This window comes from Bufo gargarizans, chromosome 6 (assembly GCF_014858855.1).
Source record: "Bufo gargarizans isolate SCDJY-AF-19 chromosome 6, ASM1485885v1, whole genome shotgun sequence".
In the NCBI taxonomy this organism is placed as follows: domain Eukaryota; kingdom Metazoa; phylum Chordata; class Amphibia; order Anura; family Bufonidae; genus Bufo; species Bufo gargarizans.
The window spans coordinates 108,964,409-109,108,587 of NC_058085.1; the positions used below are offsets into that span (position 1 = coordinate 108,964,409).

At 44.1% G+C, this 144,179-nt stretch overlaps 1 protein-coding gene across 6 annotated transcripts; it reads right to left on the minus strand.

The window, feature by feature from the left end:
* Positions 1-2,651: 2,651 nt before the first annotated feature.
* On the minus strand, positions 2,652-115,551 carry ATP6V0A1 (ATPase H+ transporting V0 subunit a1). Of its 6 annotated transcripts, none has more exons than XM_044296849.1 (22): positions 115,298-115,551; positions 101,850-102,001; positions 79,835-79,913; positions 78,753-78,850; positions 77,082-77,210; positions 62,436-62,518; positions 61,852-61,978; positions 53,703-53,785; positions 53,039-53,132; positions 51,455-51,667; positions 51,163-51,313; positions 50,894-51,033; positions 40,074-40,237; positions 39,625-39,715; positions 39,417-39,535; positions 39,044-39,260; positions 38,403-38,510; positions 21,964-22,071; positions 15,056-15,139; positions 14,679-14,796; positions 13,372-13,543; positions 2,652-4,254 (listed from the first exon to the last, which is right to left on the minus strand). In XM_044296849.1, the coding sequence occupies exons 2-22, from the start codon at positions 101,964-101,966 to the stop codon at positions 4,161-4,163; spliced, it is 2,589 nt and encodes an 862-aa protein (XP_044152784.1). In that variant the 5' UTR covers positions 101,967-102,001; positions 115,298-115,551; the 3' UTR covers positions 2,652-4,160. The 6 variants fall into 6 exon arrangements, with proteins under 6 accessions (XP_044152784.1, XP_044152787.1, XP_044152783.1 ...); XM_044296852.1 differs by lacking the exon at positions 15,056-15,139 and adding an exon at positions 18,924-18,941; XM_044296848.1 differs by having other exon boundaries at positions 62,436-62,542.
* Positions 115,552-144,179: the final 28,628 nt, after the last annotated feature.

The following is a 144,179-nucleotide window of genomic DNA, read 5'->3' on the forward strand; positions in this document are numbered from 1 at the left end:
GAGCTGGAAGCATTTCACACTTTCCTACGTAGGGAGGTCAAATCTACTTAAGATGTCAGAGTTTCCCAAGCTATTGTATATACTCCAGATGTTGCCTATCTGCCTTCGGCCTAAAGACGAGAAAAGGATAAACTACCTGTATAGAACATTTGTCTGGAATGGGAGGCGCCCTAGAATAGCTTGGCACACACTGCGACAACCAAAACTAAATGGGGGCCTAAACTTCCCTGATATCAGACTGTACAACATTGCGGCTCTAATGCGAGTGGTGCGGGACTGGCTGCATTCTACGTCAGAATATACTCTGGTTACGCTAGATCAAGCCTTTGTTCCACATATTGCGTTATCGAACCTACTGCATCTCTCGTTTGGGGATCTTCCACAAGCGGTTAAAACGAACCCACTGCTCATGACGACATGTAGGGCGTGGTACAGGGCAAGAGGTCTGTGCAAATTGCATGCGTCATTTTCTGTGCATCTGACGTTAGTAAGGAATCCCTCCTTTCAGAATGGATCTTCCCACCCTACATTTAAGTGCTGGCAATCGCACGGCATCACTAGCATTGACAAACGCATCAGCGCGCAAACACGAATGGTTAAACTGCTCCAGGACCTGCAGAAGGAATACCCACATATAGTTTTCCCCTTTTTCCCGTACTTACAAGCGAAAAGTTATATCACTAAAGTCATTTCCGAAAATGGCGGACTCCGAATGGAGCCCATATTTTAGACGATGGTTCTCGAACCTCAATAAAGGGAAGAAACTGATTTCATCAAACTACCAGTTCCTTCATGTACCAATTGACAACTCTGCATCTACAGCCCCTATGACTAGATGGCAGGCGGAGGTGCCACAGGCTACCCCATTAACGATACTCCGGGCATTGGAGTTCTCATACAAACATTTACCCGTAGCAAGATACACAGAAATGATCCTACAAATCTGCCACAGGTCCTATCTGACTCCGAGACGGGGGTTTAGAATGGGCATATACGATTCCAACAATTGTTTTAAATGTGGGGCTTCAGATGCAGGACTTTACCACTGTCTATGGGACTGCTCAATGATACAACAGTTCTGGGACAAAGTCATCACCTTCACTAACACACACTTAACCAATTTTACCCCGCGTGACCCACTTTGGGCGCTGTTCGGTTATTTAGATAAGGATAAATATAACTGCACCCCAGGGTGTAGGAAGTTGCTACATTTTGTGGCAGTAGCAGGAACTAAGGCGACCCTACAAGTCTGGTTACAACCCACAATTCCCCCCCTTCAGATTGTTTGGAGAAACTCTCCTATATCATGCGTATGGACTGGGTGGAGGCCTCGCATCAAAAAGACAAAAAAGTGGAACACTTCTTTCAGGTGTGGGAAAGTTTTATTAATATTCTGCCGTTGCACGTTCGTAAGGCCATACACGAATGCTTTTCAGGGACTACTTGGTTCCTGCAACAGACGGTACTGGGCGAACTACCGGTTCTACGGTCATGAGCTGGGGGACGGGGGGCCCACAGCGTCCAGGTACTCTACTCCCGAGCATCTAGGTTCTTGTTTTGGTTTATTTTTTTCTTTATCTGTTTGTGTTGTTCTATACATTACTTTCACGATGTATCACTGCCCATTAGGTCAGAGAAGATTTCACTGCTTTGACCCCGGGAAACCCACTAGGGACTGTATCTGGTTAGTATGTTCTGGTTTTCTCGGGGATATCTCCCGTAATATTTTACGGAGATGATTGTCTGATACTGTTAGTTTTGTTGGACTGTTACTATCCGTATGCTCATGGAAAAGGCATTTGACAAATAATTTTGCACTTGTACAAACTGATATTATTGATGGCGGTGAGACATCGCTCTTGTTTGTATGTTTATTCTTCAAAAATTTTGAAAAATTATTAAAAACAGTTTACAAAGTTTATTCTGCAGCTTAATATCCTGTGTGCATTACAAAGAACTGTACATATACCTATAGTATAGGGAGCCGTGGACAGGCATGCTAGTTTGATCCTGGGCATTGATCGTTAGCGCAGTCACAATACACACCTTATCCATATTCAGGTTGTTTGATGCAGTCCTTGAATCCAAAGCCAGAAGTGGATTCCAAAAGAGAAGATACGGAGGGAAAGGGGGTGGGTTATCTCCTTGTGCAACTCTTTTGGCGCTAAAACAATATTTGCTACTTTTTAAATTGTACTTGCGACACATCCCCACGGACTGCCAGGGGATGTGCCTAATTAGGTGACTCCTCTGGCAGAACAGGGGATTTCAATCCCTCAGTCCTCTTTTATATGTGACTAGCATCTATTATCTGTTCCAGCTTCTGGTTTTATAAATTGCATAAAAATCCTGAATGTGGAAACCCAACCTACAGACCACATGGTAGCACAGAGGGAAAGTAACAGGCTTTTCACAGAGATTATATTGTGGACAAGGCCATCTTAAGTGTAAATTAACCTACTGTATAATTTTCTGTGACTGACCCATTCATCTGGGATGAGGTACCAGAAATCAATACACATGCCACAGATATAAATATCACGTCCATTGCTTGGTGCATTAACCAGTGTAATGATATCAGAAGATGTTAAAAAACTTGAAGTGTTTTGGTTTGATTCAATGCAGCTAAGAACACAAAAAGAGGTCATTTCCTGGTTGTCATAAATTAAAGGTTTATTATCACAGGGAGACTTCATTTACTGATTCACAGCAGCAACAACAACATTGGAATCTGACAGCAAATTGAGGAATCACTAATGTAAACATACATGGGACAGTGAGAGTTGTCGGCAACGATGGATCAGGATCTTGCTACCTGAAAGGTAAAAATCTACACGCAATCTCCAAAAGCTGGCGATAAAGTCTTACAGGCTGAGCCAATATAACAAACAGATCAATTTACTGGACATATAGTTCTGTAGTCACTGGCCATACTGATTACAAGCTTGTTACCTTCAGAGTGTGCAGAACGTGTGTACTCGGTAAACCTTTCTAACAGCCTCCTCTAAAGTGGATTGGGTCTTTTACTTGCTTTGTACAGGAGATCAACCAACACATCTATAGTACAGCTCTTTAGTGTTTAAAATGTTGCATTTTCTCCCAATATCTTACCTCTGTGCAGAATTATCACAGGCTGACGTTCAGATCTGCCTGTGTCCCTGTGACAACACTTCCCTCCCCGTCTCAGGCAGCTCAATGTGGGTTACACAGCCATGTTACATGATAACACTGATCTGACAGAATGCAGGGGCAGATGTCATGAGCGTCCAGGAAACCAGTCACATCACCCTCCAATAACTACACTGCAACTTTAGTATAGCTTATGTAGTGTTCCCCTTTAATAAGGAGAACCACTTCTATACCCAAATCAGCACTCCAAAGTGAAAATTTTAATGCTGTTCTCATATGTGCACTATTAACAAAAAACAGATAGGAGAAACTATACGGAAACTATTGTTATCAGGTAAATTGCAGTAAAATTGGGAACCCCCACATACCAAAAAATGATGTTGCTGAATTTGGTTTAGTTTGCTTCTTCCAATAATCATAAAATCATGTGGAGGGAATTTAGCAATAGTCCACTGGGGTGATCAAGAGGTTAATAGTTTGAGGCCTTATAACTTTTTAACATAATTGATCCTGGGGCCATGTCTGAGAGGGAAGTTATTGTTGGAATCGTGTGGCGTCTGTATATCTCTTCAAGGAGTGATAAGGATTTAGCGCTTAACTAAATTCTACAAAGTTTCCAAAAAGTACATAGGTGTTGATCTTACAAGTATGAAGTATCACTTACTGCAATATAATACATAATAAAAGAATGCATCTGAGCAAAATATTGAGGTAGAGGATGGCAAGGAGAACATTGATATGTGCACATAAAGAACCCTTCTGTTCTGTACATTAAAATCAATGGTACTTTCAAGCTTTATTATTTCCACGAAGAGTGACTTGGGTGACCTCTAGTGGCCAAGACTGTTACTCCTCCACTCCACTTCTGGAAGGCTGCTGACTATTGAGGCTCCTGTACAATACACCAACTATGGACCATCATAAGACTACTGTGGGTCTATGAAGCGTGAAGGACAGGCAAGGTTTTACATCAATGCACTATGGCAGGAGAGGATGACAGAGGAAGAGGAGCACACTTTGAATGGTTGATTTCAGTCATCAAATCTACCCTCTCTGATGGTCTCAAACGAGAACGGCATGAACTTAAACCCTGTTCCGACGTAGAACTTGTTTTGAAATTCCACCCTGTGGAGAAAGAAAGAAGTTCAAAGTCAACACTTACATAAATAATGTGGCCGACATGAAGTCCCCTTAATCTTTTTAACGTTGCTTTTGCTGCAACTGGGGCAAATTGTCGTTCAGTGGTTAAAACTGATGCCTTGCAGCACTGGAATTAAATTCAACCGAGGACAACATAGGTATGAAGTTTGTATGTAACATCTTAAGATTCCTCCGTGTACTTTGATTTCTTCCTACACTCCAAAACTACTGATAAACTGACCCTAGTGTACACTGGAGATAAAAGTCTAAGACTGCTTTCAGATGAGCGATGTTTCCATGCAGATACGGTCAAAGCACTCAACACCCGACCTGAACACTGACCCATTAAAGTCAATGGGTATAAGTCACAATCAGAGCATGGTCCGTTTTTTCACATTGAACTGGCCCATTCAAGCCAATGGGTCACTGTAAAATAATATAATAAAATGTTTTTTTTCCCACTAACATGATGCCACACAGAGTGAAAAAAAAAAAAAAAAGACTAATCAAATGCAATCGTAGAAAAAAAATGCTTCAACACAGATGGAACTTGGACGAGTTTCATAGGTGAATGGTGCCAATCAGCATATATGAAAGAAAAATTAAAAAGAAAAAATCAGCTGCTGCCGAACCTCTTTGAACCCTAGCTAAAGGGAACCTGGCATGTTGAACATAGTGTCTTATCTGCAGGCAGGAGAATGTGAGCAGGCCGATATATATATAGTTTTGTGGAAAAACTTTAGTATAAACTTTAGTTTATTCATTTTAAATTCCCGCTGATCCTATGCTTAAAATTCCAGTGGTAGGTCCTACTCAGTGCAGCCTTCCCAATATGACTCTATATACAGAGACAGCTGTCAATTACTGAGTAGAACCGCCACGGGACTCCTAAGCATGAAAAAAGCAAGGATTTAGATGAATGAATAAAGTTATACTGAATCTATTCTTACAAAGCTATATTAATCAACTCAGCTTCCCCTGCTGTAAAATAGAGGGTATATTAAATGTGACCGGCTCCGTTCAACTGCATAACAATCATTACCCCCAAGCTGAGTTTTAGGCATGACAGCCCTAAATATAAATGATAATTTACTTTATATTTATTAGTGTTTCTAGATCTGTATAAACATACTTCCCACATGCCAAGTGACTCCCATTATTCCTACAATCTACAGTAGGGGGCGCATTACTACTCTATATACAGCTGTGAGACGGCAGAGTTCCATCCTTCTGTTAATATCTCACGGCGATGAGACTTTTCACAATGAAGTGGCAATTTGGGTCTTGGAAAAAATAGCAAGGAGAGGTTAAAACTAACTTTTACAGTCTGTCAGCGCCGTATTAACCCCAAACCTGCCAACAGTACATTCAGTATTCCTGACAATACATTCATATTACTGAGACCTGAAGTGGCTTAAAACAAGTGTCTTCCTTATCATGCAGCTCACTGAGGGATCCCTTCACACACATCTCCACACACAGAAATTTGACTCTTGGGAATAGAGGGTCTATAGTCAACACTTTTCAGTGAGATTCACTGCTCACAGAACATAAACCACTGTGTCCAGTCGTGTGTGGAAATGACATTCACAATGTAAGAGTGCCAGAGTTGTATAACAGCTGCATACATTCCTTCGCCATTCCGCGCTCATTCGGCTGAGTGCGCATGTGTCCCGAATGGAGAGAGAGGGGTAAGCAGTTTGCTACACACTTCTGGCGGCGAGAATTCAATATGCCTGATCCTTCTAATCCTTTCCCCCACCACCACCTGTTAAGGTACAGTCAGGACACCCCCTATACACATAAGATAATAGTCAGGTTCAGCAGACTGTTAACCCTTTCAACCCCGGGCCAGTTTTCACCTTCCTGCCCAGGCCATTTTTTTACAAATCTGACATGTGTCACTTTATGCGGTCATAACTTTAAAACGCTTTTACTTATCCAGGTCATTCTGAGATTATTTTCTCGTCACATATTGTACTTCATGACAGTGGTAAAATTGAGTCAAAATATAAATTTTTTTATTTATAAAAAAAATACTAAATTTACCAAACATTTGAAAAAATTAGCAAATTTCCAAATTTCAATTTCTCCACTTTTATAATAGACAGCAATACCTCCATAAATAGTAATTACTTTACATTCCCCATATGTCTACTCCATGTTTGGATCATTTTGAAAATTACATTTTATTTTTTTGGGACATTAGAAGGCTTAGAAGTTTAGAAGCAAATCTTACAATTTTTAAGAACCATTTCCAAAACCCAATTTTTTCAGGAACAGTTCAGTTATGAAGTCACTTTGTGGGGTTACATATTAGAAACCACCCATAAATCACCCGATTTTAAAAACTATACCCCTCAACAGATTCAAAACTGATTTTACAAACTTTGTTAACCCTTTAGGTGCCCCACGAGAATTAAAGGAAAATGGGTATGAAATTTCCCCTTTTTTTTTAGCTGATTTTAAATTTTAAATCTATTTTTTCTGCAACACATTAAGGTTTAACTGTCAACCAAAACTCAAAATCTTTTACCCTGAATCTCGAGTTTACAGAAACACCCCATGTGTGCTCAAACACGGATGTACGGGCGCACAACAGGCTTCAGAGTGGAAGGAGCACTATATGGCATTTGGAGAGCAGATTTGGCTATGCCGCATCTGAAGACATCCTGAGGTGGCCCTATAGTGGAAACCCTCAAAAACTACACCCCTCAAGGAATATTTGAAGGTGTGAAGTGAGCACTTTGACCCATCGGGCGATTCACAGAATGAGGAAACGCTTGGCTCCAAAAAATGATGTATGGGTGCATGGCAGGGTTCAAAAGGGAAGTAGCAGCATAGAACTTTTGGAGGACAGATTTTGAAGGATTGGCTTTTGGGAGCTATGTCGCATATGAAGATACTCTGAGGTTCCCCTAATGTGGAAACCCCCCAAAAGTGACCTCATTCTGGAAACTACACCCCTCAAGAAATATTTCAAGATATGTAGTGAGAATTTTGTCCCTAAAAAGGGATTCATGGAATTGCTGTGAAAATGGAAAAAAAAAAAAATTACACATTTTTCCAGAAAAATGAACTTTAGGCCCAAATTTTTTACTTTCACAAGGGGGACCTTGAGAAAATGCACCCACTAATTTATTGCCCATTGTCTACTGATTACAGCAATACCCCATATGTGCTTGTATACTGCTATATGTGCGTACCACAGGGGTCAGAAGGAAAGGAGCACCAAATGGCTTCTGGAAGGCAGATTTCACCGGAATAATTGACAGGCGCCATCTTGCAGTTAAACGCACCCTGAGTACCCCTAGAGTGGAAACCCCCAAAAAGTGACCCTATTACAGAAACTACACCCCTCAAGGAATATTTCAAGGTGTGTAGTGAGCACTTTGACCCATCGGGCGATTTACAGAATTAGGAAACGCTTGGTTGTGAAAATTAAAAATTTGCTTTCACATTTTGTTCCCCATTTTCCCCTCGAATAAGCCAACACCCCATATGTGCTCAAAAAATGATGTATGGGCGCATGGCAGGGCTCTAAAATCAAACAGCTAAATATGGATTTTGCTTACCTGAATTGACAGACATGTATTTTAGATGCCTTGTCGCATTAAATTAATTCCTGAGGTCCCCAGAAATGACAAATCCCAACAAGTGACCCCATTTCAGACAGAGCACCCCCGTATGAACATTTTAAGTGGTAGAAAGGGTACTTTTCAGAAGACACATACTTAAAAGCATTTCAAAGCACAGATTTGTAAAAATTAAAAATTACTTGCAGACCACAATTTTTCACTTTCAAAAGGGGTTAAAGGAGAAAATGCACCCCGGTATATGTTTCCCTCTTTCTACCCTTTTTGCAAACACCCCACATGTGCTTGTAGCCTGCTGTATGGGCACACAGCAGGGCTCTAGAGGCAAAGTGCAAAATATGTTTTTTGCAGGCCTGAATAAACAGACATGGATTTTAGCTGCCATGTCGCATTAAATAAATTCCTGAGGTCCCCAGAAATGAAAAACCCAAAGAAGTGACACCATTTCAGAAAGAGCACCCCCGTACGAACATTTTAAGTGGTGGAAAGGGTACTTTTCAGCAAACAGGTGTCTCACGGAAGACAGAAATACTTGTGAAAGCACATGTTTGTAAAAATGAAAAATTACTAGTGGGCCCCAATTTTTCCACTTTCACAAGGGGTTAAAGGAGAAATTGCACCCCAGTATATGTTCCCCTATTTCTCCCCTTTTTGAAAACACCCCATATGTGCTTTGTAGCCTTCTGTATGGGCGCATAGCAGGCAAACAGCCATATCGCATTTAAAAAATTCCCCAGAAAAAAAGTGACCCTTTTTGGAAAGTGCACCCCCATACGAACATTTTAAGGGGTGGAAAGGACACTGTTGTCTCACAGAAAATAATATTTAGTGGTTGTTGGAATGTGGATATGCAAGTGAGGTGGACTAAATCAGAGATATAAAGGGGAAATATTACAGGGAGCTTAAAGTATAACTGGCGTATTATTATTTTTTGGGAGTATTGGATTGTGGTGATTAATATCTCCTTGGGGGCCCTATTTCATCAACTTTTCACTGTGTATTCAATTACCCCTTAATTCCACATTTTTGTTCCCTGTACTGCCTACTTTTACCTGTGCTTAAAATCAGGTTGCTAGGCATGGTCAGTATCTGTTGAAGGACGCAGAAGCAGGCTAAAAGGTGTAAAACTTTATTTAGTGTGAGGGGTGTGTATGTAGTATTTTCACACGTGAAGGGGCTTGTAATTGTAATAAAAACGGACACTACTGATCGGTGCTCAGTGGTTACAAAATGCACGTATGCAGATGGTGCGTTCGTGCAAAAACCTAAACTCACACTAACTGAAATATATACTACCACTAACTGCAGTTTTTTTATTTTTTATTGTGTGTGTGAAAAAAGTAGTAAAAAAAATAACAAAACCTCTAAAAATATGCAGACGCTACTAAGCCACACTACTGATCTGCCGACGTCAACGTTGTGGATCGAGTGGCCCATGGTGGTGGGGTTATGGCATGGACAGGCGTATGTTATGGACAATGACAATGCATTTTATTGACACATTTTAAATGCCACAAGATCCTGAGGCCCATTGTTGTGCTATTCATCCACAACCAACACCTCATGTTGCAGGGGGGTGGGAAGGGACGGAGGGTGGTTTAGGGATCTGGAAACAACTGCAAATGTAATCTGTGCAGCTATTCCAGATGTTCTTTCTTTTTCAGCAGGAAAGGGGTTGAAACGCTGTGGTGGTGCACCACAAGTCCCAACAAGCCACAAGCAGCACAGAACCTCTCTGCATGCAGTCACCAGCTAGAATGGTTGCATGCAGGGAAGTTCTGCCTCTTCCTGTGCAGCTATAGCGCTGCCATTGGCTGGAGCGTTGTTCCAGCCAAAAGCAGCGCTGGCAGGGGAACACTGGTGTCCCCTGCCTGACCTAGGAGGAGACAGGTGCTGACTTGTTCAGCATCGGTCACCTCCCCCTGCAGCTCCGTATCACAGCCAGAGCTGCAATGCGCATGTCTGTGCAATCCGGCCAATAGCAGCGATCGGGGCTGCAGGGGGGCGAAAATACCTTCCGCAGCCCTTAGCTAACATGGCTGCCGGCAGAGCAGCCATCGCACCCTGGTTCCTGAGCGATTATGCTTGAGGGCCGCGGGTTCTTCGCGCCGTAATAGTACGGCGCTGGGTGGCAAGTCACATCCAGCTGCACCGTACTATTACTGTGCTGGTCGGGAAGGGGTTAATCTAATAGGTATGTGCAAAATGTGGGCCGCAATGCACGAGCACAGTCCGTGGGGCAGCCGCAGCGGACCCATTCACTTGAATGGGTCCGTGATCCGGCCTTTCCACAAAAAGATAGGACAGGTTCTATCTTTTTTCGGAACGGAAGTACGGGACGAAACCCCATGGAAACACTCTGTAGTGCTTCAGTAGGGTTCCGTTCCGTGCTTTCGTTCCGCATCTCCTGATTTGCGGACCCATTAAAGTGAATGGGTCCGCATCCGTGATGTGGAATGCCCACGGAACAGCATCTGTGTATTGCGAATCCGCAAATGCGGTCCGCACAACGGCAACGGGGCACACACGCCCGTGTATAAGAGGCCTTAAAGAGAATGCCCGTTTAACAGCAGGTAATTGTTGGGTCCAGCTGACAAAATGGACAGATTTCCAGTTTTCAAACACAGAGCTCCAAATCCCGTAGGTACACATGTAGTCAGCTAGTAGACTTCTGCATGCATCGTATATTCATGATCTCTCATTCAGACTGTAACAGACAACTTTGATGGCAATATCATTAGGATTGTTGCCAACAAGAACAAATTAATGAATGACTGGTTGTCCAAGTGCTGTCTGGCTTCTATGTGGAGGTGTATGAACATCTTCAGGCTTCTGACATATCATTAGGCATAAAACTCATACACAGAATTTAGAAGTCATATATTCAACAAATCTGGTCTCCAAAAAGTTCTGCTGAGATTAAGTTTTTCTGCTTGAAAACAAAGCGGCAGACATTTCTGCTACTAGTTTCTCCTGCGAGTTTGTGAAGCAAGAGGCAGGAATGCTGGAGGTCAGCCATAGCCTCCACATGCTCCATCCAAATAAGGAAAAAATCAATTTGCTTCCAGTTAGGGTGAGCAGAAGAGAGTCCCGTATAAGGAACTATTCCCAGCGACGGGTGATATAGAGCGCATATCACCCCAAAGTCACTGCAGCTCTGCATGTAGTCCTAGTGTCTTCATGACAATCACTATGGGCTGGATGCCAACCTCTCATCAGTAGGCTTCATGTTTTTTGCACATCTCTGAGCTCCAGATAAATAATTTTTGGTCTGCGGGAAACTTCAAAGCAGTAAAATTGCATAATGAGAGATTGGGAAAAGAAAGGTCACAATGAAAATATTAGAGGGTCTGTCACTTCTTCTGACATGTCTGCTTTATTAAATAGTTCTATTCCACGAAATGACAATTCTGGAGCATCTATTCTCATCACTGTATGTATTTATTTTACTCACTTATATAGCGCTAACATATTCTGCTGTGCTTCACAGACATTATCACACGCTGTCCCCCATGGCGCTCACCATCTAAGTTCCCTATCTTTATGTCGTTGGAGTCTGGAAGGAAACCTATGCAAACAAAGGGAGAACATACAAACTCCATGCAGGTGCTGTCTTTGGTCAGATTTAACCAGCACTGCAAGGCACTAGTGCTACCACTTGCGGGGAGACATAGGGGGGTCCCTGCACAGACACTTTCCAATCACTGCTGTCAGTGTCAGACTGTGCAGGAACACCACCCAACTGGTGACCCCCAGTTGTGCATTTATAAACTTCTACCAGGAATAATATAAGAATGGTACAACATAGAGCCATAAGAATAGATGCTCCAGAATTATTATTACAAGGAAATCCAAGTAGTTACTAAAACAAACATGTCAGGAGGGGTGACAGCAACTGTAAAAGCTGTTCATGGTAGAGTCTATGATGGGGATTACAGAAGTGCACATTGCACTAATGATGTACTGCCCAGAGCCCCTCATACAACAAAGAACCTAGTGTTGTATCTCCTCTTTGTAATAAACAGAAGCTTTACAGTAGATGCAACAATGCAAACTACATATAAAAAGTTGTACAACAACTGCAAATCGGAAACAAATTGTATCCCCCAATATCTCTACTACTATGGCAAGCATCAGTCATAGGACGGCACGGATAGGAGACACACAGGTAACACTGAATGGGATAGTTCTTGAGGTAACTACAAGATGCCTAAAAAGTCATGTGCACACAAGTCTCTTTGGATGTCATACACACGACATCAGGTTTGGTGGCAAAAAATAAATAAATGCAATTGTAGTGATCCTTTAAGGACCCATTAGACATATAATTTAGTAAAATCTATAGCAAAGATACCAGCAATCCCTGTGCGAGCAATATGGAACCTCCTCTCTTTGCCAAGGTGCAGGGTCATTGCTGCCAAGCATAGGTACAATGTTCTATTCTATCATGTAACCCTTCTACTGTCATGCAATATGGTATAGTGCTATGTGCTACGACCTCCATCCACTGAGCAAATGACTCCATTAAAAATGCAGCAGCAACTTCTTAGGCTACTTTCACACTAACGTTTTCAGCAAAAAAGCTTCCGTTACTGATAATACAACCATCTGCATCCGTTATGAACAGATCTGGTTGTATTATCTTTAACATTGCCAAGACGGATCCGTCATTAACTCAATTGAAAGTCAATGGGGGACGTTTTGTATTGTGGCAGAGAAAACAGATCTGTCCCCATTGACTTGCATTGGGGGTAATGCCGGATCCGTCTTGCTCCGCATCCCAGGACGGAAAGCAAAATACATGTTGCGGTTTGCTCTCTGGTCTGGGAACGCAACTAAACGGAACGGAATGAATTTTGGAGCATTCATTCTGTTCAGTTTTGTCCCCATTGACACAGAATGGGGACAAAACTGAAGCGTTTTTTTTCCTGTATTGAGCCCCTATGACGGGAACTCAATACCAGAAAACTTGAAGTACCCCAACAGTAAATTATGTGTGTGCTTATACTCCTATTACTCCTGACTGGGAGAGAGGAGGCAGGGGTAATAATTATTAGGTGCAGGGAGACACAGCAGACTTGTTTCTTCCATGTGGTAGAGGTATGACAGGTATGTCCTACATGTACAGAAGTGACCAAGTCTTGGGTTTCATTGAGATTCCAGGCTTAAATTAGAGCTGGTCTATAGCTGAGCACTAACACCACCACGGAGCATGCAGTAAGAATCCCCTCCAAGTCAGCAGCCTAATATTTCATTTGTTTCTTTGTTGTAGATAGACGGCTTTGATTGAATTACTATCTAAGAAGCATTTCCTAGACCAGTTGCCTCTAACCTGCGTCTTCCCCAACTCCTGGCAAGCCATCACAACATGATGGGGATTGCAGTTTTTCAACAGCTAAAGAGCCATAGGTACCACTATGCTACAAAGAACATAACATAAGAAATCATGTGAAACGTGAAGATTCTTAACATATATGAATAACAATGATTAGATTTGACTACTCACCAGTGCAAACGGAGGGCATGCAAGAAAGCGGACAAACCCTCCATGATAAGGAGAATGGCAATGGTGAGTGCTGCAAATGCTGCAAACACGAAGACCAGGAGAATGCCACCCCCTATGCTGTTCACATGCAGACCTACGTGCATCACCATCGTCCACAAGACCTCTGAAAGTTCTAAAGGACAAATCAGAACCAAGACGATTATTCTACATTTTACACAAGGGTAAAAGTATCAATAAACAGAGTTTCCATACATAAAGGCTTAACCTCACTCCAGTCTCAATCTTTCAAGTCACGGGGGTTAGGAAACCCCCCGACTTAGGCCTTCTGCACACGACCACATCTATTTTGCAATACGCAAAATACAGATGACATTCATATGATGTAAGTGTTGCATCCAATTTTTGTGTGGACATTTTGACTTCAATAGGTCTGTGGACTAGATTTTGTGGCCAAGAATAGGACATGTTCTATCTTTTGTGATCACCTGGGTGCTTTCTGCATCTGAATATCTGTTCAACAAAAAAAATTAATTATTTCTGCAAAATGTGGACCGAGGACCACAAAATATATGCGGTGGTGTGCATGAGGCCTAACTGCAGTGATGGATAACCTCTGGCACCCCAGCTTGGGTGAAACGACGACTCCCAGCATACTCCATTCATTTCTATGGACTTCTGAGAACAGCTAATCAAGCAGGAGTACATCTTGGGAGTTGTAGTTTTACCATAGCTAGAGTGCCGGAGTTTAGCCATCACAGCCTTACTGTATCTCATCTATTCTATCAAACAAATGTGATCCAATGAGCCTTAAATTAACACTCTGGACTGGGCAATAGTAATACACTGTTACGTCTAAGGCCTCAGGCAAACTTGTATTTTGGATCTGTCCCATCTACATTTTTTGCAGATCGCACATAGACCAATTCATTTCTACGGGTCCGCATTTCTATGCTTCCTCTGCAAGCCCCTCCCTTTCCTTCTTGATTGACAGGGCCAAGTTCTTGCTTAGTCATCTCTCCTAACCAAGTCAATCAAGGAGAGGGCGGGGCTGGCAGGGGAAGCAGAATGGTTTGAGCCTGCCCATGAGGCACTTAACTGCTTATTTGCACATGGATTGAAAGTATTTTTTCTCCAGAATGAAGCAACAAATCAATAAGTAAAAGGTACCAATACATTCAGCTGAGCTAGTCCCAGGTACTTATATTGTAATGTCGGGACTAGTGAAATGTCCTCTTTAAGTTATATCTCAAGCTAACCTATTGCACTCTTCTAAATAAAGGTCACATTAAAAACAGCTAGATACTTACGAGCATGTGCGAGACTTAGGGCCCAGAGCCGGAGATATGATGCTGTATTAGAAATGCACCCAAGACAATATTCGATTGTATGAATGGCCTGATTGACCACAACATCTCCAAAATCAAACTGCAAACATAAGGACAAAGTACAGCTGGTTTATTTTGGTATTGGATGATCTTCTTTCATGTGAAGATGCTGTGAAGGATGCCCCGGGAGCTGCGTGTTCACCAGTGATGGAACTCATCATAGCCATACAACTCAGAATGGGTGGAGGACGGGCGTGCCCAAGGACAGGTGATCATGCTGTTACAGTGACTGATATACACACACTCACCCGTGAGAAAATATCACCCTTAGTAATTGCACAAAACACCTTTGTACTTACAGCTTTGACCATTACCATGGAAACTTCACTTTCCTCTTTATCTAATTCTGCGGAAGAAACCGCTATGGAGAACTGGGTAGCAAGCTGGAGAATGGAGGGGTGACATCAGAGACAGGTGGGAACATTGAATGACAAGCCAGGACTGGTATCAGGAAGTATGAGGTGAATAAACAGGTAAGTAAGGTATGTGGTTTATCCTTGCAGCCTGTTATGTAGCCTATGTATGTATTCTACGGAGTCCAATTTTAAAGGGGATTTTTATAGCGGTTAACACTTTCCTGAAGTATAAAGGTAAGGCTGAATGATACGGCAGGCCACATCCACCTGCAACAGTTAATGGCCACATGATTTTGATGCCATTGGCTGCCACAGGTAGATGTGCCATGTAGCCAGACGCACCTTTTGGCCTTATCGTATCACTGTTATGACTGCAGAACCGGTACAAAAATATGCTAAAATGTGCCACCATCACCAACCGTATCCACTAAGACTACACTGTAGATGATACAATTAGGGCTCTTTCACACTTGCGTTCTTGTCTTCCGGCATAGAGTTCCGTCGTCGGGGCTCTATGCCGGAAGAATCCTGATCAGGATTATCCTAATGCATTCTGAATGGAGTGAAATCCGTTCAGGATGCATCAGGATGTCTTCAGTTCAGGACCGGAACGTTTTTTGGCCGGAGAAAATACCGCAGCATGCTGCGCTTTTTGCTCCGGCCAAAAATCCTGAAGCCTTGCCGCAAGGCCGGATCCGGAATTATTGCCCATTGAAAGGCACTGATCCGGATACGGCCTTAAGCTAAACGTCGTTTCGGCGCATTGCAGCCATGGTAAAGTGTAGCGGGGGAGCAGCATACTTACCGTCCGTGCGGCTCCCGGGGCGCTCCAGAGTGACGTCAGGGCGCCCCACGCACATGGATGAGCCGCGCGGACTGTAAGTATACCGCTCCCCCGCTCCTACTATGGCAACCAGGACTTTAATAGCGTCCTGGGTGCCATAGAAACACTGAAAGCATTTTGAAGACGGATCCGTCTTCAAATGCTTTCAGTACACTTGTGTTTTTCCGGATCCGGCGTGTACCTCCGGCAAGTGGAGTACACGCCGGATCCGGACAACGCAAGTGTGAAAGAGGCATTAGACATTTGTACTCAGCAGCAGTGTTCCTTGGAATTACAAAAATGCTTGCAACTTAAATTCTAAACCTAATTGGCTTTTTATTATATTGGTTTGCACATATGTGTGTGTGTGCACAAGTCTGTGCTTTTAGGCTCACTAAAACAGAGAGGAATGGGCTGGTGAAAAGTCTGAAATGGGCATTATAGAAATGGATGGTTAACCACCAAACTGAATATGGTCAATTTACCACATTAACAGTTGCATTTTTGGACTACACCCACACCTCCAGTTCTATTAGATTCTATGATTGATTAAAGTTCGATTCAGTACAACTATAAAAGTTTCAGACGCTACAGCCTTAATGGTGACCCTCAAATTAACCAACCAGGGTGACATTGAAAGGCAGATGTTTTAAAGAGGTTTTTCAGGATTAGAAAAATATAGCTCCTTTCTTCCAAAAACTCATGGCACTTGCTTATTAGACTTAAAAGGGGTTGTCCAAGTTTTTTTTTATTGATGAGCTATCCTCCGGATAGGTCATCAATATCAGATCGGCAGGGGTTTGACACCCGGAACCCCCGGCGATCGGCTGTTTGAAGAGAAGGGGCGCGCCATGCCAGCGCTGTCTACTATTTATTGTTTACCTGCTTGCCATCGCATCCGCAGTGGTGAGCAGGTGTAATTACAGCTAAGTCATCCCATTCATTTCAATAGGACAGCTCCCCCCTATACACTTGAAATGAATGGGACAGCTGAGGAGATGCGACGGCGAACATGTAAACAATATAGAGGAGGAAGTGCTGGCACGGCATGCGCCTTCTCTTCAAACAGCAGATCAGCAGGGGTGCCAGGTGTCACACCCCCGCAGATATGATATTGAAGACCTAGACTCAGGATAGCTGATCAATAAAAATAACTTGGACAACCCCTTTAAAGGGGTTTTCTGGGTATTTAATTTGCAGCTTACCAAGCACAGAGCTGTCCACAGAATAGTGGCTGTGATTGGTATTGGAGCTCAGCCCCATTCACTTGAATGGGACTGAGCTGCGCCTAGGCTATATAACTGATGACTATGAGGTCACTAGCCTGGAAAAAGCTGCAGCGCTCACCAGAGTGCCACGGCTCTTCAAACAGCTAATTGGTGGGGTGCCGGAGCACCATGATTCTGATATTGATGACCTATTCTGAGGAGAGGCCATCAATATCAAAATCTCAGATATCAGTCATCTTTGTTGCTTTTGCAATCACTGTGACCAGTATTCATGTATTCCTACGGACTGGAGCTGTTGTGTGAAGCTCAAGCCTAAGGCTACTTTCACATCTGCGGCAGGGTGATCCGGCTGCCAGTCCAGCAGAGAATGCCGGGAATTTGCTGGACACAAACTGCAGCCTGCAGAGGTTTCTGTCCGCCAGATTCTTGACATTTTTGTCGGGTTGCAGTCGGATCTCCGACAGACCCAGTTATAGTTAATGGAGCCGGCGGGCATTCCGAATGCCGCCGCAGATGTGAAGCTAGCCTAATGCTATCTTTACAGTCAATGTTCAAAATGGTTACAATCTCAAGATAGGTGATAAAAACATTGCAAAGACCACTTCTAACATTTTCAGTAGAATTCTTTCTCCTTCACAAATGCTATTTGTGACCTTAAATATTGTGCGACCCTTCTAAGTGAGGTGGGAGAACATGTAAATGTGGCCATACAAATTCAATAGCTGCTCACTAAATGCTACTTTGTATGACAGCTATTCCCCCTGACTATCACATACACCCCTTCAGTGGAGCGTGCATACATTCTGAAAGGAACAAAGAAATCGGGATTTATTAATTTTTTGCTCCCCCCAACATAGGCCAAAACAAATGTTGGGTGAACATCGCTACACATTAAATGAAAGGCCGATGTATAAATAGTCAGGTTTGGTCAACCATAGTCTAATATTTATGGCCACCATTTAAAAGAATAGACCGCAAAGGTCTTTGTAATAAAACAATATTACACATTACTAGCCAATAAATCACTTTTCAATCTCACCCAATCAAATCATAACAAGGACATGACTAGATGATAACACATCAGTCCACACATAAAAAAATTAGGCCTTTGTCACTGGTAGGTGGCACACATATTGCATTGCAACCAAAATAAGCGCCTAATCCAAGGAGACTAACTAGACACACTTAAATCCAATATATTCTATATAACGCAAAATAAGCACAAATCACTTGGATATATATGTATATGATTACCTATACATATATAAAAGGTGCATCTTATGTATTATACATTATACTTGACATGGTTGTGTTAAAGGTGCAGTTTCTTCAGATGCTTTGCTCTTACTCATGTAGTGTTTTTTGCTGATAATTTTACTCATAGGCTGTGGAACCATAGTAATGCAAGACATAATAATCCACAAAAAGAATGTATATAAGATAAATGCCAACAAGCTACAGCACTGAAGGCCAAAAACTAAATAAAATTGAGATCAAGAAATAACTAGTTTTTAGGGAAGGGAACTGCACTTTTAAGTCCATTTGAGAAAGCAAAGCAGGAAGGGATATGAAGATGGATGTGTGTCACGAGCTTATGGATGATTCCTGGAGCCCCTTGCAAAGCCAATCAAGCATATAAAAGAAATCACAATTAAAATTTAAGCCCTGTAATGGATAAAGTCATATGATGATGAAACAGAATGAAAATTCCCGGACTCCTTGGCTGATTGAGGGCATGCACAACGGACGTCAGTCTTACCACTTCCTCCACGGTAGGCTTGGAATAATATAAATCCAGATTTAATACAGGGTTAAAAGAGAAGGAAAGATAGGTTAGCCATAAAATATTACTTTAAAACTTCAGTCCCTCTAAAGCAGGCATGCTCAACCTGCGGCCCTCCAGCTGTTTCAAAACTACAACTCCCAGCATGCCCGAACAGCCTACAGCAGGGCATTGTGGGAGTTGTAGTTTTACAACAACTGGAGGGCTGCAGGTTGTGCATGCCTGCTCTAAAAGAATGGAATTCAAAGGGGGGGGGGGGAATACTACTCATAAAAATGAAAGAAAATATATGTAAAATATTAGGCTGCTTAACAGCAATTATTCACATATGATGTTGCTCTGGTAGTTTATACAATGAAAAATAGACAGTGCTAGAAAGAGTTAAGGAAACTACACAGTCCAGGCAGCCCAGTCTGTCCAGTAGAAAACGATACAAAGCAACTGGAAAACCATCCATATTGTGCGAAATACTGTGCATTTGCATTGCTCCACATGCATGTCTCTCTTAGGCCCCTTCCAGTCGAGCGAGTATTCCGCGCAGGTGCAATGCGAACGCATTGCGCCCACACTGAATCCGGACCTAAGGTTTGTGTACATGAGCGTTGTTTTTCACGCATCTCTTGTGTTGCGTAAAAATCGCAGCATGTTGTATATTCAGCGATTTTTACCCAACGCTGGCCCCATAGAAGTAAATGGGGCTGCGTGAAAAATTGCATCGCATCCGCAAGCAAGTGCGGATGGGATGCGTTTTTCACTGATGGTTGCTAAGAGATGTTGTTTGTAAACCTTCAGTTTTTTTATCACGTGCGTGCAAAACGCATTAAATCGCATTGCACCCGCGCTATAAAAACTGAACAACTGAACGAACTTGCTTGCAAAATCGTGCATTTTTCACTGAACAAAACCGGACCTATTCCGCTTACGCTCGTCTGTAAAGGGGCCTTATTCTGGAAATAATAATTTGTAAAATCAGATTGCACAGTTAAAAAAAAACTAAAAAGTACCGCTAAAAAAAAAAAAACGCATGTCTCACTCTGGTAAATAAATGGGTTAAAGTGGCTTCCATAGATGATAATCGCTGACTGCTAGGGCTTCAAAAAGCTGTACACCCATTTAATTTAAAAGGGATTCTCTTCCTGTGTGATAATACTTGTATACAGCCAGCTTAACAAAACACTCCAGCAATAGTTTTGGCCCACATAGTGCAGCCTAGACCACATAGAATAATGCAGAGGCCTGTGTATACCTGCTTGAGCTGATGTGCCATTTATGGGTTATCTGTCCTCTTGATTCAGTTTCTGAAATGGTTCCACATCTTGATTCCTTCTCTGAAATGGTTCCTCTAATGCAGCCTACATTTTCCAGTATGTCTCTGGCATTGCAGACACAAAATGGGCAAAGGATCATCACAATGGAATTGCTCTAAGTCCTATCTAAGGGTGTTGGCACACAGTGCAGTTCTGACATGCATTCAGGATGCAATTTTCAATTTAGCTAGTTTAGCAGCCTCGCTAAACCCTTGGGTTCTGCATAGTGGTAATGATTTAATTAATTTCAGCTACCTACAATAAAAAACTGCATCCTGAATGCATGTCAAAACAGCGCTGTTTGCCAGCACTCTGAGGGGAAAAGATTTTTGACGTAGAACTTCTGTCCCTCAATTCACACTGCGGTCTCTCAGTGTATGCTATGTGATGCAGCTGTAGCTTGTCTCCCTGCCCCCTGTTTGTTACTGATGTTTTCTTCCCTTTAGCTTTTACATGCAGGAGAGACAGTAGTATGAAATTGTACCTCATAGAAATACACTGAAGATTCTGCACACAGAACACACAGGCAATATATGCAGTTCCTGTGACTCTGGGAGTTTTTTTGCCCACAATATGCAGCTAACCATTGTAGGGACTCACCTACTATATCACTGCACTTGTTTTCTTAGATATGGCAGAAATGATAGGTCAAGCAGCCCTGTATGTACAAAGGAACATTTAGAAAAAAGGAAGGTGGATCTTGGGGGATGGTCTGAGATGTTCCAGGAAGGATTTGATGGGTAATGATGTAATTCTGTAGTTCACAGGAAGCCTTTTACACAGGAGAGCAAGCACTGGACTGGTGGTCAGACTGACACAGCTGTCCATTACGAAAGGGTTCAAAATTTATGGATGCAATTGAGCTGGGATGAAACAAATTACAACGCTAAAATACTGCTGGCAAGTTAGCATATGTTCAAAACATTTTGCTGGAGTGCTTCTTTAAACTCATTGCTATATTCTGTATCCTTTCCTTATGTATAGAAGTTTTCAGTTAGGTTATGGGTTACTGTCAGAAATATGACAAATTTATACAGCAAAACATTTTCTACTTGAAAAAAAGTCAGAAAGCCTATACCAGGTGAGACCAAGGGGCCAGAGGATTCTGAAGGAGCAGATGCAAATGCCTATGTATTTGCACAAGCAAGTTTACATAATTTGTGAAATGTCTGTGTACAATTTATGTAATAAAAAACAAACAAACAAAAAAAAAAACACTTTTGATAAAACTCTCCCGTTGAATGGATTGGCATGTGTAAACAAACACACAGAAAGTGGTCCTCGATGTCTTGTCTTGGAAAGGGGTGTGTTGGAAATGGTGAAGTTGTCCCCATCCCGACCCTAAATAATGCCTCTTTCTTACACCGTTTTTTCCATCCACCAAGGCAATCTGCAATATTCTTTTACACAAAAACATACAATTATGACAACCTTTGGAAACCAGGCAAATTTCCAAAGAAGGAGGAAAAGTGTCTTGTACATTTACTTAGTAGCAGGGACCTGTACATCAGATGGTGGTAAAAAGGAAAGCGGCACAGTACACAAGGGACTGACATTTCAAAGCAATGTTAATACGATGACATCTATGTGCAATAACATTAAAAACATTAAGCCTTCAGTACTAGTTCTGCTTGCAACACGCTGAACACTTAAGCATTGCAGACTCTACTAGCAGCCACGAAGAAAAAGGACAATGTAAAATGCATTACCTCCTCGCCTTCTTCAGAGTGCATGGAGAGCTGATCGTGCTGAATAATTTCGGCATCTTCTTCCGTGGGACCGTTCCCAACGCGGATACCTCCGAAGTTATGCGTACCCTGGATTGGTGGGTGTGGGGAGGGGTATTTATAAATCAGGGTCAGGGCTCTCAGCCAATCAGCATGCTCTGTTTCCTCACTGCAATATCCCAACCTCGCATTTATCATTCTAAAGCTTTTTGACTGTTTCTAACTAAGCCAGCTCCCAAACTGTTTGCCAACAACTGGCTATTAAATTAAAAATATTTAATAAAATATTAATAAACATAAAAAAATTGTGAAGAGTCTTATCCCAGATTAGTAGCAGTTTTTGAAAGAGAAACCCTGATTTATAATTTAATAGCGCTAATGCTACTAGCCACTTGCGTGATAAGAGGGGGTCTGCCACACACAATAATAACATGGTGTCTGCATCTCTTATCCTGTAATATGGTGGTGGCATTAACCTTATTAACTTATAAAACACACCAGGAAAAGCTAACCCGCCCTCTAGGAAAGAGAACATGCTGGAATGTATAGAGACAGTACAGCTAGTACATAGGACAGAGGAGTTTAAAACAGAGGTCATACAGCAAAATCTGGCTTGTTGACAATGAATCCCAAAGAATACGTCTGAGTGCAGGCTTAAAGGGGTTGTCTTGCTTCAGCACATGGCCTTTATCATGTAGAGGAAGTTAATATAAGGCACTTACTGATTTATTGAGATTGTCCATATCCTTTGCTGGCCTGATTCATTTTTTCCATCTTATTATACACTGCCCATATCCAGAGGTTATGACCACCCTGCAGTCCAGCACCAGTGGTCGTACTTGCACACTAATGAAAAAAGCACCGGCCTCTCTATTGGCAGGGACCGCGGGAGCACTCATAGTGTGCTACACTGCTGGATTGCGGGGTGGTCATAACCCCTGGATACAAGCAGTGTAGATGAATCAGGCCAGCAAAGGAAGCAATATGGGTAATCACAATACATTAGTAAGTGCCTTGTATTAACTTTCTCTACATGATAAATGCCATTTGCTGAAGTGAAACAGTCCCTTTAAATCCCAATCCCTTAACCTTAAAACTTTTGCCAACGAAGAAAACCCTCATCCGGTTTTCTATTTATCCATAGTCCATACCCCTATTTCAAGTATGAATCCTCCAAACTATGGTAGCTTTTACAGCACACACATACAGACAAGTAAACGTTTTTGTATGTCAATTGTGAGACAGTGACAGGTCTCACAGAGGTTAAAGGCAAGGAAGGGGTGGATAGTGCGGTCCACACCCTTATTCCACCACAGGTGAGAACAGATGGAGGTACTCAGGCTGGCATAAAGCACTCAGGGTGTCAGTAAGGGGGGAGTGTGTTACCCGTGGACAGAGGCCTGGAGGTTCTGCAAGTGTGGTCTCAGCTGGGCAAGGCTGAGGGATCACGGGGCTGGGAGATAGCCTGGAGTTGAGGGACGAAGCGACGCCTGGGAGGGTTGCAGGGCCATATAGTCAGGCGGACTACTGAGCCCCAGTTCCTCACAAGAGACACTGAACTGGAGACAGTGGGTGTACTGTGCTCTGTACAGCCAGGATGCTGTGGGACATTGGCTGGGAATCCGCATGGGTTCACGTGTGTGTGAACACTGACTTAGGCGAGTCAGGAATACTGTGTTTAGTTAGAGCCTGGATGGGCGAGTGTTTATTGTTTTGCTTTTGCTGGTGTGCCACAATAAATGCATGGTTTGAACCTTAAACCTGGTGTCCTGAAGCCGTATCTGTGAGGATGATCCCCTGAAAGAAAGATACCCCTAACACAATATAGAGGTATAACGCAAAGGCAGACAATGAGAAATCTTCCAACCAGATACCTCCAATGGATACTGCAAAAGTGTATTGTCGCTTGAATATTTTTATCTAAGTAAAAATAATAAGCAACCACCAAATTTTTTTTTTTTTATTGCACCATTTTCCAGATCTCTGCAGTCAGAATGATGACATCCTTGTTTATATCCAGGGTTGAAAACCCAATACAAATCTAAAACTTCTCAAAGCTGAAAGTTTGCTACAATTGTATCCTGCCCAGAAAATGAATAATACATCTGCAGTCCAAATACCTTTCCTGTCCTGATTGCTACTATGCATTAGCAAAGGCATTCTGTAGTCCAGAATACTTAGCTCAAGTCTGGATACAAATGATTAAACGGTATGTATTTTAAGAAGTCTATGACATGTGGCCCAATCCCTAGAGGGTTTCTACTTTACAACATAAGGTTCAGTGAATAGCTTACATAGTGATATTTCTTGTATAAGGGCTTCGAGTAGGGTATGGATGCCTAGGCTGTGCCTCTGATCATCACTTATGGTGGGCCATGAAGGAAAGGCTTCTGGCATTTATATTTGCCTAGACTTTACAGTCACAGCGCTTTGTAGGAGAGGCTTTCTGGCACTGTATGGTTACCTAAACTGTACTCTCCAAACTGTATCTCGCCCTTTGCCACTTCTGACACGTGTTGTGCAGTCAAAGACCGCAGTGTAATGCAGGTTGAATTGTAACCAGTGCAAGTGAATGGGGTTGAGGAGTGACCTGCCCAATCCAACAGCTGCAAGTAATCCAACACTACTGGATTTTTTGCAACTATCAGGTTTCTTGCTGCATTCTCAAGTGCCGCATTACTAAGTGCATCTGAGATATTCATGAGACTAACAGAGCTTTTCCACTGTAGCAGAACTTCAGCTGTGTTTTCGGTTGATACTCCGACACTGTGCTTCAAAAGAGGTAAGGAATTTGTTAGACAGGTTCTTGCTATTGTCCGATTTCAAATGAGCATAGGTGATTAAGGTGTTAAATTTGTTGTTGGGGGAGGAGCTTTTGTGGGAGTGTGTGTATATATAGCAACATAGTATTAGCTTGCCTAATTCTAGCTTGCTGCATTACTAAGTGCATCTGAGATACTCAGGAGATACTCAGGAGGTAATCTGGAGGTGAATACAATCTAAAAAAGTAAGATTTGCTTGTTTAAAATCTTTCCCCTCTTTAAAATGGCAGACCTGGTTCAGTGCAGGAATTGTTGTGCTTTTATTTCAGGTTCCACTCTTCGGAGGTTTGGATGCTGTCTGATCTGTAGACAGCTCTCCATAATGCAGCAGGAAATAGCATTTTTGAAATCTGAGATTTGTAAATTAACTGTTAAACAAACTCAGGCTGGGAATGTTGCAATGCCACTGCCACGGAGGCCCCCTAGAAATGGAAGATGGGTTACTGCAGGTTCTGGTAGACTAAGGCCCCTTTCACACGGGCGAGATTTCCGCACGGGTGCAATGCGTGAGGTGAACGCATTACACCCGCACTGAATCTGGACCCATTCATTTCTATTGGGCTGTGCACATGAGCGGTGATTTTCACGCATCACTTGTGCGTTGCGTGAAAATAGCAGCATGCTCCTCTTTGTGCGTTTTTCACGTAACGTAGGCCCCATAGAAATGAATGGGGTTGCGTGAAAATCGCAAGCAAGTTGCTAGGTGGCGATCGGGATGGGGACCCGATCATTATTATTTTCCCTTATAACATGGTTATAAGGGAAAATAATAGCATTCTGAATACAGAATGCATAGTACAATAGGGCTGGAGGGGTTAAAAAAAAATATAATATTTTAACTCTCCTTAATCCACTTGTTCGCGCAGCCGGCATCTCTTCTGCCTTGTTGTGTGAGGAATAGGACCTTTGACGTCCCTACGCTCATCGCATGGTCCGTCACATGATCCATCACCATGGTGATGGATCATGTGATGGACCATGTGATGAGTGTAGTGACGACAAAGGTCCTATTCCTCACACAACAAGGCAGAAGAGATGCCGGCTGCACAAACAAGTGGATTAGGTGAGTTAAATATATATATTTTTTTTTAACCCCTCCAGCCCTATTGTACTATGCATTCTGTATTCAGAATGCTATTATTTTCCCTTATAACCATGTTATAAGGGAAAATAATACAATCTACACAACCTTGAACCCAAAACTTACTGCAATTGCGTACCTACTCGCGAGGGTTCGCCGCAATGAACTGGGACGCATCCGGACCTAATCCGGACACGCTCGTCTTCAAAGGGCCTAAGAGTTTTTGATAGAAGAAATGTCCCACAGTCTGTGGCTCTCCATAATTCATTTGCAGCACTTTCAGAGCGCAAGAGCAACATGAAGGAAGGCTCAGGCACAGTGGGTGAGGAACAATCATCTCCCATGCCTAAAGTATGCAAGACTGCAGCCAAAGACAAAAAGGATAAGGTGAGAACTTATAGTAAGCAGCTGTTCGTAGGCGATTCCATCATAAGAGGTGTGAAGTTTGAGGAAAATGGTTTTGCAAGAGGTCTCCCTGGTGCTACCGCTAGCAGGGATAGACGACGTATCCTTAATATGGTTAGGCAAGCAAAGCAGGAAAGGGAGGTGGATGTTATTGTACATCTTGGGACAAATGATCTGGCATGCAAAGAGGTTTCAAAGGTGAGGTTGCTTTAACTGTTTAATTCTCTGCAGTTTTGCCTGTGCATAACCTTCAGCATGTCAGGTAGATGCGCATTAAGAAATTCAATGTATGGCTTGGTGAATGGTGTCTGAACCAAGGGTTTGGCTTTGTGTCTCATGTTAGCTCTCGTTGGAATGGAAAAGAACTGTACAAGAAAGATGGTTTGCATCTTTCTCTCAAGGGAACGAATGTCCTCAGTGAACAGTTCAAAGTATTTGCTAAGGAGCATTTAAACTAGGAAAGGGGGGCAAAAGAGTGATAATCCAGCAGTCCGACTACCCCCCGGAGGAACAATGCCAGAAAATGCCAGTAGCACATAGGTTAAGAAATGAGAAGCTCAGAATCTTGTCTACAAAGGCTCGCAGTTTAGGGAATAAGATCAATGAACTTGAGTCTATAATGGCATCTGAGAATATAGATTTAGTGTCTGTTACCGAGACATGGTTCAATGGGAGTAATGACTGGGATATAACAATACCAGGGTTCTCTCTAGATAGGAAAGACAGAGAAGGCAAGAAAGGGGAAGGGGTGGCCCTGTATGTGAAAAATAGCCTAAAATCGAATTTAATAGAGAAATGGGACTACTTAAAAGTGGCACTATTGAAGGCAACAGATAATTGCATTAGGCTTGTCAATAAAAGCAAAAAAAAAAGGAAAAGACCACTGTGGTACTCAGCAGAAGTGGCCAAAATTATTGAAAACAAAAAGATAGAATTGAGTAATAATATAAAAATAAAAAAAAGAGGATGACAGGCAATTTTATAAGATTAGGCAGAGAGAGGCCAAACAAGTTATAAGCGCTTCTAGAGCACAGGCAGAAGAGAAATTAGCTCAGTGAAAAATGGCAATAAGACATTCTTCAGATACATAAATGAAAAAAGAAAACTAAAAACAAGGAATTACCAAATTAAAAACAAAAGGAAGGTAGGTATATGGAAGATGATAAAGAACTACCTGACTGCCTCAATGAATGCTTCTGTTCAGTTTTTACAAAGGAAAATGAAAGAAAGGGACCTCAGTTAGGAAGGAAGACTAATGAATCTTTTAAAGCGTGTGTCTTTACAGAGGAAGAGGTTCTGAGTCAGCTGTCTAAAATGAATACAAATAAGTCACAGGGGCCTGATGGGATACACCCAAAGCTATTAAAAGATCTTAGCGGTGAACTAGCAAAACCATTAACAGATTTATTTAACCAATCACTGGTAACAGGAGTCGTCCCAGAAGATTGGAAATTGGCAAATGTTGTACCCTTTCACAAGAAAGGTAGTAGGGAGGAATCAAGCAACTATAGACCAGTAAGCCTGACATCAATAGTGGGGAAATTAATGGAAACCATACTTAAGGAGAGGATTGTGGAACATCTAAAATCCCATGGATTGAAAGATGAAAAACAGCATGGGTTTACTTCAGGAGATCATTTTAAACTAATCTTATTGATTTTTTTGATTGGGTGACTAAAATAATAGATGGCGGAGGTGCAGTAGACATCACTTATCTAGACTTTAGTAAGGCTTTTGATACTGTCCCACATAAAAGGCTTATCAATAAATTACAGTCTTTGTGCTTGGACTCCCATATTGTTGAATGGATTAGGCAGTGGCTGAGGGACAGATAACTGAGGGTTGTAGTCAATGGAGAATAATCAGACCATGGTCTTGTTACTAGTGGGGTACCTCAGAGATCTGTTCTGGGACCCATATTGTTTAATATCTTTATCAGCGAAATTGCAGAAGGCCTCAATGGTAAGGTGTGTCTTTTTGCTGATTAACCCTTTCACGACTGCAATCTGTATATATACGTGATAGCTGCACATACCCCGTGCAGCTACCACGTATATAAACGTTCTGGCAGCTCTTTAATCCAAGCGCTGCAAAGCGCTTGGATTAAAGCTTCTGCCCCTGCCCTGCTGCTGTCACGGACAGCATACAGTGCAGTAATGCCGGCAAGGGACCAATCAGAGTGGCCCCTTGCCGGCAATCGATCCGATTGGTTAGTCTGTGCAGACTAACCAATCGGATCGCGGCAGTGTTAAAATGCCGGTTTCATGCTCTGATCTGCGCTCTGCAGACCAGAGCATGAAATCAGGTAATGTGTCCTCGAGTAATACACCCCCCCCCCTGCCGATCTGTGCCTCCGATCTGTGTCTGTGCCCCCCCTTGTGCCGCCTGCAGCTCAACTCCTACTAGCTGCCGAGATGTGGTCCGCCCCCTCCCCGCCCCCTCCAGTCATTTTGTAGCCTCCCCGATCCCCCCCCTACCCATGCAGTCATTTTGTAGACCCCCGATCCCCCCCACCTTTCCAGCGCTGCCCCCCGATCCCCCTGCTGTGTGCGATGGCGGCGGCTCCATTACTGAGCCGCCGCCATCAGCAGAGAGTATCAGCTCTATGCTGACACTCTCCTGTAACCCCATAGATGCCGCGGTTGCGGCATCCATGAGGTTAACAGAGGGAGGGAGCTCCCTCTCTCAACCATCGGGGCTGCAGTGCTGTGATTGCAGCACCCGATGGTTGCCATGGCAACCGGACGCTTTGCAAAAGCGTCCTGTTGCCATGGAAAGGTGTCCAGTGCTGCCACCTACAGGACATCTGGAAATATTATACTTTGGAATACAAGAGCATTGCAAAGTATAGTACAACTATCAGCCCCACTGGATCTTGAAGATCCAAGAGGGAACTGATAAAAAAAAAAGTGAAAATAATAAAAGAGAAAATAAGTAAATAAATAAATATGTAAATTAAAAAAATAAATTGCCTTTTCCTATAAAAAAAATGAAAAAATAAAATAAAATACACATATTAGGTGTCGGCGCGTCCGTAACGACCGCCTCTATAAATATATAACATGATAGACCCCGTCCGATAAACACCATAAAAATAAAATAAAAAAACAGTGCCAAAAAAAGCTATTTTTGTCACCTTACATCACAAAAAGTGCAACAGCAAGCGATAAAAAAGGCTTATGACCCCCAAAATAGTACCAATCAAACCGTCAACTCGTCCCGCAAAAAATGATACCCTATTTAAGACAATCGCCCTAAAAATAAAAAAGTTATGGCTCTCAGACTATAGAGACACTAAAACATCATTTTTTTGGTTTCAGAAATGCTATTATTGTGTAAAACTTAAATAAATAAGAAAAAAGGAGATTTTTGTATAACTTACCAGTTAAATCTCTTTCTCGCTCTTCCTTGGGGGACACAGACCTTGGGTATAGCTCAGCTCCCTAGGAGGCGTGACACTAAGTAAAACTGTTAAGCCCCTCCTCCATCAGCTATACCCTCAGCCTGGAGATAGAGGCTACCAGTTGCGTGTCCAAGTAGTGAAAGGATAACAACCAATAACGGAAACAACCAGCCAGCAACCCAACGGGGCGCCAGACCATAACCCTGTAACCAAACACAGAAGGGTGGGTGCTGTGTCCCCCAAGGAAGAGCGAGAAAGAGATTTAACTGGTAAGTTATACAAAAATCTCCTTTTCTCGCCCATTTTCCTTGGGGGACACAGACCTTGGGACGTTCAAGAGCAGTCCAAGAAGGGAGGGACCACAAACCCAAGGCGGAACACCACCAGAGCATCAGGAAACCGCTGCCTGCAAAACCAGGCGGCCCAAAGCAGCATCCGCTGATGCATGCGTATGCACCCTATAGAACTTTGTGAAAGTGTGCAGAGAGGACCAAGTGGCTGCTTTGCACAACTGTTCAGCCGAGGCCCGATGCCTCTGCGCCCAGGAAGCTCCGACTGCTCTGGTGGAATGAGCAGTGACGCCGAAAGGCGGAGGTCTGCCCTTGGCTCGATAAGCCTCAGACACCGCCAGTTTAATGAAACGGGCAATAGCCACCTTGGAGACCGCCAACCCTTTGCGCGAACCCTCCGGAACCACAAACAGGGAGTCCGTGCGCCGAAAGGACCCGGTGACCTCCAAGTAAATCCTCAACGCCCTGACCACATCCAGACGGTGCAGTTCCCGTTCTCTGGGGTGGGAAGGAGAGGGACAGAGCGACGGAAGGACGATGTCCTCATTGATGTGAAAGGCGGAGACCACCTTTGGCAGGAAAGTCGGGACAGGCCGAAGCACAACCTTATCCTGGTGGAAGATCAGGAAAGGTTCGGAGCAAGAAAGAGCCGCTAACTCCGACACCCGTCGGAGAGACGTGACGGCCACAAGAAAGATGACCTTGCAGGACAGAAGGCGAAGGGAGACCTCCCGTAAAGGCTCGAAGGGGGCTGATTGGAGCGACGAGAGCACCACATTCAGGTCCCAGGAAGGAACTGGAGGGCGGCACGGCGGAACAGAGTGAGCCACCCCTTGTAAAAAGGTCTTAATTGGCCCTAGAGGGGCCAGGGGACGCTGGAGAAGAATAGACAGCGCCGAAATCTGACCCTTCAGAGAACTGAGGCACAGCCCCAGGTCCAGACCCGACTGGAGGAAGGACAGGATTGTGGGAAGAGAAAACCGGAGAGGTGGGATGCTCCGGGACTCACAGAACCCCAGATAGGACCTCCAAACCCGATAGTAGATCCTAGAGGATACGGGCTTACGAGCCCGGATCATGGTGCGGACTACGTCCGCGGAGAAACCCCGTCGCGTTAAGACGGCGGTCTCAATAGCCACGCCGTCAAACGTAGCGAGCCTAAATGCTCGTGGAAGATCGGTCCCTGAGAGAGAAGGTCTTCCCTGGAGGGCAGTGGCCACGGTGCGTCTGCCAACAGCAACATTAGGTCGGCGTACCAAGACCGGCGGGGCCAATCCGGGGCGATTAGAATCGCGGGGACGCCCTCTGCCGCGATCCTCCGAAGAACCCGTGGCAGGAGGGGAAAAGGAGGAAAGACGTACAGAAGGGAGAATTCGCGCCACGGAAGGACGAGCGCGTCGGCGCCGTATGCCTTCGGGTCCCGTGCCCTGGCCAGGTATAGGGGGACCTTGTGGTTGAATTTGGAGGCCATGAGGTCCACGTCGGGGCGACCCCAGCGAAGACAAAGGGCTTCGAACACCTCTGGGTGCAGGGACCATTCTCCCGGGTCGATGGTGGACCGGCTGAGGAAATCCGCCGCCCAGTTGTCCACCCCCGGGATGTAAATCGCAGATAAGGCCGGCACGTGCGTCTCCGCCCAGAGGAGAATGAGGGTCACCTCTTGCATCGCTGCAGCGCTGCGAGTGCCTCCCTGATGGTTTATGTATGCCACAGCCGTGGCATTGTCCGATTGGATCCGAACAGGGTGGCCCCTCAGCAGATGGGTCCAGTGTCTGAGGGACAGAAGAATCGCCCTCAGTTCCAGAATATTGATTGGAAGTCTGGACTCCGATAGAGACCAAACGCCCTGGACGGACCGGGGAGGGAAAACCCCCTCCCACCCCCGTAAGCTGGCATCTGTGGTAATCACCAGCCAGTTCAGTGGAAGGAAGGACTTCCCCCTTAGAGGGATATGCAACCACCAGCCGAGGGAAGCCCGAGCCAGGGGAGGCAGAAGAAAGGTCCTGTCCAGACTCCTCGGTGATTTGTCCCAGGCCGACAGAATTGCCCTCTGAAAGGTGCGGGATCGGAATTGTGCGAACGGCACCGCTTCGAAACAGGCAACCATCTTTCCCAACAACCGCATGCTGGATCTGAGGGAAGGGCGGTGATGACGGAGGAGACTGCGAACCGACCCGCGAAGGGCCAGACGCTTGTCCGACGGAAGGCGGACCTCCGCCAACTCTGTATCCAGGAGCATCCCCAGGAAGATCAGCCGTCTGGAGGGGGTAAGGGAAGATTTGGGGTGGTTGATAATCCAACCGAACCGCGTCAGGGTCTCCAGAGTGAGTTCCACACTGCGGGATGTCTGAGAGAAGGAGGGTGCCTTGACCAGGATGTCGTCCAAGTATGGGAGAAGAAAAACACTTCTTGAACGTAGAAGGGCCAAGACAGGGGCCAGGACCTTGGTGAACACTCGAGGAGCCGTCGCCAGACCAAAGGGAAGGGCGACGAATTGGAAGTGATCGTCCCCCACCGCGAAGCGCAGGAAGAGGTGATGACATGGAGCAACCGGAACGTGGAGGTATGCATCCTGAATGTCGATTGAGGCCATGAAATCCCCTCTTTCCAGGGAGGCCACTGCGGACCTGAGAGACTCCATCCGGAATCTCTGCAGTCGGAGAAAACGGTTCAGGCGTTTTAGGTCCAAGATCGGACGCACTGAGCCTTCCTTCTTGGGAACCACAAAGAGGTTCGAGTAGAACCCCCTGAACCTTTCCGTCGGAGGCACGGGGGCGACGACACCCTTGTGCATTAGAGAGTGAATGGCCGCGAAGAAGGCGGCCACTCGTACGGGATCTCGCGGAGGACGGGATCGGAAGAAACGGTCTGGCGGAATGGACGCAAATTCGATTTTGTATCCGCAAGATACAATCTCGAGCGCCCATGCGTCTGAGATGTGGGCCCGCCATACGTTCCTGAATAGGAGAAGGCGGCCCCCCACCCGGGTGGGTGGGGGCGCACCTTCAGGCAGAGGGCTGCTGGCCTGTGGGAGCCCGTGCAGGCTGGGACTTGCGCCAGGTAGGTTGCGTCCGAAAAAACGGCTTCTTGCGTCTATCCTGGGCTGGGCCAGAGGAAGAAGAACTGGCCGCGGGTCTAGACCCGGTGGGCTTGCGAAAGGACCGAAAACGGGACGAACCAGCGCGACCACGGGGGGCGCCCATTGGCCTGGACTGGGGGAGGTGAGTACTCTTCCCACCCGTGGCCTCTGATATAAGTTCGTCCAGACGGGTTCCGAACAGGCGGGAACCCGTGAATGGTAGGCCGGCCAAAGAGCGTTTGGAAGCGGCGTCCGCCGCCCAAACCTTCAGCCAGAGTTCCCTCCTGACAGAAACTGCCAGGGCAGAGGAACGGGCAATGAGGGCACCCGCATCAAGGGAGGCCTCACAGACGAATTTTCCGGCCTGAACAATTAGTTGGGCTAAGGAACGGAGGTCCTGAACAGGGACGTCCGACCCTAACTCCCGTTCCAGTTGCAAACCCCATTCAGAGACCGCTTTGCCAACCCAGGCGGAGGCAAAGACCGGTCTAAGGGCCGAACCAGAGGCAGTAAATATGGCCTTGGAGAGGGATTCCGTACGACGGTCCTCAACAGACTGGAGGGAAGATCCGTCCTGTACAGGAATAGTAGTGCTTTTGGACAGGCGAGCCACGGGAGGATCAACCTTAGGCGTGGATGTCCACGTGGTCACAGAATCCGCTGGAAAGGGATAACAAATGTCCAGCTTTTTGGGTGTAATAAAGCGGACGTTAGGCCGAGTCCAAGCCTTGGATACCACAGAAGAAAAATCAGCGAGTATGGGAAAAACCTTGGAGGCCTGTTTGGGGCGGAGAAAGGACACGCCGGCCTGTTCAGAGCTGGGGGGGTCATCGTGTAGCTGAAAGGTATCACGGATGCTAGTGACAAGATGCCCCACCGCGGACGCCAATTTGGACAGAAGCTCTGAGTCCATGTCCACGTCCGAATCCGCCAGTTCTCCCTCAGAAAGCGTATCCCTTTGAGAGGATAGACTTGACTGAGCTCGCACGCATGGCGGAGAGAGCGAAGCATCTGGAGAAGATGTGCGCTCAACCCTTGAACGTTTCTGAGTATGCCGGGCCCTGGAAGATTCGCTGCGAGGCAGGGAACCAGTGGGGGCGGCAGAAACGGTAGCCCCAGCGGGTGCGACAGGGATTGTGGCAGCCTGCGGGAGAGGCGGTCTATTCACGAGACGGCCCACTACGTGTGTAAGGCTTTCCACCGCCTGAGACAGAGACCTAGCCCAGTCAGGGGGTTCAGAGGCACCGGGGGGCGCAGCGGGAAGCGGGCCCTGCACCGGGGCCTGACATGCAAGGCAATGCGGCTCAGATTGCCCACGCGGAAAAAGTTCCTTACAGGCGGTACAGGCATGGTACCAGGGTTTGGGGGCACCTGTGGGATCTGACATGCTGAAGTGTGGTTGTACTCTAATATAGAGACCACAAAGGGTTATAGCAGCTATGACCAGGAGGGTTAGGAGAGGGTTAACTGTCCTACCAGTGCCTCAGAAGAACGTCAGGAGATGGCCCAGATCAGCAGCAGCAGAGAAGCAGTGAACAGCAGTGAGCAGCAGAGAGCGCCCACAGAAGCCGAGCGATGTACACAGGAGGTTAGAGTCCCCCACCGTGTCCCAGCTTCCTGTCAGGAGTGAGGAAGCGCGGGAAACCGCAGCAGAAAGCACGGGGAACAAGCTCCGCCCCCTCCAGCGCTTGAAATGTCTCCTGTGAACGTAGCTCCGCCCCCAAAATGACGCGCGCGTAAGCCCCGCCCCCTACCGGGACCGCTAAGCCCCGCCCCCCGTTCTCGGCGGGAAGGGGGAGAGAGAGAAGAGAAAAATGGAGTCAGCCCTGAATGAGGGGGAGGGGGGGGGAGAAAGATAGCAGCGTGGGGGGGAACGGCGTGGGGGTGCTGAGGATGCTGCTGTGCTGCATTGTCCTGCAGATGAGCGCTCAGAATGAGCGACCACGGGTGCCCCCCTTACCCAGAGGGGTAGATGCTGCAGATAGGGACGGGGTATGGGCTGGAATAGCCATCTCACCGTCCGACGTCTTCACCCTCAGTCCTTTCCAGCAGGGTCGCCCCTTCAGCCACTGGCACCGCAGTGGCAGGAAGCTGGAAGAGGGGCTTGGCGTGCGGGCGACCCCCTAGCTGGCGGGATGTAGGGGAGCCATTGCTGCCCAGATCCTCCTATTGCTTCTGTGGGGGAGGCAGCAGTGCAGATAAGTTGGCACTGGCGCAGCTCAACCCCGGGAGAGCAGAGAGGTCAATGCGTCTCTGGTATCCCTAGGAAAAAATAAAATAACAAAATTAGAAGAAAAAGTAAAAATAACAAGGAGAAAACAGCCCTGCAGTAGCAGGGAGTGTCTTGCCTCCTTGGACACTAAGCTAAAACTGGTAGCCTCTATCTCCAGGCTGAGGGTATAGCTGATGGAGGAGGGGCTTAACAGTTTTACTTAGTGTCACGCCTCCTAGGGAGCTGAGCTATACCCAAGGTCTGTGTCCCCCAAGGAAAATGGGCGAGAAAGTATACATATTAGGTATTGCCACGTCCGTAACGATCTTCTCTATAAAACTATCACATGACCTAACTCCTCAGATGAACGCTGTAAAAATAAATAAATGAAAACTGTTCCAAAACAGCCAATTTTTGGGTCACCTTGCCCCATAAAGTGTAATAATTAATGATCAAAAAATCCTATGTACCCAAAAATGGTACCAATAAAAACCTCAACACTTACTGCAAAAAACGAGCCCCTGCACAAGATGATCGGCAGAAAAATAAAAACATATGGCGTTCAGAAAACCAATCTAGCACAATCTGCCTTCCAAAAACCGTATGGCATTTATTTCCTTCTGCGCCCTGCCGTGTGCCCGTACAACAGTTTACGACCACATGTGGGGTGTTTATGGAAACCGCGGAATCAGGATAATAAATATTGAGTTTTGTTTGGCTGTTAACTCTCAATGTGTTAAAGAAAAAAAAATTATAAAATGGAAAATCTGCCAAAAAAGTGAAATTTAGAAATTTAATCTCCATTTTCCTTTAATTCTTGTGGAACGCCTAAAGGGTTAGCAAAGTTTGTAAAATCAGTTTCGAGTAACTTGAGGGGTGTAGTTTCTACAATGGGGTCATTTATGGGGGTTTCCACTATGTAAGCCCCACAAAGGGACTTCAGACCTGAACTGGTCCTTTAAAAGTGGGTTTTGGAAATTTTCTTAAAAATTGTAAGAATTACTTCTAAACTTCTAAGCCTTCTAACGTCCTAAAAAAATAAAATTACATTTCCAAAATGATGCCAACATAAAGTAGACATATGGGGAATGTTAAGTAATAAATATTGTATTAGGTATCACTTTCTGTTTTAGAAGCAGAGAAATTGAAATTTTGAAAATTGTGAATTTTTAAAACTTTTTGGTAAATTTGGGATTTTTTCATAAATAAAGGTGAAATATATTGACTCAAATATATGACTATCATGAAGTACAATGTGTCATGAGAAAACAATCTCAGAATGGCTTGGATAAGTAAAAGCGTTCCAAAGCTATTACCACATAAAGTGACGCATGTTAGATTTGTAAATTTTGACCTGGACACTGGGGCATCAATGACCCTTGGTCATGAAAGGGTTAAACAAAGATTTGTAACAGGGTTGATGTTCCTGGAGGGATACACCAAATGGAAAAGGATTTAGGAAAACTAGAGGAATGGTCAAAAATCTGGCAACTAAAATTTAATGTTGATAAGTGCAAGATAATGCACCTGGGGCGTAAAAACCCAAGAGCAGAGTATAAAATCAGTGATACAGTCCTAACCTCAGTATCTAATGAAGGGGATTTAGGGATCATTATTTTAGAATACTTAAAGGTAGGCAGACAATGTCATAGAGCAGCAGGAAATGCTAGCAGAATGCTTGGGTGTATAGGGAGAGGCATTACCAGTAGAAAGAGGGAGGTGCTCATGCTGCTCTACAGAGCACTAGTGAGACCTCATTTGGAGTATTGTGCTCAGTACTGGAGACCATATCTCCAGAAGGATATTGATACTTTGGAGAGAGTTCAGAGAAGAGCTACTAAACTAGTACATGGATTGCAGGACAAAACTTACCAGGAAAGATTAAAGGACCTTAACATGTATAGCTTGGAAGAAAGACGAGACATAGGGGATATGATAGAAACTTTTAAATACATAAAGGGAACTAGCATGGTAAAAGAGGAGAGAATATTTAAAAGAAGAAAAACTGCTACAAGAGGACACAGTTTTAAATTAGAGGGGCAAAGGTTAAAAAGTAATATCAGAAAGTATTACTTTACTGAGAGAGTAGTGGATGCATGGAATAGCCTTCCTGCAGAAGTGGTAGCTGCAAATACAGTGAAGAAGTTTAAGCATGCATGGGATAGGCATAAGGCCATCCTTCATATAAGATAGGGCCAGGGGCTATCCATAGTATTCAGTATATTGGGCAGACTAGATGGGCCAAATGGTTCTTATATGCCGACACAGTCTATGTTTCAGTGACGCTGGGTTCACACCTGAGCGTTCTGAAAGGAGCGCTCTGTATGCGCGATTGTACCGGCGTTTACAATCACGCATACAGAGACAAGCGAACGCCCATTGTCGCGCGTTCCCGAAAGTCTATGTACGGGAATGCGCGACAAAATGCCCCAAAAAAGCTCAAGAACTTTTTTGAGCGTAGGGCGTTTTTTAGCGCGTTCAAACGCGCTGTAAAACGCTCAAGTGTGAACCAGGGCCATAGGGAAGCATTGGTTTTCATGTGTTGAGCGTTTTACAGCGCGTTTGAACGCGCTGTAAAGCTCTCAGGTGTGAACCCAGCCTAACTTGCGGGTCACCCATCAACCCTGTTCACTTGCACTTTTTGCGAACCAGACTGCACTGCATTGTAATCTTTGGTGGCGTGTCACGATCAAAGTTGCAAAGAGTCAACAAACCCAGTATAATAATAACAAGGCAGCAATGACTTTACCACCCAAACATAATTTATAAAATATAACCTCTGTTTTAAACTCATAAGTAGTAAGAACGAAAGCTTTGTATACATGCAGGCACGCATTTCTAAATTATAAACACTCAACCAAATCACAGAGGAGCACACATAATGAACATCATTTTTCATATTTAGGTTAAAAGGAAACATCTCCCATGACCATTACCAGTCGGTACATGGCATGGCATGAATTACGTTAGGTGCCAGATGTGTCAGTGCATGTATACACGTTGAAAGACAGGAGTCCTTGCCACTTGCAGAGTCACTCCATTGTTGCAAATCAGCAGACCCCCATGTGACAGAGCAGTGGTAAGGTATAGGCAGGGCAAACAATGGATTTACTTGTGTCAGGCACTCACCAAGTGCTTCCTCCTGAGGTACTGGTGGCGAAGCATGAAAGGTTTAAGAACCAGCATCCAAGGCACACAGAGTATGGCACATACAACCAGGAAACACTGCAGTCCTTTCTGGAAGATACAAGTTCATAAGGATAAGTGCAAATCTGAATGGAGATGAGGCAGTGTTTTCCTGTTACTCACGATATCTTGCAGGCCCTTAGTTTTAGTGATAGGTGGACATCCCATTGATCAACTATACTTATTCTATCCCTATGCGTTACATGTTAGGGATATGGAAAAATCCATACACCAAACGTTATTAATGTGTATCAACGTATCTATATTTATGAGCATCTAGAAGTCAGCTCATGTCTGTAAAGTGCTAAAGCTGGTACTAAGTGTGCCCACTAATAATTTCCAAACTAATCTAATTGATGCTAAACTAGAAAATATAGTAAAGGAGTACATCTTGCCAATCTCAGTGTTAAACAGGTTGTTAGGGATTAAGACAAAAAAAAAAGGCCTCCTTTTTTACAGCAGCACTTATGTAAATTAATTATGGGCCAAAAAGTGTGCTATTTGCTTATCATTTCCCAAAAAGTTGTAACTGGTTGGAAAGAAGCACTGAATCTATATCCCCATATCCACTGCATTGTTCCTACCTGTCCAGTATAAAGCATAGGAAAAGATGGGTCACTGTAGTTGAACATGAACATGTTAATGAAGTGAATGAGGAGGCTTGGTGCGCTCTTTGAGGTGGCAGCATCATAGGTGCACCACTTGTAAAGTATAAGAATGACCAAGTATCCAAATAGAGTTGACATAAAGATCATTTCTGGTATAAATCCAAGGTAAATGTTCAAAGGCTTCTTGAAATATCTAGAAAACAAACAAAAATAGCACATGAGATCTTGTTTTTGTCACAAAAAGAGACATTTTTATAATGGCAACTTTTTGTGTCTTTGCCTATAATATAATAGGGCAAATAGACAAGGTTGGATGAAATGAGACATCCTCTTAAATATATTTACTTACATGTGGTTAAATAGACTAAGCGAGACCCCAAACATCATATGAATGATGCCAAGCACAACTGACATTTTCATCTTGAAGGAATTCAGGAAAGTCAGCTTGTTAGTTGCAATGCTCCAAATCTATTACGAAGAAATAAAAATGTTAACAGTAACCATTCCAAATCCTACAAAACATATGTAATCTTTTAATATAACAATTATTCATTTACTGGATCAATCCCAAATGGATAAGGTCCATTGAACACTCCAGTGACATCTGGATCCAGCTGCAGCACCTGCGCATTCTTAAGCAGTTCTTCTCTACAAACACAAAAAGAAATAAAGTGCTAAGAGATTCTTCAAGTCAGGACAGAAGTAATGCTCCAGCAGCACTGGAGCTATACGTTTAGAAAAAAGGTTCACCTATAAAAGGCCAGATACAAACGAGATAGTTCAATGCAAAAAAACTCACCGCGTCTAAGTTCCTGTTCTGAACTCTGCTCCTCTAACAGGATCGCACAGCATTATACTGATTTATAATGCTGTGTGTTCCTGTGAGACCTGGAATCTTTTGAATTACACCGACAGCACATACATGGATGCAGACAGTGGTGGAAATGTGCTTTAAAGCATAAAGGAATTTGATCACATAAACATACAGACTTCCTGTGATACTCACGTCCAGTTGGCCTTTGTGCTGGTAAACATTGGTCTAACACTCCAGGAAGAACCAAACATGTTGAGAGCCTTAGAAAAGCAATCATTGTAGATAAGGCCAGTGTAGACAGAGAAAAGGCCCATCAGAAGAATGATGTATCGGCCACTAAACACCATGGTGAAGAGCTGTAAAGAAATAAGATGACTGTTACAATGATCTGTAATATGTACTTGTATTTCACGGGCTTACAACAAAGGAGTCCTTTTTTTCAAATTGAAACCAAGACATTTGAAATGAGTTATCTAAAATGCCATATGTTTAACTATACTTATGTTCTCCTGCAATAATATAGAGCAGGCGACCAACTCCTTGTTGCACTACGACAGCTTTCATCCCCAAAATTTAAAAAAATCTGTCCCTTAATGGACAGTTTGTTCGATTAAAGAGGATCAACAGTACTGAGGAAAGTTATCAGATACAAGCCCTAGAATAAAAATAAAAAATAAAAATACACGTCTCCTCGAGAGGTGTTATCCTGAAAAGGCACTTTTAACTGCCATGAAAAAGGTGGATAACTTCTCTCAATGTAAATTGTTGACAGGGAATAAAAGCAGTAATAAAAAGAATTTTAACAATAATCAGAAAAGATTCACATTTTCATTTAAGTATAGCCACATGGCAGATAACATACGGAGGGCAATACAAAATAATTGGGACATCTTAAAAAGTGACGGTGGTATATTAGATGCTGTTGAGAATAAACCCCTAATCACATTCTAGAGGAGCCATACTATTAGGGATAGGTTAGTGAGAAGATGCTATGTAGAAGGAAGGAGTAAGAACTGGTTGCAGGATAGGAGGCCTAAAGGTAACTTCAGGTGTGGAAATTGTTCGTTCTGTAGGTATAACCCTCAAAGCAAACTTTTTAATTTTGGAGGGATTCAACATAAAGTGACCAGCTTCATCACGTGTAGGAGTACATTTGCAGTATATTTGGCGAAATGTCAGTGTGGACGATTCTACATTGGAAAAACAATAAGATATATGTAAGAGAGGTTCAGAGAACAACTCAATTAAGTCAGGGAATAGTTGCCCTAGATTGATTGAACGTATAAGGGATAAACATGGTGGAGATTCAGGATCCCTAAATTTTCCAGGAATCGAGGTAGTCTTGAACACACCACAAGGTGGCAATAGACATCATTTATTGCTACAAAGAGAGGCTAGGTGGATTATACAGCCCAGAGCTATGGGCCCTTTGGGCTTAAATGATAAAAATGATTTGTGTGTTTTTGTAATATACAACTATTACTAATCTTTAAATGTGGTTACCTGTTTTAATGTTGTTTTAATAGTTAGTCATTACGGGGGTGGCGCCAGAGTTTTCTATGGCGACCCTGTGTGGTGATGCATAAATACAGCACGTATGTGCGTGATGACTGTGGCCCGAGGAAGCGCATGAGCGCGAAACGGCAGTCGCTACTTTCACATGTGTGTGAGCTGTCTGCCCCAGCCTTATGTCAGTGTTGTCCATCGTGGAATAAAGGACTTCTATTTTCAGTAGTGAGTGCCGCCTGCTTTACTTCTTTGCATATATAAGAACTATCTACATTACTCTGAAGGCTAGAGCACCGCGATACTGTGCGACACGTGTATAAGGAATTGGGCCTGTTTCGGACATGAGCTGTGCTGTCCATCTTTACTCTTGCTTTATATATATATATATAGACCACTAGCCATTCTCAGCAGACCCTAAAACACATATGGGCAGACCTTTTGTACACCAGTCTTGGCACAAGACCATTAAAGTAAGGTGTGTCAAATGTATTAAATGTATTAAGAGGCAGAGGTCTCTTGTTAAATTTGGCACATCTTCCGGTAGTCCGTGCACCAAATATCTAAATCTAGACAAGCTATGAGCTGGTGCAGATTTGAACTGTAATTTCTGCAAGTTTCTAGTGTAAATAATAAAATCTGACAGCTCATTCCTCCTTTCAATAGCATTGGGCTCTGTACCTCAATACTTATAGTGTTTACCTGCAATACAGAAAGTCCTGGTTTCAAGACCTGACAGTGCCAATGTAAAAGTACAGACAGAATAAAAGTTAAATATACATGGGTATTTAAATTTATATTTAACTTTTATTCTGTCTGTACTTTTACATTGGCACTGCCAGGTCTTGAAACATAGGTATGTGCGTGAGGTCGGCGCGCTGGCATGACGTGGACGCTGGAGCACGTCCGGCTTAAGTTCCACCTCTCTTCCCTGCCCCGCGATGAGTAAGCTCGTCTGAATGGACCTGCTGATGCTTGCGTGCCTGCCACCCACGTGTTTCAACCTGTGGTGTCCCCTGGTTTGGATGAGCGTTCCTGCTCTGGACATCTTGGCCTCTCTGCAGTCTACGTTCCACCTATATTTGCGCCTTTGATGGCCCGTTTTTTAGCCGCCACCTCGTGGGGAACAGCGGCTGGCGGTTACGAGGTGGTAAGGAGAGGAGAAACTACAAGTGGGAGGACAGTGGGGGAATTTTCTTCTACTGAGGCGGAGAAGGATGGAACTGTTCCTTGGATGAGGATGTTCGCCTGGGTGAAAGAAAGTGGTTCCCCCCCCCGGACTGAACTGGACTAAAATTAATTACTGATTAAGAGAGACCTATTTGCGTATAACCCCTTGTTGTGCTGTGGAGGGAGGTAATATTTTGAGAGAAATAATGGTTAAAAAAGGAGGATGATAGGAGAAAGGGGTGGAGCAGAGGAGGTCTGGGGTGTATGCCTCTCCTAGACAGCAGGTGGTGAAAATAAAAGGTGATCGGGAAGGAAGAATGGACAGATTTCTCCAAGCTCCATCTACTGTAGTTAATAAGGGGCAGAATAAATCCAACTCTCAAAAGCTGGTGGGGAGTGGTGAGGATATGGAAGGTTTTGAGGGGGCTTTATCAACTCCAACCGACACTACAAATTCTCCCACTCTATCTGACATTATGTCAGCAGTGTCGAAATCTAACTCCGTGTTGGAGATGATAACGAAACAAATGGGAGAATTAAAAACTGAAGTACAGTTGATTAGATATTATTGCAGGAGGGTTAGTGAAAGATTTAGTTGTGCAGAACAAAGGATAAGATCTTAAGAGCTTGAAATGGGAAAATGTGGCCCTTAGCAAGAAAATCACAGAGCTGGAAGATGGGGACAGGAGAGCAAATATCAGATTTATAGGTATACCTGAAAAAATGGAGGGTGCCAACTGTGCACAATATATTCAAAAATGGATTACTGAATTGGTTGGTGGGGAAAATCTCTCCAACTTATTTATACAGGTCCTTCTCAAAAAATTAGCATATTGTGATAAAGTTCATTATTTTCTGTAATGTACTGATAAACATTAGACTTTCATATATTTTAGATTCATTACACACCAACTGAAGTAGTTCAATTTTTTTTTGTTTTAATATTGATGATTTTGGCATACAGCTCATGAAAACCCAAATTTCCTATCTAAAAAAATTAGCATATTTCATCCGACCAATAAAAGAAAAGTGTTTTTAATACAAAAAAAGTTAACCTTCAAATAATTATGTTCAGTTCTGCACTCAATACTTGGTTGGGAATCCTTTTGCAGAAATGACTGCTTCAATGCGGTGTGGCATGGAGGCAATCAGCCTGTGGCACTGCTGAGGTGTTATGGAGGCCCAGGATGCTTTGATAGCGGCCTTAAGCTCATCCAGAGTGTTGGGTCATGCGTCTTTCAACTTTCTCTTCCCAATATCCCACAGATTCTCTATGGGGTTCAGGTCAGGAGAGTTGGCAGGCCAATTGAGCACAGTAATACCATGGTCAGTAAACCATTTACCAGTGGTTTTGGCACTGTGAGCAGGTGCCAGGTCGTGCTGAAAAATGAAATCTTCATCTCCATAAAGCTTTTCAGCAGAGCAGTGCATGAAGTGCTCCAAAATCTCCTGATAGCTAGCTGCATTGACCCTGCCCTTGATAAAACACAGTGGACCAACACCAGCAGCAGACATGGCACCCCAGACCATCACTGACTGTGGATACTTGACACTAGACTTCAGGCATTTTGGCATTTCCCTCTCCCCAGTCTTCCTCCAGACTCTGGCACCTTGATTTCCGAATGACATGCAACAGTCCAGTGCTGCTTCTCTGTAGCCCAGGTCAGGCGCTTCTGCCGCTGTTTCTGGTTCAAAAGTGGCTTGATCTGGGGAATGCGGCACCTGTAGCCCATTTCCTGCACATGCCTGTACACGGTGGCTCTGGATGTTTCTACTCCAGACTCAGTCCACTGCTTCCGCAGGTCCCCCAAGGTCTGGAATCGGTCCTTCTCCACAATCTTCCTCAGGGTCCGGTCACCTCTTCTCGTTGTCCAGCGTTTTCTGCCACACTTTTTCCTTCCCACAGACTTCCCACTGAGGTGCCTTGATACAGCACTCTGGGAACAGCCTATTCGTTCAGAAATTTCTTTCTGTGTCTTACCCTCTTGCTTGAGGGTGTCAATGATGGCCTTCTGGACAGCAGTCAGGTCGGCAGTCTTACCCATGATTGTGGTTTTGAGTAATGAACCAGGCTGGGAGTTTTTAAAAGCCTCAGGAATCTTTTGCAGGTGTTTAGAGTTAATTAGTTGATTCAGGTGATTAGGTTAATAGCTCGTTTAGAGAACCTTTTCATGATATGCTAATTTTTTTAGATAGGAATTTTGGGTTTTCATGAGCTGTATGCCAAAATCATCAATATCAAAACAATAAAAGGCTTGAACTACTTCAGTTGGTGTGTAATGAATCTAAAATATATGAAAGTCTAATGTTTATCAGTACATTACAGAAAATAATGAACTTTATCACAATATGCTAATTCTTTTAGAAGGACCTGTAGTTGTGAGAGCACATAGGATACCAACGAGAAAGGTAGTAGGTAATTATCCTAGAACAATAATAGCAAAAATCTGTCCGTTCAAGGATAAAGAGGTCGTTATGGGCAAAATAAGATCACTTGACTCAGTGGAAATACATGGATCAAAAGTGTCAGTTTATCCAAACTATTCCCTTACAACACAAAAAGAGAGATAGAAATATGTTGATGTTAAACGCAGACTCCGCCAGGCGGATATAGCTTACTCTCTTCTGTATCCTGCTAAACTCAGAATTGTATATAAAGATCAGACTAGATTTTTTTTCCTCGTCTCAGGATGTGAACAAATGGCAAGAATCTGTAGGCTTATGATTTGATATGAGGTACGGTAGTAAATCAAAGCTACGCAGGTTATTGAATTTGGAAGACAAGGGGATAGGGATGGGGATGGGAGGTGGACATCGAACCAAGAGTAGGATGTGAAGCCTCCACGCAGGAGCAACACACCAGAGGACGTGGGGTGGGCGAGAGCAGGAGGGAATGGGGGAAATTATTATTATTTTTTTCTCTTCTGTTATTATACAAAGGATAATGATAAAACAAAAAGTTTTCAGTGATGAAAGTTTTATCCTGGAATGAAGGAGGATTGGGGAAGAGAATGAAGAACTTTGCTGTGTTTAGTGTAATCTTCAGATATCTGCCAGCTATAGTATGCTTAACGGAGACTCATATGTTAAAAGACAAATTGAGTCTTTTTAAAAGGAAGTGGATAGCCTATCAATTTCACTCGGTTTACAGTGGGGGTTAGTATTCTGATTCACAAAGATATTCCATGCTCAATTATCTCACGGAGGATCAATGCAAAGGGGCAGTATGTCTTTCTGCATGGATCCTTCGAGGGAGTTAAGGTGGGTAGTTGCAGGGATTTATTATCCCACCACTTCATGAGGTGTTGCTAAAATTTTACAAGTTCTTACAGGATAAGAATACCTGTCCAATGCTATTGCTGGGCGATTTCAACTGCACAATGAATGAGGATCCGGATAGGTTAACCAAAAAAGACAAGTCAAAAAAGGCTGGGCCTACATCATTAATGAAACTAACCCAAGAGTTTGATTGGTGAGATATTTGGAGGACTCACAACCCACTGGTGAAACAATATTTGTGCTATAGCAAAACTTATGACTCCTTTTCCAGGATTGATTTGGTATTTGAAAATCAGTTGACACTTCAGAGTGGTGGTCTCGTATGACCCAAGGTGTATCTCAGACCACTCCCCAGTGCTAATAAAAGGTGGGTACAAGGTTGGAAGCTGGGAATGGTATTGGTAAACTCTACGCGGTTACTCCTATTTGGCTTAACCTAATGGGACAGGAAGTTAATCTTGAAACTGAGGTGACCTTTTTCTTTGAGTTAAATAAAGAATCTGCTGAGGTAAATGTGGCCTGGGATGCTGCCAAGGCTTACATGAGAGGACTGCTAAATAAAAAGATTATAGAGTTAAAAGAAAAAGTTTAGGAAGGAAGATGATTTGAAGTTAATATTGGGAAATCTGGAGGAAAAATGATAATTCATAATACGGCAGAGTCAAGGGAAGCGTGGCTGGTGGCATCTAATAATTAGGAGAATTATTTTAGAGAAAAAGCACAGAATACTGACTTATTCATCAAGTCTAGAAGATTTTGGGAGGGGGGGCAGGCCTGGGAAATTCTTGTCAAGGATTATTAGTAAGATGGAAAAGTGGCAAATAGTGTGGCAATAAGAGATAAAGGTGGGATAGTATATAATGTTCCAGACAAGATATTGGATGTATTTAGAGAGTATTACAAAGATTTGTATTACACACATATTCAAATTGATTATAATAGATTGAATTGTTTTTGAAGGGGTACTAAGGTTCCAAGACCAGCGGGAAGCCCTAGATAGGCTCATTTCATTGAACGAGGTGATATCAGCAATAGAGGAATTTCCATTTGGTAAGGCAGCAGGGTCTGATGGTTTGCCTATAGAACTATATAAAAGAGAGAGTTTTGGGTGAGCAGATTATTGGAAGTTTTCTCTTATTCGAGCTTACCTACTTCAATGGGGGAAGCAACGATTATCCTAATTCCTAAGGATGGGAAGGATGGTTTGGATCCGGGTTCGTACGTCCAATATCATTAATGAACAATGATTGTAAGATTCTGGCTAGAATCTTGGCAAAGAGACTGGTGCATGAGGATCAAAATGGATTTATTCCGGGAAGATCTACCTCTTTAAATCTCTTCAGAATATTCGCCAATATTCAATAGGTGGGTAAGGATGATGTTGAAGGTTGCTCTATTCTGTCCCTAGATGCGACAAAGGCCTTTGACAGTGTGGGATGGGGGTATTTGTGGGAAACGCTGGGTTATTTTTGTTCTGAGTTTATTAAGTGGGTGAAGATTATCTATAATGAGAATTTTTGTATTGAGAGGGGCATGAGGCAGGGTTGTCCCCTCTCACCTTTACTTTTTGCCTTAGTGGTGGAGCCATTGGCAATTAGGATTAGACAAGATCCAGATATTCAGGGATTTGGAGTGAGGGGCAGTGAGGATAAAATATCATTATACGCAGATCTTTTTTCTTGGTGATGCTAATGGGGCTTTAAATCACGTTATGGCATTGATGGATGAATTCGGTAATTTTTCCGGTATAACTATTAATTGGAGTAAATCAATACTGTTTCCGCTGTGTGAGAGGATTGAGGTAATGGATAAAAGGTTAACCAATCTGGGGTACCATGATCATTTCAAATACTTGGGGTTAGAAATAGCAAAGGACCCTTCTAGATTTATAGAATTGAATTTTGTCCTCGAAAGATTAAGGATAGGATTAAGATTTGGAACAAATTACCTATAAATAAAGCAGATAGGATAGGATTTAAATGGTTTTACTTCCCCACTTATTGTAGGTTATCAGAAACTCTCATATATATATTTTTTTATTTTTATAAGTGGGTAAGCACCTGTTACCATACTTGGATTTTGCACCCGTCTTTTCCCTGTACTATCTGAGGGTGGTGCCGCCAGTGTTTTTTTTCCCTATATATAATTTTTTTTTTTTTAGGAAATTGAAAAACTGTTTAATGCGCTATTGTGGGCAGGTAAGAGAGTTAGAAAAAAAATTAGTTTGTTTACCAAGGCTTACGATTATAGAGGCCTGGAAGTTCTAGATATGAAGCTCTATTATCTAGCCTCTAACACTGCAATGATAATAAAATGGGAGCAGGCCCGGCGCTACCATAAGGCAGACCAAGCGGCTGCCTTAGGGCGCACCCGACGCAGAGAAGGGGTGGGCGGAAAAAAATGAACTTTAAAAAAAAAAAAATCTATTCACTTCACCGCAGCGCCGCTGGGCACCCACCCCAGCCTGCACAGCGGCAGTGCGTGCAGCCCCAGCGGCAGCTCACTCACAGACCAGCACGTGAGTGAGCACAGCTAGTCACGGGGTCAGGGGGTGTGACTGGCGTGGCTCGTGGCGGCGGGCAGCAGCAGGGACTGGAGGGAGCTGGTGGTGACTCATGCTGTGACTCACACACAGCCAGTCTGCCGACTGGAGTGGTAGGTGAGCGCCGTGGGGGGGAAGGGGAGGGATGGTGTGCCATGGAAGGGGGGGAGAAATGTGACACAATAGGGGTCATGGGAGTGATGTAAAAAGGAGGGGGTGATGTGCCATGGAGGGGAGAAATGTAATAATAGTAGTTATAGATAGGGAGGATGATGGCCGACATGGGGGCTGATGGCTGACATGGCGGGCTGATCTGAGGCATTGGGGGTTTGATCTCAAGGTCCGATTACCTTTGGGAGTCTGATTGGGGCTGTGAGCTGAGGTCTGATTAACATCGGGGGTCTGATTGCTGGTCTGACCTGAGGTGTAAAGGAAAATATTTTTTTCTTATTATCCTCCTCTAAAATCTAGGTGCGTCTTAAGGGCAAGTGCGCCTTAGAGGGCGAAAAATACGGTCCTCAAACCAGCGATCGTCTGAAGCAGAGAGAAGATACCAGGACCACGCAGAGGAGAAGCCAGCTGCTGCAGATGGGACCGGGACCAGGTGAGCTGCGAGGGAGGGGGGGGGGGGGGGGGGGGGGTTGGGGTGGACGCCAAAATGTAGCTTCGCTTGTGTTGGCAAAAATCCTTGCACCAGCTCTGAATGGGAGCAAGTGGATTTCTTAAAGTACTTAGTGAACAATAGTGTAGGTTCACTGCCAAACATCTTTGCACTTTTTGAATCAGGGCAATTAGACAACAAAAGAGCATACAAGTTTCCATTGGTTAAATCTCTGGTGGGTTCTTGGGGCATGCTTAAACACTATTTGGGTTGCGGGGGTTTTAAACGAATGACTTTTGTTGAAGAGGCCAAATATTGGACACTAAGAGGTTTTTTGTATTTATCACAATATGTTAAGGACGGGGTATTGAAGTCAAAAGAATAATTATTCGGGAATTTGGGGGATGATAGGCAGAGTGTGTTTCTTCGTTACTTACAACTCTTGCAAATTTTTAAGGAAAATAAGGATAGGACACATGTGTACACATGATATATTGGATCTTATTTTGGAGTGGAGGGGTAATTGTAGAGTGGTGTCAATACTATATATAAAAAAAAAATAATAGTAGTTATAGATGGGGAGGAAAAATGCACTAGTAAGTCAGCATGGGAAAAGGACTTGGGCCCAATAACTTAGGATCAATGGAGGCGGTATTGGCAAAGGAGTAGATTTTTGAGGCATCCAGCGCATAGAGTTACTCAATTTATGATCTTGCATTGTTTATATGTGACTCCTACTTGGCTCCAAAAGTTTTAAACTGGTATGGCGGCGGTATGTCCAAGATGTGAAAACTCTAAAGCGGATATAATCCATATGTGGTGGCAATGCCTTAAAATACAACCATTTTGGCAGGGTCTTATTGACATGATTGGTGATATTTTTGGTCTTCGATTACCTCTCTCGATCTTTCTTTATTTGTGTGCTGGGTGAGACTCCGCATAATTTATCGAAAGTGAATCAGTCTATGATGTACAAATCCTTCTTCTTGGCTCACTTATTAGTGGCCAGAAGATGGATGAGGACAGATGTGCCCACTGTGGGAGTAGAGGAATATGATGAACCTTTATAGCAGCATTGAGAAAGCTGGTTACATTAAAACAAATAAAATGCATTTTTTCTAAGTTTATGGAGTAAATGGAAAATATTTATGGAGAAGTTTAACGGTTGAAATTATTTTTTTTCCCCTCTGATTTTTTTTATTCCCTTCTGCTTTCGAGAGAGGGGTGGGATTGGGTTGGTGGGTGGGTATTATTCTAATATATATATATATATATATATATACACACACACACACACACACACACACACACGTGTATCCCCAAGCATTGGGTATACCCTCCATCTCATCCTCAGAGCCCTGCCAAAAATAAAATGCCAGATGCTTAAGCCTTGCCCCTCTTCTGAACTTCCTGTTGAGTATGTATGTATGTATGTATTTAAGTTCATCCACATAGCTGTTCTGTAGCCGAAGATGGAGTGGAGTAGGTGGAGAAAGTTCTTCGTCTGCAAGAGGTCTGTAAGGCCTTATGCACACGACCGTTGTTTTTGTCCGCATCCGAGCTGCAGTTTTGGTGGCTCGGATGCGGACCCATTCACTTCAATGGGGCCGTGGCCCGAAAAAATATATAAACCTTTCCCATTCTTGTCCGCGTTTTGTTGTAGGCAAAATGCGGAAGGCACACGGATGCCATCCGTTTTTTGCGGATGCGCGGTTTGCGGACAGCAAAACACACAACGGTCGTGTGCATGAGGCCTTAAATTGCTTATGGCAGCAGTATGGGAAACACCTTGTAGACATAGCTGTGTGCACCAAGCATTAAATGTATTTGCGATATTTATGTTTTCACAGGGTTTAGTGTCCCTTTAAAGCTATTACAATATATATATACACAATGTGATAGCAGGCTGCATACCTCATTATCAACTTTTTGTGACAAAATTCGACTTTCTCTTACGACCATCCAAACTGCAAACAGTGTCATCAGGATTCCATGGCCAAAGTCACCAAACATAACAGCAAATAGGAAAGGGAAGGTGATAATTGTATATGGGGCTATAAAAACAAACAAAAAAAAATAAAAAATATCCACTGGTCAGTCATCTCTTAAATGCATAACATTAATACACATTTTTACAGCAGATTCCAGTATAACATTTTTATACAGCGGGTGCCTGGGAATACCTGGATTTATTTCCCGGTAACTGCCAATGCCATAGGCATCGACAAGATTCTGGAAACCATATGTGAACTTGTTGGTCTTGTTGTAAGTTGGTGGGGTTTGGTTGGTTTGCATCCTGTTGAGGATGGAAGGGACAGTAGATCCGCTATGCTCCTGGAAAAAAAGACAGATTTATAAAGATCTAAATGTACACACAGGTCTTCGACAAGAGTCATTGTAATTTAGTCTTAATGCAATGTCCGTTTAACTATCCATCCATCCATGCCAATATTAAAAACAGAGAAAGTTACTCACTGTGCCTCTCCTTAGAGCAAACTGGATGGAGTCCAGATCAGCAACTGGGCACCAAACTTCTGCAATCAGACACTTTTGGGTGACATCAATGTTGCACAGGTTAAGAGTATGGTAAATGGCCTTCATTTTTCTGACTTTAATAAACCAGACTCGGATTGTTTTAGCAGCAGCTTGAAGAACACGCTGACGATGGTCCTCGGTTTGGTTAAGAACCTAAAATTAAGCAAGTTACAATGATGGATTGGATTTTTCATAAAAGTTTTGGTAATGTCCGTTTAGAGTTGTTCTTAGACTACTTTCACACTTGCGTTTTTGCTGGATCCGGCAGGGTTCAGCAAAAACACTTCGGTTACCGATAATACAACCATCTGCATCCTTTATGAACGGATCCGGTTGTATTATCTTTAACATAGCCAAGACGGATCCGTCATCATGAACTCCATTAAAAGTCAATGGGGGATGGATCCGTTTTCTCTTGTGTCAGATAGTGTTAGAGTTAGGCCTCATGAACACAACCGTATGTATTTTGCAGTCCGCAAAAAATACGGATGACGTCTTTGTGCGCTCTGTATTTTTGCGGAACGGAACAGCTGGCCCCTAATAGAACAGTACTATCCTTGTCCGTAATGCAGACAATAATAGGACATGTTCTATTTTGCACACTGAGAAACTTCAGTTTTTTTTGCAGACCCAATGAAATGAATTAATCCGTATACGGTCCGCAAAAAAATAAACTGAACGAACACGGAAAGAGAATACGTTCATCTGCATGAGGCCTTAAACGGATCAGTCCCCATTTGACTTGCATTGTGGGTCATGACGGATCAGTCTTGCTCCGCATCCAATGACGGAAAGAAAACTGCAGCTTGCTGCAGTTTGTTCTCTGGTATGGGAACGCAACCAAAAAGAATGGATTGCATTTTGGAGCATTCCGTTTTGTCCCCATTGACAATAAATAAGGACAAAACGGAAGCGGTTTTTTTTCTTCTGGTATTGAGACCCTATGACGGATCTCAATACCGGGAAATAGAAACGCTAGTGTGAAAGTAGCCTTAGCTAACTAAACCCTGTGGGGGACATTTACTAATGCTTTTACGTCACTACTGTGGTGTAAAAAAGTGCACAACATATTTGTAACACGATTTGTGACTTTTTAAGCTCCTCGCCTCTTTATAAAAGTGGCAAGAAAAAGGGGTGGTAGAGCTTAGTGCGGTCCGCCAGATTTACTATGGCTTATGCCAGAAAATGGCGTAAGTTACAGCTTAAGTCTGCACCAGTTCCTAGCTGGCATACATTTAAGTTTCTGGCGCACTGAAGGGAAAAGATGTGCCTAATTTATTCAGAAGCATCTCAGGTTCTCCCCCTGTATGTGTTTGTCCATGTATACATCTCTATCTGTTACCAATGGCATCTATAGGTACAACACTGTAACAGAACTGTAGCAAAGGTCAGAACGTTGATACTACTGACTGGGTTGTAATGGGTTACTCAAAGACTCTAAAAACATGTAATTATTTCTTATGTAGGAGATGCTTGTATACATATCCCAATACAGACAAGGACAGCCATCCTCTAAAGTTTTACCATCTGCAAATCATCTATTCTTGTGTTTACTCCAGCAGCCATCTCCTTGCGTTCCTGGGGTGTTTCTGGACAAGGGTAAAGAGAAGCTCGAAACCTGTGTTGCAAAAAGAAAAATCACTTATAAATTGGAAGATATGTATATGATCAGTAAAGCAAACAGAGCAAGCAGCGTACAGAGGATGCAGCGACAGAAGGTGGCCTGGTGATCAGCTAGCTTCTGAAATCCCCTTCTATTATCTACAGAGGAAAGTGCAGCCAAATGCAATTTGATGAATGGCCATCCATGCAGACAGGCTGGGTTGGATTTTCAACGGCTCTCTGCTTTGACATACAATGAGTCATTGTTAAGACTGTTTTATTTAAAAATGCTGCAGGTAAATGGAGCTGACCTGTCCCTATGCCACGTGACGTCACGGGCCTAGGGTAAGTAACAAAAAGGCCGAGGCACAAGAGGGCTGGGGCCTTCTCAAACTGCTGATCGGCAGAGGTCCCGGCTGTTGGACCCCACCAATCAGATAATGATGACTTATCCAGAGTATAGGTCATCAGTTTCAAAGAATTGGATAACCCCTTCACATCCATCTAGCATTGTAAACATCATTAAATCATAAAATAAATGTGTACCACCAGGAAAGTTTATTTTTAATCAACAATTCTCTCATACCCTTCACAAATCTTCTTCACTCTGTTCTTCAACTGGTCTCCTTGAAAGAATATGATGAATACAGACTTGTGAACACTGTCACCCTGTGAAGTGCAATCACATCAGTTAATGCATAGGAAAACTTAAGACAAGACACAGCCAATAAATACCAAGCGTGGCTTTTAATAAGGGGGCCTGTAACAAGAAAGCAGTTACTAGCAATGACTGAATCTTCCTGATACAAGTCTCACCTTGCCGTTCAGATCATGAGGATACTGAGAATAGGTCATCACCCAAAAACCACCATTAAAAGGGTTTTGCAGGATTTTGATACTAATCGCCTATTCTCAGTCTAGGCCCGCAATGTCAGATGGGCGGGGGAATGGCCCCCCTCTCACTCCCATGTATCAGCTACCATCTTGTAGCTCCACATTTGGAAGTCAGCACTAGAACTACCCAGATGTGTCTACTGTGTAGTGGATGGAGCTGGTAGGTGCAGCATTGCTCGTACTGAAGAGAATGATAGTGAGTAGAAAAGGGGGGCTGCTGGAGAGAAGACCGCGAACAGAGGTAGATACTGGTAGCTTTATTGGTCTATGACAATGAGTCTCAGGACTGCATTGGTTCCTTCATCAAGTCAATCACAATGATATTACCTCAGGGTCTTCTTTCCAGCAGTACGGCTATCCAGTCCCTCTTTTCTACTTAATTTATTTATGCTTTTTACCCCACAGTGGAGGGGGGTGTAGGGAGCATGAGTACTGTAGAGGGAACAGTTTGGCAAGTGCTGACAGTTCTGGGAAAGTGCTAACATGTAAAACAGGCATATGGGAAAACTATTCAGCGTTTGGGGTACACTAGGCAGATATAACATTTCATTATATGACCAGAGAACCCTTTTAAAGAGGTTATCCGGGAATTTCATATTGATGACCCATCCTAAGGATAGGTCATCAGAATCGGTGGGAGTCCGGCACACTGACCGATCAGCTGCATAAATCAGTCCTATGCACTCTGGAAGCACCTAGGCCTCTTCCTCGGACAGCGACATCACCATACATCGGCCACATGGCCTCAAGTGAATAGAGCCGAGCTGCAATACCAAGCACATGCACTATACACTAGATGGGACTGTGCTTGGTGAATTGTGAGGAGGCCGTGGCAATCACTTTTGTTACAGTGAGCACAGCTAATGAGCAGGGGTCCCGGGATTCGGCCCCCCGCTGATCTTATATTGATGCCCTATCCCTACGATAGTACATCAATATGAAAATCCCAGATAACCCTTTAAGACCTTCTGCAGCTGAAGTAGCAAATAATCACGTAAACACTATGTACTGGGCTCACATTTTGATTATCATCTCATGCTCACAAACATATTTTGTTTCCGTGTCCGTTCAGTTTTTTTTTGCGGATAGAATTTGGACCTATTCATTTCAATGGGTCAGCAAAAAATGCAGACACCGTGTGCTGTCCACATCCATATGTCCGTTCCGTAGCCCATCAAAAAATATATTACGTCCTATTCTTGTCCATTTTGAAGACAAGAATAGGCATTGTTACAAAGAAACCGCAAAAAAAAAAAAAAAAAGGTTGTCATCTGTATTTTTTGCGGATTCGTGTTTTGCGGACCGCAAAATACATACGGTCATGTGCATGAGCCCTAACAATCAGTATACATATCCTTGGTAAGAATTTCTAAAGGATTCTTTAATCCATCCATTTCAACATCTGTACTAGGATATTCAGCAAAACTTCTATTGTATTCTGTTAGCTGGCCTGAATAGCATTGCCAGATCGGACTACTCCCCACACTGACCTAAACGGAGACCGTTAGGTAAAATCAGCATGCTGCATATGTTAGCTAAGCAAGGTACCTTGGCATACTGCCACTGGCCACCTTATCTTCAGTGGCAGAATGTCCAATGCTTGGAATAGAGAGCTTTAATTTGGCACTGGCTTTCGGGCACTGCCCGTCAAATGTTCTCTGCAGATAAACAGTCAAATTATAATGACTCATGCACAAAACATTTGTCTTTCTTGCCAGAGAAAGAGGTTAACAGCTTTAATAGTGAGCATACTACAGTCAAAAGTACGGTAAATCAAAACTGCTCTTTAAGGGCAGACACTGGATTAAAGGGAATCTGTCGCCCCAATTTTGGATTATTATCAGTAGTAATACATGAATAGTACTGCAGATAAGGAGTCTACATCACATTTTTTTTTTATTTCTCTACAGCCCTCGGTTCCCTGCTGTCAGGGTTTAAAGCTGTGTGAAGTACACAGTCAGGACTGCTGTGCGGTGCTAACATAATGCAGGGGACTCCTGTGTGCATGCAGAGCAGTCCTGACAATGTATTTCAATGCAGCTCTGAGTGCTGACAGCGGAGAAACGAGGGGCAGTAGGAAAAGAAAAAATAGTGATCTGGACTCCATATTTGCTGTACTATGCATGTATTACTGTAGATAATAGTATAAATCGGGGTGACAGATTCCCTTTAAAGAAGGATTTCAACAGACCTGATCTCTTCCTCAAGAAATAAGCTGCTGATTGAGGTGCCTTATCCTCCTCTCTACATTAATAGCTATATAGGCACCTTTGGGTCAAGATTTTTAGCATTGTACTTATTTGGGGTAAAAAGCATTTCTGCTCTTGGTCTTTAGTAAAAATTTTCAACTGTTTGTCATCTGTAGCCTTTAGGATTTCACTGCTGACGGCTCAATCTGTAACCCTCTGATCTACTTTCCTGATAACTCGTAAACACTCATTTAAGCTAAATTACAATCAAACCCGTAAGAGTTCATATTAAATAAGTGTTTATAAGCTGTCAGTAGGGAAAAGATCAGGGCTACAGATCTAGTAGTCAGAGCAGATCTAACAGATTCCAATTAGATGCAGAAAGAACAGTCTGTATAGTCAATGACATTTGAAGGCTACAGAGGACAAGTGGTTGAGACTTTGTAATAAAGACCGAATGAAAAAATACGTTTTGGCCAAATGTAGTATAAGCATAATACAATGAAACAATGCCCCCTAATGTGTCCATAGCCTATATATATATATTCAACCGTCAGCTACGGTAAAACGGATCCGTTACAATAATACAACCGCATGCATCCGTCATGAACAGATTCGTTTGTATTATCTGTAACATAGCCAAGACGGATCCGTCATGAACTCCACTGAAAGTCAATGGGAGACGGATCCATTTTATATTGTACCAGATTGTGTCAGAGAAATCCGTCCCCACTGACTTACATTGTGTGCCAGGACGGATCCGTTTGGCTCAGTTTCGTCAAGCGGACAGCAAAACACTGCAGGCAGCATTTTGGTGTCCATCTCCAGAGCGGAATGGAGACAGAACGGAGGCAAACTGATGCATTCTGAGCAGATCCTTTTCCATTCAGAATGCATTAGGGCAAAACTTTTCGTGATAAAGCAAAACTGCAGCGCTCACCTGTGTAGTCTCTCCGGGAAGCACGGAAAAGACCTGGACACAGCCGAACAGAAGATTACAAAAAGGTTGTAAAATCCAGCTTCCCATAAAAAAGATGATCTTTATTCACTTGCGATAAAATCCAGACAAACATAATACAGTCTACGCGTTTCAGACCTCTGCATAGCGGTCCTTCATCATGACATCATGATGGACAGTTATGCAGAGGTCCGAAACATGTAGACTGTATTGTGTTTGATGTCTGTATTTTATTGCAAGTGAATAAAGATCATCTTTTTTATGGGAAGCTGGATTTTACAACCTTTTTGTGATTAGGGCAAAACTGATTCGTTTTGAACCGTTTGTGACAGCCCATGACGGCTCTCACAAACAGAAAGCCAAAACGCGAGTGTGAAAGTAGCCTAAGATAACAAGCTAAATGCAATCTTTACCACAGCTCTACAAATTCTTTATGATTTCTCCCAATTCTTATGTCCGGTGGGTATATAGCTAGTTAGTTTATTCTAAGCTTTTCTAAAGAAACACACCTAAGATAGTTGTTGATAATCAAATATGCCTTTCAACCCTCTATACACAGATCAAGTGTGCATGCGTTTTCTCTGCGTGGTGGTTTAATTCCCTTAGGAACAAAAAAATTTGGGAATACTGAATTGCAGCATGCCCGACCCGTCTATCCCCTGACAACCTTATAAACATTAGATGATTGGTCGGGTCATGATGAAAACAGCAGGTTCAACCAATGTGTGTCTATGAGAATCTTTCAATACATTTGAAACACTAAGGCCTCTTTCACACAAGTGTGTCCGGATGCGTTGCGGCAAACCAGCGCGAGTAGGTACCCAAGTGCAGTCAGTTTTGACTGCGATTTCGTTCCGTTATTCTGTTTTAATCGCACGGGTGCAATGCGTTTTGCTTCACAGAAGTTCAGGTTTGGGTTCATAGTTGTGTAGATTGTATTATTTCCCCTTATAACATGGTTATAAAGGGAAAATAATAGCATTCTGAATACAGAATGCATAGTACAAAAGAGGTGAAGGGGTTAAAAAAATAAAAAATTTAACTCACCTTAATCCACTTGTTCGTGCAGCCGGCATCAATTCGGTCTTCTTTGAGGAATAGGACCTTTGATGACATCACATGGTCCATCACATGGTCTTTTTTTTACCATGGCGGTGGATCATGTGACGGGCCATGTGATGATCGCAGTGATGTCATCAAAGGTCCTTTTCCTGTACACAGCAAAGAAGAAGACAGAAGAAAAGCCGTGCTGCTTGATCAAGTGATTAAAGGGGAGTTCAATTTTTATTTTATTTTTAATCCCTCCAGCACTATTGTACTATGCATTCTGTATTCAGAATGCTATTATTTTCCCTTATAACCATGTTATAAGGGAAAATAATAATGATTGGGTCCCCATCCCGATAGTCTCCTAGCAACCGTGCGTGAAAAATCGCACCACATCCGCACTTGCTTGCGATTTTCACGCAGTCCATTCACTTCTATGGGGCCTGCGTTGCGTGAAAAACGCACAAAATAGAGCTTGCTGCGATCTTCACGCAACGCACAAGTGATGCGTGAAAATCACTGCTCATGTGCACAGCCCCATAGAAATGAATAGGTCCGGATTCAGCGCGGGTGCAATGCGTTCACCTCACACGTTGCACCCGCACGGAAAACTCGCCCGTGTGAAAGGGGCCTAAGACCATTTGCCACTCCAAATCCAAGTATCTCTCCCACTCCACCCACTCCCGCTTCTAATAGAGTGAAGCAGGAAGCTAAGGTATTTTGGATTGTTTGGCTGGGAGGCGAAACTGGTGCGCTGGTGGTTAAATAGTTTGTTGAAAGAGGACCATGAAGTTCAACAGTTAATAGTCGACGCAAGCTAATCCAGGGAAAGGCAAAAACCACCCTAAATGGCAGGGACCTAATTCACCATAAAGTGTAAAAAGAGTCCTTCCTGACTCCTGCTGGCAATCGGACAGATTCCTGGCTAATCTACTGTATATTAATACCAGTAACCCTCCATATTGTGTTTTACAATTAAAGGGCTTGCCCACCGAAAAATATTGTATAGTTTTTTTAAACCAGCGCCTGGCTCTGAATAATTTTGTAATTGCATGTGATTAAAAATGTATTATAGATACCAAGTCATTCAATAAAATCCATCTATACAGCGCCACCTGCTGTTTGCTTTTTTCTAATTTTTCTGTCCTGCTCACTGAGACAGAAGCACATGTTCACTTCCATCCTTGAACTGCCACCAGCTGCAGCAGAAAGGACACACCCCTGAGAAAGGACACTCTCCCTTAGCTGACCAGCTTGAAATTAATCTCACAGAACAACTGAAGCAATAAACGGGAGATCTCTGGATCCATGTGAGGTACAGGGGTGGTTTGTTAGAAAGAGGTCGTCATATATTAGATTAGGTATGATTAAAAAAAAAAAAATTACATTATTCATGTGAAAGCCCCTTTAAGATATCTAACCACTTCTTAAAGCTATCTGCACTTTACCAAATCCTATGGAGTTTTCTTTCCATAAGAATATATGCAGACAACCGAATGTATTTTGCGGTCCGCAAAATAGGGATACTGCTGTGTGCATGCTGCAACATCTTTGTAGAAATGCCTATTGCTATCTGCAGAAAGGACAAGAATAGGATATGTTCTAAAATTTGCAAAGATGCCACACAGATGTGGACAGCACACAGATGACATCCATGTGTTGTCTGCCTTTTTTGAGGCCACACAGAAATTAATGGGTCCGTGTGCGATCCGTACAAAAAAAAAATAATAATAATATCGGACACAGCCTGAAAATACAGTCGTGTGCATGAGGCCTAACATTGCAATGCATCCGATTTGGCCCAAATGTAAAGTTTTCTCCAAATATTACAGTATCTATTCTCTCCCCAGCAGAGGGGGTACAGAACAAGTATAATCTTCATGTACTAGGCAACATGTCGTCAACATGTGAGACCATTACTTGCACTTCCGCTTTTAAATCAGAGCTAAGAAAAAGTTGTATTGACTGGCCATATCATGGCAAATTCTAGGGGACATACTAGCGCAGCTGTCTTGGTGCAGATAGACTAGAGACCTTCCTGTGTTTGTATGGTGGATACTGAGATATGGGTAAGGAAGTCAATCTGTTAATCAGTAGGGACTGAGCTCATTCTGAAGGCACTTCCTTGGCAGTACAATACAGAATATGAAATGTAAAGAGAAAGGCTGCCAAGCCATGAATCCACCATACACAAAGGACTAGGCTGGTACAATAGTCATCAAAAAATTTACTAATGTCAGATTTCTGTTATATAAACTATCATAGGGTATTTAAGGTAAGAGGAAAGAAGGAAACTACACGAATGGGCCATGTCATAGCTTTGCCAATCTGACCTAATATGGTAGATACATGAGAGGCAAACTGAAATATCACAACCTATGCAGAATCTATACTCTTTACTGATGAGAAGTCTGGACTGTTTTATCTTACACAGAATGGAGGTGTAGGTACACAGCTGCTTATTGTGAACATGTAATGTAGATCTTTACTTCAATAAAGGAAAATTGCCTTGGTCTTAGGCCTTAAAGCCCATGGACACCTTTAGAGGCCATTTTTTATTGCACTCATTTTGAGCTAAATTTTATTTATATTTTTTTATGGTCCTTGGAACTCCTTTCTCTGTATAGCCTTGAGATTCTCTAGTAGAAAACTGTATTTTTAGCGTTTCCCATCAGGCATCTCAGCTGTCGGATCCTTACCGCTGATCTCTGACCTCAAACACTTATTATAGCTCAATTCTTATCTTACTGATAAGATTTTGGCTTAAATAAGTGTTTATGACCTCTTAGTAATTTAGAGACAAGGTTTATTAGATGACAGGCATAAAGTGAAACTGAAAGTATGATTCACACAGCTAGGCAAACAGTTAATCCTTTGTGACAGACCCGCTGAATATTTTCAATAAAGACTAATTGAAAAAATTTCTTTTAGCCCAAAATGAGTGAAATGCAATCATAAAAAAAATTGCCCCCGAAGGTGTACAAAGCCTTTAAAGGGAAGCTGTCACCGGGATTTTGTGTATAGAGCTGAGGACATGGGTTGCTAGATGGCCGCTAGCACATCCGCAATACCCAGTCCCCATAGCTCTGTGTGCTTTTGTTGTGTAAAAACACGATTTGATACATATGCAAATTAACCTGAGATGAGTCCTGTCCCTGACTCATCTCAAGGACAGGACTCATCTCAGGTTAATTTGCATATGTATCAAATCGTTTTTTTCACACAATAAAATCACACAGAGCTATGGGGACTGGGTATTGCGGATGTGCTAGCGGCCATCTAGCAACCCATGTCCTCAGCTCTATACACAAAATCCCGGTGACAGCTTCCCTTTAAAAGGTGTATTCTGGTGACAAATAGGACCACATGCTCTACTCAGTCTATAGAACTGAAAGAGGCAGTCAAGTATAGCGCTCCGCTATCTCCAGCAGTCCAATATTGATGGATGGCATGGCACTGCCCATGCCCAACTGCCATTCCAAACAGAGGACACAGAATCTCATCAATGCTGAGTGTCCCAGTATTCAGACCCCCACTAATCTTACAATTATATCCTTATCCAGTGGGTAGGGGTTAACTTTTTGTTATCGGAATACGGTCATGATTTCTGAAAAATACAGAAAAAAGAAGCGGACAAGCCTTTGTACCGTCACTGGATCTTCCAAAGGATTTTCAATTTCTGCCTGTCGTAGGAACACATTGCCACGGCACACCCGCCACAACATCCTTTCAAAGGTGGGAATCCTCTCACGGTTGATCACACCAGCCACGAATCTGAAAATGTATCGGAGGAATAACAAGTGGTTAGAATATCACACAAACTTTATATGCAAATCCGTGGGGGGCTCCCAACCAAGCAGAGCAAGAAATGACATGTTCATTTCAGTGACATGAATTTCAAATCCGCACTGTAGTTATGTCACAATAAATTCTCAATGAGAAATACTGTAGTGGAAATAGTTGGAATGCACAAGTTTTTTTATGGCATGGAATGTGTGCCAAATCTGCAGTGTGAACATACCCTTACAGTTTATGGGAGACAGCCGTTTCTGTAACTCCCTTAGATTTTACCAGAGAGAAACTACACAAATGCAGCAGGCAAGTCTCTACTAATCCAGGGGGGAGCGGTGACCAGGTAGCCACATCAGTATGCCAAACTCCAATAGGTTCCACATAACGATATCTGAAATGATTACACTAAACGTGGAGAAGGTGCAATTACAGTACATACCCAAGTCTCAGTGGAGCTCCTCTTCCTATCTCGCTTGGCTCCAGAAGTGAAGAGGATTCCTCCAGTAGATCAGGATCCGCCATCTGCTGATGATGATGCAATTGAGCCTGAATTCACAAACCAATTAATAACTAATCAAACCAGTTAGTGGCATGCAGGGGCCATGTGGGGCAGGCATGAGAGCCAGGTGGAAGGGATACACAGAGATCAGGTGGAGATGTCTATGTATCAAGGCAGTCGTTCCATTCACAATGTCGAATGGAAAAAGTCTGCGCTGAGAGCACACACGTGGAGAAGGGTGATCAGGGTCTCCACAACATGTTTAGAGATATTGGGGGGTAATTTACAAAGACCTGCTTTTTTACATCAGTCTTTGTTTCCTCCATGTGCTGCCAGAGGATTCACCTAATTTATGACAAGGTGGGCGCTTTTTCATAAATTAGGCACACCTCCGGCAGTATGTATGCGCCTGGAGTAAAAACTACTCTGGTCCCTGACTGGAGTAGTTTTTACTCCTCTTTTACATTTGTAAATTTGCAGGAGCCAAAGTAAGTGCGGAGGACTGCATAAAAGCACCCATGCTACAAAATACTGTCACAGGAGCACCTAAATACTGTCACATGCAAAAAACTGGCTTACCGATGTTAGTAACTGCCCCCCATTATTTTCATATTGAACGCTAAATTGAACTAAGCAACAGTATGCATTGATACATAGACCTTGGAAGGAAAACTCCAGCAGTTAGGGGCTGCTGAACAAGAATAAGTAAAGGGGCAAAGGATTATGGGTGAAGTGAAAACTATACCCATGAATGAATGGCTGGATTTAGTTTAGCATAATTAAATCTGCTGGACACACTTTTGGCTTCATCCTTTCCTTTACTAAAAGGGTAAAAACTTCAGGATTCCAAAATTCCAGGTTTACAGTAGACTGATAGACTTTACGTAAGAAATAGTTTACTTAAAAGGGGATTTTCCCACCATTAAAAATGGGTCTTATCTTACAGAAGGCTGTTAAAAAAAAAAAAAAAAAAAAAAAAAAAAAGGGGGAAAGAAAAATCATGTCTGCTATTGGAACTTCAGAGCAAATGTGTAGCATTTCATTTGTAAGGCCACAAATCGTAAAAATGCTGCTATTGGCTAAGTCCTCCTGCAGCCCACATTCAGGCAGAAGCTCTGTGGGCTGAATGTCAACACACATCTAGTGCCGACAACCAGCACTGCAAATCACAAGGTTTGCAAAAAACTTGAGAAGCAAGCGCTATTCAGGTGCCAAATAAACCAAGTGGGGCAGTATATGATGCAGGTGAAAATGAAGAATAAGTGCCATGGGCCACCTAGGAGGCCCTTTGGTCTACATGCAGCACCTGCTTCCCTTATTGAGAGTTTAGGGGACATTCAAAGAGTGCCATCAGGCTTAGACTAGACTTTCTTATGAACAATCCAATTTAAAGAGGTCAGTGTCTGCTCCCTGATATAATCAGATATGACATATTGGTGACTCCAGCAGACTACAATCTGCACTGTAAATGAACTGGAGCCAACAATCATTTTGAAAAAAGCAGCTAAAAAATAAAATCTATTACCCAAAGGGACTACAACCACAGCTAACATTTCAGGTATAGTTTTCCATCAAAGACACTAGGCCAAATTTATCGACTATCTGGCTGTCTTGCCCACAGCAACCAATTAGATCTCATCTTTTATTTCAGAAACTGATCCAGAAAAAAATAAAGTTACCATGTAATTGACTGCCACGGGTGAGAGAGATAGTTTTTAGAAATTTTGATAAATAGGGTCCAGTGTTTCCCCAAATCCTTTATGCAGTAAAAACCCATTTTGCAGCAGCAATTGGTTTTTCTCTCAAAACAAGCATTAACCTTCACAAAGCAACGACATCAACACAACACTGCAGAAAATACTATTTTGGGGGGAGCAGCGTGGTAAAATAAATGAGACAGAAATAGATCATAAACCCAAGCTGGAAAAAGAAAGGAAAATAAGCTATGCTATGGGGCAGATACACGGACTGGAACAGATGGAGCACAAATGAGATAATAAAAATACAGCAAAAAATGATTAAGGGATCCAGGATGTGACTGCATTAATGTGCAGTAAAAGGTTTGGTACAGCGGTTCCTCAGCTTCACATATCCAGCCTACTGCAAATGAGCATCATGCTGAAAATAAGATGGTGGCAAACATGGAAATTTGAAAACTTTCAGGGTCAGAATTTGGTCTTCGATAAGTCTATAAACGGGTCAAAAATATGCACTTAGAATAATGTATGTCCACACTTGCCTATACCACATCTACCAGGTGTATGGGGATAACATAAAATGGCTGTTAGAGTAAAATGACCAAAAATTATGAATCTACATGAAATGGATTTCTAAAAGTTGAAGATAATGTGCCTGGAAACCTTAATATTAAATGCTTGGAGGACAAAAGGGCACAATGGGAAGAGAAAGTGAACAAAATGGCGGCACTGCCACAGCAAACACTAGATGCTATCAATGTCCTATGAAACTACAAATGGACATATTAGTGCTGTATTCTGACTCTTGCCATATACAGCAGATCACAACTCAATGAGGTAAACATTTTCATCCTGGTCTTTTTAAAGGCAGTGTGACTAACACAAGTTACATCAAGGTCTACAAGATGGTCTACACACGCAGAGACAAAGGGCGAAAATATATGTCTAAGGCCGTTCACATCGTTTTTTTTTTTTCAATTAGCATGTACACTGGCAAAGTGTCCAATGTAGAAACTAGACGTGTCCTTAGGGGTCTACTTGTCAAACAGTGTACGCAAACTGCAGTAGACTATTAGACTATGCTATTCCAATTTCCAGTAAAAAAAAAATGTTTACCACACAGTATAAAAATAATATATATTAAAGTATTGTGTAAAAGCTTTAGGCAGGAGTGTAAAAATGCCATAAAAGTAACAGTGCTTTCTAAAATAGAAGTGTTAATAGTTTATTGTTATCAGTTAAAAAAACGCAAAGTGAATGAACAAAAAAGGAAAATCTAAATCAAATCAATATTCGGTGCGACCACACTTTATCTTCAAAACAGTTCTTCTAGGATAAAGGCTTACTCAAATCGTTCCGTCTCCATGTAATCCCAGACAGATTTAAGGTTGTCGAGATCAGGGCTCTGTGGGAGCCGTATCATCACTTCCAAGTCTCCTTGTTCTTCTTTACGACATTGGCTGTAAGTTTGGGATTGCGGTCCTGCTACAGAATAAATTTGGAGCCAATCATACACAATTAATTCAGACCGAATCCCCAACTCCATTTGCCGAAGTGCATCCCCAAACTTGTTAGGAGCCTGCAGAAAATCATTATTGTGCCGCTCTCCAGCCCTTCAGTGAGAAAAAGGTGCCTTCTGTTACAACCAAATATTTAAAATTTTGACTCATGTGTCATGCAGCCAATTTTCAGACAATTGGGTCATTTGTTCTTTTTTCCATGTAATAGGCATGTTTTTTTGGCAGTAATTCTGCCATGAAAATGACTTTTGGTCAGACTTCTCTGAACAGGAAATGAGTGTACATGGGTAGTATTTGTTTCTGCCAATTTTGAACTGATGCACATCTTCAAATTATGAAGCGAAGTAAGCATGATGAGGGAGATTTATCAAACTGGTGTAAAGTAGAACTGGCTTAGTTGCCCATAGCAACCAATCAGATTTCACCTTTTATTTTTTACAGCCCCTTTGGAAAATGAAAGATGGAATCTGATTGGTTGCTATGGGCAACTAAGCCAGTTCTACTTTACATCAGTTTGATAAATCTCCCCCGATGTGTCTTGCAAGTCTGTGGTTGCACATCAGTAAATGAAGTTGGGGGTTTGGTTAGGATTAATGTGTCCTCAATGCTGAGAAATATAGGCATATACTAATCCATCATGCATTGCCATCAGGAAGGCATCTGATTGGCTTTAAATATATTCTGCAAAAGGAAAAAGACCCCAAACATACAGCCAATGTAATTTAGAACTATTTTCAGCATAATGAAGAACAAGGAGTCCTGGAAGTGGAGATATGGTTCCCACATCATTGAGTCTGTCTGGGATGACATGAAGAGACAGAAGGATTTGAGCAAGCCTACATCTACAGAAGATCTGTGGTCAGTTCTCTAGGATGTTTGGAAAAACATCTCTGCCGAATCCCTTCATAAACTATGTGCAAGTGTAACTATAAGAATTTATGCTATTTTTAAGACAAAAAGATGGCCGTATGTAATAGATCCCTTTTTTTCCCGTTCACTATGCATTTTGCTAGTGGATACAAGTAAAATATTAACAATTCTATTTTTGAATGCATTCTTATTTTGCAGCATTTTTTCCACAAATGTCTAAACTTCTGCACAGTACTATACAGGGATACAGCCTAAAACATACAAGGACAACTACATTTAATGGACTTGTCACCACAAAATGCAACACAATCTGCTGAAAGCACCATGTTATAGAGCAGGAGAAGCTGAGCAGATATATCATACATAGTATTATGGGTAAAGCTTCAGTAAAACCTGCAATTTTTACATTTATATCTCAGCTTTTTTCTACCTTCTGTGAACAGATATCAGTACAAGAGGGAGGGGTTATCAGTGATTGATAGCATTGTGTGTATAAGTGAGCATACAGAGATAGCTGTCAGTCACCGACACCTCCCTCCTATAGTTTTTCACAGGAATAAAAAAAATAAAGGAATGTATAAATTACAAGTTTTACTGAATCTTTTCCTTCTGCTCTATAAACATGGCGCTTTCAGATTGCATTGCTGGTGACAAATCCTCTTTAAGCAAAATAAATAAATAAATAAATAAATAAATAAAAAAATAAAAAAATGTTTAAAAGATGAATATGAGAAGGCTGCATCCTACTAGAAGCTCCTAGCTACAGGGAGTCCACCCAGAAACTAGGTGACAACAGCCATAATCCGCATCAGTTTTAATGAATGGTACCCAGCAAATGCAGGAGGCTTCCTATGATACTACTCATATGCGTTAGGGTACTTTCACACTAGCGTTTTTCTTTTCCGGCACTGCGTTCCGTCACAGGGGCTCTATACCGGAATAGAACTGATCACTTTTATCCCCATGCATTCTGAATGGAGAGTAATCCGTTCAGGATGTCTTCAGTTCAGTCTTTTTGACTGATCAGGACAGAGATGCAGCATACTACGGTTTTATCTCCGGACAAAAAAAAAAAAAACGGAACACTTGCCTGAATGCCTTTTTTTTTTTTTTTTTTAAATACATAGCAATGTATTAGTGCCGAATCCGGTTTGCGCATGCGAAGACCGAAAAAAAAGGTGAAAAAAAAATAAATGCCGGCATTTCAATGCATTTGTAAGGATCCTGATCAGTCTTACAAATGCCATCAGTTGGCATACGTTTTGACGGATCCGGCAGGCAGTTACAGCGACGGAACTGTTTGCTGGAACACTCTGCCGCAAGTTTGAAGTTACCCTAAAAATATCTTATTGTGTTTCCTACTTTATGGGAGATCTTTATATAAAATGTTTTATACTCAGCTATTAGGATGCAGCCTCCCTATTAGATCCAGAAATTTAGCCGCAACCCACAGAAGATGAAGTGGAGGAAAGGAGGGTGAAGCCAGCATACCACCTGCATGCCAATAACCTCTTCATTAAAAGAAAAAAAAAAAACTATTTTGATTGGCAAAGACAAAGCGCCAATCATAATACCCATCTGCCTGTTGCCAGTCTTACCCACGGTATATTAGTATTTACCTGGCACACATAAAAAAAGCATTACGCTAGCATTTAGCAGTATTCAAGTAAGCTAATACAGTCACATGACGGAGGGAGGGGTTGGTGGGTGTTCATTCTGCACTTACCTTACATATACACCCACCATGTTTTAACCTCCCTATAACACAACTAAGAAGAGCAACTGCTGCTCAGAAATTGGTTATTTCCTGTTATGCCAAAGCAAAAAAAGTGTTAAATTCCTGAACTGATCTTAAAGGGAACCTGTCGCCTGGATTTTGGGTATTGTTCTTAGGACATGGGTTGCTAGATCGCCACTAGCACATCCGCAATCATCATTCCCCATAGCTCTCAGAGCCCAGCCACGCCCACTGTGAAGGAGCCCAGCACTGCCCCGCATCTCCTCCGAATCTCCTCCTTGCTCCCCGACGTCACAAAGCAAGAGCGCCGTAATCTCGCGTTGCGCGAGCTAGCGCATGAGCAGTGTCAGCATCAGCCTCAGGGAACGAACTGCGCATGTGCTAGATCGCGCATCACGAGATTACGGCGCTCTAGCTTTGTGACGTTGGGGAGCAAGGAGGAGATTCGGAGGATGCGGGGTTTAGAGTCAGAGAACGCAGGACTCATCTCTCAAGCATGGAGGAGACAGGACCCATATATGCATCTTTGGATATCTATAAAATCGTTGTTTTTTACACAATAAAAGCACACACAGAGCTATGGGGACTGGATATTGCGGATGTGCTAGCGGCAATCTAGCAGCCCATGTTCTCTTTACCCAAAATCCAGATGACAGGTTCCCTTTAAGAGCTGGAAATGAAAATGCAGCAATGACAAGCAAATCAAAAAGGTGGAAAACTAGAAAGTGAATGTTAGTAGGAAGACAATGCAAGAAGAGCTAGATACACAGATAGAAAGCAAGGCTCGGCATATGGAGAGCAAGAACTGGTGGAGAATATGGGCAGTGGGCAGGAAACAATAGAGAGTGAGATGGTGTGCACACATTACAATATAGACTACTCTTCATTAAAGCCCCCAGAATACTCAGACAGTTTAGTTTTTGTCTAATTCAGGCACTAAGAAACATTTTGTAGACAAGAGGCCTCACCGCTACATTTACAAGCTTCTGACATGATTTTCTCTATCGTTTTCAGGTGCCTGTCATTGCTTAAGGGCTTGTGTGGTTCACTGTATGCATTGGGAGTGCTTTTTGTGCCTCTATTAAAGGGGACGACTTCACTCATGACCTCAGCAGAGGTCATCAATATATGATCTGGGAGGATCCAGCACCCGAAACCTGTGCCGATCAGCTGAGCTCTGGGGAGCGCTGTGGCCTTACAGCTCACCAGGCACAGCACCATACATTGTATAGTGGCTGTACTTGGTATTGCAGCCCAGGCCCATTCAGTTGAAGGGGACTGAGCTGCAACTAGGCCACGTGACTGATAAATGTGACATCACTGGCCTGGAGTTGGTGGGGCTCACAGAGCCCTGAGGTCTCTTCATACAGTTGATCAGCGAGTGTGCCGGGTGTCGGACCTCCACCGATCAGATATTGATGAATTTTCCTGAGGACAGGACATCAATGTATGAATTTCTGAAAATCCCTTTGAATGGATGCCTATGCCTCCATTACACTGATGGACTCCAAAAAGTGTTTAGTCTCCGATCAGTGACATGTGTAGAGTTTTCACATGGAATCGCACAGCAGACTGCATTATTCCATGCAGAAGCGTCCAGCAATAAAATCTATACCAGACAGTATATGTTTTTTTTTTTTTTTTAAACAAGGGCATCTATGTGGGATAGATGCCGCTCAGTGGCATCTGCTTTATGTGTACAGCGGGAGATTTTCTGGAGCATACAGTAAACAGACACAAAAGACGCAGTCTGAGAAGAGCCTTATAATATGAAGCGAAAGAAATAAATCATTGCAGTTTTGACATTATTATTGGGGATCAAAACTGCAGCGGATCAGGCCATTCACTGATGGAAGTGAAAAAGAGAATGAAAAAGCAAAGCCTGGAAGATGAGAAGCATGAATAAGGAATACTAGAAGACAAACATGGAAGAGGATTCTTTACGGTAAGAGCAGTGAGACTATGGAACTCTCTGCCTGAGGAGGCGGTGATGGTGAACTCACTAAAATAGTTCTAGAGGGCCCTGGATGTATTTTTGCAGTGTAATAATATTACAGGTTATATAGTTATTAGATTTCTAGAGAAGGGAAGGAATTCCCCCTCCCCCCCCTAAAATTAGGAAATGTTCTTCTACCTCACAGGTTTTTTTTGCCTTCCTCTTGATCAACTTGCAGGATGACAGGCTGAACTGGATGGACAAATGTCTTTTTTCAGCCTTACAAACTGTTATGTTATCATGAATGAGAGAAGCCATGTAGACAGAAGTAAGGAAGGAGAAAAGCTATGTAAGCAGGAGTGGGGATTGCGAGAAGCTGTGTAGTCGGGAATAAAGAAGCAGAGAAGCCATATAAGCGGGAGTCTGTGGAGAGTGAGTAGTTGTGCAAGTGTGAGCCAGGAAAGAGAGAAGCCATGTGAGAGTAAAGAAGAGCACAAATCACGTAAGCAGGACTAAGGTAGGGAAGAAGTCATGTAAGCAAGAGTCCAGAAGGTGGGAAGCCATGTCAACATGAGTCTAAAAAAAAAAAAAAAAAAAAAAAGGATGCAGCATAAGCAGGAGCCAGGAAAAGGGAGCGACAACAAAAGCAGGAGTCAGAAGAGGGAAAGTGCTGCATAAGCTGGAGTCAGGAGGGGAGAATTTCTGTAAGCGGGAGTCAAGAAGGGAAGCAGCAATTTAAAGGGAATGTGTCATCAGAAAATGACCTGCTGTTTAAATCACCTTTTTATGTTTAACCCCTTAAGGACACATGACGTATCGGTACGGCATGTTTCCCGAGTCCTTAAGGACACATGACGTACCGGTACGTCATGTGTTGTTCCGATCACTGCCGTGCGGCCGGCTGTGATCGGAACAAGGTGCCTGCTCAAATCATTGTGCAGGCACCTCGGCTAAATGCGCGGGGGGGTCCCGTGACCCCCCCATGTCCGCGATCGCAACAAACCGCAGGTCAATTCAGACCTGCGGTTTGTTGCGCTTTCTGCAGTTTCTGATCGCTGCGGTCCCTGACCGCGGCGATCAGAAACTTTAGTGTGGCGAAAATATATATTTATCACCCCCCCCTGCACCTCTGAATGATTTTAGCCCGGTGGGAGGTGCAGGGGGGGTGTTGCGGGCGGTGGGGGCGGTGCGGGAGGCGGGCGGTGCGGCAGGCGGGATCGCGATCCCCCGCCCGCCTCCTATTGTGTAATCGTTGGTGTACAGTGGGTATACCAGGGTGCCAGCACATTGCTGGCACCCTGGTATAAACGGCTGACATCGGTGATGCGATGTCAGCCGTTTAACCCTTTCCATACAGCGGTCCGTACGGACCGCTGTATGGAAAAAGTTAACAGTAAGAGGGAGCTCCCTCCCTCTCCGATCGGGGGGCTGCAGTGCATTTGCAGCCCCCCGATGGAGAGGGAGAGAGCCCCCAGACAGCCCCCCAGAGCCCCGTCCTTACCCTTCCCCGTCTGCACAGTTCTGACCATAACTGAGCAGACGGGGAAGGTTCCCATGGCAACAGGACGCCTGCTCAGGCGTCCTGCTGTCCATGGTGCTGAACAGATCTGTGCTGAAAGCATAGATCTGTTCAGTGTAAGTAAAATACAGTACAGAGCCCTATATAGAGTACAGTACTGCATTATACAGACATCAGACCCACGGGATCTTCAAGAACCAAGTGGGTCTGGGTCCAAAAAAAAGTGAAAAAAAGGTAAAAATCAAAAAACACATTTATCACTGATTAAAAATTAAAAAAATAAAATTCCCTACACATGTTTGGTATCGCCGCGTCCGTAACGACCTGATCTATAAAACGGTCATGTTACTTTACCCGAACGGTGAACGCCATAAAAATAAAAAATAAAAAACTATGATGAAATTGAAATTTTGTCCACCTTACTTCCCAAAAAAAGGTAATAAAAGTGATCAAAAAAGTCGCATGTACGCCAAAATTGTAACAATCAAACCGTCATCTCATCCCGAAAAAAATGAGACCCTACTTAAGATAATCGCCCAAAAACTGAAAAAACTATGGCTCTTAGACTATGGAAACACTAAAACATCATTTTTTTTGTTTCAAAAATGAAATCAGTGTAAAACTTACATAAATAAAAAAAAAGTATACATATTAGGTATCGCCGCGTCCGTATCGACCGGCTCTATAAAAATATCACATGACCTAACCCCTCAGGTGACCACCGTAAAAAAATAAAAATAAAAACGGTGTAAAAAAAGCCATTTTTTGTCATCTTACGTCACAAAAAGTGTAATAGCAAGCGATCAAAAAGTCATATGCACCCCAAAATAGTGCCAATCAAACCGTCATCTCATCCCGCAAAAAATGAGACCCTACTTAAGATAATCACCCAAAAACTGAAAAAACAATGGCTCTTAGACTATGGAGACACTAAAACATTTTTTTTGTTTTAAAAATGAAATCATTGTGTAAAACGTACATAAATAAAAAAAATTGTATACATATTAGGTATCGCCGCGTCCGTGACAACCTGCTCTATAAAATTACCACATGATCTAACCTGTCAGATGAATGTTGTAAATAAAAAAAATAAAAAACGCTGCCAAAAAAGCTATTTCTTGTTACCTTGCCGCACAAAAAGTGTAATATAGAGCAACCAAAAATCATATGTACCCTAAACTAGTACCAACAAAACTGCCACCCTATCCCGTAGTTTCTAAAATGGGGTCACTTTTTTGGAGTTTCTACTCTAGGGGTGCATCAGGGGGGCTTCAAATGGGACATGGTGTAAAAAAAAAAAAACTGTCCAGCAAAACCTGCCTTCCAAAAACCGTATGGCATTCCTTTCATTCTGCGCCCTGCCGTGTGCCCGTACAGCGGTTTACGACCACATATGGGGTGTTTCTGTAAACTACAGAATCAGGGCCATAAATAATGAGTTTTGTTTGGCTGTTAACCCTTGCTTTGTAACTGGAAAAAAAAAATTTAAATGGAAAATCTGCCAAAAAAGTGAAATTTTTAAATTGTATCTCTATTTTCCATTAAATCTTGTGCAACACCTAAAGGGTTAACAAAGTTTGTAAAATCCGTTTTGAATACCTTGAGGGGTGTAGTTTCTTAGATGGGGTCACTTTTATGGAGTTTATAATCTGGGGGTGCATCAGGGGGCTTCAAATGGGACTTGGTGTCAAAAAACCGGTCCATAAAAATCAGCCTTCCAAAAAACAAACGGCGCACCTTTCCCTCTACGCCCTGCTGTGTGGCCGTACAGTAGTTTACGGCCACATATGGGGTGTTTCTGTAAACAGCAGAGTCAGGGCAATAAAGATACAGTCTTGTTTGGCTGTTAACCCTTGCTTTGTTAGTGGAAAAAATGGGTTAAAATGGAAAATTAGGCAAAAAAATGAAATTCTCAAATTTCATCGCCATTTGCCAATAACTCTTGTGCAACACCTAAAGGGTTAACGACGTATGTAAAATCAGTTTTGAATACCTTGAGGGGTGTAGTTTCTTAGATGGGGTCACTTTTAGGGAGTTTCTCCTCTAGGGGTGCATCAGGGGGCTTCAAATGGGACATGGTGTAAATAAACCAGTCCATAAAAATCAGCCTTCCAAAAACCAAACGGCGCTCCTTTCACTCTACACCCCGCTGTGTGGCCGTACAGTAGTTTACGGCCACATATTGGGTGTTTCTGTAAACGGCAGAGTCAGGGCAATAAAGATACAGTCTTGTTTGGCTGTTAACCCTTGCTTTGTTAGTGGAAAAAATGGGTTAAAATGAAAAATTAGACAAAAAAATAAAATTCTCAAATTTCCTCCCCATTTGCCAATAACTCTTGTGCAACACCTAAAGGGTTAACAACGTATTCAAAATCAGTTTTGAATACCTTGAGGGGTGTAGTTTCTTAGATAGGGTCATTTTTGGGTGGTTTCTATTATGTAAGCCTCGCAAAGTGACTTGAGACCTGAACTGGTCCCTAAAAATTGAGTTTTTGTAAATTTCTGAAAAATTTCAAGATTTGCTTCTAAACTTCTAAGCCTTATAACATCCCCAAAAAATAAAATATCATTCCCAAAATAATTCAAACATGAAGTAGACATATGGGGAATGTAAAGTCATCCAAATTTTTGGGGGTATTACTATGTATTACAGAAGTAGAGAAACTGGAACTTTGAAATTTGCAAATTTTTCCAAATTTTTGTTAAATTTGATATTTTTTGGTGCAAAAAATATAATTTTTTTGACTTCATTTTACCAGTGTCATGAAGTACAATATGTGACGAAAAAACAATCTCAGAATGGCCTGGATAAGTCAAAGCGTTTTAAAGTTATCAGCACTTAAAGTGACTCTGGTCAGATTTGCAAAAAATGGCCTGGTCCTTAAGGTGAAATAGGACTGTGTCCTTAAGGGGTTAATATATTTGGAAAGAATTCTGGTTTATATTTTTAATTTTCCATTTATTTAAACAGAAAAGATAAAATCCTGCAGTTTTCACACTGGCCACCATGTCTAATAATAGGCACCACAGATCACATTACTGCATTACTCATTCTAATCCTGCCTGTAATGATATCACCTCTGTGTACAGATAAGACAGGATCCACCATTCACAATAGGGGATTGTCAAATCTTATCCATTCTTTCCTTGTACAATGACCTCTGCACAGGTCACAGAGCATGTCTAGAAAACTCTCCAAAGTCAATTGGGTTCCCTCCTGTCCATTGTCTCTATGGGCCATGGGGCTGCAATTCTAATGCTGTGTAAATATTGTTATGAACAGCTCAGGCAAGATGGCAGCCCCCATAATAAGGTTTAGGAAATAGAATTTAAAAAATCTACAATCAGAAAATAAAAACAGATTAGAAAAAAAAGAATATGTGCTACTATCTGATTTTAACTGGCAGATAATATTTTTTGTGAAACACATTTCCTCTAAGTGGGGGTAGGGAAGCAGAAAGACATTGTAAAACATTATAAGCAAGTGGCACAAATGGGAGTAAAGGTGTAAGCAGAATGCAAATGGTAAGCAAGGAGCAGGGAAGGGGTCAGACAAGCAGTGTAAGCAGGCAAGAGAACAGTGCAAACTGTAAATTGTCAACACAAAGGAAAAAAATTAAAAGGAAAGAGATAGCAGAAGAATGACAAACAGTGACTGAATATGAAAGATCTCTGTGGGAGAGAAATTATACAGCCGCCAGGAGACAATAAAGCAGCAATAAAAGGAATGGAATGCACAGGCAGGCAAAGAAAGCAGCAGACATAATGAGGGTGTATTTTAGGAGCAGGAGAACGGAAAGGACGGAGAAGGCACATAACTGAGCCAAACGGAGCCCTTAGGACCCCATAGACTATAATGGAGTCCGTTATGTTTCCGCTCAGACGATGATTTTGAAGCGGAGACAAAAGTCCTGCATGCACAACTTTTGTCTCCGCTCCAAAATCATCTTCTGAGCGGAAAGCTAACAGACCCCATTATAGTCTATGGGGTCCTTAGGCTCCGCTTGCTCAGTTATGTGCCAAATCCGTTCTTTCCCTTCTCCTACTCCTAAACGGAGCAGGAGAACGGAAAGGCCAAACGGTGATGTGAACGAAGCCTAACTGGAAAGACAGTAGCAGAAACTTATATTCCAGCACAGCAGATTACAGAGAACCAAATTGTATCCAGCACCCTATATTTCACCTTCTGTAAATATAATCTCACACAATTTAGGGCTTAGGTCTCGTTCAGACTTCAGTGAATCACGGAGGTATACTGTCCCTTTTTTCTACGGACTGCAATGTACCGATTGACTTAATGCATTTGTTCATCCACACATCAGCAATTTAGCACTAACTGTGGGTCATTAAAAAAAAAAATCACAGAGACATGAACTACTTTGGTCCATGATGCGGACCAAACATGCTCACTGAAGTCTATGGGTCTGTGAAAAACCACCGACTTAACAGAGATGGCACCTTGTTTTGCACAGACCATGGCTAGGGCATGTTCTGGAAATTAATTTTCAGCTGAGCAGCATCTGTGGAATACATAACAAACGGAGGGCAAGAAATGGACACATGGACCAAACACTGACTCTTCACGGATATCTTCACAGATCAAAAAGGGACTAATTTTCCATGAACATCAAATGGACACACAAATGTGAACGAGGTCTTATTTACATGATTGCGCCCGCTTTGCAGGAGTAAAAACTTGGGACTGTTTTACATCCCCAAAAGTCTAAAGTTCAGGATGTGTGTCCGATTTTTTTTCTCTCACTGTGGTTGACCCATTTTTTTAGGGTCTGTTCAAAATGGCAACTTTTTTCACTAAATTGCTATTATTTTTCTATGCAATGGATCAATAAAAATGGACCACGCATAGATGGCATCTGTGTGAAGCCTTGGGATTTCATGGACCTATCGATTAGAATGGGCAGGTTCTGTCAGCAAAAAAAAGAGACCAAAGAAGACCATGCCTCTGCTCCCTTGCTGAAGACTAATGACAACTAAAAACACATGTAGAATTCAATGGATCTGTGTGCGGCCTGAGAAAAGTATGGACAGCACACGAACGTGAATCCCTGTCATCCTCAGTGTATAACATCATAAAAATGAATGACACAATCAGTCTGTCCGGTGCGTGATCACTAACAAGGTTAGTTGAAACCCTCTACTGTGGGAGACATTACTGCAGGGCCAATTCAAGAGCACAAAACTTAATAACCCAGTATTATCTGAGGGAGATGAAATCTCTCAATTCACAAACCCATCTTTGTGTAATTAGAGCAATTTCTGAAATCAGAAGACAAAGAAACGCTGACCTCATCAAAAAATTGCTGGGTTTTGCGCAGGATATATTTTAATTCTGTCAGCTCCAGAAAGTTCCTCTTTAAAGCTTCCTGGTTGGTGTTAATCTCTTTCAATTCATTCTCAATCTTCTCAAAATTGGCCTGTTAGTAAGAGATATTACATAATTAGAGCAACAAGAGACAAGAATAGAGATATTGCTAAACTTTCAATAGGCTAGTAAATAGTCAGTTGTAGAGATTTAAGCCAGCCATACACATTCAGTAGCTGTCAGCCGAATGATCGCTGGGCCCACAGCTATCTCTCCCTCATATACACTCACCTAAAGAATTATTAGGAACACCATACTAATACGGTGTTGGACCCCCTTTTGCCTTCAGAACTGCCTTAATTCTAGGTGGCATTGATTCAACAAGGTGCTGATAGTATTCTTTAGAAATGTTGGCCCATATTGATAGGATAGCATCTTGCAGTTGATGGAGATTTGAGGGATGCACATCCAGGGCACGAAGCTCCCGTTCCACCACATCCCAAAGATGCTCTATTGGGTTGAGATCTGGTGACTGTGGGGGCCATTTTAGTACAGGGAACTCATTGTCATGTTCAAGAAACCAATTTGAAATGATTTGAGCTTTGTGACATGGTGCATTATCCTGCTGGAAGTAGCCATCAGAGGATGGGTACCTGGTGGTCATGAAGGGATGGACATGGTCAGAAACAATGCTCAGGTAGCCCGTGGCATTTAAACGATGGCCAATTGGCACTAAGGGACCTAAAGTGTGCCCAGAAAACATCCCCCACACCATTACACCACAGTGGTAACAAGGCATGATGGATACATGTTCTCATTCTGTTTACGCCAAATTCGGACTCCATTTGAATGTCTCAACAGAAATCAAGACTCTTTACACCAGGCGACATTTTTCCAGTATTCAACAGTCCAATTTTGGTGAGCTCGTGCAAATTGTAGCCTCTTTTTCCTATTTGTAGGGGAGATGAGTGGTACCCAGTGGGGTCTTCTGCTGTTGTAGCCTACCTTTCTTTCCCATTCTGACATTCAGTTTGGAGTTCAGGAGATTGTCTTGACCAGGACCACAACCCTACATGCATTGAAGCAACTGCCATGTGATTGGTTGACTAGATAATCGCATTAGTGAGAAATAGAACAGGTGTTCCTAATAATTCTTTAGGTGAGTGTACATACATGTTTGGCGGCTCGGTGCCATCACTTCTACACACCACTGGTAGCTTATTATGGTTTGTGAAATTTAAAGGGAAACTGTCAAGTTATACATGCACCCAGTCCAGTTGACAATCCTACTCAGTGAATCTTTTGCTGCAAAACTATATATCAATTGACTCGTCTCCTGCTCTACAGCATGTTCCCTGCAAATCAGACACCATCTTCAACATGACAGGTTCCTTTAATTATCCAACGGCTTTGAAATCCACGCCTGCACTGATTTTTCGCACTTTGGCACATGTGCGGAGCGGCCCTCACTCCTGATCCAGACTCTATGAACCTCTAAGTGATTTTGGAGCCAATAGACTCCCCCTAAGTAAATGGTTGCACTTTCCAATACTGTCTATTATAACAGATCCTATCTTTATTGCATCTTCAATACAGGGGGCAACGCTCAAGAAGAATGGATGGATTAAGGAAGAATGAATAAATAGCAGCTTACCTCCAGGTCAATCATGTCCCTGGGAAAGGGAACTTCGGGGTTCTCCCCTGTGTCAAGAATTGGGATACTTGCTTTTTTAATCTCCTTCTCCACAAATCCTGCAAGTAAAAGAACAGCGCATTTGCTTTTAAAAGACTCCATGTAGAGTTTTAAGACAAGAATAAGGTAGTCATGTAAAAACATTATTGACAAGAACATGTCAAACTTCCACTGAGCTTTTTTTTTGTTAGTAGATCTTGTTGGATTTCATAAATGCAATCAAAGGTTAGAACTAACTCTGGCAGCATTAGGCTACTTTCATACTCGCGTTTGGTGTAAATCCGTCATGGATCTGCACAAACGCATCCATTCAGATAATACAACCACATGGATCCGTTTTTATTATCCTTAACATAGCCAAAACGGGGACGGATGCGTTTTCTATTGTGTCAGTGAAAACTAATCCGTCCCCATTGACTTACATTGTGTATCAGGACGGATCCGTTTGGCTCAGTCTGGTCAGACGGACACCAAAACGCTGCAAGCCTCAAAAGCGGAACAGAGCAAAACTGATGCATTCAGAGAGGATCCTTTTCCATTCAGAATGCATTAGAGCAAAACTGATCCAGTTTTGGACCGCTTGTGAGATCCCTGAACGGATCTTACAAAACCAAAACCAAAACGCCAGTGTGAAAGTAGCCTAAGGGAACCCAGCATTTTCATGATGCCAAGGATCTTTAGAAAATATATATGGCTTTATTGCTGCAAAAAAATCCTCAAATGACAGTATTTGTCAAAGAGGTCTATAGCGGTGTTATCTGAACCTGTGCCTTTCTAGTGGCCATAGTAATTTGATGCATGTGTATGTAGATGATACAACGGCAGATGCTGGGAAAAAGAAGGATCGGGCCTGTTTGATTCCAATATATCCAATGATCTTTTTGTCAAGATAGGTAATCCGCTACCAGTAGTGTCTAGCAGTGGCTTCCCTTCTTTGGAAGCAATGTACGGCCGTCTTCAAAAAAATGCTCATCATGCTCAATCAAATCAAGGAGGCACCCAGGAAGAAAAAAAAAAAAAAAAAAAAAGAAGAATAAACATACGCAGTTTACGGTCCATCTCCTCACATCTTCTGACCTCATTGACAAACTTTCTTTGGAAAACATTAATATCAGGATTTAACTGGAAAAAAACAAAAAAAATAATAATTAGAGATTGAGGGATGCAAATAGTGATATACATACACTGTGTAGATATACACTATGGTGGTCATTCACTAACCAGAAATATGCCCATATTGGGTGTATTTCTGGCGAAGATTGCGACTTTTTCCCGCTCACGCCAAGTCTAAAAAAGGGGGGGCGTGGAAGGGGACGGGACTGCTAGCGGAGTTCTGGCTTCTAAAACGTTGGTCTTAATAAATGACCCCCTTATATATCTAGAACACTTCTACTCTTATTCTCTTTGAAAACAATGGAAATCTGAACTCCAGTCACTCCACTAATGGGAGTTCAGAGCACTGTACTCGGCTATCTCCGTAACTCCCATAGAAATGAACGGAGCGACTGCGCACATGTGCGACTGACCACTCCGGTCATTTTAGGGGAGCAGGAGGTGCAGGACCCGCTGAGGGTCCCAGTGGTAGGGTCACTAACAATCTGATAATTATCCCATATCCTGTGAATAGAGGATAACGTTTACTTAAGGGCTGTTTCACACGAGCGAGTCCATTGCGGGAATCCCGCTCCGTGTGCGAGTTTGATCCTCCGCTCTGGACTTGCAGGAGCGCACGGAATTATCATGATTTATAATGCTATGTGCCTCTGCATGACCTTATTTCTACAAAATCATACTGACAGCTTTATGTCACTATGATTCTGTGGAAAAAAGGCCATGCAGAGACACACAGCATTATAAATCATGATAATTCCGTGTGCTCCTGCAAGTCCAGAGGGACACTCACACACTGAGCGCGATTCCCGCAATGGACTTGTGTGAAACAGCCCTAATGGAATACCCATTTAAACACTGTGAATCCCTTCTTAAAGGGGTATTCCAGGATTTTAAAATTGAAACATCTGCATTCAGTCATTAACACTCTAAAGACTGGCCAATTTTAGTTTTTTCCTCTCTGTCTCTCAAGACCCATAACTTTTTTGTTCACATAACCAGGACAAGTTGTACTCTTAGACTGGGGTCACACGGGCGTCACGTTTCGGCATGGTTATAAGGGAAAATAGCATTCTTTAATACAGAATGCTTAGTACAAAGTCAATTGAGGGTTAAAAAAATAATAATTTAACTCACCTCCTCCAATTGATCGCAGCAGCTGCTGGTCTCCTGTTCTTTCTTCAGGTCCTGTCAAAGGACCTGTGGTGACGTAACTGAGCTCATCACATGGTCCATCACCACGGTGATGGACCATGTGATGTGACGTCACCACAGGTCTTTTAGCCAGCAGCTCATGATTAAAGTAGTAAGAAGAGATCAGCAACTACGCGATCAAGAGGAGGAGGGGAGTTAATTTTTATTTATTTTTTTAACCCTCAATTGACCTTCTACTAAGCATTCTGTATAAAAGAAAGCAATTTTTTTTTCCCTTATAACCATGTTATAAGGGAAAATAATACAGTGAATAGACTGTCATCTTAGCAACCATGCGTGAGAATCGCACCGCACCCGCACTTGCTTGCGATTTTCACGCTGCCCCATTCACTTCTATAGGGCTTGCGTTGCCTGATAAACGCACAATATAGAGTGATGCGTGAGAAATCACCGCTCATGTGCACAGCCCCATAGAAGTGAATGGGTCCGGATTCAGTGCGGGTGCAATGTGTTCACCTCACGCATTGCACCCCGCAAGTAAATCTCACCCATGTGAACTCAGCCTTAAGTGGCACCATTTAATTAACCCCTTCAACCCCGGGACTGTTTTCACCTTCCTGCCCAGGACATTTTTTGCAAATCTGACATGTGTCACTTTATGTGATAATAGCTTTGGAACACTTTTACTTATCCAAGCCATTCGGAGACTGTTTTCTCTCGTGACACATTGCACTTCATGATAGTCATAAATTTGAGTCAATATATTTCACCTTTATTTGTGGAAAAATAAATATAATGTCTACTTCATTTTTATAATGAAATTTTATTTTTTGGGGACGTTAGAAGGCTTAGAAGTTTGGAAGCAAATCTTGACATTTTTCGAAAAATTTTCGAAACCCACTTTTTAACCTCTTAAGGACATAGGGCGTACAGGTACGCCCTTGTGCCCTGGTACTTAAGGACACAGGGCGTACATGTACGCCCTGTGTATTTCTGATCACTGCCGTGCGGCTGGCAGTGATCGGAACGCGGTGCCTGCTCAAATCATTGAGCAGGCACCTAGGCTAAATGCGCGGGGGGGTCCCGTGACCCCCCCATGTCGGCGATCGCGGCAAACCGCAGGTCAATTCAGACCTGCGGTTTGCTGCGATTTCTGCAGTTTCTGATCCCCGCGGTCAGAAACTTTAGGATTCCAAAAATGTTGCTGCATCCCTCCCCCCTGCACCCCTGAGTTATTTGAGCACGGTGGGAGGTGCAGGGGGAGGGTTGCGGGCGGTGCGGGCAGTGCGGTAGGCGGGATCGCGATCCCCCGCCCGCCTCCCCTTGAATAATCGTTGGTTTCTAGTGGGTATACCAGGGTGCCAGCACATTGCTGGCACCCTGGTATAAACGGCTGACATCGGTGATGCGATGTCAGCCGTTTAACCCTTTCCATACCGCGGTCCGTACGGACCGCTGTATGGAAAAGGTTAACAGCGCAGGGAGCTCCCTCCCTCTCCCATCGGGGGGCTGCTGTGCCTTTGCAGCCCCCCGAATGGAGAGGGAGAGAGCTCCCAGGCAGCCCCCCCAGAGCCCCGTCCTTACCCTTCCCCGTCTGCGCAGTTCTGACCATAACTGAGCAGACGGGGAAGGTTCCCATGGCAACAGGACGCCTTCTCAGGCATCCTGCTGTCCATGGTGCTGAACAGATCTGTGCTGAAAGGCATAGATCTGTTCAGACAAAGTGTAAAATACAGTAAAGTACTTTATATTGTACTGTATTATACAGACATCAGACCCACTGGATCTTCAAGAACCAAGTGGGTCTGGGTCAAAAAGAAAGTGAAAAAAAGTGAAAATAAAGTAAAAAATCAAAAAACACATTTATCACTGATTAAAAATAAAAAAAATTAAATTCCCTACACATGTTTGGTATCGCCGCGTCCGTAACGACCTGATCTATAAAACGGTCATGTTACTTTACCCAAACGGTGAACGCCATAAAAATAAAAAATTAAAAACTATGATGAAATTGAAATTTTGCCCACCTTACTTCCCAAAAAAGTTAATAAAAGTGATCAAAAAAGTTGTATGTACTCCAAAATTGTTACAATCAAACCGTCATCTCATCCCGCAAAAATCATACCCTACCCAAGATAATCGCCCCAAAACTGAAAAAACTATGGCTCTTAGACTATGGAAACACTAAAACATGATTTTTTTTGTTTCAAAAATGAAATCATTGTGTAAAACTTACATAAATAAAAAAAAGTATACATATTAGGTATCGCCGCGTCTGTATCGACCGGCTCTATAAAAATATCACATGACCTAACCCCTCAGGTGACCACCGTAAAAAAAAAAAAAAAAAAAAAAAAAACGGTGTAAAAAAAGCTATTTTTTGTCATCTTACTTCACAAAAAGTGTAACAGCAAGCGATCAAAAAGTCATATGCACCCCAAAATAGTGCCAATAAAACCGTAATCTCATCCCGCAAAAAATGAGACCCTACTTGAGATAATCGCCCACAAACTGAAAAAACTATGGCTCTTAGACTATGGAGACACTAAAACTTTTTTTTGTTTTAAAAATTAATTCATTGTGTAAAACTTACATAAATAAAAAAAATTGTATACATATTAGGTATCGCCGCGTCCGTGACAACCTGCTCTATAAAATTACCACATGATCTAACCTGTCAGATGAATGTTGTAAATAACAAAAAAAAAAAAACTGTGCCAAAAAAGCTATTTCTTGTTACCTTGCCGCACAAAAAGTGTAATATAGAGCAACCAAAAATCATATGTACCCTAAACTAGTACCAACAAAACTGCCACCTTATCCCGTAGTTTCTAAAATGGGGTCACTTTTTTGGAGTTTCTACTCTAGGGGTGCATCAGGGGGGCTTCAAATGGGACATGGTGTCAATAAAACCAGTCCAGCAAAATCTGCCTTCCAAAAAACGTATGGCATTCCTTTCCTTCTGCGCCCTGCCGTGTGCCCGTACAGCAGTTTACGACCACATATGGGGTGTTTCTGTAAACTACAGAATCAGGGCCATAAATAATGAGTTTTGTTTTGCTGTTAACCCTTGCTTTGTAACTGGAAAAAAAATATTAAAATGGAAAATCTGCCAAAAAAGTGAAATTTTGAAATTGTATCTCTATTTTCCATTAAATCTTGTGCAACACCTAAAGGGTTAACAAACTTTGTAACTTCAGTTTTGAATACCTTGAGGGGTGTAGTTTCTTAGATGGGGTCACTTTTATGGAGTTTCTACTCTAGGGTTGCATCAGGGGGGCTTCAAATGGGACATGGTGTCAAAAAAAACTGTCCAGCAAAACCTGCCTTCCAAAAACCATATGGCGCACCTTTCACTCTACGCCCCGCTGTGTGGCCGTACAGTAGTTTACGGCCACATATGGGGTGTTTCTGTAAACTGCAGAGTCAGGGCAATAAAGATACAGTCTTGTTTGGCTGTTAACCCTTGCTTTGTTAGTGGAAAAAATGGGTTAAAATGGAAAATTAGCCAAAAAAATGAAATTCTCAAATTTCATCCCCATTTGCCAATAACTCTTGTGCAACACCTAAAGGGTTAACGAAGTTTGTAAAATCAGTTTTGAATACCTTGAGGGGTGTAGTTTATAGAATGGGGTCATTTTTGGGTGATTTCTATTATGTAAGCCTCGCAAAGTGACTTCAGAGCTGTAGTGGTCCCTAAAAATTTGGTTTTTGTAAATTTCTGAAAAATTTCAAGATTTGCTTCTAAACTTCTAAGCCTTGTAACATCCCCAAAAAATAAAATATCATTCCCAAAATAATTCAAACATGAAGTAGACATATGGGGAATGTAAAGGCATCACAATTTTAGGGGTATTACTATGTATTACAGAAGTAGAGAAACTGAAACTTTGAAATTTCCAAATTTTTCCAAATTTTTGTTAAATTAGGTATTTTTTGGTGCAAAAAAAAATATTTTTTTTTACTTCATTTTACCAGTGTCATGAAGTACAATATGTGACAAAAAAACAATCTCAGAACGGCCTGGATAAGTCAAAGCGTTTTAAAGTTATCAGCACTTAAAGTGACTCTGGTCAGATTTGCAAAAAATGGCCTGGTCCTAAGGTGTAAAAAGGCTGTGTCCTTAAGGGGTTAAAGGAAAAATTCAGGTCTGAAGTCACTATGTGAGGCTTACATAATAGAACCCACCCAAAAATGACCCCATTTTAGAAACTACACCCCTCAAGGTATACGAACTTTGTTAACCCTTTAGGTGTTCCACAAGAATTAATGGAGATGAAATTTCAGAATTTAGCTTTTTGGGCATTTTAATCCATTTTTTCCAGTAGCAAAGCAAGGGTTAACAGCCAAATAAAACTCAATTATTTATTACCCTGATTCTGCGGTTTACAGAAACACCCCACATGTGATCGTAAACTGCTGTATGGGCACACGGCAGGGCACAGTAGGAAAGGAACGTCATATGGTTTTTGGAAGGCAGGATTTAGCTGAACTGGTTTTTAGATGCCATGTCCCATTTGAAGCCCCCCTGATGCATCCCTACAGTAGAAACTCGAAAAAGTGACCACATTTTGGAAACTACGGGATAAGATGCCAGTTTTATTGGTACTATTTTGGGGTACATATGATTTTTTATTGCTCTAGATTAAAATGGATGTTCTGGCATTGTTTTTATTTTAAATTTTTTAACAACATTTATCTGACAGGTTAGATCATGCGCTAGTTTTATAGAACAGGTTATTACGGACGCAATGATATCAAATAGGTCTACTTTCTATGAGGTTTGTTTCAGTTTTACATAATAAAGCATTTTTGAAAACAAAAATGTGGTTTTTGTATCTCTATTTTCTGAACGCCCTATTTTTTTTATTTTTCTACCGATCGGTTTGTGCAGGGGCTCGTTTTTTGCAAGAAGAGTTGATGTTTTTATTGGTACCATTTTTGAGTACATTTGATTTTTTGATCATTCATTATTACACTTTACGGGGCAAGTTGCCCAGAAAATTTGTTGTTTTGGCAGCAGTTTTATTTATTTAATTTTTACAGCATTTCTACAACGTTTACCTGAGGGATTAGGTCATGTGACTTTTTTATAGAGCAGATTGTTATGGACGTGGCAATACCTAATATGTCTTTTTCTTAGTTAAGTTTTACACAATAATAGCATTTTTGAAACCGAAATAATGATATTTTAGTCCAACAAACTTGAAAAAGTCCAGCTTCAATTGCCAAAGTAAAAAATATCTTTATTTCAGCGACTTTGTTAAAATAATTGCACACAGGAAAAACTGGTTATGCGTTTCGGACCATTTTAGTGTGGGTCCTTCTTCAAGACAATACAAAACTTAACTAACCATTCGCTATGAGAAAGATGATAATTACTCTTACCGGTAATTGGATTTTCCGTATAGCCTCCACAACGGCACTTCAGCAGGAGGGAACCCCGCCCCCAGGGACAGGAAACGACGTAGAAAGCAGAAGAATAAATGCCTCCTCCCCATTACCTTCTCCAGTAAGTACCAAAGGAACCAGGATGATGCTGAAGAAGTAACCTTTTATTTGTAGGGAGATATAAATCAAGTTATAATAGACAAAGTATGTAAGAAAATAATGGGTGGGAAAAAACCCAGTGCCGTTGTGGAGGCTATACGGAAAATCCAATTACCGGTAAGAGTAATTATCATCTTTTCCGTACGCCTCCCACAACGGCACTTCAGCAGGAGGAATAACAAAGGAATCCATTAGGGGGGGACTGCCGCAGACAGGACTTTACGTCCAAACGACAAATCCGAGTTGGACTGAACGTCCAACCTATAATGGTTAAAAAAGGTGGAAGGACTAGCCCATGTAGCGGCCTGGCAGATCTGTGACAAGGAGGCGGAGGCAGATTCTGCCCAGGAGGTGGAGATTGCTCTGGTTGAATGGGCCTTAAGGCCCCCTGGAGGAGTAAGACCCTTAACTGTATAGGCCATTGCAATGGTCATTCTTATCCAACGGGCTATAGTACTTTTTGAAGCTGCGTGCCCCCTATTTTGGCCTGCATACTGGACCAGAAGACGGTCGGATTTTCGAAGTCCTTTGGTGGCTTCCAGGTAGCCCAGAATACATCTTCGTACATCTAGATGGTGAAAGCGTCTTTCCCTTGAAGACCTAGCCCCTGCGCAGAAGGAAGGTAAGGAGATCTCCTGTTGGCAGTGGAATTTAGAAAAAACTTTCGGTAAGAAAGAGGGCTCATGTCTCAGTACAATCCTATCATCAAGGATGGTTAGATATGGAGGCCTGCATGATAGAGCGTGGATCTCCCCCACCCTTCTGGCTGAAGTGATAGCTATGAGAAAAGCGGACTTAAAGGATAGCAAACTGAGGGGGATTGACTCAAGAGGTTCAAAGGGATGGTCCATAAGGACAGAAAGGACCAAATTAAGGTCCCAAGGCGGAACCGTGGATCTAATAACCGGGTGAAGTCTGCTGGCTCCCTTTATGAACCTCTTGACCACCTCCAAATCCGCTAGTCTCATATCCAGGAAGGCACTAAGGGCTGAAATTTGGACTTTAATAGTACTGACACGAAGACCTTTTCCCAGCCCTTTCTGAAGGAAGTCCAGGATTACCCTCATATCTGGGGGAAGAGTGGGATTCCAGGATTCCTTGGCAAAAGAAAGGAAGGCTTTCCAAGTTCTCCAGTAGATGTTGGAAGTTACTTGTTTTCTGCTAGAGAGCAATGTGGAAATCACTGCATCCGAGAAGCCCTTGGACTTCAAAATGGAGCGCTCAAATTCCAAGCTGTCAATTTTAGTTGGCTGACTGCCGGATGCCAGGCTGGGCCCTGATGGAGAAGGTCTGGAGACAGAGGAAGGGTCCAGAAGTCCCCCTTGGAGAGGTTCAGAAGGAGGGAGAACCAGGGCCTTTTGGGCCAGTATGGAGCCACTAGGATGACATGGGCTCGTTCCTCTATTATCTTTGCCAGAACCTTTGGTATCAGCTGGAAAGGAGGGAACGCATATAGCAGCCCCAAAGGCCATGGACCCGCTAAGGCATCCACTCTCACCGGATGGTCCCTCGCCGAAAGGGAATAGAAAAGGTCCACCTGTTTGTTCTTCTGGGAAGCGAAGAGGTCTAGTCTTGGGACTCCCCATCTGCTGCAGATGTTCTGGAACACTGCTCTTTTGAGGCTCCATTCCCCTGGCCAAATTCTCTTCCTGCTCAGGAAGTCCGCTAGCGTGTGCTCGTCCCCCTTTAGATGGACCGCGGTTATGGACTGAATGTTTGCCTCTGCCCAAGGAAAAGATCTGAGATGCTATCCGACAAAGGGAACTGCTTCTTGTGCCCCCCTGCTTGTTGAGATATACCACTGTGGTGGAGTTGTCGGAGAGGACTTTTACATTTTGTCCGCGGATGATTGGAGCCAGGGATTTTAGGGCCAGAAATACAGTCAGAAGTTCTTTGGCGTTTGAAGAAAGGGGAAGGGTCTCTGCGTCCCAGGATCCCTGCAACAACTGACCCTGACAATGGGCTCCCCAGCCTCCCCCGCTTGCGTCTGTTGTTACTACAATTTGATTGAAGAGTCTCCAAGGGACCCCCTTGACCAGGTTTCTCTCGTTCAGCCACCACTGCAAGGAGAGCCTGACCCCTGGAGGTAGGGTAACTCTTTCTTCTAGGGAGAAGACGCTTTTGTTCCATTTCTTTAGTAGGAATTCCTGAAGAGGCCTCCCGTGAGCCTGGGCCCATCTCACCGCAGGAATCGTTGATGTCATGAGTCCCAGAATCTTCATAATCCTCCGGAACGTGACTTTCGTCTGGCTTGAAAAGACCGAAATTCTTAACCTGATGTCCTGGACTTTTTGTTCTGGAAGAAAAGAGGTCATTTGGGTGGAATCCAGAAGAATACCCAAAAAGATCATCTTTTGGCTGGGTGATAGATTTGATTTCTCTAGATTTAGTTTCCAACCCAGCGACGTTAAGGTCTCTAGGACGAACTTCACCTGTAGCTGCAGTTGAGTCGGGGAGGCTGCTGTAATGAGAAAATCGTCCAAATAGGGTATGAAGCTTATCCCCTTCTGGTGAAAAAAGGCTGAAATTTCTGCAACGATCTTTGTGAACACTCTGGGTGCAGAGGCCAGGCCAAAGGGTAACACCTGAAACTGGAGGTGGAGAAGACGCTCCCCCTGAAAAATGGTGAAACGTAGATATTTTTGATGTTTCTGATGAATTGGAACATGGTAATATGCGTCCGCCAGGTCGAGCGTTACCATGGAGCAGCCCTGGGTTAAAAGGTTTACTGTAGATTTTACTGTCTCCATCTTGAACCTTTTGTATCTTATGTATTTGTTGAGGCCTTTTAGATTGATAATTGCTCTGAAAGAGCCATTGGGTTTTTTTATGAGAAAAATTGGGGAATAGAATCCCCTTCTTTCCTGGTCTGCAGGAACTGGAACTACTGCTCTTTTTTCTAACAAAAGCGCAATCTGAGACTCTAAAAGATTGTGATCTAATTTTAACCTTTTGTTCAAAATAAATCTGTCTGGAGGGAGAGTGCAAAATTCCAGCTGGTATCCCTGATGGATTACATCTAGGACCCAGGCTGAATTTGAGATTTTTTCCCAAGCCGGGACAAACTCCTTCAATCTCCCCCCCACCGGACTGATGGCGTCATTGGGAGGACTGTTTTGTGGATTTATCCTGATTAAAGAGGAAATTTCTACCTCTCCCTTTTGAGGACTGCCAAGAGCTAGAGGGATCCTTCTTCCTACGGTCCTGTCTACCCTTTCTTTGGGGGCGAAAGGAACGACGCTGTTGGAAGAACCTGGACTCTGGAGGAAACCCCTTTTTTCTATCAGAGGCCTTTTCCAAAATGTCATCTAAGACAGAACCGAAAAGACGATCTCCCTCACAAGGGATACTGCAGAGTTTATTTTTAGAAGCAGTATCACCTGTCCAAGAGCGTAACCAAATTGATCTCCTTGCCGTATTAGAAAGAGCCGCTGACCTAGCTGATAATTTTACCAGGTCGGCAGAAGCATCTGCCAGAAAATTAGAGGCCTGTTTCAAAATCGGCAAGGAGGCCAGGAGATCCTCTCTGGGGGTGTCAGAGACCAGGTGTTCCTCCAGCTGGGAGAGCCAGAGAGACAGGGATCTAGCAGTATAGGTAGCATATATGCTAGGTCTCAACATGGCGGTATTGGATTCCCAAGCCTTCTTAAGTACGGATTCACATTTTTTATCCATAGTGTCCTTCAATAAGCCGACGTCTTCAAAGGGTAAGGCTGCTTTTTTAGAAATTCGGGCAACAGGGGCGTCAACCCTTGGAGTTTTATCCCAAAGAGCCGAATCTTCCTCGCTAAAGGGATATTTTCTTTTAAAGATTTTTGAAGTACCAGCCCTTCTTTCTGGGTCCTTCCATTCATCCCGTATAAGCTTACGGATCCTGTCATGGATCGGGAATACTCTCCTCTTCCTATCACCCAGCCCTTTGAAGATCTGATTCTGGACTGACTGTGACTGTCTAGTTTCTTCGATATTAAGAGTTAATCTTATCGCTTTCAAGAGGGCGTCAGAGTCCTCTACTGAGCATAACGGACCACTGATTTCTTCATCAGAGGAGGATCCTGAGTCAGACGAATCGTTAACATCGTCGTCCTCCATATCCCATTCTATCTGGGGCTCCAAAACCACCTTAGAGGTGGAGGGTTTTTGGGAAAGGGATGCCATCTTTGATTCCACTGCTGAGCTCACTTCCTCTCTTATAATGGATCGTAAATTCTCCACAAGAGAAGAGGAATCCTCGATCATTATTTTGTCCGTACATTTCTGGCAGATAGGTTTTTTACTATGTGCTGCCAGATGCTTTTTGCAAATAGCACATTTTTTCTTCTGTGCTGATTCCCCACTCCTTCCAGATTCTCTATTCTGAAAGAAAAAAACACAAAAAAGGGGCAAGGGCTCCCTTTTATTATAGGGGAAGGAGTGGGGCAACCGTCACCAGGATAAACCCTCAGGTGAAGAGAAAAATAAAATCACTCCAGAGGAGGAGGCTTACCGGACTGGGGGCCTTAGGGGCATCAGAAGGCTTCTCCTGCTGCAGAGACATGCTGAGGGATCCCACTGCTGCTCTGCTGGAGACACTGAGCGGCGTTTTCTTCATTTCCCGCCGCTATTTGAATAATTTCCGGGTCACATGACCTGCCGGCGCGTCACATGTCCAGCCGGAGTCACGTGACCGGGTCTCGCGAGATCCCGGCCCAGAGATCTCGCGCGCCTTCCGGCCCTGCAAGTGGCTACCACCTGAGCCGGTGCACCGTCCGGGGCTGCCTAAAGTAAGGACTTACGCCGAAAGCAAGCGGAGGGAGCCGTATCTCGCCCCCAGCGTCCGCTGCTCTACCTCAGCCCTCCTGCCGAGCAGGGAATACTTACCGCAGGCTGGGCGCATGAAACTTCGGCAGGAGAGAACCTGCCCGCTTTCCACTCATCCCAAGGGACAGGAAACGACTGGAGAAGGTAATGGGGAGGAGGCATTTATTCTTCTGCTTTCTACGTCGTTTCCTGTCCCTGGGGGCGGGGTTCCCTCCTGCTGAAGTGCCGTTGTGGGAGGCGTACGGAAAATTAAATTAATTAGGAACAGGTGAAAAGGGAGGCACAAACAGCGTGATTTGAAATCACATGCAATACTAGAAAAAATTATATAAATATATGCGCTTCATTTCACCTCATAAAAATACATATAAGTAAAAAGTCAATATCGTTAAGCAACACAATGCACTGGTGCAACACAGGGATAGAGTTACATAAATATAGTATGCTATTAATATTGCAGAATAAGGTCACATCTTCTGTTTAAACCCTGTTGATAATGAGTGGCTAACTGGATAACTTTCTACTTTGGCAATTGAAGCTGGACTTTTTCAAGTTTGTTGGATCCGTCATTGCCAGCACTTTTCAGGGGCTGTGTCTGTGCTCATTGCAAAGGGACGCAGGTGAGAGCTGCTAACATACCTGTTTTTGCAATGATATTTTAGTGTATCCATAGTCAGAGTGATAGCTTTTTTATTTTTTGACCTATTCTCTTAGGTAGGGTCTCACTTTTTGCAGGATGAGGTGACAGTCTGATTGGTACTATTTTGGGGGGCATACACCTTTTTGAACACTCGCTGTTGCAATTTTTGTTATGTAATGTGACAAAAATGCCTTTTTTTTTTTACACAGTTTTTTTATTTTATTTTTTACGGTGTTCACCTGAGGGGTTAAGTCATGTGATATTTTTATAAAGCTGGCCGTTTTTTTTTTATACTATGAGTATTTGTCAAAAAAAAAAAAAAAAAAGCTGATTTTTATTCATTCTACCTTCCAAAAAAGCTAAAAAATGATCAAAGTCATATGTACCTCAAAATGGTATTGAAGGGGTTGTTCACCTCTAATTAAGTGATTGTCTATTCTAGCTGAAGTTAATGGCAGCAGCGCAGTGATGATCTCAGTCCACTACGTAGAAGATGGAGCTGTCTGCCTACAGAGATATTACCAAACAGCTAGGGCTGAAAACTATTACTCGATTTAAATAGAGTAATTCGAAACAAAAAAATCCTCGATGCAAATTTTTTGCATCGAAGATTGTTTGTGTCACGTGACCACGAAGCGGGAGTGAAGCGCTTGCCATTACTCCCGCTCCGTGGTCTCCCGCTGGCCCGCAATACTCACCTTTTCAGCAGGGGGCCTCCAGACGTACTGCGCTGCACTGACCTCCTGACGTACGCACACCGTGACCTGACGCACTGTGTGACGTCAGACGCAGAGCAGCACGGAACGATGGAGTGTCGGCAGCGCCCCTGCTGGAAAGGTAAGTTGGTGCGGTTAAGGCCGGGGTCTCGGAGTGGCAAGCAATGACGCTGTGCACTCCGGGTGTCAGGAGGAGCAGGGGGGAAGAGAGCTCCTGGCACAAGGGGGTGGGGGAGCGCTGCTGGCTCTGTGGGATAGTGGAGCCGATGGCACTTGGGGGAACTGCAGCACTTGGGCTGATCACACAGGGGGGAACAAAGGGTGTTGGGGACTGATGGCAGGGGGTCTGATGAGTTTTTATAAAGGAAAACAGTCTATTAATTAATTTTTTCTTATTAGAATACTCAATTGTAAAATTAAATCGATAGAATACTCGATTTCTAAAATAAATAGTTTACTGCAGCCCTACAAACAGCTGATCGGCAGAGAGGGGTGGGGGGCGGGATGTTAGACCCCCTCCAAACAGCTAATGGCGACCTATCCCGGGGAAAAACCCCTTTAATGAAAGCTACAAGTCACCAAAAAAAAGAAAAAAAAAAGCCCACACAGAGCTCTGCCAATGGAAAAGTTAAATTAAAGTGTTTTTTATTGTACAAAAGCAGAAAAAAAGCATAATTATATGAAAAGACATAATAGCACATTAGAGCCTGAAAGGCTGGACTGCCTGTCTTTCAAGTAAGGCTACTTTCACACTGGCGTTTCTGGGTCCACTTGTGAGATCCGTTTCAGGGCTCCCACAAGCGGCCCAAAACGGATCCGTTCAGAATGCATTAATTTGCCTGCGTTTGGTCTCCGTTGCGCTTTTGAGGCGGACACTAAAATGCAGATTGCAGCGTTTTGGTGTCCGTCTGACGATGCAGAGCCAAAAGGATCCGTCCTGACTTACAATGTAAGTCAAGGGGGACTGCCACAATATGGTGCAATTGAAAACAGATCCGTTCCCCATTCACTTTCAATGTAAGTCAAGAATATGAATAATGTGAACGGATACAAGCGTTTGCATTAGTGGTGCGGATCCGTCTGTGCAGATACAAGACGGATCCGCACGGAACGCCAGTGTGAAAGTAGCCCAAGTACAACTCCAATCACATACATATATTCAGACAGGTTGTCCTGATGATACCAAGCAAAATACAGTAAGGCTACTTTCACAGTAGCCTTTTTGCTGGATCCGACAATACTGATAATACAACCAACTGCATCCGTTATGAACGGATCCGGTTGTATTATCTTTAGCATTGCCAAGACTGATCCGTCAAACTCCACTGAAAAGCCAATTGGGGATGGATCAGTTTTCTATTGTGGCAGAGAAAACGGATCCGTCCCCATTGACGGTCATGCCGGATCCGTCTTGCTCCGCCTCCCAGGACGACATGACAACATGTTGCGGTTTGCTCTCCAGTATGGAAACACAACTGAATGCATTTTGGAGCATTCCGTTCAGTTTTGTCTCCATTGACAATGAATGGGGACAAAAAGTAGGCGTTTTTTTTCGGTATTGAGCCCCTATGACGGAACTCAATACCGGAAAACTTAAACGCTAGTGTGAAAGTACCCCAACAGGAAACAGTTTCCCTTTGTCATTTCCTGATATTGTCTGTTCTGAAGAACTCTGCAGACAATTCTCCTTCCTTAGAAGTGCTGAGAACCAGGAACAGATCTCACTACATTTTAGTCAAAGTGAGTTGGCAATGTGACTTATGTCAGACTGGACAAGGAGTGACCTATAACTAAAGATTATTCATTGTGTAAGGAGAAAACAACTTTCATTTTAAACACAGCCTGGAAGGACGGATCCGGCACTAATACAGGTCCTTCTAAAAAAATTAGCATATTGTGATAAAGTTCATTATTTTCTGTAATGTACTGATAAACATTAGACTTTCATATATTTTAGATTCATTACACACAACTGAAGTAGTTCAAGCCTTTTATTGTTTTAATATTGATGATTTTGGCATACAGCTCATGAAAACACAAATTTCCTATCTCAAAAAATTAGCATATTTCATCCGACCAATAAAAGAAAAGTGTTTTTAATGCAAAAAAAGTCAACCTTCAAATAATTATGTTCAGTTCTGCACTCAATACTTGGTCGGGAATCCTTTTGCAGAAATGACTGCTTCAATGCGGCGTGGCATGGAGGCAATCAGCCTGTGGCACTGCTGAGGTGTTATGGAGGCCCAGGATGCTTCGATAGCGGCCTTAAGCTCATCCAGAGTGTTGGGTCTTGCGTCTCTAAACTTTCTCTTCCCAATATCCCACAGATTCTCTATGGGGTTCAGGTCAGGAGAGTTGGCAGGCCAATTGAGCACAGTAATACCATGGTCAGTAAACCATTTACCAGTGGTTTTGGCACTGTGAGCAGGTGCCAGGTCGTGCTGAAAAATGAAATCTTCATCTCCATAAATCTTTTCAGCAGATGGAAGCATGAAGTGCTCCAAAATCTCCTGATAGCTAGCTGCATTGACCCTGCCCTTGATAAAACACAGTGGACCAACACCAGCAGCTGACATGGCACCCCAGACCATCACTGACTGCGGGTACTTGACACTGGACTTCAGGCATTTTGGCATTTCTCTCTCCCCAGTCTTCCTCCAGACTCTGGCACCTTGATTTCCGAATGACATGCAACAGTCCAGTGCTGCTTCTCTGTAGCCCAGGTCAGGCGCTTCTGCCGCTGTTTCTGGTTCAAAAGTGGCTTGACCTGGGGAATGCGGCACCTGTAGCCCATTTCCTGCACACGCCTGTACACGGTGGCTCTGGATGTTTCTACTCCAGACTCAGTCCACTGCTTCCGCAGGTCCCCCAAGGTCTGGAATCGGTCCTTCTCCACAATCTTCCTCAGGGTCCGGTCACCTCTTCTCGTTGTGCGGTGTTTTCTGCCACACTTTTTCCTTCCCACAGACTTCCCACTGAGGTGCCTTGATACAGCACTCTGGGAACAGCCTATTCGTTCAGAAATTTCTTTCTGTGTCTTACCCTCTTGCTTGAGGGTGTCAATGATGGCCTTCTGGACAGCAGTCAGGTCGGCAGTCTTACCCATGATTGTGGTTTTGAGTAATGAACCAGGCTGGGAGTTTTTAAAAGCCTCAGGAATCTTTTGCAGGTGTTTAGAGTTAATTAGTTGATTCAGATGATTAGGTTAATAGCTCGTTTAGAGAACCTTTTCATGATATGCTAATTTTTTGAGATAGGAATTTTGGGTTTTCATGAGCTGTATGCCAAAATCATCAATATTAAAACAATAAAAGGCTTGGACTACTTCAGTTGGTGTGTGATGAATCTAAAATATATAAAAGTCTAATGTTTATCAGTACATTACAGAAAATAATGAACTTTATCACAATATGCTAATTTTTTGAGAAGGACCTGTACATTCCTATGGGAAAAATGCTGTCCCGGCATTCAGGCAAGTCTTTAGCATGCTGCGGTTTTATCTTTTGCCTGATCAGTCAAAATGACTGAACTGAAGACATCCTGATGCATCCTGAACGGATTACTCTCCATTCAGAATGCATGGGGATATGCCTGATCAGTTCTTTTCCGGTATAGAGCCCCTGTGACGGAACGCTATGCCGGAAAAGAAAAACGCTAGTGTGAAAGTAGCCTTAGGCTGGTTTCACATTTCACATCACCGTATCTTTTTCCGTTCTTCAGATCAGTCAGAAGAACAGAAAAAAATAAAAAATAAATGTTGCATCTGTTATGCACATTTGGTATCCGTTTGAGCCAATTCCGTCTGAGATCGTACTGCATGGAAGACTTTTTTTTTTTTTTTTTTCTTCTCAGATGGAAATGGTTAAGGCTACTTTCACACTTGTGTTTTTTATTTTCCGGTATTGAGATCAGTCATAGGGTCTCAATACCAGAAACAAAACGCTTCCGTTTTGTTCCCATTCATTGTCAATGGGGACAAAACGTAACTGAACAGAACGCTTCAAAATGCATTCCGTTCTGTTCTCATACTGGAGAGCAATCCGCAGCATCTCTGACACAATAGAAAACTGATCCGTCCCCCATTGATGGAGTTCATGACAGATCCGTCTTGGGTATGCTAAAGATAATACAACCGGATCCGTTCATAACGGATGCAGATGGTTGTATTATTGTAACTGAAGCGTTTTTGCTGAACCCTGCCGGATCCAGCAAAAACGCTAGTGTGAAAGTAGCCTAAAACAGATGCAACAGGATCAATTATTTCTTTTTTACAGGAACCTTTTTTTTTGTTGATCTTTTGACAGATGAGAACAACGGAAAAAGAAATGGTGATGTCAGGATGGATCCATCTTTCCCCGCACCCCACAGTTATTCCGTCTGAGATGGGAGCGCAACCTAACGGAACGGAATGCATTTCGCTTTGTTCCGTTTTGTCCCCATTAACAATGAATGGGGACAAAACTGAAGCGTTTTCATCCGCTATTGAGATCCTATGATGGATCTTAATAGCGAGATTGAAAACGCTAATGTGAAAGTAGCCTTAGTAGCACAATTTTTCCCCCGCCCTATATTTTTGCTAAAATGTATCAGTGCAAGTAACTGCTATCGGTTTGGTGCCTGAACCTCAGAGCTCAAAGAACATGGTCTTTTTTGTATACACAGCGAGGAACTAAAACTGAAAGCATTTTTCATCTAGACCAGACAACCCCGTTCATCTTGGTTAGATCCATCCATCGGTTGAGTCAAAAGACGGAGATTTATGAAGACTGGCATACCCACAAGCCAGTCTTGATCCATCTCCACTGGCATGAGATGCACCTAATTAATTAAGGAGAGGCCTTTTAATAAATTAGGCGCATCTCTACCCTGCCGTGCCCCACAAACTGCTATAACTTACACCAGTTTTGAAGCCCTTCTGCTAAGCTGTGCCCCTTTTTGAGTCACCTCGGAGGTCTGCTCCATAATGCGAGCCTTTTTTTTATGCCACAATAGTGACATAAGAAGCTTAGAAATCTCCCTCAAGGTGTTCCTAGTTACATTTCACTTGTGTCATATGACATATGGAGCAAGGTGATCACTGCAGAGCTTTGTTCCTTGACTTGGTTCTTCTTAGTTATATGAGATTAGGTCTAACTGGCATTAATGGTTCTGGCGGGGGGGGAGAAACAGCCTGCCGGATCTGCAACTACCGTGTGCAGCTGTGCTATAATCGAGCGGCAGAGCAAATATTTTTTCAGGGAGTAAAATGGCCTGAAGTGGCTATGATGCTTGTATAGGCGTTATTGCGACCTCTGGACTGATGTATACCCGTTTTAGTTGATTTGCCATTTATAGGCTGTCTGCCATCTTGTCTCGTTCTTCCCTACTGACATGGTGCCCCTAATGCAACTCACATTGCTCCAGACTAAAAAAAAAAAAAATTGCCTAGGAAAACTTAGGGGCCAAATAAAATTTTTAGTCGCAAAATTTTTATATACATCTAATTATGATATTAAAAAAACTGCCTCATTCACACAGTCAGTGATTGTGAGCCAAAACCAGGATTGGAGCCTCCACAGACATGAGGTATAAGGGAAAGATCTGCACCTGTTCTGTGTTTAGAGTCACACCTGGTTTTGGCTCCAAAATCACTGATGGAAATCACTGACTGAACACCGACTGTGTGAATAAGGCCTTACTGTGTGCTGTCCCCTGCATCTCTCCCCTCCTTCTTATTCCATTTGGTCCTCTTACAGCCGAACTTAAAAACTTGAACTTTCATTACTGATAAAAACTATTTACATAGTTCAAAATTTAGGGTCTATTGGTCCCAATAGTCAAAATGACTGACTGTCAAAATGTCAGCGTCACTTGGCTATCCTGTGGAATGAGGCATCCTCTTTTAGATCCAAACCAGCATCTTACTCAGGGCTCAGGATTAAATGGCTCAAGTGAAGGGCCTTCTCCGCTAATTTGGATTAGTGTAGAAATATGAATTGATTGCATACTTTTGATTTAATTCTGTTTTGGGCAGATAAACCTTCGTTCACACTGGATTGAGGTCTACTTATCAATAGTAGCATCCTGGGGTATACATATAATTTATTGATCAACTTTTATTAAAGCAGTTCTCTGGGCTTTTAATATTGATGTCCTATCATGCTCGCTGCTGCTATGTCTATGGCAAAGCAGCAGCGTTCATGAAGAGATACGGGAGGTGGCACTTGCACACTACGCACGCAGTCTCCTCATACAGCTGATCAGTGGGGGTGCCGGGTATCAGACCCCCTCCGATCTGATATTGATGATCTATCCTGAACATAGGTCATCAATATTCAAAGCCCAGAGAACCCCTTTAACTCTTTCTTTGGGGAATAAAAAAAATAAAAAACTTTCCACGCCGCCTACCATCACCTATCTGAACTTCCAACACCGATGGGGGTCGCATAGAATTGTATTGAATTATGATGCTATGTAACCCTTACAGTTCTGGAATGTATTAGATGACACTGGCATAATGCTGTCAGTGTTATCCAATACATTCCAGAACTGTAAGGGTTACAGAGCATCATAAATCAATACAATGCTAGGTGACCCCAGCAGTGCTGGGAGGTCAGGACGGGTGTTCTCCCTGACACGCGCTGCGAGTTCAATGTGTGGGACTCGCTCGTGTGAAAGGGACCTAAAAAGAAATATATAATGAAGGGAAGGTAATCCATTGTTTATCGTTTCCTTATGTGTAAGCCTGCACTGTGTCCAACCATTTGGCTGTGTATACAGTACCTGCTTCCTCTCTTGTGTTTGTCCTTGGCTCAGCCCTTCTCTGTTCCCTGTGGTGCTTTATGGTCCCTGCTGCATGATCTTCGGTGAGGGCCTGTCTCCTGTGATCCTGCCTCCGTGTTGTCTGCACTGAAGGTAGAAATCTTCAGAGCAGCGTGGTCTCCACAAGAAGGAGGCAAGAAAGTGTTCCTCGCTGGCTGGCAGGCTGGATGTTGGGGGATTGGCTCTTCTAACAGACGTGCCTAGCGTGGTGTGTCTGCCGACGGAAGATTTTTTTTTCTTAAAGGGAACCTGTCACCTGGATTTTGGGTATAGAGCTGAGGACATGGGTTGCTAGATCACCGCTAGCACATCCACAAAACCCAGTCCCCATAGCTCTGTGTGCTTTTATTGTGTAAAAAAAAATGATTTGATACATATGAAAATTAACCTGAGATGAGTCAGAGCTTGAAAATATGACTCTTCTCTGGTCACACAAGTAAGATATGACTCTTTATGTTAATTTGCATATGTATCAAATCGTTTTTTTTACACAATGAAAGCACACAGAGCTATGGGGACTGGGTATTGCGGATGTGCTAGTGGCCAACTAGCAGCCCATGTCCTCAGCTCTATACCCAAAATCCAGGTGACAGGTTCCCTTTAAATCTGCAGCGCGGCGGTGGGACAAGTCGCAAATAGGTGATAAGACTTAAAAGTCTTATCGCCATTTGCAAATTCCTGGTCGCATTGGCCACCATTTTGGTCGCCATCTGGACCACTAAGTATGCCTCTGGCATCAAAGACGGAGTGGACAGAGTCTCATCATACTGCAATTATTATGCGAGTCCTATCTAAGGGCTGGAAGTGGTAGATCAGGTTTAGCCTGCTTCCATTGACACCTGTTTGTGATTGATCGGTTTTGCCTTGTCAGTGCTTACGAGCAGGAGGTAGGAGGGCAGGGTTGCCAACCTTCCAGAAATTCCTGGACAGTTTGTAAAAATAGGCAACTTTTTTACGGTGTCTGATCATTTATTTTTTAGGCTGGTAGTACTTGAACAGGTTATTTTTATGGTTATTATTGTTTCCAGTTAATGCTGGTAATCAGTTCTTATCAATATATTGAGCTAAAGACGTGTATTACTTATTTTCTTTATTACTCATTATGGCTTTCCAATTTATTCTTAGGCTACTTTCACACTAGCGTTCGGGCGGATCCGTTCTGAACGGATCCGCTCATAATAATGCAGACGGAGGCTCCGTTCAGAACGGATCCGTCTGCATTATATTAGCAAAAAAAAGCTAAGTGTGAAAATAGCCTGGGACGGATCCGTCCAGACTTTCAATGTAAAGTCAATGGGGGACGGATCCGCTTGAAGATTGAGCCACATTGTGGCATCTTCAAACGGATCCGTCCACATTGACTTACATTGTAAGTCTGGACGGATCCGCACGGATCCGCACGCCTCCGCATGGCCAGGCGGACACCCGAACGCTGCAAGCAGCGTTCAGCTGTCCGCCTGTCCGTGCGGAGGCGAGCGGAGCGGAGGCTGAACGCCGCCAGACTGATGCAGTCTGAGCGGATCCGCATCCATTCAGACTGCATCAGGGCTGGACGGCTGCGTTCGGGTCCGCTCGTGAGCCCCTTCAAACGGAGCTCACGAGCGGACACCCGAACGCTAGTGTGAAAGCAGCCTTAAAAGTGTTGTCTGTCTGTGATTGTTTAATAACTTGTCCAGTAAAAAAAAAAAAAAAAAAAAGATTCTGGTTGGCAACCCTGCAGGAGAGAGCAGCGTGAAGCTACATCTTAGGGCTCACACACGCGTCTGTAGCCGCAAAACACGGATAACAGCTATGTGTGCTCCGCGTTTTGCAGAGCGGAACGCCAGGCCCTCTATAGAACTGTCCTATACTATAGGACATGTTCTATATATATTTTTTTTTAAGATAATGAAGGTAAGGATGAGGACAGCACGCGGTGTGCTGTCCACCTCTTCTGCTGCCTCATTGAAGTAAATGGGTCCGCATCCAATCTGCAAAAATTGTGGATTGGATGCAGACAAAAAAACTTGTTAGTGTGCATGAGCCCTAATATAAATAAATGTAAGATTCTGCACACAGCTCTGCCAGATGGAGGGACATACAAAGGAACGAGAAGGGTGGACCTAGTGGGAAGGGGAGGTGTCTGGGACGTACCAGGAGGAATTTGATACATGCTGATTTAGGCTAGGACTACACGGCAGCCAGGACATGAAATTCAAAGTGGTTTTTTACACGTGTACAATGCAGAACCTAACATAACAAATCTCTGTAAATCACAGACAGAAACGGAGCATTTTGTAAACTTACATCACGAAACTGTACTTTTCCCAGCTCTCCCAGTTCACTGACACAGCAGTAAGCGGCTTCAGACTGGAGAAAGAGCTGCGCCAATGTCATCTCTTCGCTGCGGAAGAGTTCCCCCATTTTGGTGGATTTTCTTGACGATTATCCTATTAAAACTAAACAGAGAAATAGGAAAGGTCAGAAATTTAAAACTAGCAATACATATAATAGCCAGATAATCAACTCTGATTTGATGGTAACCAGTTCCATATATCTGAATGGGCTTGCTCCTGTGGCAAGAAAACAGATTTCTTCAAGCTCCCTTCAGATGTATGGGAGAGTCAAAAATATTTCTACAACTAATCCGCAATGTGTCTCGTTCAGGAGGCGCCAGACAAGCATTACACAATTCATTACCCTGGCAGCCAAGAAATCTACAAGACGCTGTACTGCGACCGACTGTAAGACCCAGGTTCTGAAGAAAGGAAGCATCAAACAAAACTCACCAGATATGTGAAGACCCTATAAACTCTGTCCTTCTAAAGAATGGACAACTGTGATCCAAGAAGAGAAGCCTCTTTATAGTGTAAATGAAGCCCCGCTGACATACACAAACCTCTGGTCACATGAGTTATGAGATATTACACTGCTAGCACTGAATGAATCATCACATTCTCTCCATGTAGGACCCCAACTGAACATGAAACCCACCTCAAGCCACAGCCACATCGAGGCTTTATCACTCAAAATAAATGGTTTAAGAAATGTACATGGAAGACAGTAGAAATGTAAACCAATATTACAGATCTCTCCCTCTATAAATATGTATCAAGGTAAATCTGCACAGTGCACTGGCAAGTAAGGCTAATTTCACACATGCGTTCGGTGCGGATCCGTCTTGTATCTGCACAGACGGATCCGCATCAATAATGCAAACGCTTGTATCTGTTCAGAACGAATCCGTTTGCATTATTCTTTAAAAAAAAAAATGTCTAAGTCAAATCGGATCCTGACTTACATTGAAAGTCAATGGGGGACGGATCAGTTTTCAATTGCACCATATTGTGCCAGTTAAAATGGATCCGTCCCCATTGACTTACATTGTAAGTCAGGACAGATCCGTTTGGCTCTGCATCGTCAGGCGGACACCAAAACACTCCAAGCAGCGTTTTGGTGTCCGCCTCCAGAGTGGAATGGAGACTGAACTGATGCATTCTGATCGGATCCTTATCCATTCAGAATGCATTAGGGCTAAACTGATCCGTTTTGGGCCACTTGTGAGAGTCCTGAAACGGATCACACAAGCGGACCCAGAAACGCCAGTGTGAAAGTAGCCTAACTTACTTTTTGTATCATACTGATTTCCAATCTGTAATAAACCTCGTACAGTAAAACATTCAGTGAGTAAATGATGCCAAGCTTTACAAGGCAAATGGAAATTTCTGTGATGAAACACGTCCTATTCTTTTCCGTTTTACGTGGGAAGGATAGGACAGTTCTATAGAGGACCGGATGCTCCGTTCCGCAAAATGCAGAAGGCACACTGTAGGTATCTGTGTTTTGAAGATCTGTAATTTGCGGACCACAAAAACGGCTATGGCCTTGTGCAGGAGCCCTTACTGTGATCCAATCTAAAAAAGCACAGCTGTAGTGCAAAGCAAGGAGGTCAATGAATCTCTGATTAGAGTTGTCTAAGATAGTATACGGTCCCTAATCATAAGTGTGAGCAGCCAGCACTAAATGAAATAAATGAAATAAAAGCAGATTAATGCTAACCATTTTTAACCCTTAACAAGCGTTTGCTTTTTTAAATTTGTATTTATTTCTGGCACATGATACACTCCCCAAGAGGTCATTAAAAGATCTCCGGATCCAATGGAACCCCCAGGGGGCATTCTACACAGGCAGAGCTGTTCAGGGTCTGCTAAGACTCTGGGCATGAAAAACCTGGCAATCACGTGATCAGCCCACTCCAAGCACTGGAAAAGGCAGTAGGGGTAATAAACTGCTTCTATCTTCTCCTCGTGGGCCGTGGCTGGAGCAGGAGCTTTAATCCCGCCCCGGTTTACACACAATTTCCTAAAGGTGCTGTCCGATATACGGTTTTTTTTTTTAACCCCTTCTTGACATGCAAAGTACGTGTATGGTGCATGCCAGGTTTTAAAGATCTAGGAGTGCCTGCTGTTTTACAGGGCCCCATAGGAGCATAGCAAATCTCATCCCCTACAGGCTGCAGCAAATCCTTTGGTGGAGTCAACCAGCATGATCATTGAGGATACACACACACGGGTGTTTTAGGAAGACCTTGTTCATATATTAGGTCTGCCAATGGGCATCTCTGGTGCTGGAGTAGGCACTATTCGAGAGTAGAAAGCTAATCAGCTTTTTGTACAATCATTGTACACTATAAGGCCTCATTCTCATTTCTGTGTCAGTTGCACATCCGCAAAAAAATAAATAAAAAAATCTGTCAGGGTTACATTCATGAGGATGTCCGTGAAGCATGTGTGTATTTGTTTTTGCCCTCTGTATGCTATCTGTATTCCATGGACACTGCTCAGCTAACATTTTATTACCAGAGCATCTCCTATTAGTGGTCAGTGAAAAACGGACGTAACACAGACCCATAGACTATGATGGGCATGTTTGAACCGCATCACGGACCAAAGCAGTGTATGTCTCTGTGATATGTTTTTCACTGACGTGAAAAAAAAAAGAAACACTGATGTGTGAACAGACACATTGAAATCAATGGGTGCGTGTGCTGTCCGTGGAGAATACACACACCGTGGACAGCAAACATCAGTGAAAATGGAAATGTTGACCACCATCATTCTAATTCTGTCTTGTTAAAATGCCTGCCTGTTTTTAAATGGAAACTATCAATTTATGCTGTTTGTATGATTTATATAGGGTTAATGTCTGCCTTATGGCGTTGGATTCTATTGTTCTGGCCCCTCCTTTATAACCAGGACCATAATTTACTTATGACTAGAGAGGCACGGACTATAGTCTGTGTAGTGGAATAGGATTTGTCTATCAATGCAGGGGATACTCTCCTCTAATCTCGAATTCTGCCTATGACAGTATATTAGAGATTGTACCTCCAAACCTCCCTAGTGATGAGGTAACAAGCACGGTGATAATGGGTAAAAGTATACACCTCTTTCAATGACAGCTGTACAAATACTATATGGGACAAGCTGTTCTGAATACAATAGCAATGTTTATACTGCAGATCGCTTTAAGGATCAGTTGAGAACAATGTGACTACCGAAAATGGACATGGCAGAGCAAGTCATTGCTCCTGGGCGGACGGAAACATCACAAGGCAAGCAGCTGATCTGCGAGACATTATCAGATTAATTGCTTTATTCATGTTTGCATAATTCTAGACAGTGTAATAGCTTTTACCACTGGAATGTCTTAAGACCCTTCGCATGGGCCGATAACAGAGAACGAATGTTTCCAAGGGCTCATGCACACAAGCGTAACTGCTCAGTGCCCATACTGCGGACTGCAAAAAGCAGTCCACAATGCACGGGCACCGGCCAAGTGCACTCCGCTTGCAGATGCGGACCAGTTGAGTCTGCGAACCACAACATACGGTCAAAGATAGAACATGTTCTATCTTTTTGCAGTGCAGAGGCAAGGATCAGAAGCCCACGGAAGCACTCTGCTGTGCTTCCGTGGATTTCCAATCTGTGCCTCCACACCGCAAAAAGATAGCTGGTGGATGCTGGTCCATTTCAAAAAACGATTTGATACATATGCAAATTAACCTGAGATGCATATGGGACAGGACTCCTCTCAGGTTAATTTGCATATGTATCAAACCCACAGAGCTATGGGGACTGGGTATTGCGGATGTGCTAGCGGCCATCTAGCAACCCATGTCCTCAGCTCTATACACAAAATCCCAGTGACAGGTTCCCTTTAAGTCAATGCGTCCGTTTACAGTCCGCAATACAGGCACTGAGCAATTAAGTTTCTATGCATGAGCCCTAAGAACGTGTGCTTGGACAATCACCTGGCCATCTAAACACCCCAATGATCAAATCTTTTATGCAGGAGCAAATATAATTATTTGCGGCAGCACATCTTTCTGGGTAACTAGATCATTCATCCTTATCTAAGGGCTGTTTCAAAAGAGCAAGTCCATTGTGGAAATCACACTCCGTGTGTGAGCGTGATCCTCTGTTCTAGACTTGCAGGGGCGCAAGGTATTATCATGATTTATAATGCCATGTGCCTCTGCTTGACCTTACTTCTAAAGAATCTTAGTGACATGAAACAGTCAGTATGAACCTGTAGAAGCAAGGACAAGCAGAGGCACATGGCATTATAAATCATGATAATGCTGTGTGCTCCTGCAAGTCCAGAGCAGAGGATCGCGCTCCCACTTGGAGCGCGATTCCTGCAATAGACTTGCTCATGTGAAACAGCCCTAACACAGCTGGACTCAAGTCCCAATGGCTTAAAAGCATACTGCCATGGGCACTTAATGTGCCACCTGTGATGCCTTCATATGGTATTTTAGGTCCCTTTTATACTGGAAAATTATCAAGAACAAACTTTCGTCTGACCACTCGTTCCCAATAACTGCCAAGTGTAAAGGTAAGGCTGATCACCTGAGAAACGAACAAGAAGCTTTTCTGACACATGCTCGCATCATCAATGGCAACCAAAAATGGTTGACTTTAGACTGTGGGTTTACTCGGGCCGAGGATCACCCAGATAATTGCTAACAAGCGTTCATGGCCATGCTCGCTAGCGATCATCTGGCGGTGTAAATTATAATCCATTATCGGTTTACTGATGCTGCAAGGGGAAGATGGTATCTGCAAGGTAATCTTCAAGGTGTAGAATTGGTTTAACAGTATGATAGCACTATTCTTTGCTTGAAAGGCCTAGATAAAAGATGTCCACAGAAAAGAATTGCACTTATCAGCGTACTGTGTGTGCCCCTTTACTAGGGCAGAGAATCCGTCAGATAATTCTATTCATAGCCATCGCCAACAAGCATTCATAGTTGGGTTGCACCGGGTATTGAATTATCGATACCCAATAGATACTTTTGTACCGGTATCGATTCAATACCAGGATTTGCCTTTTACCGATACTAGGCTGCCCTCAAAGCGCTCCATGTTCTCCTCAGCAGCACAGTGGAGAACGAGTCTCTCCCTCCCCCTGTGCTGCTGCTGCCATCAAGGACAAGTGAGAAAGGAAGAAGAGGGTAGGGGCTGTGGTGGCACCTGAGGGGTTAACTGCCACTGATCGCAGCTCCCTGTCAGAGGTCTTCACACTCTCCCTGCTGCCCTGTGCATAGTACACACAGCAGCAGGGAGCTTACCATGGCAGCCAGGGCTTTAGTAGCATCCTGGCTGCCATGGTAACCGATCGGCGCCCCGTAATTACACTGCTGGGGCTCCGATCGGAACTGCCACTGACACCAATGACGAGGAGGGGACCCTATGGCCACTGCCAACAATGATTTAATTCTGGTGGGGGGGGGGGGGGGGGGGTTTGCACTGTGCCACCAATGATTTAATACTGGGGGGTTGGGGGCACACTGCGCCACCTATGTTTTTAATACTGAGGGAGGGGGCACACTGTGCCACCAATGAAGATAACTAAACCATTATTACAAATACAGGAGGCGGGTGCCGGCTATGTGATTCTGCCACCGACACCCGCCTCCTGTATTTGTATTAATGGTTTAGTTATCCTCATTGGTGGCAGTGGCCATAGGGTCCCCTCCTCCTCATTGGTGGCAGTTCCGATCGGAGCCACAGCAGTGTAATCGCGGGGCTCCGGTCGGTTACCATGGCAGCCAGGACACTACTGAAGCCCTGGCTGCCACGGTAAGCTCCCTGCTGCTGTGTGTACTATGCACAGTGCAGCAGGGAGAGTGTGAAGTCCTATTCACCCTAATAGAGCTCTATTAGGATGAACAGGACAAAGGATTAAAAGATCCCAGGTTCTAGCCCCTAAGGGGAGAAATAGTTATTAAATAAAAAGTAAAAAAAAAAAGAAGTACAAATCACCCCCTTTCACAATTTTACATATAAAATATAATAAATAAACATATTACATATCGCCACATCCGAAAAGTCCCAACTATTAAAATATAAATAAATATCTTCTATGCAATGGATGTCGTAACAAAAAATAAATAAATAAAAAAAACTGCTCGATTCGCCATTTTTTTTTGTCACCCCTACAAAAATTAGGACAGGACTGTTCGTCCTATGCACGTGGCTTTTTTGGTGTTCTATTTTTTTCACGCGCTATCGAGTATCCCAATACTTTTTTATCGTATCGAAATCTAATCAAAATTTTTATATCGTGACAACCCTAATTCATAGCCATGCTCGCTAGCAATCATCTGGAGGAGTAAGGCCCCTTGCAGACAAGCGTGTCCGGATTATCTCCGGATGCGCTGCGGATGCATTTGGTGAAAACTGCGCGATTTCACAAAGCCATTTAGTTTCGTTTGCGATCGCGTTCAGTTTTTATTGTGCGGGTGCAATGCGATTTACAGCGTTTTGCACGCGCGTGATAAAAAAAACTGAATGTTTACAAACATCATCTCTTAGCAACCATCCATGAAAATCGCACCGCATCCGCACTTGCTTGCGGATGCGATTTTCACGCAGCCCCATTCACTTCTATGGGGCCAGAGTTGCGTGAAAATCGCTGAATATAGAACATGCTGCCATCTTCACGCAACGCAAAAGTGATGCGTGAAAACCACCGCTCATGTACACAGACCCATTTAAATGAATGGGTCCAGATTCCGTGCGGGCGCAATGCGTTCGCATCATGCATTACACCCACGTGGAATTCTTGCTCGTGTGAAAGGGGCCTAAAGGTGCTGCCGATTACCCATAATTGGTGCAGCGTTCGGGGACCTAAAATCGGCTTTCGCCAGCAGCAGACAATGATTCTGTATGGGGACGAGGAATGGTATTAGTGATCACTCCTTCCCATACTGTGGAGGAGATCGCTGCATGTAAAAGTCTTCTTCACTGATGAGCAGGTAACTGCTGGGAAGAAACGCTTCCTTCCCAACAATTGCCTGCTGAATTGTCCTGTGTGAAGGGACCTTAATTGAGTAAAAGTCCAAACAAAATATGAAGTTAAAGAGCCAGTGCAGAGAATACATTGAGTACCCAGAAAACAATCCCTTTTTTTTTTTTTATTAAAACATTACTCAGAATATTTATATATAGGCTGATACTCTGTAATAAAAAAGTTTGAGGGGGGTTGTCCCTTTAAGGCAGTTTTGCCTGAACCAGTTTTCCAGTCAATAAGTTCAAGAAATGTAAAGAAGATTGCTTTATAACAATATTTCATGCTAATTGTTATAGAAAACCTCAAACTATATTGCACTGTATTGTCTTTTTTTTTTTTTTAAATCACATAGGAAATAGGCAGATACATGCAGTTAAGGGGGCATTCTGGTTATATTAAGTAATCACCTCTCCACAGGAGACTGGACAACTATTAGATCCATGGTAGTCCTACCGCTGGGACCCCCAGTGATCACAAAAACGGGGGCGTCATAGCTTATGAACCCGTTCAAATTGACTAAATGGTACCTGGAAGCGCGACTAGCTAATAGGCTAGGGAAACTAGAAGCTTAATCCGGAGGGTGTGAGATAGGATAGGCATCCTCATGTCAGTCAATCGAATCAGTGTTTTTGGGTTGGGGGGCTGTGGGGGGGTTCTGGGGAGGTGGGAGGGGAGAAAAGTTAAAAATGACGTGGAATGATGATTTTGAGAGATGATCAATGATATTTGCTTGTGCAATGTTGCCTACTAAGTCTGTCATCAATCTCTGTATGGTATATGTATTGCATGCAGTCTTCCACTTCAATAAAAAGAAGTTTAAAAAAAAAAAAAAAAACGGGGGCGTCATACCACATGAAGCCCCCAAAAATAAACAGAGCAGAAAGTCAGGCATACGCTCATCCTCGCCATTCTTTTCTATGGGAGTTCTGAAGACAGCCGAGAGCTGCTGAGTGCATCCCTGACTGGCCTCTCCATTTATTTCGGGGAACTCCAGTTCTCATGATAGGTGGGGGTCCCAGCAGTAGGACCCCCATGATCTAATAGTTATCTCCTATACTGTGGATAACTTAATATAACTGGAATAACCCTTTAATTCTGACCTCATAAGGGTCATTACATAAAGATTATCTAGTATGAATGCTGAAAAGACTATGAAACTAGTTATGAGAGAGGTGGACCAGTTCTCAAAGAAAAGGTGTAATTTACAAAACTCGTGACTTCCTCAAAAGAACAGACAGTACCTGATAGATGCCGCTGACTCAGGAAACAATAAGAACATTATGGAAATACCACTTCCTTAGAACCTTGTCATTTTGGTAGCAGTCATCATTGTGATGTGGTGTTTGCTAAAAGATTTCAGCAGCAACCACAAGAACATAAAAAGTTCATTAAGGGCCGCTTCACACGAGCGGATGCCGTGCGTGGCATCCGCTCCGTGAAAGAGTGCCAAGACCCGCTGCAGACTGCAGAGGCACGGAGCGGTAACATGACTGTTAATGCTCCGTGCCTCTCTGTGATCTCTTTACTACGAAATCACAGTGACAACTGTGATTTCGTAGTAAAGAGATCACAGAGAGGCACGGAGCATTAACAGTCATGTTACCGCTCCGTGCCTCTGCAGTCTGCAGCGGGTCTTGGCACTCTTTCACGGAGCGGATGCCACGCACGGCATCCGCTCGTGTGAAGCGGCCCTAAAGGAGGTTTCTCAACCCCTGAGAAAATGCTCTTAAGGCCTCATGCACACGACCGTGCCGTTTTTTTAGGTCCGCAAACTGCGGGTCCGCAAAAAACGGAAGCCGTCCGTGTTGCCTTCCGCAATTTGCGGAACGGAACAGGCGCCGCCAATATAATGCCTATTCTTGTCCCCAAAGCGCGGACAAGAATAGGACATGTTATATTTTTTAGCGGGGCCGCGGAACGGAGCCACTGATGGGGACAGCACACGGAGTGCTGTCCGCATCTTTTGCAGCCCCATTGAAGTGAATGGGTCCGTATCCGAGCCGCCAAAATGGCGGCTCGGATGTGGACCCAAACAACGGTCGTGTGCATGAGGCCTAACACTCAAAGAAAATTTTGTAATACATGTATCTCTGTCACCATTCCCATGTTGCTGGTCACCAGAAACACTTCTTATTGGCACCCCTGTGCTACCATTTCGACAAGACTGCCCATAATTGGCTACTGTGGTCACATGGATCCTGCACTATCCAGTAACAGGAGTTCATGCACCCCAGAGGTTCAAGACAACAATCACACTGGCCAACATTTACTAAAGGGAGTCTGTCACCAGGAAATTCACATGTTACAACAGACACAATGCAGCGCAGGGCTCGCTCATCTGAATGTAATGATACCTTTCACTTTGTGATCTGTTGCTTTATTCTGGAGAAAAAGTACTTTTAATTTATATGCAAAGGAGACGTTAAGTGCACTGAGGGCGGGCCCAAGCCATTCTGTGCACCCTTGATCCTCCTGCTTCCTCTGCATCTCCTTAATTGACAGGGCTGCAAGATGGCTATGCAGGAACCTGGACCTGTCAATCAGACAGCACACTAATAGATTAGAGATATCTATGGATCCCATCAGTTGCACCCCTAGCATTCAGACCGTTATCACCTATCCTATGGATAGATGATAAGTGCCATTCGTGGGTTAACCCTTTTAAGACTAAAGCCAGAAAAAAGTGCAACATTTGGGGGAAAATCAACTCGCAGCAGGAGTGGATCTTATCTTTTGACTTTAAGACAGTCAAAAATTTATCAAGAGGTATGCGCAGTCCATGCTGATTTTTTTTAGATTGCTATAACAGAGCTCAATGTGTCTGCCCCATTATTTGTATTTTCTCTGGGAACCCTTTTAGTTCAGGTAAACTGACTAGAGTACACCAAGGGGAAAGGTTCCAAGCCCCAGGCATGTAAACCGCACAGAAACATCCGGGACATATTACAAAAACTGTGTATAGCCCTGGTCTGACACCCAGTCTTCAAGACGTTTTCCTGTTTGCCATCTTATCCAGAAATCAATAACTGAAGACAGCACATGAGCAGTGAAACGGAGAAGCCCTCTTTATGTGAATGAATACACTGCACATAGACGCCTATTATTATTTCACCTGGAACGAGACTTGTGATCATCCTTCTTCCTATTATATATGATCACATGGGGATTCTAGCATGTACTAAAACCATGAAGAAATGTCCGCAGCATACGTACACTTTGACCTGCGTGCAGAAGAGTCAGTTGATGTTCAGCTCAAAGCGAACTTTCTGCAATGATTTACAAACCTGAAAATGGAACAATAGCCGTAGAACTGTGTCCTATAGCTGGTGTCACTATCTGCCTCGCAAATTATTCATCAGTCTCCGCCACCTAGCCAAGCTACAGAAGTGCAACCCAATACTCTGCAATGGACACATCATACAGAACGTCAGTGGTATATCCCTGACCAGCAGTGCTCATAACCGCAACTCTGCACATTGATAATGGATTACTATGGCTACAATGTCTGTGACTACTTGACAGATGCTTTATGTTCCCCCGGAGCTGTCTATTCATTGAGAGGCTTAGTTCCATGTAGGACAGGTGTCCCAAAAAATTAAAAACCCAAGTATCACTCAATATTGTTAAAGGAGTGTTTAACACCCATCCATCAGTATTGTCCAACACCCAGAAGCCTCGCTGATGAGCTGTTTGAAGAGGCTGCACTGCTCACAGCTTACCAAGAACAGTGCTGTCCACTGGATAGTGGCTGCGCTTGGTACTACGCCCAGGCCCATTCACTTGAAGCAGAGTGAGCTGCTCTATAAGCCACATGACCAATGAACTTGACGTTACCGGCCTAAAAAGAGGCTGTGGAGCTCATGGAGCATTACAACCACTTTAAAGGGAGTCTGTCAGCAGATTTACCCCTTTTTAACAGTTGCCATTATGCTGTAGCCGCAAAACAGACGATTAACACGGTACCTTTAAACGCTTTGGTGGACTTTTAAATCTGCAAAAAACGAACTTTGATGAGGGCTCGCAAGTGCCCAGGGCGGAGTCCACCGTGTTGGAGCCCAGGCAGCTCTGCCTCTTCGGCTCTTATCCCCGCCCAGCCTCCTCCTCTGCTCGCCTATCTGTTGTCTTTCCCCCTCAGCGAGATCCCGCGCCGACGCGATAACTTCCTTGGCCGGGGCATGCGCACTGCCATGCCCATTGCTGACACGGCATCGCAGTAGCTTATGCGCATGCCCCGGCCAAGGAAGTCATCGCGTCGGCGCGGGATCTCGCTGAGGGGGAGAGACAACAGATAGGCGAGCAGAGGAGGAGGCTGGGCGGGGATAAGAGCCGAAGAGGCAGAGCTGCCTGGGCTCCAACACGGTGGACTCCGCCCTGGGCACTTGCGAGCCCTCATCAAAGTTCGTTTTTTGCAGATTTAAAAGTCCACCAAAGCGTTTAAAGGTACCGTGTTAATCGTCTGTTTTGCGGCTACAGCATAATGGCAACTGTTAAAAAGGGGTAAATCTGCTGACAGACTCCCTTTAAACATCTGGGAGTCGGATCACTGACAATCTGGTAATGATGAGCTATGCTGAGGATAGGTTAGCACTATTAGGACTCATGCACACAGCTGTAAATTGCGGATCCACAAAACATGGATACCGGACGTGTGCACTCTGCATTTTGTGGATTGGAACGCCCAGCTCTAAGGTAAAAATACCCATTCTTGTCCACAAAAATAAGATATGTTCTATATATAATTTTTATTTTATTTTTTTTGCTTTTGCAGGGCCGCAGAGAGGACTTGCAGATGCAGAAAGCACAGTGCTGCCCGCATTTTTTTGCAGCCCCACTGAAATGAATGGGTCCGAATCTGATCCACAAAAAATGCGGATCAGATGCAGACTGAAAATACGTTTGTGTGCACGAGTCCTGAAATACCCAGACAACCCCTCTAAAGCCCCTCCCCCATCCCCTTCTGCAACAAGCCAATCGCTCAGATCTCTTCTATAGACAGCTGTTATCGTTGAGGGGTTGTCCAGCCTTTAATATTGATGACCTGTCGTCAGAATAGGTCATCGGTATCTGATCAAAGGGGGTCTGACACCCATCACCTCCGCTGATCAGCTGTTTGAAGAGGAGGTGGCACTCCATTCATTAGGCCTCCTGCACACAAACATGTGCCCCCCTTGGTCGTGCTGCGGCCCACAATGCACGAACACCGTCCGTGGGGAAGCCGCAGCGGATCGCAGACCCATTCACTTTAATGTTCTATCCTTTTGCGGAAGGGGCGTAGTGCTCCTGTAGGGTTCCTTTCTGTGCTTCCGTTCCGCATCTCCGGATTTGCGGACCCATTGAAGTGAATGGGCCGCATCCGGAATGCGGAATGGCCACAGAACGGTGCCCGTGTATTGCGGGTCCGCAATATGGCAACGGGGCGCACACGTTCGGGTGCAGGAGGCCTTACACTGCACTTAGTCTCTCAGTAGGTGATATTAAAGGGAACTTGTCAGCGGCAAAAGCCATCCCAAACCACCAGCAGTACATTCAAGTAGTCGGCAGTGAGTTTCAAATGATGATTTTCTTACTTCTGCCTCATCAGAATGCAGTATGAAAAACAAACAAACAATCTTTTATCCCCCGTCCGCGCTATTTTCCACTCAGGCTTGAAGTCAAGGAGGCAGCAGCCTCTTTGCTTCAAGTCAAGGTAACCGTGCCCCCTTCCCTGCCCCTTTGCTGCGACTGATAGCCGGCTACTTGAAGGTACTGCTGGTGGTTTAGGATGGCTTTTGTCTGTTCAAATTAATAGACAACCATTTGATACATTGCTTGGTCCACAAGAGGTCTCTACTAGAGAAGCCGTCACCCATTTTCTAAGAGGGCACACAAATCATATCATGGGGGCTCAAAATGATGTTGTAAGTTCTCATCCATACAAGCCAGCTCTGACAACCAATAGAAAAAAAAATAAATAAGATGATTGAGAGATATAGAGATTGATAGATAGATATATATCTATCAATCAATTTCTAAAATACCAACTAATAAGTATTTATCTCCAATTCAGGGGAATGCAACTTAATGCACATGCCAGCAATAACATATACTACAGCCGCACTGCCAATGCACAAGGAGATTATATGTGTGTGTAATATAATATATATATATATATATATATATACACATACATACACACACACTATGTAACCATTGTCTTATCTGTCAGTGTGGGATACATCCCAGCCTCACAGCAGGGAAGGTGTGACCCCCTCCGTATACAGAACCATACAATACTGCCCCTCCACACACAGATACAACAGCCTCTCCGTATCACCCCCCACATTACTCCGTTTTCAGCTACCCTAATATTCGCCGTTTTCTCCCCCTTTCCTTCATTCATTCCAGGATCCCCGTACCTTGTAGACGAGAGCTCAGCGTCAGCTGCTCCTTCCTCCTCCTTCAGCCCGGAGCTCAGCCCCGTGACGTCACGTACACGTCACCGCCAGGAGCGCTCAGGGAATGCCGGTCTCCTCAGGACGTATTCGGAACTTAGTTAGTGATAGAAGAGCACGGACATACGAAGAAGGTTTTATTTCACGTTCGTCTAAGCGGCCATTATTTTGATTGTGCTGCCCACAAATAACATGGCCGCGTCGAACAGGCGCTGTCCGTCACGTGACGCGTTATCCCTGTGAAATATTGGGGGAAGGGAATATGCCGCAGTGAGGCGGGCGGGGATCACGTGACTCACATGGTGCTCTGACGTAGCCTCTTCAGCCGTGTAGACGGGGGTTGTGACAGGCGTAGTTGTAATGTCCGTCTACTTTTCGCTGTGAAGCTTTATGAGGAGATATATGTGAGGTCCTGTCTTCTGTAGTAGAAATGGGTTTTGGAAACTAAGAGCTGTAGTAATAATTCCAGAACAGTATTAGGGATTATTTACATGGCTTCTTATCCCAAAACAGGGTTGGACGTTAGTGTCATGTCGCTAGGATATTCCACCAGTATCAAACTGTCATGTCTCAAGGCCTACTTAAAGGGTTAAACACTGACTTATAGGATAGCCGCCTTACATCTGGTGGCATTAAAGGGGTTATCCGAGCCTGGAAATGGCCCCCATATGCCCGGGCTACTCACACTGGTTCTACTTTACTGGCTCCCCACGTCGCTCCTGGTCCGCGCACGGCCACAGCTGCTTCTCCCCATCCACGGATGAAAACATTCAGGGGGGCAACCAATGGCAGTGCCGGAGTTCCTTGCCGCTAGTGTGAAAGTACCCTTAGCACAGCGCCATACATTGTATAGCTGAGTTGCTTGATATTGCGCTCAGCCCTATTCACTTGAATGGGACTGAGCTGCTCCTAGACCACGTGACACATAAATGGCCTAGGAAAAGCAGAGAGAAGACCGCTCCTTCTCAAATAGTTGATCGGTGGGAGTCCCGGGTGTCGGACCTCCACCGATCAGTGTAAAAATCAATTTAACCAATTTGTGGACAAGAATAGGCATTTTTAACAGAGGCCAGGACGTGCGGAACAGGAAATTGTGTTTTGCGGATACAGTCGTGTGCATGAGGCCTTAGGGTACTTTCATACTAGTGGTTTTCTTTTCCGGCGCTGAGTTCCGTCCTAGGGGCTCAAATCCGGAAAAGAACTGATCAGTTTTATCCTAATGCATTCTGAATGGAGAGTAATCCGTTCAGGATGCATCACGATGTCTTCAGTTCAGTCTTTTTGACTGATCAGGCTTTTCAGAAAACCGTAGCATGCAGTATTTTTGCCTCCAGCCAAAAATACTGAACACTTTGACTAAACGCCGGATCCGGCCTTTTTCCCACTGACTTGCATTAACGCCGGATCCGGCGCCGTGTGTTCAGTCAAACCGGATCCGCCTTTTGCATGTTAAACCAGAAAAATGTGAAAAAAAAGTTAGTCCATAAATGGCAGATCCGTTTTTTCCAATGCATTTTTACATTGTGATCAAAATCCTGATCAGGATTCAAATGTAATCCGTTTTCACACGTTTTTCCGGATCCGGCGGGCAGTCCCGGTGTCGGAATTGAACGCCGGATTGAAACAACGCTAGTGTAAATGTAGCCTCAGGTAGAGTTTTTTTTCCCATCTCTGGCTTTTGAAAAAGTTGCTTGTCAAAGCTCTGGCGTCGTGATATCTCCTCTGTAGGGAAAAAAACCTTCACGGTTGTTTAGAATATAAAACATAAAAAACACATGCAATATAGAAAAAAAAAAAGCTGTTTCTATGGCGTGTTTTTGGTGAACATAAAACACCAGAACTAAATGTGTGTAGGGTTCCATTTTTTGGTTCCCTACACACATGAATTGGACACTGGTGTTTTTTTTGGGTTTTTTTGCCACCTGCTGTTTTTGCAGCGTTTCTTGTGGCAGTTTTTCAGATTTTTTTGCAAACAGTGGCCCAGAATTTCTCAGTCAGCAGATAGCATGAGCGTAGACAGTCTGTCTAGATTTGCACCAGATTTATCACAGTGGCCCAGGCGGGATGATCAATCTGATGCGGGGATACACACTTTTTACCTTCGTAAATCTTTTAACCCCTTAGTGACCAAGCCTGTTTGGGCCTTAACCCCTTCCCGACCGCAATCTGTATATATAGGTGATAGCTGCACATACCCCGTGCAGCTACCATGTATATAAACGTTCTGGCAGCTCTTTAATCCAAGCGCTGCAAAGCGCTTGGATTAAAGCTTCTGCCCCTGCCCTGTATGCTGTCACGGACAGTAATGGGCTAAAGGGGGCTAAAAGTTAGTAAAAAAAAAAAAAAGTTACAAAAATAAAACACCAAAATATTAAGTATAAATGAAAAAGAAAGATTTACCCCCAAAAAAATTATCATTAACAATAAACATTAATTTTCAGCAGATTTGTGGGAATTTTTTATTTTTTTGTCAAAAATAAAAATTCCCAGAATATCGGTATAAATTATCGGCTATCGGCCTGAAAGTTCACAAATGATCGGTATCGGTATCGGCCCTAAAAAATCAATATCGGTCGATCCCTAGTGAAAACACCTGAAAAACGCCAAGAGCTCCAGACAAAGAAAGTCACCTAATGAACAAAAACGATAGAAGCAAAAAAGCACTACTGTGTCCTGCATTTATATTTCCCATAGGCCTTCAGCTTTTATCTGGAGCTGGTGTTTTTTTTCTGCCGAAAACGCTGCAAGAATCACCACTAAAGTACAGAAAAAAGCCAGGAAACAGCTACGTGTGAAAGTACCTTTATGGCTGTCAAGATGCTTGAAACATGGTGTGCTGAGTATTCGTAAAATGCAATACATATATACCTGATGTGAGCATGGTGGTATGTACATATGCTAGCCATGAGGTGGTTAACAGGTTACAAGAATTTTGCACCATTTGAATTTAGTGCAATTTGCTGACAGCAGGTTCGGCTGACAATACATTGATGTGTATGGGGGTTCTTAGTAGCCAGTTTATTAGGATGAGTCGGAAATCTGGTGGGATGCATTGCTGATATCAGATCAATGAATGTTAAAGGGGTTGTCCCACTTTGCTTTTTTAATCTTATCAGCAGTAGATGTCCTGATAACTTCCTGGTTCTCAGGCAGTTGAGTGAAGGCCACGCCTCCTCATGACTCACCCTGCGTGCTCGTTCATGTGTATGAGGTCATCCACATGGAGCCGTATGTGAGGTCCCGCCCCCCCCCCAGTATAATAAACATTGAGTGCGGCCCCCCCCCCCCCAGTATAATATACATTTAGTGCGCCCCCCCCCCCCCCAGTATAATATACATTCAGTGCGGCCGCCCCCCCCCCAGTATAATATACATTCAGTGCGGCCACCCCCCCCCCAGTATAATATACATTCAGTGCGGCCACCCCCCCCCCAGTATAATATACATTCAGTGCGGCCACCCCCCCCCCAGTATAATATACATTCAGTGCGGCCACCCCCCCCAGTATAATATACATTCAGTGCGGCCACCCCCCCCCCAGTATAATATACATTCAGTGCGGACCCCCCCAGTATAATATACATTGGTGGCGCAGTGGGAAGTGCCAATGAGGGTTAAAAAAATAAATAAAAAATTAACTCACCTCCTCCAATTGTTCGCGCAGCTGCCGGTCTCCTGTTCTATCTTTAGGACCTGTGAAAGGACCTTTGGTGACATCACTGTGGTCATCACATGGTACATCATATGATCCATCACCATGGTAATGGACCATGTGATTAGCTCAGTGACGTCACCAAAGGTCCTTTCACAGGTCCTAAAGATAGAACAGGAGACCGGCAGCTGCGCGAACAATTGGAGGAGGTGAGTTAATTTTTTATTTATTTTTTTAACCCTCATTGGCACTTCCCACTGCGCCACCAATGTATATTATACTGGGGGGGTCCGCACTGAATGTATATTATACTGGGGGGGGGGGTGGCCGCACTGAATGTATATTATACTGGGGGGGGTGGCCGCACTGAATGTATATTATACTGGGGGGGGGGGGGTGGCCGCACTGAATGTATATTATACTGGGGGGGGGGGGGGTGGCCGCACTGAATGTATATTATACTGGGGGGGGGGGGGCGCACTGCGCCACCAATGTTAATACAAATGCAGGAGGTGGGTGCCGGAGTGAAATAGCCGGCACCCGACCTCTATGATAGGGGGCTGCGATCAGCGGCAGTTAACCCCTAAGGTCCCGCTCCCTGTCATAGAGGTCGGGTGCCGGCTATTTGATTCCGGCACCCGCCTGCTGTATTTGCGCATGCGCGGGCGTGCGCGTACTTGTAGGAATGGAGAGGCGGCCCGAGTACTTGTTCAGCCGTTGTGCGCAGGCGCGGCACAGCGATGCGGCCGGACGAAAGAGGCCGTATCCATGGGATACAGAAAACAACAAAGGAATCGCTTTACATGATTTTTTGAATGAAAGGTAGCTTTTGGATAATAACATGGATAGGAAGATATGTTGTGTGGGGGTAAATAGATTAGATAAAACCTATTTTATGAAGTGGGACAACCCCTTTAAAGAAATAAGTGACAACCAGAGGATTTGGTTCAAGGAGTTTTCTCGTGAGATGCTGATGCTGTCCAGGGATCAGATTAGCCCAGGACATCCAGCTACTGTTATCACCTGTGATCGGCTGATAACTAGGGGGAGTTGGGGCGGCTACAGGTACATTATATTATTACATTGTGCCCATAAATAGGAAATAATACATGGCAGGGTTGAGCCTACCTAGGTAAACAACGTGATTTCAAACTTTGAATTTGCGATTACTGTGCCTTTGTTAGATAGCAGTTAGGAAAAAATACCAAAATTTTACAGTGGGATCAAGGGTGGCCTAAAAGAAAAGATGCTTGAATTAATTCCCAACCACTGCCTTGCTCCCCGCTGCTCATTACTTCCGGCTCCTGTCTGAACATGCAGGGAAAATATATGTGTGCAGGAAGACTTATAGGTCCTTTTACATCATCGGGAAAATTATGAGGCACAAGAGTTTGTAGTAATACTCGTTCCCGATAATTGGGACATGTAAAGGTGCCAGTGATCACCTTACACCATACAAGAAAACCCTGATTCACCAGGTGATTGTGTCTTTCAGACAGCACTAAAAATCATTGTTTCTCAAGAGTAGAGTGTCCTGTAAAAAAAAAAGGAATCTGCTCCCCAAAACAATGATTCTCTAATGGAACAAGCAGTCCCACTAACCGTCAGGCAATGATCTCAGCAACATTTAGGTTGTTCCCAATAATTGCCTGAAACATCGCTCTGTGTAAGGCTAATTTCACACTATTTCATTGCATTTAATTATTGTTATTTTCAATTTTTCTCTCTTTTCTGGTGTAATCCACATTAGCAAGTATGTGCTTCATGATTGACAAGACAGTCCAGTGTACATTTTGTGCAATGTATGCCGTCCTGGAACAGCTGTTTGAAGGTGCATATTTTGTACAAAATTTTTGCAAATTGTACACTTGGAAATCCAGATCCTGTATATCTAAATCAGCGAATTTCAACACTGAGATACCTTGGCAATATGAAAAAGAGTTTCCTGCTCACTGAGCAGACACTGTATGGGGTAGATGAAGGGAAGGGTGGCAGTATGGAGGATCAGGGAAGTGAGATAGCTAGCTGGATAGCAGTTTAGAAAACTGGGAAAAGGGAAGAGTGTCAGGTAGGCCTGATCTAACACACCCCAACATGTTTGCAAGGTTGGCAGATGAGGATGTCAGGGAGAGCACTGCTACAGCAAGACACTTCCTCTGCTCTAGTAAGCAGGAGAGCAGGGCAGGCCAGACAGGTGCTGGTAGTGGGAGACTCAATTATTAAGGGTACAGATAGGGTGATCATCAAATGGTGTGTTTTCTTCCTGGCACTCGAGTTCAACATATCGGGGGTAAAGTTAATACGTTACTGGGAGGGGCTGGTGAAGACCGTACGGTCATGGTCCACATTGGAACCAATGGCAAAGTTAGAGGTTGGTGGAGTATCCTTAAAAATCACTTCAGGGACTTAGGTCACAAGGTCAGGGCAAGGACCTCAAAGGTAGTAATACTCGTTCCCGATAATTGGGCCATGTAGTAGTAGTAGTATTCTCTGAGATACTACCTGTACCACAAACCACACCAGAAAGGCAGCAGGAGATTAGGGAGGTTAACAAGTGAACCAAGAACTGGTGTAAGAAGGAGGGTTTTTGGGATCCTGGAGAACTGGGATGACTTCCCTGTCAGCTACAGGCCGTATCATAGGTATGGGCTGCACCTCAGTGGGGACGGTGCAGATGTTTTAGGGGCTAAGATTAGAGATGGCCTTGTGGTTCGCCCGGCGGTCGTTTCACGGCAAACTTTGCTCATTCGTAATTTGACGAACATGCGAACATATGGCGATATTTGCACGCGCCATATTTTTTTGCATAGCGACGAACTTTGACCCATGACACATCCATCAGGTGGGACAGGACAGCCAATTGAGACGTTTTAGGACATGGACACACTCCCACCCTATAACAGAACCCGATCTGGCAGCTATTTTACATTATGTGTTTTGCCAGTGTAGGGAGAGGTTGCATTTTGGAGCAGGGACAGTTAGGGACACCAAACGCTAGCTAATAGAGCCACAAAAGTCCTTTTAAGGACTGGTATATGTGTGCTATCGATATGTGTGATATAGAGAGGTGTGATATACTTATAATATACTTTCTAACCTAGAAATTATAGTGTATTTGTATTGTGCAGCAGTTGTGTGCCATTCTGCTGCGATATCGCAGCTAGATAGAGGGACAAACGCTATTGGAGTAACTAATTGCAACGGGTGTGATATACCTGTTGCCCCCCAAAAAAACTGCTTGATGGCTGTGATATACCTTCTTCCACAAAATCCTGATTGAGGGGTGCTATATACCTGTTTCCACCAAATACTGATTGAGGGGTGCTACAGTTGTGTTCAAAATTATTCAACCCCCCACTGAAATAGAGTGTTTTGGCCAGTTTGACATTGATTTTGATCATTTCAGTCATCTTGTTTACAATTAAATCAAAGAGGCACTTGTAAGTCAGACAAATATAACATAACATTTATAATTAAATAACCACAAATGTATTTTCTGTGCTCACATCATTATCAGTTTTATTCAACCCCCAAGTGACATTCAATCTTAGTACTTAGTACAACATCCTTTTCCAGTTATAACAGCTTTTAAACGTGAAGCATAGCTTGACACAAGTGTCTTGCAGCGATCTACAGGTATCTTCGCCCATTCTTCATGGGCAAAAGCCTCCAGTTCAGTCACATTCTTAGGCTTGTGCGCTGCAACTGCTTTCTTTAAGTCCCACCAGAGGTTCTCAATCGGATTTAAGTCTGGTGACTGCGATGGCCACTTCAAAATGTTCCAGCCTTTAATCTGCAACCATGCTCTAGTGGACTTGGAGGTATGCTTGGGATCATTGTACCGTTGAAAGGTTGAAAGGTCCAACGTCTCCCAAGCCTCAGGTTTGTGACGGACTGCATCACATTTTCATCCAATATCTCCTGGTACTGAAGAGAATTCATGGTACCTTGCACACGCTGAAGCTTCCCTGTACCTGTAGAAGCAAAACAGCCCCAAAGCATGATTGACCCCCCGCCATGCTTCACAGTAGGCAAGGTGTTCTTTTCTTCATAGGCCTTGTTCTTCCTTCTCCAAACATAGCGTTGATCCATGGGCCCAAACAGTTCTAATTTTGTTTCATCAGTCCACAGAACACTATCCCAAAACTTTTTGTGGTTTGTCCACATGACTTTTGGCATACTGCAGTCGACTCTTCTTTTTCTTTGGAGACAGCAAGGGGGTGCGCCTGGGAGTTCTGGCATGGAGGCCTTCATTACGCAGTGTGTGCCTTATTGTCTGAGCTGAAACTTCAGTACCCACATCTGACTAATCTGTCATGCCCCACTCTGACGATGTGCGGAGGTCAGCCAGGATAGCAGCACGAGTTTAGTGGTTGCTTTGGAGCCGTGCTGGATCCGCCTCTCATCAGGTGCACTGGGTGGGGTCTTTAGTTTAAATAGCACACTGCCCAGTGCCCTGAGCGGATTATACTGTTCATTCTGGTTTGGGAAGCTTGGAGGGAAGGTTGGCTGTCAGTTCCTGGTCTCAGAGATAAGTGTCATTTCTAGTTCGGTTGTTTGTGTCTTCTATTCCATCCAGGTTCTGTGCGAGCAGACTGCTCCTATCTCCCCACTTCACCATCTTAGGGAGTTCAGGGTTTTGTCAGCTCAGGCTGGAGGACACTAGCACACCTACCTTCAAGGTCTGCTGTGGGCTGAGCAGTGCAGGGAAAGAGGTCAGGGATAAGCTAGGAGGTGACCCTTCCCCTGTCTCTCGTCCAGAGCCTGGTTGGTGTGTTATCTTTTGTACTAAGTGTACGTCCGCCGTGACAAAATCTTTTTTCAGTTCCTCAGCAGTCACACGGGGACTTTTCTCCACTTTCCACTTCAGGTAGCGCACAGCAGTCGAAGTCAGCATCTTCTTTCTGCCACGACCAGGTAGCGTTTCAACAGTGCCCTTTGCCTTGAATTTGCGAATGATGCTTCCTATGGTGTCTCTTGGTATGTTTAACATCTTTGCAATCTTCTTATAGCCATTGCCCTTCCTGTGAAGAGATATCACCTATTCTCTTGTCTTCCTGGACCATTCTCTTGACTTCACCATGTTTGTAAACACACCAGTAAATGTCTAGAAGGAGCTGAGTATCACAGTCCTTTTAAATCTGCCTAATTGGTGCTTATTATGCTTGATTGCTGATCCTTGACATCCACAGGTGTTTTCAATACCTGATCGAAAACACTTGACTGAACCTCTGTTCTTAAGAGTGGTAGTCTTTAAAGGGGTTGAATAATTGAATATACCTGCTTCCACAAAATACTGATTGAGGGGTGCTATATACCTGTTTCCGCCAAATACTGATTGAGGGGTGCCATATATACCTTCTTCCACTATATACTGATTGAGGGGTGCTATTGCTATATACCGTCTTCCACCAAATACTAATTGAGGGCTGTGATATACCTGCTTCCACAAAATACTGATTGAGGGGTGCTATATACCTGTTTCCGGCAAATATTGATTGAGGGGTGCTATATACCTGTTTCCGCCAAATACTGATTGAGAGGTGCCATATATGCCTTCTTCCACTAAATACTGATTGAGGGGTGCTATTGCTATATACCTTCTTCCACCAAATACTGATTGAGGGCTGAGATACACCGTTTTCCACAAAATACTGATTGAGGGGTGCCATATATACCTTCTTCTACTAAATACTGATTGAAGGAGTGCTATTGCTATATACCTGCTTCCACAAAATACTGATTGAGCGCCGCCATATAACTGTTTCCAACAAATACTGCTTGAGGGGTGCTATATACCTTCTTCCACAAAATCCTGATTGAGGGGTGATATATACCTGTTTCCCCTACGCCCATGACAGCACCCTTGAGAGACCGCCTCCTTCATCAGGACAGGAAACAGTAACGCTTGAGAAGAGCTCATAAGGAGGGGCTCTGCCCCTATAGCCCCAGTTCCTGTTTGTGTCCTAAGGATAGGACATGCAGTGGAGTGCTTAAAGGATTAGGCGGCTGCAGGAGCCCAGCGTATTATTACCAATATGGGTTACCTGGTGCGGCGTAAGACTCCACTAGAAGCCGCCTGCCAAGTCTGGGGCAGTGTCTTTCTGGGTCTCGGACTTATTTTTAGTTGTCGAGCAGGCGTTTCAGTGCAGTGCATTGTGCTAATAAAGTGGTAGAGAAGGAATCCCCATCATTACTTCAGGGCATCAAAGAGATTGTCTAATCTAAGGTCTCTGATTCTATGAAAATGTTTAAGAAGTGCCTACCTCCCTCAACCATGGGCAAGCAAGGCCATTCTAATATCATATCTGATAGTGCAGGCATGCTCAACCTGCGGCCCTCCAGCTGTTGCAAAACTACAACTCCCAGCATGCCCAAACAAGCCTACAGCTATCAGCCTACAGCAGGGCATTGTGTGAGTTGTAGTTTTACAACAGCTGGAGGGCCACAGGTTGAGCATCCCTGTGATAGTGAATCTTCTGAGGAGAGTGAGCAAGTAGAGATCCTAGATAGTTCACGCTCTACCTCGGATGAGCTTTCCTCAGGTAGACCTTTATTCCCCCTGAGGATACAGATTCCTTACTCAAGGCTATTAGACCCACGATGAAGGTGGATTAATCCAAAGAACAAAAGTCTATTCAAGATATAATGTTTGGGGATCTGGGTAACAAAAGATCTAGAGTCTTTCCGTTAAATGAAAATCTAAAACATATAATTCAGAAAGAATGGGAAAAAAACTGATAAAATGTTTTTTTATTCCCAGAAGTGTAATGAGAAAATATCCTTTTGATGAAGGCGAGTCATCCTGTTGGGACAGGCTTCCTAAACTAGATGCTCCTATTGCGAAAATCTCAAAAAGATCTCCCTTGCCTTTTGAGGATCTGGGCGGTTTAAAAGATCCCATGGATAGAAGGGCTGAGCTGTACCTTAAAGTTTGGGAGGCCTCTACTCAGGCCTTTAAGCCTAATATAGCCACTACCTCCACTGCAGATCATTGAAATTGTGGCTTCAGGATTTATAATCCCACATCCAGAATAAGACCTCTAGGGACCAGCTCCTAGTTTTTTTTCCCACTATACTTAAAGCGGTGGACTTTATTTCAGATGCATCAGCTGATGCATTAAGATTAAATGCCAGATCCGCCGCTCTTTCCAATTCAGCTAGAAGAGCAATTTGGCTGAAAGGATGGTTTGGGGACACAAGTTCGAAAAACAAACTGTGCTCTATCCCATGTCAGGGTGAATTTCTGTTTGGTTCAGTTCTGAATGACCTCTTGGAAAAAGCCTCTGATAATAAGAAGGGTTTTCCCATGTCTAATCCCCCTAGGAAGCAGCAGTTTTTTCAGAAAAATAAGAGAAGTTTCGATAAATCAAAACAATACGCAAAACAGGTGGAGAGAAAACAAGGGTAGAAGGGATAGAGGTTTCCTCTTTAATTCCCAGTCCTCTTTAGGCCCCAAGTCTAGTCAACAATGACAGTTACTGTCCTGTGGGGGGAAGACTCTCTCTTTTTTTTCTCAGGCTTGGATAAATGGTATCGTGAAAGACGGTTTTCGTCTAGAGTTTATCTCTCCCCCATCGGAAAGGCTAAAAATGACAAGTTTAACTCAAAATTCAGCAAAAGACCTAGCTCTAAAGGAGGAAGTGTTTTCCCTTTTAAAGAAAAATGTCCTAGTTCCCGTCCCAAAAGGAAGAGGGTTTTTTTCTTCCCTTTTTCTTGTACCCAAGCCAGACGGTTCCTTGAGAATAATCATAAATCTGAAAGACTTAAATCAATACCTCATCTACAAAAAATTCTGAATGGAGTCCATGCAGTCGGCAATAAAACATATTTTCAAGGACTGTGTGATGGCCACCTTAGACATAAAGGTCGCTTACTATCATGTCCCTATTCATGCCGATTTCCAAAAATAACTAAGAGTAGCTGTGTCTATGGAAGGTCCGGTGCATCATCTACAGTACATAGCTCTTCTATTTGGAATTTCCCAGGCTCCAAGACTTTTTACAAAGTTAGTGGCAGAGGTCATGGCCCACATAAGGGAAAGATACATTCTCGTTATACCTTACTTAGACGACCTACTGATAGTAGCAGAGTCTGTGGAGCTTCTATCCTCTCGTCTGCTGGAAGTGGTAAACATTTATAATAAATCTTGGATGGCAGATAAACTGGGAAAAATCCAACGTAACCCCTTCCCAAAAATATGACTTTTTAGGTTTTATCTTAGATTCAGTAAATCTGCGGTGCATCCTCCCTCAGCACAAAATAGATTAAGAGAAGACGTGCGAGTCTTGATGGCTTCAAAAAATCTATCAGGCAAGGGATGGCAGTTCTTGATCTTAACCTCCACAATTCCCTGTTTTGCTCCAGGACGCTTCAGTGGCAGATCCTTAAAGAATGGCAAGGATCATTGTCCCCACTGGACACTCCCTCTTACCCCACAGGTGATACTGTCCTTAAACTGGGGGCTACAGCCTTCAAATCTGTCTCGGGGCTTTCCCTGGATTCTGCAAGAACAAGTAACCATAACCACAGATGCCAGTCCAACCGGTTGGGGGGCATTCTGACAGTCGGGAGTGCTGCAGGGAGTTTGGAGTCTAACAGAAAGCCAGGATTCCCAAAATGTCAGAGAACTAAGAGCGGTTCTGCTAGCCTTAAAGAGGACCTTTCACTAGTTTAAAAACTAACTATATCAGTGGGCAGAGCGGCCCCCAGGGGTCCCCCTGCACTTACTAGTATGTCTGGGCACCGCTCCGTTTGCCCGGTATAGACTCCGGTGTCTGCAGCTCCCTCTGTTGTACTGGGCGGAGTTTTTGTATTAGGCGTGTCCCTTGCTGCAGCGCTGGCCAATCTCAGTGCACAGCTCATAACCTGGGACTCCCAGGCTATGAGCTGTGCGCTGCGATTGGCCAGCGCTGCAGCAAGGGACAACACTAATACAAAAACTCCGCCCAGTACAACAGAGGGAGCTGCAGACACCGGAGCCTATACCGGGCGAACGGAGAGGCGCCCAGACATACTAGTAAGTGCAGGGGGACCCCTGGGCGCCGCTCTGCCCACAGATATAGTTAGTTTTTAGTTTTTAAACTAGTGAAAGGTTCTCTTTAAGAGCTTTTCTGCTCAGGTTAAAGGGAATAGGAGTAAAGATATTATCGGACAATGCTACGGTGGTCTCCTACCTAAACAGACAAGGAGGGACAAGATCAGAGCGGCTTATGTCCTTAACCACATACATTTTCTATTTAATCATTCCTTTTATCAAAGCAGTACACCTGAAAGGAACAGAAAACAAAGTTGCAGATTACCTAAGCAGAAACCATTTGGATCAAGCAGAATGGTGCCTGAATCAGGAGGTCTTCAACCAGATAGTTCACCTTTGGTGTCATCCTCAGATAGACCTTTTCGCAACCAAGCAAAACAGAAAATGCAGTCTCTTTTTTCCCTGAATCCAAGAGATTCTCCATCAGGGATAGACTCCTTCTCCCTTCCTTGGCCGGATCAACTTCTGTATGCCTTTCCTTCTCTGGGACTTCTTCCAAGAGTATTGCAGAAGCTGAGGCAGGAACAGACGAGGCTCATTGTAATTGCACCCTTCTGGCCGAGAAGGACCTGGTTCTCTTGGCTAAGAATCCTATCCCTGACAGATCCTTAGATTCTTCCAGACAGGCAGAATCTGTTATTCCAGGGACCTGTCTTTCATCCAGAAGTTAAGAACCTTCACTTGGCAGCTTGGCATTTTAGGGGGAAATATTAGAACGTAGAAGTCTATCCGAAGAGGTCATTTTCACCCTTTTATCCTGTCGTAAGGAGGTAACCTCCACTATTTATCTTAGAGTATGGAAGACTTTCTTAAGATTTTTGGGGACTCCCGTTTATCCTTTGAGTCCTCCCCCTATGCCTAAGGTTCTGGATTTCCTTCAAAAAGTTCTCAATAAAAACCTTAGGCTTAGTACCCTTAAGGTACAAGTCTCTGCTTTGAGTGCCTTTTTTGAATGCCCAATTGCCAATCATCCTTGGATTAGATTTTTTATTGCATTTAGTAGAATTAAGCCTGTAATCAGGTCGTCCGTTCCCCCGTGGGATCTGAATCTATTCCTGTCTAGGTTAATGGAGCCTTCTTTTTTTTTTTACTCGTTTTATTGAAGAATAACATGGCAGGTCATGTCATATGCAGTATCACACAGTCATACAATTAGATCACTTAAGACAAGGTTATGGGTAATTCCAGTTACAATGTAGTAGCAAACAAATATATGCACAATGGTAAAAACAGAAGGAAGAGGGACAAAGTGATTATTGTGTTGTTTCACTGTACATAGTTGAGCTTGTTGGTGTAGTTACGTTATTAGATATGATCAACGGTAAATCATACCATGGACCCCATACTTTCAGGAACTTTTGAAGGCATTTCCGATGTATAAACACCACATTTTCTAATGGGATCAGCTGATTCACTAGCCTTTTCCAAAGACCTACTGTGGGTAAATCATCTGCCATCCACTTGAGAGCTATAACTTTCCTGGCCAGAAATAGTTTCCCTAAGTGAAATTTTGTTATAATGGGTCCATCTATCCTGTTCCAGGATGCCAAGGATGCATGCCTTAGGACACAATAGAATAGGACCCAGGTCTAAAGTAGATAGAATATCCAGCACTTCTTTCCAGAACGATCTAATATATCTACATTCCCATATCATGTGCCAAAAACCGGCGTTGGAGAGAGAACATCTTAGACATCTAGAGTCCGTCATTCTTCCCATTATATACAATCTAGAGGGAGTTAAATGGCTTTTGTGCAAAATAAACATTTGTATAAGCCTATTGTTAGTGGACGGCGAGACCAAAGTAGAGGCCTCCAGTGCCTCTGACCAATCGTCTGCCGTCAATTGAGGGATATTTCCTTTCCATTTGCTGTCTGCCAATATTAGCCGTGATGACATATGATTCCCCAGGAGGTGTGTGTATAAAGCATAGATAATCCCTCGCGGACCCTGAGACTTAATAATCCCTATCAGGGGGTAGGAGGATATAGCTCTGTCTGTATCCTTAAATTGTTCCTTGAGGGCTTGCCTGATCTGTAGGTACCTAAAAAATTGTGACCTCAACAAGCCTGACTGCTCCTGTAGCTGAGAGAAGGAGCGGTATAAATCTCGCAGAGTAATAATGCCGCATTCCCTCCAACTGTTGGTCCCATCAATGCCTTGAAGGTGTGGGAATAAGGGATTATCCCATAATGGAATAACATTTGCCCAGTCCTTATATTGATGTAATTTAGCATCCCTCCACACCTGGTGAGCTAGTCTGTTAATTTGCAATGCACGTCCAGAGTATAAGCTAATATTCTCTAGGACCGGCCATAATGTGGAGAGTCCCAGACAATATTGCATGTAGTATTCTGCATTTTGATATGGTGTCTCCGTAACCCATGAGGATAAGTAACGCAGTTGCCCAGGTAAAAAATACAGATGAAAGTTTGGAAGCGCTGCCCCGCCTTGCAATTTCGATCTCTGTAGGGTATCTAGGGATAGCTTACGCCTGGCATCCCCCCACACAAAACCCGTCATCAATGAACGAAGTCGGTCAAAGAAGAAATGAGGAACCGGAGTGCAAGCATGTTCTAGCAAATACAACCCCTTAGGTCAGGGATGTCAAACTCGTGGCCCTCCAGCTGTTGCAAAACTACAACTCCCATCATGCCTGGGCATACTACAGCTATCAGGGAATGATGGGAGTTGTAGTTTTGCAACATCTGGAGGGCCATGAGTTTGACATCCATGCCTTAGGTAATAACACAATTTTTATAAGGCTAATTCTTCCCATTATGGACAAGGGTAGGGATTTCCAGATTCTAAACTTATCCACAAAAATAGCTTCTATAGGGGCAATATTTTTAGTAAAGGATGCCTTTGGATCTTTGGTCATGATAATGCCTAGGTATTTGACGCAATCCACCACTTTAAGATTGTGATGGATCGAGGGCCACGTGGTTTGCCATAGCGGCATGAGGGCTGACTTGCTCCAATTAAAACAAAGTCCAGAGAAATGACCAAATTTTCCTATGAGGTCTATGGCCCTAGGGAGAGTAGTATCCACGTCACTCATAAATAAGATGAGATCATCCTCATATAAACCCACTCTGTCCTCCCTCCCCCCCAACTCCACACCCCGAAACACAGAGTCAGTACGTATCCTAAGAGCAAGATGTTCAATCGCTATAGCGAACAACAGGGGCGAGAGAGGACAGCCCTGCCGGGTGCCCCTTTCCAGGGCAAATAAGGAGGAGGTGTGCCCATTGATCACCACTTGAGCATTCGGATTCTTGTATATTATACCAATCCATTTAAGGAATATTGGTCCGAATCCAAACTCACTCAGAACCTCTAGAGGATATGGCCATTCCAGGGAGTCAAAGGCCTTATCTGTATCAAGTGAGGCCATAGCCCATTCCTTGCCATCCCTCACTCCTATTTGAGCTATTACCTGTGCTCTGCGGATATTATTGGATGTTGAGCAGCCTGGGATAAATCCAGTTTGGTCTTCATGTATGATACTAGCTATAACTCTATTTAGTCTGTTGGCCAGGACCTTCATTAGAATTTTATAATCTAGATATAATAAAGATATGGGCCTGTAAGACGCACAGTCTAATGGGTTTTTGTCCGGCTTCAGCAATACTATAATAGAAGCATCACACATGGAGCCTGGCAACTCCGCCGAATGCAGGACCGCCTTATACAAATTGAGTAGCTGTGGCCCTAGTATATCAATGTATTTTGAATAGACCTCTAAGGGGAGCCCGTCCGGACCGGGAGACTTCCCATTCGCAAGCCCTTCGACGGCCCCTAATATCTCCTCCAGGGATATATCCTCATCTATTAGACATCTGTCCGCGGATGAGAGCCGGGGATGTCTAACTTCCTCAAGGTAGTTTCTAAGATCGACGTCCGAGTATGAAATTCTGGAGTGGTACAGATCTCGATAGAAATCCTGGAATCCTGCCACAATACCCTCTGTATTTTCCTTCATCACTCCATCAGGAGTCAGGATACGAACTACTGGGGGGGGCAGCTACATTATTATTAACTATCTGGGCCAATAATTTCCCTGCCTTACCACCCATCTCAAACGTTTGTTGTTTAAAGAAGAATAATTTGCGACTGCTTTTTTCTTTTAAGTGAACCATATACTTCATGCCTATTGCATCCAATGCTCTCTGTTAGTATCTGAGGGGTCAGAGACAAACCTAGTCTCCGCCTCTTTGTCCCTAGCGTTTAGGTCATCTTCTTTGCGCTGCGTCTCACTTTTAATGTACGAAATTGAAGATTTAAGGCAACCCGAGATACGCTTTAAGGGTATCCCATAATAATAGGATAGGACCCCGTGTTAGGAGGCACTTCAGGGCATAACAGGCCAAGTAGGGCAATAACAGGGACAGACTTTCCCTGTGGCCCTCTCGCACAAAGTTACCACCAACTGGAGGACGTATCCAGATGTGAGAACACCTCTCCTTGGGTATTGGACTTGACGGTCCTGATCGTCCACCACCGGTAAGATCCACACTTTTTTTCGCCTCATGGCATGCTTATAGACCTTTGACACACTGCCATGGTCTGCATCCTGTTTATGTTTATAGGTCATATAGTCCAACTTCCGCCCCGCCTAGAGCCGTGGATGTGGACTTGACCATCAGGCCACCTGTTACCCCAGGTTCCCTGCTGTTGTTTGTTTTGTTTGTCTGTAAGGTGTTTCCTTCCCATTTTTGGGATCTTAATTAATCCTAATAAAAGTTAGGTTTTAATATGTTACTACGCCCTTTTTTTCACAAAGTTCTAATTAACGAGTAGTTTCCTGGGGGAGTGCCATTGCACCATCCTCCCTTGAGGGACCTCCCTCTTTATTTTTCTAGAAATACTCTAAGCTTGTCTGGTATTCTATCATTGGTGGATAATAGAGAGCCAAAACGGGTGTATCCTCACTTTGAGCTGAGGGTGAGATCTATTCGATATGCATGGTCTGACAATCCCTGTGGGCCATAATGAATATCTATCATATCCATGCAGGTATTGGGGGTACCCAGCATATAGACTATCCGGGAGAGAGCCCCAATGGAGGGAGAGAAACAGGAATATTCTATATGATCTGGATGTCTCTCTCTCCAGAGATCAAGCCATCCCATTTCCTTGGACCAATTAAAGAGTGTTGTAGAGGATGTTGAAACCTCCTGTAATGGATCAGTGTGAAATCTATCCATCCGACTATTCATGACCATATTGAGGTCCCCCATGCATAGTAACCGGGCCTGCGGAAGCTAGCCGCAGTCTGCAGGACAGATCAATTTGCTGGGGGAGGACAATATATACTCAGAAGCACGAATGGTATACAATCCACATGAGCAAAGACAAAAATATATCTCCCCTCAGTATCCACTTCCACCACATGAGGCTCCCAGCCCATGCTGCGATGAATTAACAAGGAGACTCCCCTTGAGTGGGAACTGCCAAAGGAACCAAGTAACCATTGAGCCCATGTTTTTTTTTATTCTCCCCTCAGTTTCAGGAGTCAAATGGGTCTCTTGGAGACAGAGCATTTGAGGGTTGTATTTATGGACATGTGAGAAAATCGCTAATCTCTTTCCCGGGTTCTCCAACCCCCTCACGTTCCAGGACAGAATGCTTAAGGTGGCCATTTTAAAAAAAGAGCCAAGGTTTTCCCGGATGGGCACACATAAAAAAACACAGTAAAGTTGTAACCGGACATTCCCACTGCTATTGATCCATTGACCATGTACTTATATAAATTAACATTTCGTCCTGCCTTAACAGAAGAAGTAAACACAACATATATATCCAGAACCTCATAATAAAATTGTTTCCGAACATAAACGGAGATGAAACTTTCCGTAGCCTTACAATCAGGGACCTGCATAGCCCAGGTTGGTTAGGTTGTATGCAGGTGTCTGACCGGTTCCACAATCAGCAGATATGTACGATCAGGGTATTAATAACCAGAACTCAGTACACTGTAATACTATACTAAATTAAACAGCACATAGCTGCTCAATGAGGAGAAATTCTTGATGATAGAAGCCAGCTATATAGGTTTATGGTCACCAAAGTTGTCCCATAACGGCAAGCAAGGGACCTATGGAAACATAACATGGTAGAATACTTAAGTCCAGGATCCTTAGGTTGGCGAGGCTCTCCGTGGCTTCCTGGATACCTATTCCTCAGCTTGTCTCGGATCCGTGAAGAAGTGTGTCTTCCTGCCTTCCGCCACACAAAGGCGTGCTTGATATGCCATGGAGTAAACTAAGTTGAGGTTACGTAAGTGCCTCTTGACTGATACAAAGATCGCCCTTTTCTTTTGAAGTTCAGCAGAGAAATCTGGAAACAGAGGGAGACAGGGGCATTTTCGTATACAATCGATTGTTTGGCCCTAGCATGACTTAGGATTAAGTCTCTGTCCTTCCAATTCAGCAGACAAGCCAATAAGGGCCTAGGTGGTGCTCCGGGTGGAGGTGGGCGCGCAGGCACTCTGTGTGCTCTTTCCACCGCGAGTGTCATAGAGAAGGCAGCCTCCGGGAATAGATCTTTAAACCAGTTCTCTAGAAACGTGGCGAGGTCGGAGCCCTCCGCCCTTTCAGGCATGCCTATGATGCGCACATTATTTCTCCGTGCACGATTTTCCAAATCGTCGCATTTCTGTTTCCGCATCTCAACTGAGCCCTCCAGGTCTTTCATTTTTGCTGGTAATGGGTGAGCAAGATCCTCCAGCTCTGATATCCTTTCTTCCACCCCACGTACTCTCTCTCTCAACTGTTGCACATCCTGCCGGAGGAAACCTAGGTCTACACGTACCTCTGCAAATTTGGTGCTGAGGGAAGACTGGCAGGACAGAATGGCCGACATCAGCCGCTCCTTCAAGGTAAGTTCAGGCGACTCCGACTCCTTCACAGCTGCCTGTAATGCAGCCTGACCGCGCGTATGCTGTGTGCACGGGGTTCCCGCCGGAGCGCCGCCATTTTGGGAGTCTTGCCAGGCAAACTCTTTCAAGCGTTCCGCTGCCACCTGGCCTTTCCCGGGACCCATGTTCACCTCTAGAGTGTTCTGACGTACTATTTTGCCGGTCTGGTGTCTTTTCAGCTTGATTCAGCCATCAGGATTTCTGAGGATATTAGTCGGGAGCTGGAGCGACGTTCAGGCGCGTCTGTTCATGTCGGCTGCTGGCCACGCCCCCAATGGAGCCTCCTTTTGACCCACTACAGGATTTACCCATTAAAATATTATCTTTTAAAACTGCCTTTTTGGTGGCCATCACCTCAGCCAGAAGGGTGGGGGAGATTTCTGCCTTTTCATCTTCCCCTCCCTATACTAACATCTTGGAGGGTAGGGTGCTTATTAAACCAGACCCAGCGTTTCTGCCTTAAGTGGTCTCTCTCTTTCATAGGTCCCAAGATATTGTTCTTCCAAAGAAACTGCATTGTCTAGATGTCAAAAGATGCCTGTCACATTATCTGAATGTCACCAGTCAGTGGAGGAAATCCTCTAGGCTGTTTGTACAATTTGGTGGCAAAAATAGGGGTAGTATGGTTACATCTAGGACTCTATCCAGGTGGATAGTAGGGGCTATCATTTTGGCCTATTCCTCAGCAGGGCAGGTTTCCCCTTTAGGTTTCAGTGCTCATTTAACCATATCCGTTTCAGTTTCATGGGCAGAAAGGGCTAATGCATCTTTAGAACAAATCTGTAATGCTGCCACATGGAAGTCTCTAAGTACCTTTTTTCGTCACTACAAGTTAGATTTAGACTCTAATGAGACTCTAATAAGCGGGTTAGAAGCTCTTAGCACATATAATTGATCAAAAATATGTCGGGGCCCATCTACCAGACATCAAGGTGGCTTCTAATCCTACTCTGTAGAACTTAGCACTCCCCGCCCACCCCCTGGTGCTTTTAGTCAGAGTAACAATGGAACTGGACACTCCATGTTAGAGTAGGTCCCATCTGATTAGAAGCCACCTTGACGTCTGGTAGATGGGCCCGACATATTTTTGATCAATTATATGTGCTAAGAGCTTCTACCCCGCTTAATAGTAAGTATGAGCATCATGTATTTGACCCTGTTCACACATTCACCTGTTCACCCAGTATTCGTGCATTTAGTAGTGTGCTGCTACTTTTTTCGTGTTTTTATATATATATATATATATATATATATATATATATATAGTAAGAAGGAACAAGGGGCCATCATTGACAGAAGATACGTGTCACCGAGGTTCCCGGCCTCGGTGAGGTAAGAATCGTGTTTTTCCCTGAAGTGTCAGTTTAGCAGTTTTAGCTGTTAGTATGGTTGCATAGCCAATCCAGGCCGGTTCTTATTGGGAGCAGCCAAAGAGCAGGGTGGGTGGCTATTCCCTACGGTTCTAGGCCGGGTTTTGGCTGGGATATAAAAACCCAGCCAGCACGTTCAGGTGGTGTGGATTATCCTCCATGACAGAGAAGCTGTGGAGTCTGTGTCTTGAGACACTGAGGCCATCTATTTGTGAGAGCCGCATGCTGGGGAAACAGGCTTCTAAAGCCTGCTGTGGACTACGGGTGGAAATCTGCTGACCAGATGAAGGCTTTTTGCACTGTAGACTTTGTGTGGTGTGAACAGGCACCAAAACTGAGCACTGTTACTTTTGGCTTGTTTTTTCCTATGTGTGAATAAACACTGAACTTTGCTTTACAACCTTGTTTTTGCCTCTGTACTGCGTCCGCTTACCCTGCCTATCAGAGCGAATCCCCACATTTGGTGTCGGATGCGGGCAGATGCAGTGAGGCAGGCCTGAAGGCCGAAAAGTTTTTGTTTCCCCCGGCACAAGTGCATGTCTTATATCAAGCTGGCAAGGTTGCGTCCCGTGTCCCCTGACAAAATGGAGGCGGTCGTGAAGGCCCTCGTGGAGGCTAACTTGCAGCAGCAGGAGGCTAACAAGCAGCAGGAAACTAACCAGCTACTATTGCAACATGTGATGGCATTGCAAGCTGCAGGAGCGTCCCACAACATCCACGATGCCCGGAAAGCTGTCCATGCGGTGATCCCTAAGATGACCGCCTCGGATGACGTCAAGACCTATCTGGCAGTATTCGCAAAGGTGGCCGTAAGGGAAAAATTACCCCGAGACCAGTGGGCTGAGGTCGTTGCTCTGTTCCTGGTGTCTGGACTTTAGCAAGTTTTTTTTGATTTCCCCGATGATCAAGCGGCCGACTACCTTGACCGTAAAAGGTGAGATCCTGGCGAGAGTGGGGGTGAATGTGTTGGTCCGGGCCCAGCGGGTGCATCAGTGGGAATTTAACCTGGCTGAACCTGCCAGGCCACAGTACTATAAACTATTACACCAGTTGCAAAAATGGCTGCAGCCTGACTTTTTGACTCCCACTGCTATGCAGGACCGTCTGCTTGCAGATGTGTTCTGGAGGGCTTTGCCAAACCCTCTCCAGTACTGGATCGGCCAGGTGCTTCCGGGTAATGCATTGTAGATGGTCGACCTGGTCGAGCGCTACAAGGCCACCAGAAATCTACAGGGGGTTCTTTTGGGAGGGGGCCAGTCAAATCCTGGAAATCTCCACCCCGACCTGGGGGCCGGTGCCAGCTTGACCCACCCGTGACGTACCCCCTGCAGATCTAACCTTGGTGGTCTGCTGACGTTGTCAGGAGCCTGGACACATAAGGGCCGACTGTCCCCATCGGGGGGAACCCATGGACACCAACTATGGCGACCGCCACTCATTATATGCCAGAAAGTTGTGTGCCACAGGAACCTCCCAGACTTTGGACAATAGCTACCTGTGCCAGGTGGAAGTGGGGGACAATCTGGCGGTGGCACTGCTGGATTCAGGGAGCCTGGTGTCCCTGGTAAGAGCTGCCCTGGTGCGGCATAGTCTGTATCCATAGGGACTTAAAGGACTATCCCAACGCATTGGTCTGTCTATCAACGGTGGCTGGCAGGTGGACTCATAAGCTGGCCGTCGCCACAGGGCTACATTATGAATTAATAATTGGGAGAGACTTCCCCGGTTTACCGTCACTGTGGCCTGAGGCGAGAGTCACCAATACACATGAGACAAATGTAACCCTAGCAGACCAGAACCCTGGGAGTCCAAAGGGCCAGCGGTAGGGATAACCGCCACTTCGGTGGAGGAGGGGGAGACAACCCCCCTTAGTGTGATAGTAGGAGACGTGGAGGACTTGCCGCCGGGTCCGTAGTTGGCAGACCTCAACGTCTCCGGAGATAATTTTGATACTGCACAGCACCAGGACCCGACTCTATCTCGAGTCTGGGGAAATGTAGTAGTGGTTGAGGGTGAGCCGCAACAACTGGGGGCCAAGTCTATGTTCCCCCGTTTTGTGGTTCAACAGGAGATGCTGTACCGAGTAAATCAACTACGGGGTGAGCATATTGAACAGCTTGTGGTGCCCAAGGCGTATCGCAAGCTCGTGTTGGATTTAGCCCACCAACATGTTCTTGGGGGACACCTGGGCCAGCAGAAAGTGCAGGACCGGATTCTAGAGCGGTTCTACTGGCCCAGTGTGTTCAGAGAGGTAGACGAGTATTGCAAGTCTTGCCCAACCTGCCAGATAACCAGCCCCCAGCCATATTTCCGTAGTCCCCTGGTCCCTTTCCCGATTATTGAGGTTTTATTCGAGCGGATCGCTATGGATCTCATAGGCCCAGTACCAAAGTCAGCTAGAGGGCATCAGCACATCCTGGTCATCCTCAACTACGCAACCCGGTACCTGAAGGCGGGTGCACTGCATCATACGTCAGCCAAACTCATAGCTAAGGAGTTAATGGAGATGTTTTCTCGAGTGGGTCTGCCTAAGGAAGTTCTAACTGCCCAAGGGACCCCGTTTATGTCCAAGGTCTTGAGGGAACTCTGTAAGTTGCTCCACAAAAAATATGTTGAAAAGAGTGGTGTCTAAGGATGGGAGGGACTGGGACCTTCTTCTGCCCTATCTCATGTTCGCAGTGCGAGAAGTGCCCCAGGCCTCTACCGGGTTCTTGCCCTTCAAACTGCTATATGGCAGACACCCTCGCAGCTTGTTGGACGTCGCCAAAGAGGCGTGGGAACGACAACCCACGCCGCACAAATGTGTTGTTGAGTACGTCACCCAGATGCAGGGACGGATGGAAACAGTGTTGCCTCTGGTTAGGGAGCATATGGAGGCAGCGCAGCGAGCCCAGAGTAGGGTCTATAATCGTCAGGCTCGGGTCCGAAACTTTAACCCAGGTGATCGGGTGTTGGTTCTGGTACCGACTGTAGTTCCTAGCTAGGTGGCTGCGGCCCTACGAGGTACTTGAGAAAATTGGAGAGGTAGATTACAAAGTACACCAGCCAGGGAGGCAAAAGCCGCAGCAGGTGTACCATGTGAATCTGCTCAAGCCATGGAAGGAAAGAAAAACCTGTACGGAAGACAGCCCACGACCAGGGTTCCTAGGGGGAAGCGGTTTCGGCCCCTCGGTCTGAAGCAGGGGAAGCGGCTGCCACAGTGAAAATTGCTGACAGCCTCTCCTCTAAACAGGCTCAGGAAGCCAGGGAGTTCATTAGTCGGAACACGGATGTGTTCTCAGACCTCCCTGGATGCATGTCCATAATCCGGCATGACATTATCACTGAGCCTCAGGCAAAAGTCCGATTAAAACCATACCGGGTGCCCAAGGCTCGGCGACGAGCTAATGCTCCAGCTGGGTGTCATCGAGGAGTCAAAAAGTGAGTGTGCACTCCGATAGTATTAATACCCAATCCAGACGGGACATTGCGGTTCTGTAATGACTTCCACAAACTTAATGAAGTGTCCAAGTTTGACGCGTATCCCATGCCCCGAGTCGATGAGCTTATTGAAAAGTTAGGCCAAGCCCGGTATTTTTCTGTGTTGGACCTCACCAAAGGGTACTGGCAGCAGGGCCGGCGCTACCATAGAGGCAAGGGGGGCAATTGCCCCCGGGCCCCCGCTCATTAGGGGGCCCCTAGCGCCGGCCCGGCCTTACTATTCTTATTGTCAGTTGTGACAGTGCTGCTGGACTCTGCGGGCTGCCGCCGGCGCCGCGCGGCAGCCGGCAGTAATGTAATTAATACATTAAACTAAGTTACTCACTCTGGGTGAGTCAAGTGTTGGAGGGGGCCCCCCGCCGGGCGCAGGTGGCTGCTGTGCCTGCGCCGCTGCCGCTGATTCGGTCTCTTTCAGAGAGTCAAGACTGTCTGGAGGCTGGAGCAGCAGCGGCATGCACGGCACAGGCAGGCACAAGGCTCCGCCCCCTCGCCCAGAGCAGTACTTAAGGACAGGTGCACTGAGCAGGGCAAGGAAAAGAAAAGAAAGGAAAGAAAAGAAAGGAAGGAAAGAAAAGAAAGGAAAGGAAAGAAAGAAAAGAAAGAAAGGAAAGAAAAGAAAGAAAGAAAAGAAAGGAAAGAAAGAAAATCAATCAAGCAGCGCCAGGGAAGGCCCGCCGCCCCCAGCCAAGTTCCAGTCTGATAGGTTCATAATTCATTGGTTAGGGTACTTTCACACTTGCGGCAGGACGCATCCGACAGGCTGCTCTCCCTGGCGGATCCGTCCTTCCGCTATATCGCCATATGGGGACGGGGGCTGAGCTCCGGCGCAGCACGGTGGTGCACAGCGAAAGCCGCCGGACTAAAAGGTCCTGCATGTCCAACTTTTTAGTCCGGCGGCTTTCGCCGTGCTGCGCTGGGGCTCAGCCCCCGTCCCCATTATAGTCAATAGGGGCGAAACAGCGGAAGGACGGATCCGACAGGGAGACCAGCCTGCCGGATCCGTCCTGCCGCAAGTGTGAAAGTAGCCTTGTTTGGTTGTTGTTAATGAATCCATCATCCATCCATTCATTCCAATGTACAGTATAGCGCTACACTGTGCCCCACAAAGTAAGCAAGCGTCATGGCGGGGGCGTGGTGGGGGCGGGCATCATGGGGGGGGGCCCTTATTGTTTTCCGCCCCAGGGCCCCATTTCGCCTAGAACCGGCCCTGACTGGTAGGTACCCTTGACGGAGGCTGCCAAAGAAAAAACTGCTTTGTTCATGCCAGAGGGGCTGTATCAGTACAAGGTATTACCCTTTGGTCTACATGGTGCTCCCGCCACGTTTCAAAGGCTAATGGATATTGTACTCCGTCCACATCGTCGATACGCTTCGGTGTACCTGGACGATATCGTTGTCCATAGCACCGACTGGGAAAGTCATCTACCTAAAGTACAAGCTGTAGTGGACTCCCTTAGGAAGGCTGGCTTAACTGCTAACCTAAAAAAGTGTGCGATAGGGTTAGAAGAGACCAAGTACCTGGGGTATGTAATTGGGTGCGGAATGATCAAACCTCAGGTGAACAAAATTGAGGCAATTAGGAATTGACCCCAACCTGTCACTACTCTGCAAGTAAAGTCGTTCCTGGGTATGGTGGGGTACTATATGAGGTTTATCCCCAGATTTGCTACAGTCGCCGCACCATTGACAGGCCTTTTGAAGGGACGCTAGTCAGTGACGGTCCACTGGAGTGAGCAGGCGGAAAATACTTTCTCCGGTTTGAAGTTGGCCCTGAGTGGGTCCCCGGTTTTGGTGACGCCCGACTTCATAGGGGAGTTTATAGTACAGACTGATGCCTTCGAAGTAGACCTTGGTGCTGTACTGTCTCATGAAGTCAACGGGGAGGAGCATCCCGTTGTCTTCCTCAGACGGAAGCTCACCCCAGCCGAGACTAGGTACAGTATAGTGGAGAGAAAGTGCCTGGCCATCAAGTGGGCACTCGAGTCTCTCCGCTATTATCTTTTGGGGAGAAAGTTCCGTCTAGTGACTGACCACTCCCCTCTCAAGTGGATGAGCCAGGCCAGAGAGAGGAATGCTCTGGTCACCAGATGGTTCTTATCTTTGCAAAACTTTAAGTTTTCCGTAGAACACAGGGCAGGCAGGTTACAGGGAAAAGCGGATGCCATGTCCTGGGTCCACTGTCTGGCAAGTGTTCACCCCCTCAGGGTTACACAAAGGGGCGAGAGTTGTAAGACCATGAACCGGGGAGGGACCCCCAGGATACAGCGAAGTCACGGAACAGGGAAAACGACACAGACACCAGCTATTTATGCAAAAACAGAAACTTTACTATAACAGTAATATAACCGCAGCAATACAAACATGCAGAGAAAATGCTATATCCCAGACCCACAGTCACTGTCCTTTCCACTGGACAGGCCTAGCCGATGGCGGACACAGCTGAGCCTGCAAAGTCAATACTGCGCCGCAGAACAGTTCTGTACAACCTGGCAATCACACAACCCTAACTGCATCCGTTCGGGGCCCTAGGATCCCGCTTACCTGGGATGGCCACCAAGCTCTCAGCAACCATGCGGCCTTACTTGATGATAAGGCTTCTTGTCCACACACAGGAAATGGTCTTCCTGGGACAACCTATCTTTCAAAGAGCTGTATCCGGTAAGGGGACAACAGCTACTCTCCTTCCTTTGAGTGTCCATTCACTGCCGGACATCCGCAAGCCAGGATGGAATCGTATTTAGTCCCTCACAGCACACTCCTTTCACCATGTCAGATCAACACTTCCTGGTTCACGCAGAAGCAGCTTGCATGAGTCATCATCTGCTTTAGATATGCAGATCCCAGAGTGTATTGGCTGTGCTGCAAAACAGTGGCCTCTAGTGCCCGGAATGCCAAATGACAGCTCAAATACAATTTAAACATAAACATTATACAGGCAGAGCTTATCCACAATCTCACAGGAATGTAAGATAGAACAAGTGGGCTGTCATTGACGGAAGATACGTGTCACTGAGGTTCTTGGCCTCGTTGACGTAAGAACCAGGTTTTTCCCCTGAAGTGTCAGTTTTGCAGTTGCAGTCTGACACTTCAGCTGTTAGTATGGCTGTAAAGCCGATCCGAGATATTGGGAGCAGCCAAAGAGCAGGGTGGGTAGCTGTTCCCCACAGTTCCAGGCCGGGTTTTGGCTGGGATATAATAACCCAGCCAGCAAGTTCAGGTGGTGTGGATTATCCTCCATGACAGAGAAGCTGTGGAGTCTGTGTCTTGGACACTGAGGCCATCTATTTGTGAGAGCCGCATGCTGGGTAAACAGGCCTCTAAAGCCTGCTGTGGACTGCGGGTGGAAATCTGCTGACCAGGTGAAGGCTTTTTGCACTGTGGACTTTGTGTGGTGTGAACAGGCACCAAAACTGAGCACCGTTACTTTTGGCTTGTTTTTTCCTATGTGTGAATAAACACTGAACTTTGCTTTACAACCTTGTTTTTGTCTCTGTACTGCATCCGCTTACCCTGCCTACCAGAGCGAATCCCCACAATATATATATATATATATATATAATCTCTATATAAATTAGGACAAGTTCTCGCATATTAACTGGGGCTATAGGGGCAGAGCCCCTCCTTATGAGCTCTCCACAAGCGTTCCTGTTTCCTGTCCTGATGGAGGCGGTCTCTCAAGGGTGCTGTCATGGGCTCATGGAAAAACGATTACCAGTAAGTAATCCTGAATTTCCGCCAAATTCTGATTGAGGGATGCTATATACCAGTTTCTGCCAAATACTGATTGAGGGGTGATATATACCTTCTTCCACAAAATACTGATTGAGGGGTGCTATTGCTATATACCTTCTTCCACCAAATACTGATTGAGGGCTGTGATATACCTTCTTCAACAAATACTGCTCTCCTCTACGGACTTAGGCAGAGGGTCATTTAAAAAATTACAAGCAGAGGAAGTGGCAAGTCGTTCAACCAGAGTTGGCTTCTGCAACCTCCTCATCCTCTGTATCTGCATCATCCTCACTCTCTGCTGTGTACACCCCCAAAGACACCACCACCACCATAGCCTTTCCACTCGAGTCAGAGGAATTATTTTTCCATCCATTTCCAGACCTTACCAATGCACAGCCATTCATGGCATCGGATGAGGAAGAGGAGGTAGCAACGGCCACCACCCAGCTGTCTGACGACAGTACCCAGATCAGCCCAAGGAGGGTGGTCCCCGCTGTTGCTGCCTACTCCGAGATCTCTAATGTCAGTGGTGGCGATGGTGACAATGATGATGTGTCGATGGACGTCACATGGGTACCCACAAGAGAGAAAGAGTAGGGGAGTTCAGAGGGAGAGACAGAGCAGCAGATAGGGAGGAGAATCAGGCAGAACTC

What these genes read in the sequence shown, in the direction of transcription:
- ATP6V0A1 (XM_044296848.1), bottom strand. Translation starts at nt 101,966, where the DNA reads ATGGGGGAACTCTTCCGCAGCGAAGAGATGACATTGGCGCAGCTCTTT. An exon ending in CCTAAGTCTCGCACATGCTC is followed by an intron (nt 13,544 to 14,678) that starts GTAAGTATCTAG and finishes TTTGTCCTTTAG; the next exon opens with AACTTTCAGAGGTCTTGTGG. An exon ending in CATGCCCTCCGTTTGCACTG is followed by an intron (nt 4,255 to 13,371) that starts GTGAGTAGTCAA and finishes CTTTCTCCACAG; the next exon opens with GGTGGAATTTCAAAACAAGT.